Raw genomic sequence first — 144,179 nt, 5'->3', positions numbered from 1 at the left:
TGGAAGTGAAACATGGACAATAAATAGTTTGGACAAGAAGAGAATAAAAGCTTTCGAAATGTGGTGATACAGAAGAATGCTGAAGATTAGATGGGTAGATCACATAACTAATGAGGAGGTATTGAATAGGATTGGGGAGAAGAGAAGTTTGTGGCACAACTTGACTAGAAGAATGGATCGGTTGGTAGGACATGTTTTGAGGCATCAAGGGATCATAAATTTAGCATTGGAGGGCAGCATGGAGGGTAAAAATCGTAGAGGGAGACCAAGAGATGAATACACTAAGCAGATTCAGAAGGATGTAGGCTGCAGTAGGTACTGGGAGACGAAGCAGCTTGCACAGGAGAGAGTAGCATGGAGAGCTGCATCAAACCAGTCTCAGGACTGAAAACCACAACAACAACAAATTTTAATTTATTTTTCGGTTTCATGTCTCTGCATTGGTTTGCTTATATGTATTTTATTTACTAGTTTTACGCACCTTTGTTTTTCCAAAATGTGCTTCAGCGTGCCTGCTGGACACTCCTTGCCGCACTATACGCGGCACGCGTACCTCAGTCTGTCACAGTAATGTTTGTGTGCGCGCCGGGACAGACATTGTGCCGGGTGCGGTTTTGTAAGCGTGGCCCTACCTTGCAAAGCCACGACGTGGCAGGCTGGTGAGAGCAAGGTAGCGTACGATAACCGTGAAACACCTTTCCACCACATATTTGTGCTTTCTCGGTGTTATCCCGGCTGCTTCTCTCCTTTCACTAGGTCAACTTCATGGTTTAGATGTTTTTATTTTACATTATATTATTTTAGCAATATTCGGTAAATATTTGAAGTTGTTCTTTCGAAATTATAGTAAAACAAAATTTTAATTTTCACCGTGTGAAAGAGTCTTACTGCTTTTTCCATCACGTCCACTCTTTCCCTTTGACTGTGTGAAGCAAGTATATGTGGCACAAAAGATGAAGTCCGATTGACAGGGCGGGTGGTCGTGTGAATGGAATAACAAAATATCCGATGTGAAGAAATAGTACATCAGTTGCGCTAAATACAATTTTTAAGGCAACTAGTGCGCCATTTCTTCACATCGGCACTCTTCAAAAACGGTTGTTAAAAATGATGAACAAAAATCTATGTGACAAGACACCGCAGGTAGCCAGAGACGTGTGAGGGGGAATGCTGACGCAATCAGCGCTCGGTGCTACCAACAGAAGCTGCAAGGCTTAGCTTCACCGCGCAGTTTTGACACTGCTAGTTCTCTCGCGTTTGCAGAAATGGAAATGAGAGAAGTTCGCAAAAAGTGTTCCCGACAAAGCCGATGCGTTACGAAACCGAATGACGGTCCCATTGGACGCTTTTTATTGTGACCACTCACACGCGCTATTAGCAAGTGGTTACCGCCAAGGGTGAATGTCCATCGTTTCCCTTTCAATTCTTGCCTTAAGGGGGACAAACAGGCTGTTAGCTTGCGGATCTACAGAATATCTAATAATATGCATTTTCAAATAATGAATAGTCCATTAAATTTCGGGCAGGCAGCCGCGGAAATAAAATTTCTTCCACTGATATTTCGGCTGCGTATCGTCCGGCCATCCACAGAGAGGGTCGCAAGATTGGCAAGGTGCCAAACGGCCTTACTTGCTCCACCGCTGCGATACTGCGTATGCGGGTCACATAAGCTGGTCGTCGGCAAAGCGATACGCTAACACGCGTGCGTACAGACATTCGATTCGCTTATCGATGTATGTTCCGCCGAACACCGTGACGAAATCTCTGCAGTTTAATTACCCCGAGAGCCGGATTGCATACTTTGCCCAAATTAAAACCATTATCTCTATTTATTAAATTATTAGCCTATCTAATCTCTATGGCTTACAAGAAGACGGAATTCCGAAAGGAAGAGGTGGATTTGAAATCTTCACATCAATGTAGTTGACGGAATGGCCCGCATCAGTTCGGCCACAGTTGACTTGTCTGGCTGTGATACGCCTGTGTATCAGCGATGTTCCACACATCTCTCATGAACGGTGCGTATTGTTTGACCTATGTATGACTTCCCACAATTTTCGGGAGGAATCTGATATACACCCCCAATACGAAGCAATAAATCGTCCTTTATAGTACCGAATGAATAGGCAATCTTCGTGGGAGGCCGGAAGATCACACTTCACAGACCATAGGTGTACTTAAAACCTTATTGCATAGGGCGCACCATATATCCGATAAACATAATTTGCAAGAAGAGGTCACATCTCACATCTCAGGAGCATTTTAAAGCGAACGTATTTTCACCGCAACAAATTCGTAGGGCATTCAATGCAAAACCTTGAATGGGGGTTGTAAGTAGTAGAACAGAAGTATTTTCTGATGTACGATCTGATTTAGATGAACCAGATATGAAGAATTCCATTGTAATACAGAAAGTCTAGTGCCCAAATTGTTTACTCAGACCGAGCTTAACGGTTTGCTTGGGGAACTAGACTTAACGAAACAAAAAGTTGAATTGCTTGGCTCTAGAATGAATATACAGGTATAGAAAGAGAGAGAAGCAATTTTCCAAGTTTTTTTCGACAAGAACGTGATTTAGTATTCTGCTCAGACATTCCCGGACTAATGAATGAGTTGCGTATTGAGTACAAAAAGGAAGACTGGAGGCTGTTCATTGATACATCCAAAACTAATTTAAATGCTTTTTTATTACTCAATGGTAACATGTCTACATCTATACCTGTTGGACATTCTGTACATATGGAAGAAAGTTATGAAAACCTAGAAATAATGCTCAATAAAATAGGGTATTCTGCTCATGGTTCGATGATATGTGGCGATCTGAAAGTAACTTGCATGCTCCTTGGCCAGCAAGGTGGCTTTACCAAATTTCCATGTTTCTTGTGTGAATGGGACAGTAGGGCTAGAGATCAACACTGGTGCAGGGAGTCTTTGAAACCTGGCGACAAGAACATTGTACGAAAAACCTTGTAGATCCAAAAACCGCACTCCTATCACCTCTACATATAAAGCTAGGCCTAATGAAACAGTTTGTAAAGGCTTTGTCTAAAGATGAACCATGTTTTAAGTATCACTGCCAAAAGTTTCCACACCTTTCAGAAGCTAAACTAAAAGAAGCCGTCTTTCTCGGACCTGATATTAGAAAACTGTTGTTTGTTAACTTTGAATCCACAATGATCTTAAATGAGGAAGACGCAAGGGTATCATTCAAGCAAGTCGTTACAAAGTTCTTAGGACATGAAAAAAATGTGTGTGAAATCTTATGGAACTTAACTGCTAAGGTCATCAGTCCCTAAGCTTAGACACTACTTAACCTAAATTAGCCTAAGGACAAACACACACACACCCATGCCCGAGGGAGGACTCGAACCTCCGCCGGGACCAGCCGAGGACATGAAAAGGACCCAAAACATGTTTCTATTATAGCTACAACGTTAAAGAAGTTTAAAACTTTAGGATGTTTAATGAGCTTGAAAGTTCACTGTTTGAACAGTCACCTTGATTACTTCCCGGAAAATATGGGAGATGTTAGTGAGGAGCACGGAGAGCGTTTCCACCAGAAAATTAAAGTGTTGGAAAAACGCTCCCAAGGCCGCTGGAACAGCAACACGATGGGGGACTACTGTTGGTCACTTCACCGAGAAGTTCAGCAAGCGACTCATCGTAGGAAAAGCTACACAAGAAGCTTCGAAGAAAAAAGAGGAAGAAAATACGAACCAATTACAGCTGAAAAGTGAAACCTCTATTAACACATATCATTGTTTTAGGTAGCTTACTGTAAATACAAACCATGCCTATGTTGTAACAAAGCGTTTCATTAATTTCCCTGTTTACCGTAGAGCATAGGATTTTTATACTGTATATTAAAAAGCATATTGCTTGAAAACGATGGGTGATACAAAAAAACTAAGGCTAGATTAGAATTCAGGTCATAAAAATGTACAAAGATCAACTGTCAAAGTTGGCCTGTGTAGTGTAATAAATATAGAGATTATGGTTTTCTACATCTACATCGATACTCTGCAAATCACATTCAAGTGCCTGGCAGAGGGTTCATCGAACCACCTTCACAATTCTCTATTATTCCAATCTCGTATAGCGCATGGAAAGAATATCTTTCCGTACGAGCTCTGATTGCCCTTATTTTATCGTGGTGATCGTTCCTACCTATGTAGGTCGGTGCCAACAAAATATTTTCGCATTCGGAGGAGAAAGCTGGTGATTGGAATTTCGTGAGAATATTCCGTCGCAACTAAGAATACCTTTATTTTAATGATTTCCAGCCCAAATCCTGTATCATTCCTGTGACTCTCTCTCCCATATTTCGCGATAGTACAAAACGCGCTGCCTTTCTTTGAACTTTTTCGAGGTACTCCGTCAGTCCTATCTAGTAAGGATCCTACACCGCGCAGCAGTATTCTAAAAGAGGACGGACAAGCGTAGTGTAGGCAGTCTCCTTAGTAGGTCTGTTACATTTTCTAAGTGTCCTGCCAATAAAACGCAGTCTTTTGTTAGCCTTCCTCACAACATATTCTATGTCTTCCTCCCTATTTAAGTTGTTCGTAATTGTAATACCTAGCTATTTAGTTGAATTCACGGCTTTTAGATTAGATTGATTTAAAGTGTAACCGAAGTATAACGAGTTCCTTTTAGCGCTCATGTGGATGACCTCACACTTTTCGCTATTTAGGGTCAATTGCTAATTTTCGCACCATACAGATACCATTTTTAAATGATTCTGAAATTTGTTTTGATCTTCTGATGACGGTACTAGTCTGTAAACAACAGCGTCATCCGCAAACAACCTATGACAGCTGCTCAGTGTTTCCCAAATCGTTTATATAGATACGGAACAGCAAAGGGCCTATAACCTTTCGGAACGCCAGAAATCACTTCCGTTTTACTCCATGACTTTCCGTCATTACTACGAACTCTAACCTCTGAGAGGAAATCACATATCCAGTCACATAACAGAGACGATATTCCATAAGCATAAGCATAAGTGTGGTACAGTGTCAAAAGCCTTCCGGAAATCCAGAAATACAGTATCGATCTGAAATCCCTTGTCAACAGCACTGAGCATTTCATGTGAACAAAGAGCTAGTTGTGTTTCATAGGAACGATGTTTTCCAAACCCAAACCAAAGGTTTTAATTTGGACAAAGCATGCAATGCTGCTCTTGGGATAATTAAACCGCAGAGAATCCGTCACGGTGTTCTGCAGAGCTTACATCGATAAGCGAATGGAACGTCTGTACGCCTTCGCCACAGGCGGAGCGTGTGTAAACGTATCTGTTTGCCTCCGACCAGCGCATGAGACCTGCATATGCAGTACCGCCCCAGTGGAGCAAATGAGGCCATGCTTGGCATCTTATCAATCTTGCGACTCACTCTGAGGATGGCAGGACGATACGCGGCCGAAATATTAATAGAAGAAATTTTATTTGGGCGGCTGCGTGCCCTTAATTTAATGGACTATCTAATAATAAATCAGTACTTAAACGTGCAGCTCTAAACCTGGCAATGTATTTACATTGAGCAACCGATATTTGTATAGGCAGGTACGTCGATGTTTTCTCCGCCGATATATCGATACATTTTCTCGTATATCGGCAGTCGATAATGATATTATTTTAAATATTGATATATCGGATCCCCGTAATTTTTAATAAATATACAGTCCTACGCAGAACCATTATAAGTGCACACACCATTTACAATACAAAGGCGCAACATTGGCTCGTCAGATACATGTTGTAGTGGTCTCAGTCCAGAGACTAGTTTGATGCAGCTCTCCATGCTGCTCTATCCTGTGCAAGCTTCTTCATCTCCCAGTACTTACTGCAACCTACATCCTTCTGAATCTGCTTAGTGTATTCATCTCTTGGTCTCCCTCTACGATTTTTACCCTCCACACTGCCCTCCAATACCAAATTGATTCCTTGATGCCTCAGAATATGCCCTACCAACCGATCTTCTTGTAAAGTTGTGCCACAAACTGCACCCTAATTCTATTCAATACTTCCTCATTATTTATGTGATCTACCCATCTAATCTTCAGCATTCTTCTGTAGCACCACATTTCGAAAGCTTCTATTCTCTTCTTGTCCAAACTATTAATCGTCCATATTCATACATGGCTACACTCCATACAAATACTTTCAGAAACGACTTCCACACGCTTAACTCAATACTCGATGTTAGCAAATTTCTCTTCTTCAGAAACGCTTTCATTGCCACTCCCAGTCTACGTTTTATATCCTCTACTTCGACCATCAGTTATTTTGCTACACAAATAACAAAACTCCTTTACTACTTTAAGTGTCTCATTTCCCAATCTAATTCCCTCAGCATCACCCGATTTAATTCGACTACATTCCATTATCCTCGTTTTGCTTTTGTTGATGTTAATCTTATACCCTCCTTTCAAGACACTGTCCATTCCGTTCAACTGCTGTTCCAAGTCCTTTGCTGTCTCTGACAGAATTACAATGTCATCGGCGAACCTCAAAGTTTTTATTTCTTCTCCGTGGATTTTAATACCTACTCCGAACTTTTCTTTTGTTTCCTTTACTGCTTGCTCAACATACAGATTGAATAGCGTAAGGGAGAGGCTACAACCCGGTCTCACTCCCTTCCCAACCACTGCTTCCCTTTCATGTCCCTCGACTCTTATAACTGCCATCTGGTTTCTGTACAAATACATGATACAGATACATAAAACAGCATAAGTAAAAGATCCATAGCTTCAACAGTGACATAGAGTGGGGGCTAGCTCGTCTGTGGAGCCGTCACAACCACAACTACGACACATCAGGAAAGTCAGAGAGTGTGTGTGTGTGTGTGTGTGTGTGTGTGTGAGTGTGTGTGTGTGTGCCGATGGAAGCGACAGGTATCGCCTTGCAGCAGAGTACTTAACCCGCGGCACTGACCCAGAATCGGTGAAACAACACAATGGCAGGCGCTGCCTCGCGAATAACGGAACACCGCCTTCTGGGAAGTGGCGCGCCAGCCTTTGCACACAACCCGCCGAGCGGCCGCTGGATACGCTAGGCGGTGGCTGTGGCGTCATCAAAGGGACGCCGAAGCAACCAAGGTTCTCTCACTCACGACAAAAGTCTAAGCGAGTCTGCCGACCGGTACCCTAGCACGTGTGCGGCTGGCCGAAGCAGTAGGTCACACATCGCGAGTAAAAATAAACTTGCTGAAAAAATTCTTTATTTCAAAAGATATGTGGGTGACAGTCGACTCCTATTTGATGGCGCAAAAGATGAACTTTATGAACTTTCCACATTTCTGTTTTGTCGAAAACTGACATTCTGAGTCCGTGGATTTGTACAAAATATAGGTTCATTCTTAGATAGAAGATAACAGCAACCGGCCACTTTTTGTAATGCTATTTGTTTATTTAAACAGCGCCGTTACCTGTTTCGAACCGAGAGGTTCATCTTCAGGCGGCTAGTTCACGTTAACATATATTTTACATTAGCTTTCACTTTTTGTTTTTTCAATTGATGAAATTTCCTTCGGTTGGTGGTGCCCTACAACCAAAACAAGATATAAGATATTGTCTTTTTAACTTTAACTGTGCCTGACAACGATTTTAAGTGATGTAAACCAGTTATTAATAATTTGTGTAAATCAATTATTAATAATTTGTGTAAACCAATTATTAATAATTTGCTTACATCACTTAAACTCTATGTGAGTGATGAAAAAGATTATTAATAATTTGTTTACATTACATAAAATCGTTGTGAGTGATGTAAACAGATTAGTAACAATTCGTTTACATTACTTAAATCGTTGTGAGGCACCATTAAAGTTAAAAAGACAATGTCTCAGTCCTTGTTTTGGTTGTAGGGCACCACCAACCCAAGGAAGTTGCATCAACTGAAAAAAAAAAAGTGAAAGCTAATGTAAAATGTATCTTGACGTGAACTAGCCGTCTGATGATGAAGGTTTAGGTCCGAAAACGGTAATGGCGCTATTCAAACAAATAAATAACATTGTAAAAAGTGGCTGGTTGCTGTTACCTTCCATGTAAGGGTCAACCTATAATTCTCGTGTTATTCAATTCTTTCCACAGTAAAATAAAGTTCATAATTGGTAATGAAACACTGTACCACTCCATAAATTTCTTAGACTTCAGTTGTTAATGAACATCAAGAACACAATTTTTCTATTTACAGAAAACCAACTTATAATGATATCACAATCACACACAAAAGTATGCTGCATTTAGATCTGTGCTGATCAGGGCACACACATTACCTTTAAAACCAAAAGCTCTAACACAAGAAACTGATACCATCAAAAAAATTGCAAGAAATAATGGATTTTCTCGAAAATCAATTGACAAACTGTCAAAGAAAATACAGGCCAACATCAGCAATAGAAGCACTACAGGAAAAACATCTGACACTTCGCATATATTCGCAAGCATTGCCTATTTTGGGCACACCATTGCAAAAAATTGCTAATTTATTTAGAAACACCAATATTAAAATTTCTTTTTCCACAAACAACAAACTCGGGCACCACTTACCTCACACAGTAAACAAACAGTCCAGTAGCAGAATCAAGTGCAGTATATAAATTATAGGATAACAACTGCCCTGCGTTTTACATAGCCAAAACAGAAAAACTTTCCATAAACCTTACAAAGAACGCACTGATGCCTTTAGACTTAACCACGTTGACAAATCTACAATAGCTAACCACTTGTACCTTATCAGACACAGACTAAGTGACATCCATAGTAGGTTAACTATACACCACACAGAAAACTATGGTAAAACACTTGATTCGCTAAACCAATTAGAAATAATGTTATATAAAGGAAAACCTTCTGAAATCTTGTTGAATGTACAAACAGAGTTTCGCAGTCACAATTGTTTCAGTAATTTCAAAAGTTTATTCTTTCCGACAGAAACAAGTATTTAATAATGTAACCATTTCATAAAATATAGGCACAACTACGACATTCTAAAATACTTGTATTATTAAGGACATCTATGTAATTAATAATGTAACATTCTGTAAATATTATCTGTGTATTTGTAAAAATACAGCATCTTCATGCTCGAAAATCTTTGGCTTGTTTTTAAGTGTGTTCGAAAATGAATTGTGTCAAAATTTTTATGCAAATTTGCTGTTTCATAGAACGTGTGTATTTGTACATAAACATTCTCAAATGGTTCAAATGGCTATGAGCACCATGGGACTTAACTACTGAGGTCATCAGTCCCCTAGACCTTAGAACTACTTAAACCTAACTAACCAAAGGACATCACACACATCCATGTCCGAGGCAGGATTTGAACCTGCGACCGTAGCCGTCACGCAGTTCCAAACTGACGCGCTTAGAACCGCACGGCCACACCGGCCGGCTAAACATTCTCCATAAGCATAGATGTATTACTATAAATAGTATTACTATAGTATTATAGTATTACTATAAATAGAATCTATAAGATTCTACAAAGATTATGCGAAACCAATTGCTGCCACTCTACCAGCAATCATAGATCGCTGAAGCAACGAAGGATACGTGGCGGCTGGAAAAAGGTGAGGGTCATTCCCGTTATCAGGAGGGGACGTACGACACATGGACACAATCATATACCTATACCGCTGATGTCAATCTGTTGAATTATGGAACATGTTTTATGCTAAAGAATTATGACTTTTTCGGCAAACAAAACTCAATAACAACCAACACTGGTCTTATGAGACTCAACTCGCTATATCTCTCTGAGATGTTCCTTGACTTCGGGAAAGCATCTGTCACCGTCCCGCACTTGCCGTTTAGTGAAAAATTACAAGGTTACCGAGTATGGCATCGGATTTGCGAATGGGTACAAGAGTTGCTTGCAAATAGAGATCAACTCGTCGCTGTTAACGGAACGTAATCGTTAAGGTAATTTCGGGAGTACCACAAGGACGTGTGCTAAGACCGTTACTGTTTACAATGTATATGAATCTTGTAGTAGAAAGCGTCGGACGCTCACTGAGACTGTTCGCAGGTGATGTGGTTGTCTATAACTAAGTAGCAACGCCAGAAGACAGAGTAGCAATTTGCAGAATTACCTACACACGACTGGTGAGTGATGCAGGTTCTGGCAGTTGACCCTATACGTAGATAAATGTAACTTATTGCGGATACCTAGAAAAAAAAACAGTACTGTACAAGTACACTATTGATGACAAAGTGCTGGAAACAATATCTACGGTAAAATGTGTAAGAATGACTATCCTGACGACTTTAAATCGGATAACGACATAAAACAAATAGTAGGAAAAACAATGTCAGACTGTGAGTCATAGGCAAAATCTTGAGGAAATGTTACTCGTTTAGGAAGGATCCGGATTATAAGGCGCTTGTTCGGGCGATTCTTCAGTATTGTTCACCACAATGAAATCCTTTCCATGTAACACAGAAGTGACACACACACACACACACACACACACACACACACACACACACACACGCACAGAGAGAGAGAGAGAGAGATCCAAGGCAGAGCGGTGTGTTCCGTCACTATGCCGGATCGTTTAGCTGGAAGGAGAGCGTTATGCAGATGTTCAACAAACTCCAGCGGCAGACGTTACAAGAGAGGCGTAGTGTATCACGGAGAAATTTACTATTCGCATTTCGGGTGAACACTTTCCCGGAAGAGTCGTACATCGTATTACTTCCCCCCCATGTATGTCTCGATTAACGACCACGAGGGGAACAGTCAAGAAACTAGAGGCAGTACAGAGACCATTAGCGACTGGAACAGGGTACATGCGATCAGCTTTTGGTACCAGAAGTACACTCCGCCATACACCATGCGGTGATGTAGACGGATGTAAATGCAAGGGTGGTAACATTAAGAATGCAATGAAATTTCCACTGTTAAATGCAGAGGAGATAGCGGATAGGCAGACAGAGGACATTCAAAAGCCCCTGTGAGAGTGAGAAATTGTCGGATGTGATAGAAGACGAAACGGTAATCGATATGTCAGGCAGGGCTCCAGCGTTAGAGTGTAACAGTGCTGTAGAAGATAAGGCGCAACCAAACTACTGTTTATGATGGTGTGTAGAATTTATGAGGCTGCAGAAATACCAACGAACTTCTGGAAAAATATCGTCCATTCAGTACCTAACATTGAAAGGGCAGCTACGAACGAGAACTATCGCACAGTCGGCTTAACAGCTCATGCATTCAAGCTAGTGGCAAGAATACTAAATAGATTGGAAATCAGTAACAAGCTAAGTAATAATTTTTTGTAGTTACTCTTTGTGTTTGGCATTCGTGTGAATCAAGGAAGTCGAGTGATTGTCTAAAAACTGAACAAGAAGAATTTCGTGTGGTGATTAAACATTGCTTTATGAAAGGCAAAACGCCTCAGGAGACTAAAAAAAAATGGTTCAAATGGCTCTGAGCAATATGGGACTCAACATCTTAAGTCATAAGTCCCCTAGAACTTAGAACTACCTTAACCTAACTAACCTAAGGACATCACACACACCCATGCCCGAGGCAGGATTCGAACCTGCGACCGTAGCAGTCCCGCGGTTCCGGACTGCAGCGCCAGAACCGCACGGCCACCGCGGCCGGCCAGGAGACTAAAGAAAAGCTTGATAAATATTACGGTGACTCTGCACATTCGATTAGAACAGTTTATAAGTGGTTTCAAAATTTTCGTAGTGGCCATATGGGCACGCGTGATGCTGAACCTTCTGGACGCTCTGTGGAGGTTACGACTCCAGAAATCATTGATAAAATCCATCGTATGGTGACGGATGACAGAAGAGTTAAGGTGCATGCGATTGCTAGTGCTGTGGGCATCTCGAATGAATGGGTACATAACATTTTGCATAAACATTTGGACATGACAATGCTATCCGCAAGATGGGTTCCGCGGCTGCCCACGCTTGACCAAAAACGGAATGAATGACTGTGCTGGTAAACTTCTACGTTATTTTATTTTCAGACAGCTGAGTAAAACTCAACGTGCTCAACCAGTTTTCTCTTTACTTATTCTGATCATCACTAAACTGACACACCATATTTATTTAGGGCAACGCAATCTTTCAATAATCCCTACAAAAGAATGGCCCTGACTAACAGTAACCTATACCTTTCATGAATCACTTACCTCACAAGAATCTTCGTTACTCGAACTACTGCAATACAGCGAGCGCCAATTCTGCCAGCTAAATAAAAGAATCTGACTACTGAAGGCACTAACTACTGATAGGCATACTTAGGAAATGAAAGATTTTGATAGAGAACAAACAATGTATTTACCTTAATAGTCTTCAGAAGTCATCATATATGTCTATCAATTCATGACAACCATCTTTACAAATTTCCTTTTTGTGGCGGACGCACGTCCAGATCGTCCGCTTATAGTGACCTCTCAAAACTCTGCCATCTCTCTTCCCACATCCACCACTGCTGGCGGCTCACCTCCAACTGCGCAACGCTACGCGCTGTTCACATCCAGCTGCCCAACACTACAATAGAGAATATTCCAACAATGAGTCCAGACGGCCACAGACTGCACACAGCACAGTCAGTGATTTTCATACAGAGCGCTACGTGGCGTTACCAACATAAAAACCTAAACAGCCTACTTACAATATGAATGGTTTTCTGATAAAACATGATCAGCAAGGGTCGAATATTTCTTCCTTAAGTTCCAGTTTGTCGCATGTTTATGTGGCCTAATTGCACAGCTCCGCCTGACTGACTACTATAAACCTTTTTACACTGCTTGCAATTGATTCTCTATAGACCACTTTCTGCCAAGTGTTACAATTTGTCTTCATAATTGAATAAAAATTTGATATATTTTTGGTATTAAACACTGATGAGGCAAAACATTATGACCGCCTACTTAACAGCTTGTTTGTCCGTCTTTGGAACAAATACATTACTGGTCGTGAGTGTTCATCGGAGGTGAGGGTATCATCTGGAGTGCCCCAGGGAAGTGTGGTAGTTCCGCTGTTGTTTTCTATCTACATAAATGATCTTTTGGATAGGGTGGATAGCAATGTGCGGCTGTTTGCTGATGATGCTGTGGTGTACGGGAAAGCGTCGTCGTTGAGTGACTGTAGGAGGATACGTGATGACATGGACAGGATTTGTGATTGGTGTGAAGAATGGCAGCTAACTCTAAATATAGACAAATGTAAATTAATGCAGATGAATTGGAAAAATAATCCCGTAATGTTTGAATACTCCATTAGTAGTGTAGCGCTTGACACAGTCACGTCGATTAAATATTTGGGCGTAGCATCGCAGAGCGATATGAAGTGAGACAAGCATGTAACGGCAGTTGTGGGGAAGGCGGATAGTCGTCTTCGGTTCATTGGGAGAATTTTGGGAAGTTGTGGTTCATCTGCAAAGGAGACCGCTTATAAAACACTAATACGACCTATTCTTGAGTACTGCTCGAGCGTTTGGGATCCCTATGAGATCGGATTGAGGGAGGACATAGAAGCAATTCAGAGGCGGGCTGCTAGATTTGTTAGTGGTAGGTTTGATCATCACGCGAGTGTTACGGAAATGCTTCAGGAACTCGGGTGGGAGTCTCTAGAGGAAAGGAGGCGTTCTTTTCGTGAATCGCTACTGAGGAGATTTAGAGAACCAGCATTTGAGGCTGACCACAGCACAATTTTACTGCCGCCAACTTACATTTCGCGGAAAGACCACAAAGATAAGATAAGAGAGATTAGGGCTCGTACAGAGACATACAGGCAGTCATTTTTCCCTCGTTGTGTTTGGGAGTGGAACAGGGAGAGAAGATGCTAGTTGTGGTACGAGGTACCCTCCGCCACGCACCGTATGGTGGATTGCGGAGTATGTATGTAGATGTAGATTCTGCGTATCAGGGATCCGACAGTTTGTTGGTAGGTTTGTGAAGGTATGTAGCTCTAGATATCTACGCACAGGTCATGTAATTCACGTAAACCACTGACCGCTGATTTGCGTACGCGGTGATGCCGCTCGATAGCGACCCATATTTACATCAACGAATTGGATCAGCGAAACAGCAACGCAAGTTCAATATAATGTTCCTCAAACCACTGTAGCACGGTTCTGGCTCAGAGACACCGACAATTATACTGCAGAAACAAGCATGAATTGATGCAGGTGGTTGGCAGCTGTGAGGGTGTCTTCGATTACTACGACGGGTCCCGCGCAAGCGCAGGAGAATGTCTCCCATACTGCTGCCACCAGCCTGCATCCGTGGGGCGCTGCACGTTTCGAGCCGCCGTTCACCTCGATGACGGCGTTTGTGGAGGCGACCGTCGACCTAGCGCAGCAAAAATGTGACTCACCCGCAGAGCCGTCACGTTTCCATCGATGGACGGTCCGATCGGGATGGTCCCGTGCGCACTGTAATCGTGAGTCACGATGTCGCTGGGTGGTCATGTGGTGTGGTCTGCTGCGAAACTCCATGTTCGACAATGTACGATGAACGGTGTACTTGTTCGTGCACTAGCATTGTGTTCTTCCTGCAGAGGTGCCACAGATCGACATCTGTCCTACTTCACACAGCACATAAGCCTCCGAATTGCACGTTCTGTGAAGAGTCTTGGACGTCCAACCATTTAGCACCCACTGGTAGTTTCACTGTCATCTTAGCTCTTTCCACAGACGCTCACGACAGTAGCAGGTGAACGTCCGAACAGCTTCGCCGTTTTCGAAATACTGGTTCAGAGACGGCGCGTAATAACAATGTGCCGTTTGTCAGAGTCGCCTATCTCAATGGATTTCGCCAGTTGCAGCCCATATCTTCGGTGCGGTGATCACCCGTCCGTGTCTGCTCCGCTTGCATACTTTTGCTAGCCCGTAACGCAACCAAGCAGCACTCGACGTCGACGGCTCACTAGTCGTGATATTTTGACTTATCAGCGTAAAGTACAGGTTTGCAGCTGGGAGTCCTTACGTTTTTTTCAATGCTGTCTGAAATGTTGCCAATATATGGAATTTTGCGTCAGGCTGTGTAACTACTGCGTGATTGCTTTTGGACAGCGTACAAAAGTGGTGTAATTTCATTCACTTTTTCGTAGAATATTATCAGTCAGGGCAGAGCTACAGCCATTGCTGTAAGCGGTTTGATTGAACGTTTGCAATGCTGTTTGAAATGCTGATGTGGATAATGGAACAAATATGAGACGACGCACCATGTTGACAGATCCTTTGCACAAATCGGAAAATCCTCGATAATTAGATGACATAAGAAACGTGAAAACTTTGTGATTTTTGTATCTTCTGTAAGAATAATATCTGCCTATTTCACACATTATTTATCTGTGTTTGCGACATTCAGTATTCATCTGTAGATGTCCTGCGAAGCTGAAAGCCGGTTTGTGACCACATAAATATAATTTTGTAGAACATTAGGTAGCGTTCTCATTTTTAATATCTTTAATGTTGAATGATGTTCCATCGTATGTCCGAGAAGCAGAAAAAGTATTGTTTACTTAGGATGAAAGCTTAAGGGAGAAACTGAAAGACCTGCAAGTGAAAACATTTTTCAAAAAAAAAAAATGGTTCTCTGCAAATGGACTCTTTTTGTACATACAGTGAAGAGCCAAAGAAACTGTAACACCTACCTAATATCGTGTAGGGCCGCCACGAGCACGCAGAAGTGCCGCAACACGACGTGGCATGGACTCGACTAACGTCTGCAGTAGTGCTGGAGGGAACTGACATCATGAATCCTGCAGGACTGTCTATGAATGTGTAACAGTACAAGGGGGTGGAGATCTCTTCTGAACAGCACGTTGCAAGGCATCCCAGATATGCTCAATAATGTTCACGTCTGGGGACTTTGGTGGCGAGCGGAAGTGTTTCAACTCAGAAGAGTGTTCCTGGAGCCACTATGTAACAATTCTGGACGTGTGGAGTGTCGCACTGTCTTGCTGGAACTGCTCACGTCTATCGGAATGCACAATACACATGAATGGATGCAGGCGATCAGACAGGATGCTTACGTACGTGTCACCTGTCAGAGCCGTATCTAGACGTATCGCGTGTCCCACATCACTTCCACTACACACCATTGCACAGCCTGTCACCTTGAACAGTCCTCTGCTGAAATGCAGGGTCCATGGATTCGTGAGGTTGTCTCCATACCCGTACACGTCCATCAGCTCGATACAATTTGAAACGAGACTCGTCTGACCAGGCAACACGTTTACAGTCACCAACAGTCCAATGTCGCTGTTGACGGGCCCAGCCGAGGCGTAAAGCTTCGTGTAGTGGAGTCGTCAACAGTACACGAGTGGGCCTTCAGCTCCAAAAGCCCATACCGATTACGTTTCGTCGGATGGTTCGCACGCTGACACTTTTTGATGGCCCAGCATTGAAATCTGCAGCAATTTGTGGAAGAGTTGCACTTCTGTCACATTGAACGATTCTTTTCAGTCGTCGTCGGCCCCGTTCTTGCAGGATCTTTTACCAGCCGGAGCGATGTCGGAGATCTGGTGTTTTACCGGATTCCCGATATTCACGGTACACTCGTGAAATGGTCGTACGGGAAAATCCCCGCTTCTTCGCTAACTCATAGATGTTGTGTCCCATCGCTCGTGCGCCGACTATAACACCATGTGCAAACTCACTTCAATCTTGATAAGTTGACACTGTAGCGTCAGTAGCCAATCTAACAACTGCGCTAGACACTTGCTGTGCCAACCGTAGCGCCACTTTCTGCCTGTTTGCATCTTTCTGTATTCGAATACGCATGCCTATACCAGTTTCTTTGGCTCTTCCGTGTAAATAAAACACAGTACATACAGTTCCGTACAGCGCAAGATCAGACTACACCATTAGAAATAATGCATGAAGCTAAATCAACAAATGGAACACAATATCCTGAATTCTTAGTTACTGAGCCACGGGGTCTCTGTCGCTTATCGATTTCTGCTCTGGTTCGCCATCATTGCCTCGATAGTGCGGAGTGTTTCCGGTGGTGCCATCGAAGTTCGCTCACGGAAAAGGGAAGGAAGGTGCAACAACTCTGTGTGATCATGTGGTCTGGCGCGAACATGAGACGCTCGCTTCGGACGGTATTCACTTGCCGAACTTTGAGGTGTCTCTCGGCAGTGTGAGTGGCTGTGTTAAGAGATACTGGCGTTCTGAGGACACACCTGACCGATTCTGAGAAGTGTTATGAACCTGGTTCGTACCAACTGCGATCGCATGTTCTAGAGACCAATGTCTGTTGGCAGGAGCATGGTACATTCGCCTAGTTCTGATTGCAGAGGCGACTTGGAATTGTTTTTTGTTGCCCCTACGGAAGCAAAGGACGGCGTCCTTGAATTTTAAGTTAAGGAAATTCGTACTTGTTTCTTGGTTTCTGACAGTCCCTTTTTTTTGTCATCAGTCTTCTGTCAGAGCAGCACTTGCAACATACGTCCTCAATTATTTGCTCGCTATATTCCAATATCTGTCTTCCTCTAAAGTTTTTGCCCTCTATTTTTGCCATGCACAGCTACCTCTAGTACCAGGGAAGTCATTCACTCATGTCTTGTGTCCTATCATCCTGTCCCTTCACCTTATCAGTGTTTTCCACATATTCCTTTCCTCTCCGATTCTGTCCTGAACCCCCTCATTCCTTACCTTATCAGTACACCTAATTTTCAACATTCATCTGTAGCACCACAAATGCTTCCATCATGTTCTTTTCCGGTTATCCGACAGTCCATGTTTCACTACTACCATACAACGTTGTACTCCAGATGCACAGTCTCAGAAATTTCTTCCTCAAATTAAGGCCGGTATTTGATATCAGTAGACTTGGCCCTTTTTGCCAGTGCTGCTCTGCTTTTGATGTTCTCCTTGTTCCACACATCTTTGGTTATTTTACTGCCTAAGTAGCACAATTCCTTAACTTCATCTACTTCGTGGCCATAAATCCTGATGCTGAGTTTCTCGATATTCCCATTTCTACTTCTTCTCCTTACCTTCGTCTTTCAACGATTTACTCTCAGTTCATACCCTGTACTCATTAGACTGTTCATTCCGTTCAGCAGATCATGTAATTCTTCTTCGTTTTCTCGCAGGACACCAATGTCATCAGCGAATCGTATCATTGATATCCTTCCACCCTGAATCTTCATTCCGCTCCTGAGCCTTTATTATATTTCAATCACTGCTTCCTCGCTGTATAGATTGAACAGTAGGAGTGAAAGACTACAGCCTTGTCTTACACCCTTCTTAATACGAGCACTTCGTTCTTGGTCGTCCACTCTCATTATTCACTCTTTGCTGTTATACATATTGCGTATGACTCGTCTCTCCCTATAGTTTACCCGTACTTTCCTCAGAACTTCGAACATCATACATAATTTTACATAGCCGAACGCTTTTTCCAGGTCGACAAATCCTATGAACTTGTCTTGATTTTTCTTTAGTCAGCAATGTCAGAATTGCCTCTCTCGTGCCTTTATCTTCCTAAAGCCAAACTGACCGTCATCTAGCGCATCCTCCATTTTATTTTCCATTCTTCTGTATTTATTCTTGTCAGCAACTTGGATGCATGAGCTGTTAAGCTGATTGTGCGGTAATTACGCACTTGTCTGCTCTTGTCGTCTTCGGAATTGCGTGGATGATGCTTTTCGGAAAGTCAGATGGTATATCGCCACACCAACATGAATAGTCGTTTTGTTGCCACTTCCCCCCAATTATTTTAGAAATTCTGATGGAATGTTATCTATCCCTTCTGTCTTATTTGATCTTACGTCCTCCAAATCTCTTTTAAATTCTGATTCTAATACTGGATCCCCTATCTCCTCTAAATCGACTCCTGTTTCATCTTCTATCACATCAGACAAATCTTTCCCCTCATAGAGGCTTTCAAAGCATTCTTTCCACCTATTAGCTCTCTCCTCTGCATTTAACAGTGGAATTCTCGCTACACTCTTAATGCTATCACCATTGCTTTTAATGTCACCTAAGGTTGTTTTGACTTTCTTGTATGCTGAGTCTGTCCATCCGACTATCATTTCTTTTTCGATGTCTTCACATTTTTCCTGCAGCCATTTCTTCTTAGTTTCCCTGCACTTCCTATTTACTTCATTCCTCAGCGACTTGTACTTCTCTATTCCTGAGTTTCCTGGAACATTTTTGTACTTCCTCCTTTCATCAATCAAGTGAAGTATGTATTCTGTTACCCATGGTTGCTTCGCAGTGATATTCTTTTTTACCTATTTTTTCCTTCCCAACTTCTGTGATGGCTCTTTTTAGAAATGTCCATTCCTCTTCAACTGTGCTGCCTACTGACTTAATCCTTATTGCTGTATCTATAGCGTTAGAGAACTTCAACTGTATTTCGCCATTCCTTAGTACTTCTGTATGGACTTCTTTGCATATCGATTCTTCCTAACTAACTTCAATTCAGCCTACTGTTCATCACTACTATATTGTGATCTGAGTCCATGTCTCCTCTCGGGTACGCTTTACAATCCAGTATCTGATTTTGGATTCTCTGTCTGGCCATAATGTAGTATAACTGAAATCTTCCCGTATCACCCAGCCTTTTCCAAGTATACCTCCTCCTCTTGTGATTCTTGAACAGAGTATTCGCTATTACTACCTGAAATTTATTACAGAACTCAATTAGTCTTTCTCCTCTCTCTTTTCCCAAGCCTATATTCTCCTGTGACGTTACCTTCTACTCTTTCCCCTACAACTGCATTTCAGTTGCCCATGACTATTAGATTTCCATATCCCTTTACATGCTGTATTACCCTTTCAATATCCTCATACACTTTCTCTGTGTCTTCCTCTTCAGCTTCAGATGTTGGCATGTATACCTGAACTATCGTTGTCGGTGTTTGTTTGCTGTAGATTCTGATAAGAACAACCGTATCGATGAACTGTTCACAATAACACACCCTCTGTCCTACCTTCCTATTCATAACGAATCCTACTCCCGTTATACCTTTTTCTGCTGCTGTTCATATTACCCTGTACTCACCTGAAAAAAAAAGTCGTTGTCTTCTTGTAAGACAGCAGAATAAATGAAGGTCAGATTCGCACCTTACATGACAGCTTTATACATCACAACGGGGAGGTGAACATGGCACCTAACTTAATTCGGCGGTAATTAGCAAATTTGCCTATCAGTATGTAATGCAATGTTTGTATCTTTTGCAAAAAAAATAAAAATAAAAAATTAAAAAAAAGGAAATAAAATTTAGCATCTGGGGCAATGTAACAGAAGGAAAAAGCAATGGACCCAACATGAAACCTTGAGGAACACCACATTTGATTAATTCCCATTCAGACGACTGCTTACTCCGCATGTATTTTTCAACGAAACGCTTTGTTTCCTGTTAGTTCAAATGGCTCTCAGCACTATGGGACTGAACATCTGAGGTCATCAGTCCCCTAGAACTTAGAACTACTTAAACCTAACTAACCTAAGGACAACACACACATCCATGCCCGAGGCAGGATTCGAACCTGCGACCGTAGCAGTCACGCAGTTCCGGACTGAAGTGCCTAGAACCGCACGGCCACCGCGGCCGGCATCCTGTTAGTTAGGTATGACTCGGGCCATTTCTTCGCACTGCCGCTGACACCATAATATTCTAGTTTACGTAAGTAGAATTCTGTGATTCCACACAGTCAAAGGCTTTTGACAGGTCACAAAAAAATTACAGTAGTGTATTCTGGAACTCCAGAGCTTCTTACGAGTAATCCTGCGCAGCAGACGGTCATTAATAATACTTGACGCTAGTTTTGTGTAAGACTTCTGCTACCCTTCTGCAAGAACATAACGAATAACGAAGAACCTAATGTGAGAAACTGTAGGAGTGTCGTTTCCGGTGAAACACTTCCCCCCCCCCCCCCCCCCCCCCCCCCCGGTTACCGCCCGCTCGCTGCCTAGCTTTCCTCTCGCGCTATATCGCTGCCCGCAGAACAATGTCGCAGCGCCGGGCCGGCATATTTCTCGGCCGTCGCGTGTAACCCGCAATTTCGCGGCGCTGTTTATTATTAAGGGCCGCAACGGCGGCCGGCGGACCATGAAAACGGGATGAGGCGTCTCCATAGGGCCCGCATCGCGTCTCGCGCTGCCTGTCACGAAAACGGCGTCCCGCTGGGAATGGGAAACACTTTCGGTGTCAGCTTAAAAATTAAACTGTGTCACTCACGTTGAAATCAGAGCTATAAACGCAGGATGCGCCAAATGTGTTAAATACAGATTGAGCGAAAATTATCCACGCACATCGCAGAACACTGTTTCCTCTGACATTAAAATAGACGGCGAAAACATGCTGGCTAAAACCGATAACGGTATTATAGTTGAAAATAACAGGTATTTACGTTATTTACTTGGTCCCGGTTGTAACAACTTTTTTTTTCATTTTTACAAATAAATAGGTAAAAAACTGGCATATCCACTTGCCAAGCCAGCGGTGCTAAAATTGTTGGCTTTGTAATACATGGTTTTTAACGAGTCAAATTTATCCGTAATATCTCCATTTCGGTGTTGTTATTGTTGTGGTCTTCAGTCCTGAGACTGGTTTGATGCAGCTTTCCATGCTACTCTATCCTGTGCAAGCTTCTTCATCTCCCAGTACCTACTGCAACCTACATCGTTCTGAATCTGCTTAGTGTATTCATCTCTTGGTCTCCCTCTACGATTTTTACCCTCCACGCGGCCCTCCAATGCTAAATTTGTGATCCCTTGATGCCTCAAAACATGTCCTACTAACCGATCCCTTCTTCTAGTCAAGTTGTGCCACAAACTTCTCTTCTCCCCAATCCTATTCAATACCTCCTCATTAGTTACGTGATCTACCCACCTTATCTTCAGCATTCTTCTGTAGCACCACATTTCGAAAACTTCTATTCTCTTCTTGTCCACACTAGTTATCGTCCATGTTTCACTTCCATACATGGCTACACTCCATACAAATACTTTCAGAAACGACTTCCTGACAAATCTATACTCGATGTTAACAAATTTCTCTTCTTCAGAAACGATTTCCTTGCCATTGCCAGTCTACATTTTATATCCTCTCTACTTCGACCTTCATCAGTTGTTTTACTCCCTAAATAGCAACACTCCTTTCCTACTTTAAGTGTCTCATTTTCTAATCTAATTCCCTCAGCATCACCCGATTTAATTTGACTGCATTCCATTATCCTCGTTTTTCTTTTGTTGATGTTCATCTTGTATCCTCCTTTCAAGACACTGTCCATTCCGTTCAACTGCTCTTCCAAGTCCTTTGCTGTCTCTGACAGAATTACAATGTCATCGGCGAACCTCAAAGTTTTTACTTCTTCTCCACGAATTTTAATACCTACTCCGAATTTTTCTTTTGTTACCTTTACTGCTTGCTCAATATACAGATTGAATAAGATCGGGGAGAGGCTACAACACTGTCTCACTCCTTTCCCAACCACTGCTTCCATTTCTTTACTATAAAAAATCGACAAAGGTGTCAGTGCTGTTGTACACTGAAACGCCAAAGAAACTGGTATAGCCGTGCGTATTCAAATACAGAAACATGTAAAAAAGCAGAATACGGCGCTGCGGTCGGCAACGCCTATATAAGACAACAAGTGTGGCTGGCTCTGAGCGCTATGGCACTTAAAATCTGAGGTCATCAGTCCCCTAGAACTTAGAACTACTTAAACCTAACTAACCTAAGGACATCACACACATCCATGCCCAAGGCAGGATTCGAACCTGCGACCGTAGCAGTCGCACGATTCCAGACTGTAGCGCCTAGAATCGCTTGGCCACTCCGGCCGGTACAACAAGTGTCTGGCATATTCGTTAGATCGGTTTCTGCTGCTACAATGGCAGACTATCAAGATTTAAGTGAGTTTCAACGTGGTGATATAGTCGGCCCACGAGCGATGGGAACAGCATTTCCGAGGTAGTGATGAAGTAGGGATTTTTCCGTACGATCATTTCACGAGTATACCGTGAATATCAGGAGTCCGGAAAAACATCAAATCACCGACATCGCTGCGACCGGAAAAAGATCCTCCAACAATGGGACCAACGGCGACTGAAGAGAATCGATCAACGTGACTGAAGTACAACCCTTCCGCAAATTGCTGCAGATTTCAGTGCTCGGCCAGCAACGTCATCGTGCGAAACATCCAACGAAACATTATCCATATGGACTTTCCGAGCCGAAGGCCACTTTTGCACTCTTGATGACTGCACGACGCAAAACTTTACGCCTCGCCTGGGCCCATCAACATTGGACTGGAAACATGTTGCCTGGTCAGACGAGTCTCGTTTCAAATTGTATCGGTCGGCTGGTCGTGTATGGGTATAGAGGCAACCTCATGAATGCTTGCATCCTGCACATGTCAGCAGGGAATTGTTCAAGCTGGTGGAGGCTCTGTAATGGTGTGGGCCGAGTGCAGTTGGAGTGATACGGGACCCCTGATACATCTAGATACCACTCTGACAGGTGACACGTACCTAAGCATCCTGTCTGATCATCTGCGTCCATTTATGTCCATTGTGCATTCCGACGTGCAATTCCAACAGGACAATGCGACACCCCACACGTCCATAATGGCTACAGAATGGCTCTAGGAAGACTCCTCTCAGTTGAAACACATCTGCCGGCTACCAAACTCCCCAACCATGAACTTTACTGAGCATATCTGGGATGCCTTGCAACATGCTGTTCAGAAGAGATCTCCACCCCAACGTATTCTTACTGATTTATGGCCAGCCCTGCAGGACTCATGGTGTCAATTCCCTCCCGCATTACTTCACACATTAGTCGAGTCCACGCCGCGTCGTGTTGCGGCACTTTTGCGTGCTCGCGTGGGCGCTACACGATATTAGGCAGGTGTACCAGCTTCCTTGGCTCTTCAGTGAAGTTACAGCGCCAACAGCAAGAAAAGAGCTGTGGCTGAAATCCGAAGTGAAAAACTCTGAGAAATTTGACGAGTCACAGAACGTATACTGGGAAAACAGATTAGAGGCATAGGAGGGCAGCTAAGAGAAATGTTCTCTGAATCGAGGTCGAAGTTGAGTGTGACGGTGAAGGTTTCTGGATGCGTATAACCAAGCGAACTGTTTTTTTTTTACTATGGTCGGTAGCGCGTAAATACCCAGATCATGCGTTACCAGTTGGAGACGACTGTATCCTACTGTGTACACACTGGAAAAATTGAAATTTGTGGCATGTTCCTATGGGACGAAACTGCTGAGGTCATTGGTCCCTAGACTTACACACTAATCAAACTAACTTACGCCAAGGACCACCACACACACACACCCATGCACGAGGGAGGCCTCGAACCTCCGACAGGGGGATGCGCGCCAACCGTGACAAGGCGTCTGAGACCGCACGGCTACCCCGCGCGGCAGTATACACAGGGATGTCTATGAATTCATTTCGGGTGGTACAGACAGACAGTCATGGGAAGTACTATTGAACACGCTTTCTGAAAAGTTAGTTCGGCAGCGCACACGCAATGGCAATAGCTACAAACAGGCCGGACCTTATCGACAACGTCAGTATAGAAAAGGGGATTAGCGATCATGACGACATTACAGCAATTAGGGTTCCGAAAGTTAAGAAGGCTAGGAGAGCATATAAGCAGTTGGTAGCGTTTCACTTAACAGTGAATTGATATCACGTAGTTTGAGTAAGATGGCCATAGGGGAATTATGGGCAAAGTTCAAGCAGGTTGTGAATAGTGGTCTGAAGAACTATGTGCCTAGTAAAAGTGCATTAAGCACGGAAAAAGCCCACCATGGTTTAATAACGTCATCCGGAAAATGCTGAGGAAGCAAATGTTGTTGCACTAACGTTCAAAATGGCTCTGAGCACTATTGGACTTAACTTCTGACGTCATCAGTCCCCTAGAACTTAGAACTACTTAAACCTAACTAACCTAAGGACATCACACACATCCATGCCCAAGGCAGGATTCGAACCTGCGACCGTAGCGGTCACGCGGTTCCAGACTGAAGCGCCTAGAACCGCACGGCCACTCCGGCCGGCGCTAACGTTCAAAAGAGGACGCCCAAATAACGGCAGGCAAACATTAACAGAGATCAGTGCGTCTGTGAAAAGATCTGTGGGCGAAGCATACAACTGCCACAGTCACACCTTAGCGAAAGATCTGGCAAAGCACCCGAGAAAATTCTGGTCGTACGAAAAGTCGCTAAGCGGGTATAAGGTTTCCGTTCAGTCCCTCGTTGACCAGTTTGGCGTGGCAGTTGAAGATAGCAAAACGAGAACAGAAGTTTTAAATTTCACGTTCAAGAAATCGTTCACGCGGGAGAATCGTACAAATGCACCGTCGTTTGACCGTTGAACAGGCTCCCATATGGCCGACGTAATAATAAGCGTCCCTGGCGTAGAGAGACAACTGAAGGAGTTGCAAAAATATAAGTCGCCATGTCCGGATGGGATCCCAAATGGTTCAAATGGCTCTGAGCACTATGCGACTTAACTTCTGCGGTCATCAGTCCCCTAGAACTTAGAACTACTTAAACCTAACTAACCTAAGGACAGCACACACATCCATGCCCGAGGCAGGATTCGAACCTGCGACCGTAGCGGTCGCTCGGCTCCGGACTGTAGCGCCTAGAACCGCACGGCCACTCCGTCCGGCGATGGGATCCCAATTCGGTTTTCAAAGAGTACTCTATGGCATTGACCCCTTACTTACGATGATACGGAATAGGTTCACAGAAACGTGAGTGACTCGAAGACATCTTAGGTAATTGAACCCAGTACCTTTATCCTCGACGGCGAGTGTTCATCAGAGACAAAGGTATCGTCAGGAGTGCCCCAGGGAAGTGTGATAGCATTGCTGTTGATCTCTATATACACAAATGATTTGGCGGACAGAGTTTGCAGCAATTTACCGTGGTTTGTTGATGACGCTGTGATTTACGGGAAGTTGTCGAAGTTGAGTGACTGTAGGGCGTTACAAGATGAATCGATGTTTCCAGCTGATGGAATGAATATACACAAATGTAATTTAAAGTGCTTGAGAAGTAAAACACAAACTCTTAATTTTCTGATACAGTATTAGCAGTGTGGTGCTTGACAGTCGCGTCGTTTAAATATCTGGACGCAACTTTCCAAAGCGAAATGAAATGGAACGCGCATGTGAGAACTGTGGCAGGGAAGCGAATGGTCGGCTTAGGTGCATTGGGAGAATTTTAGGAAGAGCGGTTCACCTGTAAAGGAGACCGCTTATAGGACGCGAGTGGGACCTATTCTTGAATACTGCTCGAGTGTTTGGGATCTGTACCAGGTCGGTTTAAAGAAAGACATCGAAGCAGCCCAGAGGCAAGCAGCTAGGTTTGTACTGGTACTTTCGAACAACACTTTGGTGTTACGGAGATACTTCAGGAGCTGAAATAGGAATTCCTGGAATCCCTGAGGGGAACGAGACGTTCTTTTTGTGGAACACCGTTGAAAAAATTTAAAGAACCGGTATTAGAAGCTGACTGCAGAACTATTCTGTAACCTCCAACACACATTGTGCGTGAAGACCACGAAGATAAGGAACGACAAATTAGGGCTGATACGAAGAGATATATAGAGTCGTTTATCCCTCGTCCCTCGTTCTATTCGCGAGTGGAACAGAAAAGGAAATGACTAATTTTGGTACGGGATGCCCATCGCCACGCGCCAAAATGTTCAAATGTATGTCAAATCTTATGGGACTTAACTGCTGAGGTCATCCGTCCCTAAGCTTACACACTACTTAACCTAAATTATCCTAAGGACACACACATGCATGCCCGAGGGAGGACTCGAAACTCCGCCGGAACCAGTCGCACAGTCCCTGACTGCAGCGCCTCAGACCGCTCGGCTAATCCCGCCACGTGCCCTAAGGTGGATTGCGGAGTATCGCTGTAGATGTAGAAACAAATGACATTAAAATCACCCACCGTTCCTATACTGTATCATTACTCGTGACTAGAAATGTCTTTGTGCTAACGTAACGAAAGGAAGGGAATTGTTGAGCCCAAACAAAGGAGCAATTCCCCATACAATGACATGTGGGCATCTACAAAAGATAATAGTACACATTTGGTGGAACAGCGACTGTGTGGCGTACTACGAATTGTTTCGCCGAGATGTACCACATTCATCAACAGCTGAAATGTCTTATCAAAGGATTCCAAGAACAAAGACCAGGAAGGATGCGTAAAGTGACAGGACTCCACAATAACGCCCTTCCGCATTCCACAAGACTGACAAAAAACACTATCCAGGAGTTGGTTTGCGAAGTCATTCCTCACCCGTGTCATTAGCCTGATCTTATATCCTATTTACATCATTTCCGCTCTCTAGCGAACAACTTTGAAGGAACTTCCTTTCCATGTGAAAATGGACTCCGAACATGACTCGAAGAGTTCTTCCTTCAAAACCACGTGATGTCTACAGTCGCGGAATCGAAAAGGTACTTCAGTTTTGTCACACTGTTGTAAATAGTCAAGAACTTGATACTGATGATTAAAGTCTATATTGTCCGTATCTATTATATTCACTACGCTTATGGAAAAATGGTATCAACTCATGCACCAACCCTGTGCTGTGAGGAAATACATAAAAACGGGGTGTGGCACCATGCAAGCATTCACCAGTTATCATTTTCATCACAATTAGGAGTGGAATAGGAACGTATAGAAAATGAAATTTTAAACCATTTAGTAAGTGAAGAGCGTATAAAAATGTTTCACAGTTTTGCTCACTTTCGTGTTTCTCTCCCCTTCAGCGAGTGGTGATCATGCTTCGGATAACGAGGGTTGGAACTTTAATAGTGGCAAGTATTTATTTACAGCTCGTACAAAATAGATGCGTGTTTCAAAGTTTCACTGACCTTCAGATAGTCACCAGCATTGTGTATAACCCGTTGCCAGCGATGTGGAAGTCGTAGGATACTCTTAGCAGTGCCAGTTGTGTTGACAGTTCGAGCGGCGCGGTCTATTGCCCGACGAATTTGCAGCAGTTCTGAAGAGAATGCCGTGAAGTGTTTCCTTCAGTTTAGAAATCGAGTTGAACTGAACGAGCACTTAAGTCAGGGGAGTGCAGTGGGTGTTATAGCACTTAGCAACCCCATCAGTCAAACAAATCAGTAACAACTTGCACTATACGTGCTTGAGCATTGTCCTGCAGAAAGTGTCATCACATCTGTCTCTATGCTGTTCATTTTTGGAACACAACCTACGACCAGCTTAGAGACAGAAGTGACGACACTTTCTGCGCGACCTGACCGTCATTTTAGTTTAGTTTAGGAGGTAACTACCCTGAAGCTGGGATCATGATGACGAGCAGGTCCCATACTTCGAGGACCGTAGGGGACGATGCGGGAGACCCGCACCGCCGTACTAGGCAAGGTCGTAGCGGAGGTGGTTTGCCGTTGCCTCCCTCCGACCGTAATGGGGATGTATGAAGATGATGAATGAAACACGACACAATAACATCCTGTCATCTCGAGGCAGGGAAAAATCCGTGACCGCACCGGGAATCGAACCCGGGACCCCGTGCGCGGGAAGCGAGAACGCTACCGCAAGACCACGAGCTGCGGGCACAGGTTGTGAACCACTCCTCTAAATCTAGAAATGCTGTGAACGTAAGTTGGCGATCACTCATCAGACAGCCGCCTCACGCTGGAGACGCCATCCTTGAGACTCCAGGGCGCAGCCGTCGGCTGCTCCAGCCTAACCTCAGGCCGCCAGTGAAAGCTCCCACCTGCTGCTCTGTGTTGTGTGACGTGAGGCGGCTCTGTTCAAAGCGGAGGGCCGGCCGCTGTTTGAATAAATACTGGGTCAATGCTAGGAGCCGGGGTCACGCACAAACACGCACCGGGCAGGTGAGGTGAGGCGAGAGAGCCGCTCCCTCACCACGAGGCCGGGGCGCATCTGCTGGAGACGTGCAAACAGAGCCGGCAGTCGTGTTTCGGGTTCTGTGCTCTGTGGTTCGGTCCGCGCCCGCACTTCCTCCGGACTACCTCAGACAATTGCAAGGAGCTGACCTGAGGTAGGTGCCGCATGCTTTACACAACTGATTAATATATAAGAAACTATGACCCTCGATTGCGGTAATGACACCAACTTTTACCTAGGTTTCAACCCAAGTAATTGAGCCTTCCTCAGAAGATAAACCTGATTCTATAATATGTCTACGAGGGCACGGTCTAGAAATAAAACTAAGCCTGAATAGGCGTATTCACGTTTTAAAAATGCGGCACATAGGTACTAAGCTCTGGCGTTCGCCTCGTCTCCACGGACGCCGTGCGGTGGGCCTCGGAAGCTCTCGTGAAACTCAGTAGACCTAGATGATGCGCTGCATATCAGCCCAGATATTCTATTTATCCACCATGCCCTCGTAGACATATTATAGAATGAGGCTTATCTTCTGAAGAAGGCCCAATTACTTGGGCTGAAACCTAGGTAAAGGTTGGTTTCATTACCGCAATCGAGGCTGATAGTTTCTTATATATTACATTATCACGATTGCTGACTGGGCTGCAATGTTGAAAGTACTAACATGCTGATTACCTATGTAACCAATGATCACTTTTTTTCTTCAAGTTTTAGCATTTAAGCGTCATGTAATGTGGTAAAATGGAAATGTCGTGTGACGAGGGCCTCCCGTCGGGTAGACCGTTCGCCTGGTGCAAGTCTTTCGAGTTGACGCCACTTCGGCGACTTGCGTGTCGATGGGGATGAAATGATGATGATAAGGACAACACAACACCCCGTCCCTGAGCGGAGAAAATCTCCGACCCAGCCGCGAATCGAACCCGGGCCATTAGGTATGACGTCCCGTCGCGCTGACCACTCAGGTACCAGGGGCGGACATGTAATGTGGTGAAAGTTATCCTTTGTGAAACGAATGTTTCAACAAGTCCAACCAGTACACACACACTTTTAGTTTGCACCACGAATGTACGAAACTAAAATCGCTACGCATGCGACCAATGCCTTCCAAATGCTGCACATAGAAATAGCTTTTTATCCCAGGTTCTATTGGTGATAGAACAGTAAAGTGTTTTGGATAGTCCTTGCGCTAGGGATCATTTGTACACCCGAAAAAGGGTCGTCTTATGTCGCTATTCCTACAGTACAGAGTCGAAGATTGAACGTTACATTAAATATTCCTCTTGCTTAGGCAAGTGTGGAAAATTGGTTCTTTCTGGATTAGATTTGGTCTGTGGCGCTTATGGAGGCATCATATAGTTCATGGGCGCCTCCTGAAAATAAAATCCGTTCTCACCATTGTTTTCGTCATCGGCAGCAGATGACTAAATAACTAAGGGCAGCAAATTGCTCGAATGTTGACGGTGTATTCTCTACGCTTTTATCTAGAAGTCACCTTCCCGTTTTCAATAATCTTTTTCAGATATCGAGATACACCCCCGCGATTATTGGGTACCAAGTGATAATGACTATGAGTCGGGCTGAATATATAAGTGAGAATCGGTAAGTGGGGGTGGATGAGTATGAGCGAAGTACAGCGATGGACAGTGGGTGTGGGTGAGTTATATAGTTAGGGGTGCGAGAGTGAGCTGCATGTTAAAAAGAGCGCGAATATGGTAGCATGGCAAAATTTTTGAGAAGATTTTCAAAATTGTTAGGGACGGTAGAATGAGGCAGCTGATGTCCCACTTTTAAGTCAGTCTTTTAAACAGGAGCATATTCGCCTTTTTTGGTGCTCCGATAGGATTAATTTTACATTGTTATACGTTAGATGGACATGAATATCTCATGAAAATGCCTTCAGTGAGCTGTAATTAGTACCAACAATAGACCAGAAATTGCACAACACAAAGCAACTACACTACTGGCCATTAAAACTGCTACACCAACAAGAAATGCAGATGATAAACGGGTATTCATTGGACAAAAATATTATACTAGAACTGACATGTGATTACATTTTCACGCAATTTGGGTGCATAGATCCTGGGGAATCAGTACCCAGAACAACCACCTCTGGCCGTAATAACGGCCTTGAACCGCCTGGGCATTGAGTCAAAGAGAGCTTGGATGGTGTGTACAGGTACAGCTGCCCATGCAGCTTCAACACGATACCACAGTTCATCAGGAGTAGTGACTGGCGTCTTGTGACGAGCCAGTTGCTCGGCCACTATTGACGAGACGTTTTCAATTAGTGAGAGATTTGGGTAATTTGCTAGCCAGGGCAGCATTCGAACATTTTCTGTATCCGAAAAGGCCCGTACAGGACATGCAACATGCGGTCGTGCATTATCCTGCTGAAATGTAGGGTTTCGGAGGGATCGAAGGAAGGGTAGAGCCACGGATCGTAACACATCTGAAATGTAACGTCCACTGTTCAAAGTGCCGTCAATGCAAACAAGAGGTGACCGAGACGTGTAACCAATGGCACCCCGTACCATCACGCCAGGTGATACGCCAGTATGGCGATGACGAATACACGCTTCCAATGCGCGTTCACCGCAATGTTGCCAAACACGGATGCGACCATCTTGATGCTGTAAAGAGAACTTGGATTCATACGAAAAAACGACGTTTTGCCATTCGTGCACCCAGATTCGTCGTCGAGTACACCATCGCAGGCGCTCCTGTCTGTGATGCAGCCATGGCCTCCGACCTGATAGTCCATGCTGCTGCAAACGTCGTCGAACTGTTCGTGCAGATGGTTGTTGTCTTGCATACGTCCCCATCTGTTGACTCAGGGATCGAGACGTGGCTGCACGATCCGTTACAGCCATGCGGATAAGTTGCCTGTCATCTAAACTGCTAGCGATACGAGGCCGTTGGGATACAGCACGGCGTTCCGTATTACTCCCCTGAAGCGATAGGCTACAATTCGACCTTTATCAAAGTCGGAAAAGTGATGGTACGCATTTCTCCTCCTTACACGAGGCATCATAACAACGTTAGACCAGGCAACGCCGGTCAACTGCTGTTTGTGTATGAGAAATCGGTTGGAAACTTTCCTCATGTTAGCACGTTGTAGGTGTCGCCACCGGCGCCAACCTTGTGTGAATGCTCTGAAAAGCTAGTCATTTGCATATCACAGCATCTTCTTCCCGTCGGTTAAATTTCGCGTCTGTAGCACGTCATCTTCGTGGTGTAGCAATTTTAATGGCCGGTAGTGTATTTATTGTGAGGCTACACTGCTCTAGGGCCAACACCGTGTTATTATTGTTATTATTGGTGACGGTAGTCAGACACAAAACGTTAACAGCCTGAACTCTTCCAATTTCACTCATTTCAAGAGACCTGACTGATTGATTTTAAAGAAGTGCGCACAGCGTGGGTGAAGCAAGTGCGCAGAAGAAGAAGTGTCTACCCTATTGTGGATAGTTAGTTTGTAATAAATAAGCAGTACCAGTTGTCTCATTGGTTTAATTAAAAAACTTACAAATTCTATATATCTTAAACATTCCATTATTTTAAAAATGAAAATGAAATGAAATGATCGTATGGCACTGTTGGCCGGGAGGCCCCATTCGGGGGATTTCGGCCGCTGTATTGCAAGTCCATTTTTAGATGACGCCACATCAGCGACTTGTGGGTCAATTTAAAAATAAAAGTGCTCAAAGAACATTCTTTTTAATTCTGAAATTTAGTTAGGCGTTCATGTTGACGACGGGCGGGGGTGGGAGGAAGAAGGCTTGCACGGGAGGAGGGGGGGGGGGGGGAGGGAAGGTGGAGTGCATGTGTTAGCTAATATCTAATATCTAATATTCGACTGCACTCAGAGGTAATGGTCTCAGAAAAGTTGGGAGCCACTCCTCCAGAAGGCCACCTACATTTCTTTAGCTTAAGGGGAGACGCTACCCAAAAATTTAACTCTTTTTCTACTTCACTCATTTCAAGCATGTTTTAAAATCTTGTGAGGCACCTAAAGATGTAGCTATACCCAAGCTTTAAAGTCCTGAACGTAATTGGCTTTTCAGTATTGCATTTTTCATGGGATTTTCAAAACTAACGTTGGTACTCAGACCTCAATTTTCACATTCTACGCTTTTAAGTACCGTCAGAATACTCTGTTCAACAGTTCTATAAATTTATTTTATGACAAATGTTATTAAGTTTCTTTCAATTTCTTTTAACTTCACAGTTAAATTTTCTTTCATGATCGGTACATAAATGTGGTAAGAAAACAGACAAACTAAGTTTTCGATAATAGTAACTATTAGAAGTCTGCAAGTGCGTCAAGACTACTTGCTGCAAAAATTTCTTTGAGATTGGATGATATGTAGGTCATGGAATGAAATTAGGTGTAGGTATGACATCATTCGTAAAAGTCTCCTTTTGAGAAGTTCTGCCGTCTCTTTATTTGTTGCCATTTCGGCGTCTTGTGCGTCGTTGATGACGAAGTGATGATGAATGTGGATAGTTAGGTTTCCCCCAACCGACGAAAACCTTCGACCCAACCGGGAACCAAACTCGGAGCCTCACATGGCATTAACCTGATGACTCAGATATTAGGGCGATCATATTTACTATTAGTAAACAAAATTATGAAAAAATGGATTTTAACATTTTATTAAGAAAAAGAGTGATACTGCAAGACACATACTCATTACAATTCACCATTACGTTTTCCCCTTCTGCTCCTGTAAGGCTTCTTCTTGTGTTAGAGCTCAGAGCACCGTTTTATTTATTTTTTCTTCTCCAGGTGGCATTTCTTGACTGCCTAATCCTCCGTTGATCTCGAGATAAGCAAATTTTTTTCTGGGAGGGTGATAGGCAGTGCTGGGACTCCACCTTTCATCAGTCTTCAAACATCCCTTATTGAACCGATACACAGCTTTTACAACACCCAAAAGTATGTTTTTTTTTCTTTTTCTTTAGGACACTTGGAACGGAAAACATTGAGTGAACTTTCATTTGCATTTTGTGCCATGCCATCATTGCATCTTGTCAGCAGTGTGCCGTTTTATTTATTTTTTCTTCTCCAGGTGGCATTTCTTGACTGCCTAATCCTCCGTTGATCTCGAGATAAGCAAATTTTTACGTATTATCTTGACCACTTTGGCAGCTATCTGTGTGTCAAGACAGTGTAATCCATACTGCAAATATTTGTTAGATGTAGTTTTGATTCCAATGCAGCCGAGTCGTTTTCGGATTTAAGAGTAAACACTCCAAAAGGCAATCAATTTTTTTTTGTGTTTTCTCAAGAAACGTTGACGCTATAGAGTGTAGTGTACTCCTAACTATAAAGTTATCCGTCCAAGTCAGAACCTGAACAGAAGCTGTATAAACTGCCCCGAACGCGAAAATATTTTGTTGGTGCCCACCTACAGAGGTAGAAATGATCATCGCAATACAGTAAGAGAAATCAGAGGTTGCACGGAAAATTTTAAGTGTTTCTTCCTCGAGCAGTTCGAAAGTGGAATGAGACCTCTGCAGCCACTTAAGTACGAATTGGTGACTGGTCATGTAGATGTAGATATAAATGTGCATGTTGATGAACATTCAGTTTTCTCTGTAGCTTCTATCTAAATTCTCCTGTTCCATGCGGCGCTGACACCGAAAGAAAGCCACCGTGTTGTTGCGGCTGCGCTATTTCTCCAATTCTTTGCAATAATTTGGATTTAAGGTTGTTTATTTTCTTCACTACACCATCGACAGATCCCCCACAAGTTTCAGGCTTTCTCAACTAGAATATGAAGTGTATTATTCAACTTTAAGTTGAAAAATATTCCGATAGCTTTCAATAAAAGCTGAATAGGATGTTAGAGGTAAAACGTTTTACTCTGTAGCTTACAAAATTATAAGTGAGAAGAATTTATATAAATAGGTAAATGTAAGAAATGTTGCAGTAGGACATAAGAAAAAGTGCCCTTTTGCACGCTGCACAATAAGTTTTTTGTTTAACTTGTGGGCCCACACGCGTGTCGCTTTCTTTACAACGTATCTTCAATGGATGTTCTGAAATATCACACGATTTTTTCGTTTGAAAATACAGACTATAGTTTGCAAATATCAGTCACAGATTTAAAACAGTTCATTGAAGTTTTTACGATAAAATGGAAGGGTACTTACAGATCAGCGTCTAGTTCATTATTTGTAAGCCACACAGGCTAAGGAAAAATGAAGATAGGTTCATAGGATTTGTCGAGCTGGAAAACGACAATGTAAAATGGTGCAACATGCTAGGAACTCTGAGAAAAATACGGGTAAGCTATAGGGAGAGACGGGTAATATACAATAAGTACAAGAGCCAAGAGGGAATAATAACAATGGACGACCAAGAATAAAGTGCTCGAATTAAAAAGAGTGTAGAACAGGGATGTAGTCTTTCCCGCCTACTGTTCAATCTGTACATCGAAGAAGCAGTGATCGAAATAAAAAAAATGTTCAAGAGTGAAATTAAAATTCAGGGTGACAGGATATCAACTACACGATTCGCTGATGACATTGCTATTCGCCAGCCCAAGTGGGCGAGCGGTTCTAGGCGCTTCAGTCTGGAACCGCGAGACCGCTACGGTCACAGGTTCGAATCCTGACTCTGGCTTGGATGTGTGATGTCCTTAGGTTAGTTAGGTTTAAGTAGTTCTAAGTTCTAGGGGACTGATGACCTCATATGTTAAGTCCCATAGTGCTCAGAGCCATTTGAACCATTGCTATTCTGATTGGAAGTGAAGAAGAATTACATGATCTGCTGAATGGAATGAACAATCCAATGGGTATAGAATATGGACTGAGAGTAAATCGAAGAAAGAGGAAAGTAATGAGAAGTAGCAGATATGACAACAGCGAGACACTTAACATCAGGACTGATGGTCACGAAGTAAATGGTTACGGACTTCTACTACTTAGGCAGTCATATAACCAGTGACGGACGGAGCAAGGAGGGTATCAAAAGCAGAGTGGCATTGGCAAAAAGTGCAGTCCTGGTCATGAGAATTCTACTGGTATCAAACATAGGTCTTACTTTGAGGCTGAAACGTCTAAGAATGTACGTCTGGAGTACAGGACTGTATGTCACTGAAACATGGAGTGTGGGAAGACCGGAACAGAAGAGAATCGAAGCATTTGAGATGTGATGCTACAACGAATGTTGAAAATTAGGTGGACTGATAAGGCAAGGAATAAGGAAGTTGTGCGCAGAGTCGGAGAGCAAAGGAATATGTGAAAAACAGTAACAAGAAGAAAGGATATGATGATAGGACATCTGTTAAATTGTAAGGGAATGAGTTCCGTGGTACTAGAAGGAGCTGTAGAGGGCAAAAACTGTAGAGATGTGATGCTACAGACGAATGTTGAAAATTAGGTGGACTGATAAGGCAAGGAATAAGGAAGTTCTGCGCAGAGTCGGAGAGCAAAGGAATATGTGAAAAACAGTGACAAGAAGAAAGGACAGGATGATAGGACATCTGTTAAATTGTAAGGGAATGAGTTCCGTGGTACTAGAAGGAGCTGTAGAGGGCAAAATCTGTAGAGATGTGATGCTACAGACGAATGTTGAAAATTAGGTGGACTGATAAGGCAAGGAATAAGGAAGTTCTGCGCAGAGTCAGAGAGCAAAGGAATATGTGAAAAACAGTGACAAGAAGAAAGGACATGATGATAGGACATCTGTTAAATTGTAAGGGAATGAGTTCCGTGGTACTAGACGGAGCTGTAAAGGGCAAAAACTGTAGAGATGTGATGCTACAGACGAATGTTGAAAATTAGGTGGACTGATAAGGCAAGGAATAAGGAGCTGTAGAGGGCAAAAACTGTAGAGATGTGATGCTACAGACGAATGTTGAAAATTAGGTGGACTGATAAGGCAAGGAATAAGGAAGTTCTGCGCAGAGTCGGAGAGCAAAGGAATATGTGGAAAACAGTGACAAGAAGAAAGGACAGGATGATAGGACATCTGTTAAATTGTAAGGGAATGAGTTCCGTGGTACTAGAAGGAGCTGTAGAGGGCAAAAACTGTAGAGATGTGATGCTACAGACAAATGTTGAAAATTAGGTGGACTGATAAGGCAAGGAATAAGGAAGTTCTGCGCAGAGTCGGAGAGCAAAGGAATATGTGAAAAACAGTGACAAGAAGAAAGGACATGATGATAGGACATCTGTTAAATTGTAAGGGAATGAGTTCCGTGGTACTAGACGGAGCTGTAGAGGGCAAAAACTGTAGAGATGTGATGCTACAGATGAATGTTGAAAATTAGGTGGACTGATAAGGCAAGGAATAAGGAAGTTCTGCGCAGAGTCGGAGAGCAAAGGAAAATGTGAAAAACAGTGACAAGAAGAAAGGACATGATGATAGGACATCTGTTAAATTGTAAGGGAATGAGTTCCGTGGTACTAGAAGGAGCTGTAGAGGGCAAGAACTGTAGAGATGTGATGCTACAGACGAATGTTGAAAATTAGGTGGACTGTTAAGGCAAGGAATAAGGAAGTTCTGCGCAGAGTCGGAGAGCAAAGGAATATGTGAAAAACAGTGACAAGAAGAAAGGACAGGATGATAGGACATCTGTTAAATTGTAAGGGAATGAGTTCCGTGGTACTAGAAGGAGCTGTAGAGGGCAAAAACTGTAGAGATGTGATGCTACAGACGAATGTTGAAAATTAGGTGGACTGATAAGGCAAGGAATAAGGAAGTTCTGCGCAGAGTCAGAGAGCAAAGGAATATGTAAAAAACAGTGACAAGAAGAAAGGACATGATGATAGGACATCTGTTAAATTGTAAGGGAATGAGTTCCGTGGTACTAGAAGGAGCTGTAAAGGGCAAAAACTGTAGAGATGTGATGCTACAGACGAATGTTGAAAATCAGGTGGACTGATAAGGCAAGGAATAAGGAAGTTCTGCGCAGAGTCGGAGAGCAAAGGAATATGTGAAAAACAGTGACAAGAAGAAAGGACAGGATGATAGGACATCTGTTAAATTGTAAGGGAATGAGTTCCGTGGTACTAGAAGGAGCTGTAGAGGGCAAAAACTGTAGAGATGTAATGCTACAGACGAATGTTGAAAATTAGGTGGACTGATAAGGCAAGGAATATGGAAGTTCTGCGCAGAGTCGGAGAGCAAAGGAATATGTGAAAAACAGTGACAAGAAGAAAGGACAGGATGATAGGACATCTGTTAAATTGTAAGGGAATGCGTTCCGTGGTACTAGAAGGATTTGTAGAGGGCAAAAACTGTAGAGATGTGATGCTACAGACGAATGTTGAAAATTAGGTGGACTGATAAGGCAAGGAATAAGGAAGTTCTGCGCAGAGTCGGAGAGCAAAGGAATATGTGAAAAACAGTGACAAGAAGAAAGGACAGGATGATAGGACATCTGTTAAATTGTAAGGGAATGAGTTCCGTGGTACTAGAAGGAGCTGTAGAGGGCAAAAACTGTAGAGGAAGACAGAGATTGGAATACATCCAGCAAATAACTGAGGACGCAGGATGCAATAGCTACTCTAAGATGAAGAGGTTGGCACAAGAGAGAAATTTGTGGCGGGCCGCATCAAACGAGTCAGAAGACAGATGAACGAAAAAGAAAAAAAAAAAAAAATAAAGCCACACAGTTTTCTTATCAGGTGAGAAACTAGTTGAAAGCTTGTACTGTTGTTTCTGCTCATTCTGTTGGTTAATATACTGTAACATAGTAGGAGTAAGGCAGATGTTCGAATGGCTGTGCAACTGGCTGCTGATCTGGGCTAAACCAAAAGCTTTTCACCTCATGTTCCTAACTCAAATATGGACCGACCACCAAGACTCCCAAAACAACAATTCAGCACACGACGTTTCCAAACATATTTGTTACAGTGCTGCAACTATTACGATGAAGTCAGCACATATCTCCTGATTGTACCCATTGTATTAAAGTGATTTCATCACGTTTCCTGTCTTCGTGTCGATAGTCTCCTGACTCGTTTGATGCGACCCGTCATGAATTTCTCTCAGACACCAACCTCTTCACCTCAGAGTAGAACTTCCACCCAACCTCCTCAATTATTTGTTGGATATAGTCCAGCCACTGTCTTCTCCTACAGGTTTCAGTCTGGCACCATGTATGTTCGTAACACATGTTCTATAATGATGCCAATCCTCTTGTCAGGGTTTCCCACGTGTACGTTGCCCCAGTGAGTTGCCGCTGGTTCTTACGCACTTACATAATTAACAGTCCCCGAAAGAACAGTTACCGTTGATTTCAATTAACAAATAGCTTTCGAGCAAACAAAAGGCTTTACCGAAGAAAAGTGGCTACTGGAGTCGCCACTGCTGACTCAAGCAGCTGACTGCACCCCACACCAATACTGTCACTGAGGTAAAAATCCTTGGCAGTATTGGGAACCGAACCCAAGTTCTCCGCATGGCACTCAGCCGTGATGATCATTCAGCAATGGAGGCACAGTGTTGAGGCCCGTCATTTTACTTTAGTATCGCTATACATCCATTTTGTTCACTTCTTGAAGCTTTGTCACCAGTCTTTCACTGGGTAACTGGCGCCTATCTTAAGGCGTTGGCCCATTCAGCCAATACACTGAGGTGACAAAAGTCATCGAATACTATCTAATATCTTGCCGGACCTTGTACTGCCCGGCGTAGTGGAGACATTCGACTGGTATTGACTCAAGAATTCGCGGAAGTTTTCTGCAAAATTACTGAGCCATGCCGCCTTCATAACTTTTGATAATTGCCTGAGTGTTGTCTATGCAAGATATTCTACACGAACTGACATCTCGATCATGCCCCATAAATGTTCAATGACATTCATGTAGGGCAATCTCGGTGGCCAATCATTCTCTCGAAATTTTCAGATTGTTCTTCAAGCGAATGACGAACATTTGTGGCCCAGTGGTATCATGCATCATTGTTTGGCAACGTGAAGTTCATGAAAGGCTGCAAATATTCTCCAAGTAGCCGGACATAACCATTTCCAATCAATGATCGGTTCGGCTCGACCAGAGGTCCCAGTCTGTTCCATGCAAACACAGCTCACACCATTATAGATCCATCACCAGCTCACACAGTGCCTTTTTGACAATTTGGGTCCGCGGCTTCATTGGGTTTGCGCCACGCTCGAATCTTATCATCAGCTCTTACCAACTGAGCCGGCTGGAGTGACCAAGCGGTTCTAGGCGCTACAGTCTGGAACCGCGCGACCGCTACGGTCGCAGCTTCGAATCCTGCCTCGGGCATGGATGTGTGTGATGTCCTTAGGTTAGTTAGGTTTAAGTAGTTCTGGGTTCTATGGGACTGATGACCATAGCTGTTAAGTCCCATAGTGCTCAGAGCCATTTGAACCATTTTCTTACCAACTCAGATCGGGACTCATTTGACCTGGCGGCTGTTCTCCAGGGTCCATGCGATGCGGTCGCTAGCCCAGCAGATGCGCTGCAGGTGATGTCGTGGTGTCAGCAGAGGCACTCCTCTCTGTTGTCTGCTGCCGGAGCCCATCGACGCCAAATTTCGCCGCACTTCCCTAACGCATACATACGTCACACGTCACACATTGATTTCTGCGGTTAGTAACGCAGTGCTGCTTGTCTGTTAGCACTGACATCTCTATGGAAACGCCGCAGCTGTCGGTCGTTAAGTGGAGGCTGTCGGCCACTGCGTTTGCATGGTGACAGATAATATCTGAAATGTGATGTTCTCGGCGCACTCTGACTCCTTGGGTCTCGAAATATTGAATTCTACAAGGATTTCCGAAGTGGAATGTACCATGCGTCTGGTTACAACTACCATTCCGCGTTGAAAGTCTTAATTCCCCCCGTGCGGCGATGATCACGTCGAAAACTCTCTCACATGAATCACCAGAGTACAGGGTTATTACAAATGATTGAAGCGATTTCACAGCTCTACAATAACTTTATTATTTGAGATATTTTCACAATGCTTTGCACACACATACAAAAACTCAAAAAGTTTTTTTAGGCATTCACAAATGTTCGATATGTGCCCCTTTACTGATTCGGCAGATATCAAGCCGATAATCGAGTTCCTCCCACACTCGGCGCAGCATGTCCCCATCAATGAGTTCGAAAGCATCGTTGATGCGAGCTCGCAGTTCTGGCACGTTTCTTGGTAGAGGAGGTTTAAACACTGAATCTTTCACATAACCCCACAGAAAGAAATCGCATGGGGTTAAGTCGGGAGAGCGTGGAGGCCATGTCATGAATTGCTGATCATGATCTCCACCACGACCGATCCATCGGTTTTCCAATCTCCTGTTTAAGAAATGCCGAACATCATGATGGAATTGCGGTGGAGCACCATCCTGTTGAAAGATGAAGTCGGCGCTGTCGGTCTCCAGTTGTGGCATGAGCCAATTCTCCAGCATGTCCACATACACGTGTCCTGTAAGGTTTTTTTCGCAGAAGAAAAAGGGGCCGTAAACTTTAAACCGTGATATTGCACAAAACACGTTAACTTTTGGTGCATTGCGAATTTGCTGCACGAATGCGTGAGGATTCTCTACCGCCCAGATTCGCACATTGTGTCTGTTCACTTCACCATTAAGAAAAAATGTTGCTTCGTCACTGAAAACAAGTTTCGCACTGAACGCATCCTCTTCCATGAGCTGTTGCAACCGCGCCGAAAATTCAAAGCGTTTGACTTTGTCATCGGGTGTCAGGGCTTGTAGCAATTGTAAACGGTAAGGCTTCTGCATTAGCCTTTTCCGTAAGATTTTCCAAACCGTCGGCTGTGGTACGTTTAGCTCCCTGCTTGCTTTATTCGTAGACTTCCGCGGGCTACGCGTGAAACTTGCCCGCACGCGTTCAACCGTTTCTTCGCTCACTGCAGGCCGACCCGTTGATTTCCCCTTACAGAGGCATCCAAAAGCTTTAAACTGCGCATACCATCGCCGAATGGTGTTAGCAGTCGGTGGATCTTTGTTGAACTTCGTCCTGAAGTGTCGTTGCACTGTTATGACTGACTGATGTGAGTGCATTTCAAGTACGACATACGCTTTCTCGGCTCCTGTCGCCATTTTCTCTCACTGCGCTCTCGAGCGTTCTGGCGGGACAAACCTGAAGTACGGCTTCAGCCGAACAAAACTTTATGAGTTTTTCTACGTATCTGTAGTGTCTCGTGACCATATGTCAATGAATGGAGCTACAGTGAATTTATGAAATCGCTTCAATCATTTGTAATAGCCCTGTACAAATTGCACTGTCCATTTGTACCTTGTGTACGCGGCATTATCGCCATCTGCATACACTGTGTGATCAAAAGTATCCGAACACCCCCCCCTAAAACATGCCTTTTTCATGTTATGTGCATTGTGCTGTCACCTACTGCCAAAAAAATCCATATCAGCGACCTCAGTAGTCATTGCACATCGTGAGAGGGCAGAATGGGATGCTTCGTGGAAATCATGGACTTGGTCAGGTGATTGGGTGTCATTTATGTCATACGTCTGTACACGAGATTTCCGCAGTTCTAAACAACACAAAAGCGTACAGGCCGACCTCGTCTGTTGACTGACAGAGACCGCCGACAGCTGAAGAGGGTCGTAATGTGTAATAGGCAGACCTATCCAGACCACCACACAGGAATTCCAAATTGCATCAAGATCCACTGCAACTACTACGACAGTTAGGCGGGAGGTGAGGAAACTTCGATTTCATGGTCGATTGGCTGCTCATAAGCCACCCATCACGCCGATAAATGCCAAAAGACGCCTCGCTTGGTGTAAGGAGCGTAAATATTGGACGTTTGAACAGTGGAAAAACGTTGCGTGGAGTGAGGAATCACGGTACACAATGTGGCGATCCGATGGCAGGGTCTGGGTATGGCGAATGGCCGGTGAACGTCATCTGCCAGCGTGTGTAGTGCCAACAGTAAAATTCGGAGGCGGTGATGTTATGGTCTGGTCGTGTTGTTCATGGAGGGGGTTTACACCCCTTATTTTCGGGGCACTATCACAGCACAGGCCTACATTGGTGTTTTAAGCACCTTCTTGCTTCCCACTGTTGATGAGCAATTCGGGGATGGCGATTGCATCTCTCAACACGATCACATGTTCACAATGCTCAGCCTGTGACTGGGTGGTTATACGACAATAACACCCCTGTAGTGGAATGGCCTGCACACACTCCTGACCTGAATCCTATAGAACACCTTTTGGATGTTTTCGAACGCCGACTTCGTGCCAGGCCTCACCGACCGATATCGATACCTCCTCAGTGCAGCACTCCGCGAAGAATGGGCTGCCATTCCCCAAGAAACCTTCCAGCACCTGACTGAACGTATGCCTGCGAGAGTGGAAGCTGTCATCAAGGCTAAGGGTGGGACAACGCCATATTGAATTCCACCATTACCGACGGTGGGCGGCACAAACTTGTAAGTCATTTTCAGGCAGGTGTCCGGATACTTTTGATCACATAGCGAATGTCCGTACCGCTGTCCCATGACATTTGTCACTTCAGCGCACAACATTTGCGTATCCCTCTCCCGTAATTCAGACGTAATCACATGTGCTGGGCTTCCCTGTGTACATTCAGCATCTTCAGTAACTTCTGTTTCGCACTGGTCGACACACCTGAGCATTATTCAGTTTCCAGTATCTTCTGGACAGTTTCTGTTCGTCTCATCTGGTACTTGTACACACACTTCATCAATACTCACGTTCCTGTGCTTTTAAAGTTAGTTTCCAGTCAATACTACACTTTCGACAATTGTTAAGAAAACAATTCGATACTTTTCGCTATTTCCGAGTTATTTAGCATTGAAATTAGCCAATCAAGTTGTTGGGTGCCCAAATTCAACCACTTGCATGGAGTTAAATGCGGTAATGCACAGACATTGTTGAAATGCTCGTTACAAGTTAAAATGTACCCTTTTCTTGATAGATTTAGGCTAGGTGAACGAAAGGCACGTTTTTCCGGTTTTAGGAAACCAAATGAAGATATCGTCTGGTGACACATGCTCTCGTGGGCCCTTTGAATTTGTGCGCACAATAACCTGCCTAACTTCAATGTTCAATAGCTAGGAAACAGCGAAACTTACCGAACTTTTTTTCTTAACGATTACTTCCCAGCACGACCTACCCTGCAACACCCTTACCTCTTTTCTCACCACGCTGTACATAACTGCATTATCTAAAAACGGGTTACTAAAAATACGTGTTTCACCTGGCAGGATAGGAATATAAAGGTCGTCGCCAAAAGGAATGGCCAAATTTTTCAGGAAATATTTTTCACACATACAGGAACAAAATGTGTATACATATCTGTCTGAATACGCTTTATTTCCATTTTGGAGTTAATTTCCCACTTCCTTTCGTAAGTCAAGTTAATCATAGGGAACACAACTGATCTGAATCATACCTAACAAACAAAATCGGTTTGAAAGGAGAAAAAACTTCAGTGATAACCGATAAAAAACGAAGAGTAACCCACAAGGTTCAGTTTTGGGTTCATTCCGATTCATTGTTAATGGCTGTCACGAATTCTCAAGGAATTGTGGAATCACGTCATCAAAAAAGAATTTCTGCCAATGCTTGGGTTACGGCCTCAGGTTCTTCCACTTATGCTAAAGCCAAAAACTTACCATGCTTTCATGTACAATTTTCTACATGTACTGCTACAGTGTGTAGCTTCACAAGCGCAAAGAAACATGTTTTTCGTGTACAGTGGAGCTCGTCCTCATTACAGTGTTAATGTTCATAGGCTTCTAAACATCAGATTCCGTGACAGACGGATAGGCAGGATGGCCTTCACGCTCTCTGCATCTGAATAATTAGACTTTTATTTGCGGAGGTATTTGAAAATTCTTTTTTGTGGAACACTGGTACCATATGTACTGACAACGGAACATCCCCAAGTGTCAATAAATGATCCTGATGAAACTTGGCAAGTGCGTATACGGAGCAAAATGCTGCATATGTATTTCTTTTTGTTTATGCCCAATTTCAATTACAACAGATAAACACCCCGAAAGGTATCCAGAATGAAATTTGCACTCTACAGCGCAGTGTGCGCTGATATGAAACTTCCTGGCAGATTAATAAAACCGTGCGTCGGACCGAGACTCGAACTCGGGACCTGAGGGGCCGCGCAATCCGTGACGTGGCGCCTGGAACCACGCAGCACACTGGGCTACCCAAGCACGACTCACGCCTCTCCACACAGCTTTAATTCCGCCAGTAATTCGTCTCCTGCCTTTCAAACTTCACTGGAGCTCTCCTGCGAACCTTCCACAACTAGCACTCCCGGAAAAAAGGATACTGCGGATTCATGACTTTGCCACAGCCTGGGGGATGTTCCCAGAGTGAGATTTTCACTCTGCAGCGGAGTGTGCGCTGATATGAAACTTCCTGGCAAATTAAACCTGTGCGCTCGAAGGTAGGAGACGAGGTGCTGGCAGAATCAAATCTGTGGGGACGGCTCGTGAGTGCTTGGGTAGCTCAGATGGTAGATGCCGGCGATAGGCAGAGGTCCCGAATTCGGGTCTTGGTCTGGCACACAGTTTTGATCTGCCAGAAAGTTTCATACCCCGAAAGGTAATTTGGCATATTGAGTTTGGGAAGGCGATATCATATCTTGGATATCATGATATAAGAAATGTTTCTCATATAAAAGTTGATACATATTTAGAGTTCTTTAAATTCTATAACTGAATTTTGTAATACTTTGAAATTTTGCACCTGAGTCACCACCATTACGTAATTTTAAAAAAAGAATACTTTCGTTGCAACATAAGTTAAAGAAACTTTCAAGCTGCGTACATCCTTTTACAATAAAACTGGTTTCTGAAGCACCATTTTTTTGAAAAGTAAGCTGTAAAGAATGTGCTGTCAGCAAATTATGAACATACCTAATTATAAATCTAAACAAAACTTATTAGTCTAGTTATTTATTTGCCTTGCATTTGTTTGTGTTTTAAATTGTTACTTTACGTTTCACATTCATTTTTTTTTACTTTACTGTTTCACATGTGTGTATTCTGTTAACAGAAAGTAATGAGCAACTCATTGTTGTGATGAAGAATCATGAAAATAATAATAATCTGTAAATAAATTATGGAAACGTAACATTTTCTTAAACCATGCACATAAAAATGGACAAAATTTCTTCATATAATTTACAAGACTTTGAAAGGCAGATGGTCAGTGTGAAAAAACTGAGCATAATACCTGAGGACAAGAAGTTCCTTCACCTGGTGATCCCAAAAAGCTCGATGGCGCTCATTACTTTCTGTTGACAAAATAGGCGTATGTGAAACAGTAAACTAAAAAAAAAAAAAAAGAACATGAAACATAAAGTAAAAATTTAAAACATATACAAATATAAGTCAAAAAAGAAACTATATAAATAACGAATGTTTAAATTTTTAATTAGGTGTGTTGGAGATGCTCTGACAGCACAATTTGTACAGTTTATTTTCGAAAAACGGTATTTCAGAAACCAGCTTTATTACAAATGGATGTATGCAACTTGAAAGCTACTTTAACTTATGTACTAACAAGAGTCTTTATTTTTAAAAATTAATTATTAGTGGTGAGGTATTTCATAAATTTCAAATTATTACAAAATTCGTCTTTAGAGTTTTAAGAACGTTAATTACATATCAATTTTTATACGAGAAACGTTTTTAAATATCATTGTATCAGAGATATTACCCTACAAACCTAATATGCCAAATTATCTTGCGGGTGTTTTACCCCTTGAAAGTGGAACTGAGCACAAACAATACAATACATATTCCATTGTTTTGCCCCGTCTACACACTTGCTAAATATCATCAAGCTCGTTTATTGACACTTGGGAATGTCTTGTGAGTCTTCGAGCCGGTATTGTGGAAGGCTGTGAACAACACACAATTCTCCAGGGAGATATATCAGTGAATCAGGTTCATTGCGATGGCGGATTGATACATGTATCCTCCTTGCTAACTGAGGGAATTCTTAACACTTCTTTTAGGGCAGTACTGTTCTGTGCTGATACCTTATTTTCCTGTGTATCTCTCACAATTTTGTTAAATAGTTGTAGAAATGAACCCTAACATGTAAATAAGATGATTTCTAGATCCACTATCATATAACATGTTGTCTTCTTCGCCCGCCGATGTGGCCGAGCGGTTCTAGGCCTTTCAGTCTGGAACCGCGCAACCGCTACAGTCGCAGGTTCGAATCCTGCCTCGGGCATGGATGTGTGTGGTGTCCTTAGGTTGGTTAGGTTTAATTAGTTCTAAGTTCTAGGGAAGTCCCATAGTGCTCAGTGCCAATTGTCTTTTTCTATGTGTGAGGATGTTTCCTGAAATTCGGGCCATTCCTTTTTGTTACACCTTGCAAATATTGTTATTTAGTCCTGCAAGTGCACTGAACACTACAGAATTAAATAGCTTTTCAGCTACTTCTTTCTGGAAACTATATTTATACTAACTCTGAAAACAACGTGCGTCTCCTGGAACATTAGCCAATACTCATAGTGATGTCATTGCTTACATAATCTCTTTATACGGTTTTAATACAACGATTTTCTGATTCAGTGATGCGTGACACGCCATTAATTATAGCAGAATAAATTGATTCATCGTTCTGAGTGCACCCATAATTTCATGAGCGAAATTTATGTTACTGCCCACACGTTTGAACAGCGGAGTGTTACATTTGCGATTACTGGCTCGGTATTCTGCTGACGCCATCATTTAATTCAATACAATTAACTTGTTCGGAAAACAAATAAGAGCTTACGCCTCCCCCACTACACACACACACACACACATACACACACACACACACACACAGGCGCGCGGCTGTAACTATAGAAAGTCCCCAACAATGTGTGATGTGAACAATGCAATTCTCTCGTCGCTAGGCGTTTATTGATTAGCTCCCATTCAAATCTCTCTATTCGCCCTGAACAATGCCTCCTCGCTATGGAGTTATGACGCATCCGATTCTCCGTGCTTCTCTGTTAACCGCGATTGTGCGGTCAGTACAATAACGTGGTCCACCCAGTACATCGGGCTATTCTACGATCCCCGTTCCCCAAACGACGCCTCTACTGCAGAATAACTCGCTGCCCGTGTACACAGAGTAATTTAGGACCCCACCATCACGCTGTGGCAAACGACAGGTCACACACCAAACATGACTTATTGTTAGACAATACACTGCTTCTAGTAGTTATCTGTTACGTGCTGGACGGGGGCGCATTGGACATGAGAGAGCCAAATTCTTTGCTTTCACTTTAACTTTTTCTTTGTGTTTTATGAGTAATGATTCGACTATTTTGGTTAGTCACAACAAAACTGAACGTGTAATGCTGACACAGTGTTAGGTCTCGAAAGGTGGCAGAAAACCTAGAGAGACTCGGGTAGCATGTGTCATACACCAGCATCAAGACGCAGTAAGTACCTTAATTGTAAAAATGGCCAAGTTACCGATGATGTGTGTCACTAGAACAGAGTTACTAAAGACGGTTTTCCAAAATTCCTTATCAAAGAAGAATTCGAATCTAGAACAGTGGGCAACCCGAGTAACTTAGAGGTAGGTATCCTCCGGATAAAGTAGGGTTTTGCAGCATTTACTGTTTTCCAACATTATGAATTGTCTCGAAAGAAACCATTTATTGACAAATAGCACAGCAGATTCAGAAAATACTGTCCTTATGAAGCACAAGAAGCTCTTTATCGTCACGAAGTAATGAGTGCTACCGACAACCTCAGATTGATTCCATATCTTTAGATTTCCAGAAGGCTTTTGTCACCGTTCCTCACAAGCGTCTTCTAATCAAATCCCGTGCCTATGGAGTATCGTTTCACTTGTGCGACTGGATTCGTGAGTTCCTGCATGGAAGATCACAGTCCACAGGCCTAGCACTTAACGGAAAGGCATCCAGTAAAACAGAAGTGATATCTGGCGTTCTACAAGGAAGTGTTGTAGATCCTCTGTTCTTCCTCATCTACGCCGTCTATTTGGGACACAATCTGAGCAGCTCTCTTAGATTGTTTGCAGATGGTACATACAGTCTTATGAAGTTATAATATAATTAAAACTAATGGGAAAATGATGCAGAAAAGATATGCGTCTGGTTTGAAGAGTTATAATTGACTTTATATAATGAAAAGTGTAAATTCATACAAATGGGTACCAAGACAAATCCTCTAGATTTTAAAATGAAATGATAATTAAATCAAGACCCTAAGCTGTCGACAGGCGTTGATATACATCAACGGGGTGTAATGGTACTTGAATTACGTAACCATTACGGCACCTCACCTCAACCTCTCCATACCAGCAATATTCTACTGTGTTTCTGTAAAGTAGTTAACATATTTCTGTGACAACATTCAGATAAGATTCCACTAATGTAGAGGTACTTCGATGCATCGGTATGTATATATTGCAATGATATTATTCTTATGTGTATTCATTCTTTTGTCACTATGATCTTTGGCGTACTTGTAACTCCGATTTTTGGGCGCGTAAGCGGTTATTAGAGAGTCAACTTTTGGTCGTCATGTTAAAAAGACGCAAATTGTAGTCAGTTTATAAAATGTGAACTTTAACAGTGAGGAAATTTTCAAGTATGTTTTATATCGTGAAGTGATGTTTTGGAACGAGTTACGTGATATTGCAACAAAAGTAATAAGAAATAAGTGTAAAAAGTGATGTTTTGGAACGAGTTACGTGATATTGCAACAAAAGTAGTAAAAAATAAGTGTAAGTTAAATTCGGAGTGCTGATTACTTTTTTACATCACCATTGTCCTAACTTGCAATAGTTTAATCTTCAAGAATGGTTTATGAAACACATCTATAAAACTTTTGAATATCGCAAATAGCACCTAGGCCTCTTTGCATCCGAGCTTGGAATCATCACTACCTAGATTTTCGACGATTGAGCCATGAGTTCACAACGAGACCAGCGTGGGAAACACGAAAAGTTGAGTGCCTAGTTTATCCATTATTTCAAGAAATGACTTTATTAACTGTGCTCTAATGACACCTGCCACATAATATAACTTTGTTGTTGCCCGAAAATGCAATATTTAGCAGCGTGAGCAACACTACAATCATAATTAATTTTTGACCTTCGTTGTGGTAGGGTTGTTAGACCAGCATAGGAGATGTGCTGCGTTCCATATGCGCTGCAGCAAGACATTCAGACGGAAATTTTTTGATCGCCCTTTGTGAGTTTCAATTTCACTACACAGCAGCTAGATCGTTTGTAATTTCATTTAGGGGACAGGGGGAGCCCTGACGCCCTCGAAGCCACTCCCCCCCCCCCTTCCCCACCCCCGTGTGCTACATCCTTGTGATTACGTAGCTGAGTGGTGAGCAGGTGTGACCGCTATACAGAAGACCCGGTTTCAATTACAGGTACTGGCAGAGATACTTACACTGAGCTGACAAAAGTCATGGAATACCTGTCAATTTCATGTAGGACCTCGTTTTGCCCGGAGTAGTGCAGCAACTCAACGTGGACTGAAGAAATATAGGGTGATTCAAAAAGAATACCACAACTTTAAAAATGTGTATTTAATGAAAGAAACATAATGTAACCTTCTGTTATACATCATTACAAAGAGTATTTAAAAAGGTTTTCTTTTTCACTCAAAAACAAGTTCAGAGATGTTCAATATGGCCCCCTCCAGACACACGAGCAATATCAACCCGATACTCCAACTCGTTCCACACTCTCTGTAGCATATCAGGCGTAACAGTTTGGATAGCTGCTGTTATTTCTCGTTTCAAATCATCAATGGTGACTGGGAGAGGTGGCCGAAACACCATATCCTTAACATACCCCCATAAGAAAAAATCGCAGGGGGTAAGATCAGGGCTTCTTGGAGGCCAGTGATGAAGTGCTCTGTCACGGGCTGCCTGGCGGCCGATCCATCGCCTCGGGTAGTTGACGTTCAGGTAGTTACGGACAGATAAGTGCCAATGTGGTGGCGCTCCATCCTGCTGAAATATGAATTGTTGTGCTTCTTGTTCGAGCTGAGGGAACAGCCAATTCTCTAACATCTCCAGATACTGTAGTCCAGTTACAGTAGCACCTTCGAAGAAAAAGGGACCAAAAACTTTATTGGCTGAAATGGAACAGAAAACGTTCACCTTAGGCGAGTCACGTTCATACTGAGTTGTTTCCCGCGGATTCTCAGTGCCCCATATACAGACATTGTGACGGTTGACTTTCCTGTTAGTGTGGAAAGTTGCTTCATCACTAAACACAATCTTTGAAACGAAAGATTCATCTGTTTCCATTTGAGCAAGGATAAAATCACAGAAATCGATTCTTTTAATCTTATCAGCTGCAGACAGTGCTTGAACCAATTTCAGACGATAAGGTTTCATAACTAACTTTTTTCGTAGGACTCTCCATACAGCTGATTGTGGAATTTGCAGCTCTCTGCTAGCTCTGCGAGTCAATTTTCCTGGGCTGCGAACAAATGCTTGCTGGATGCGTGCTACATTTTCATCACTCGTTCTCGGCCGTCCAGAATTTTTCCCTTTGCACAAACACCCATTCTCTGTAAACTGTTTATACCAACGTTTAATACACCACCTATCAGGAGGTTTAACACCATACTTCGTTCGAAATGCACGCTGAACAACTGTCGTCGATTCACTTCTGCCGTACTCAATAACACAAAAAGCTTTCTGTTGAGCGGTCGCCATCTTAGCATCAACTGACGCTGACGCCTAGTCAACAGCGCCTCAAGCGAACAAATGTACAACTAAATGAAACTTTATAGCTCCCTTAATTCGCCGACAGATAGTGCTTAGCTCTGCCTTTTGTCGTTGCAGGGTTTTAAATTCCTAAAGTTGTGGTATTCTTTTTGAATCACCCTGTATTAAGCCATGCAGCCTCTACAGCTGTCCATAATTGCGAAAATGTTACCCTTGCATAATTTTGTGCCTCAATTGACCACTCGGCTGTGTCCCATAAACGTTCGATGGGTTCATGTCGGGTGATTTGGGAGGGCAAATTGTCCAGAATATTCATCAAAATGGTCGCGAACAGTTGTGTCCTGGTGACATGTCGTATTGTTATTTGGGAACATGAAGTCCATGAATGGCTACAAACGGTCTCAAAGTATCCGAACATAACCATTTCTGGTCAGTGATCGGTTGAGTTGAAGCAGAGAACCCAGTCAATTTTGTTACGTATACACTGCCCACATTATTATGAGGCCACCATCATCCTGCGCAGTGCCTTATTGATGACCTGGGTCCGTGGCCACACTCGCACCCTATCATCAGATATTAAAGTGCGCGTCATTTACGGCGGCGGCCGAGTTTGGGTTCGTTCTGCGCATCTGACGTCACAGAACACAGTCAACCAATGAACAGGGAACGACGTTGCCAGAGCTCGACTGCAGTGCAGAGCACGGACGAGTGTCTTCAGTTTTAGAAACGATCAGTCATAAATAAAGTAACTGAACAAAAGCAATGTCTTGATAGCAGACTTTCTATAAAAGAAAGTTTGGAAAAAGCATTCTTTATACCAATTGTTTCATATTCTATTAATTAATTAAACCAAACAAGCAATAAGCCTCCTAATTCAGGTGATAGCAAAGAAATTCATTCTCACTAACCGCTTTTTCGCAATAAAGAACAGCGGTAATTGTTTATTTCCTATTGTACTTCGACGAAACGTGAGTAATTCATAGTCTTGCCAACAGTGTTTGTCGGTATTTTGTGTGATTCTTTAAAATACTCCAGGAATACTGTAAAATGACGGTCTGTGTTAGTGTAATGGTTAAGGTCTTTGACTACTAAGCAAAAGGTTCTGAGTTCAAACCTTGTTTGGTGCTTAATATTTTCTTTATTTAAAAACAATATCGAAGTGTCTTATTCCATGAATTTTATTCGTTTGAATGTAATTTTTTGAAATTTCTAGTGGCAACTAAAATCGACCATACGTAAAGTGTACGCTGTGGACTTTTACCTCTGCAAACTCTTCAAAATTTCGTGCAGTGATTTACTACATTTAATGCTGCACAATAACTGCGTTGAACATCGAAACAAAATTAAGTCATTTAGGGGGGAAGGTATCAGGCAAGAAGATGTGTAAAATTCAAATTTTTGGACCAAATAGTTTTTCTGAAATCGAATGATAGGTGTGTCAAAGCAGTCGGAACACCGTGTGTCTGCACAGGCGAGCAGTGCAGTGATGGCAAAATCGTGCACAGCGCGGAATGCGGGGAGCACGTCTCTGTAGCAGCGAAAGGGTTAATGCGGCCGTGGTGGCTTTACTTCATAAATTGCGCGCTCCCCCCCTAAACGTGAGTTTGCGACATATGCTATACTATAGCGCTGCTTCTCTTGGCTCCTGCAACTGGCGACGCAGCAATCTCCCGCGTCTGGGCGGGCATGCGCGAGCCGCCAAGATAAAAGAGTTGAACTATAGCAACTGAAATCGGGACTCATCCGACTCTGCCACGGTTTGCCACTCGTGTAGGGTCCGACCGATATGGTCAGGAGCCCAGGAGAGCCGAACACGGGCAGCGTGCCCTGGCGGAAGTCCACACGTGCGGCGGAATAATTCACGCTGTGACAACACCCATCTGCTAGCTCCGACCGGAAAATGTTTGCCAGTCGCCTCATCCCCCAGTCCAACCCCACCACACCACACCGCACTGTAATCGGTCAGCCTCCCCCTCCTGCATCCTGCCCCCCTCCCCTATATTCCCCTCCAGTGCAGATAATCTGCTCTCCGCCAGTCCTGAATATCGGCGTTTAAATAAGCTCACGAGAATGTCAATGCCCCCTCCTCACCAAATACTGCTGGTACGCTTCCATACTGCCGCAGCAACCATGCGAAAATCGTACGTGCGATGCGATTCAACACAAGCGTTCTGATATGTCGCAATCAAGCGTGTTACCAACACAGTAATGAAGTATTCTGCCGATTATAGTACACACGAAAGATTGTACGATTTAACTTCTCAGTTAGTAATGATCCGCAATGATAATTTTTTGGGGAAAGAAAAAAATGGCTAGGTGCGATTAGGAATCGCGCTCTGGAGATTCCATACAAACTTAGTTACGTGTTGTTGTTGTTGTTGTTGAGGTCTTCTGTCCAGAGACTGGTTTGATGCAGCTCTCCATGCTACTCTATCCTGTGCAAGCTTCTTCATCTCCCAATACCAACTGGAGCCTGCATCCTTTTGAATCTGCTTAGTGTATTCATCTCTTGGTCTCCCTCTACGATTTTTACCCTCCACGCTGCCCTCCAATACTAAACTGGTGATCCCTTGATGCCTCAGAACATGTCCTACCAACCGATCCCTTCTTCTTGTCAAGTTGTGCCACAAACTTCTCTTCCCGCCAACCCTATTCAATACCTCCTCATTAGTTATGTAATCTACTCATCTAATCTTCAGCATTCCTCTGTGGCACCACATTTCGAAAGCTTCTATTCCCTTTTCGTCCAAACTATTTATAGTCCATGTTACACTTCCATACATGGCTACACTCCATACAAATACTTTCAGAAATGACTTCCTGACACTTAAATCTATACTTGATGTTAACAAATTTCTCTTCTTCAGAAACGCTTTCCTTGTCATTGCCAGTCTACATTTTATATCCTCGCTACTTCGACCATCATCAGTTACTTTGCTCCCCAAATAGCAAAACTCCTTTACTACTTTAAGTGTCTCATTTCCTAATCTAATTCCCTCAGCATCACCCGGCTTAATTCGACTACATTCCACTATCCTCGTTTTGCTTTTGTTGATGTTCATCTTATATCCTCCTTTCAAGACACTATCCATTCCGTTCAACTGCTCTTCCAAGTCCTTTGCTGTCTCTGACAGAATTACAATGTCATTGGCAAACCTCAAAGTTTTTATTTCTTCTCCATCGATTTTAATACTCCGAATTTTTCTTTTGTTTCCTTCACTGCTTGCTCAATATACAGGTTGAATAATTATGTGTACAGTCCCTTAATTCATTCTGGGAATCGAAGATATTGGCGAAGTGTGCCTGTTTTCGACGTTGACAGTGGCAAGATATCGGTTCCATGGATTACAAGACTTACGAGACTCTTTTAATTAAATGTCTGAAGTCGAAAAACAAATGACAAAAATTACAAATTAACGATTTCGGATTTTTCTCGTTACTTGTACGGCGAAACCTTGCTTCTTTCCAAATGTAATGATGTTAGGTCAACGGGAAGCACCCTGTGAGTTTTCAAGTATCAAAATCTGTGACATAAACTGCCGCATCTTTTGATCGCATTGACTTAGAAGCCTAAAATTTTTACACCGCCAAGGGACCATAGACGTTAGCACGTGACACGAATTTGAACTTGATAAGCCTAATTGTTCCGGAGAAACATCCTCTTAACAGACAGACGGGTAAAAGAAAGACAAAAAATACTTTTTCTTGGTATATAATTACAAACTGAGAATTTTTTGATTTCTTTTTTCCTTAATTGTAATGCGATACATTGCTTCTTGCCAAATCTCGTGATGCTAGGTCAAAGGAAAGTATACTGTAAGTTGACTTAGAAGCTCAAAATCTTTACACCGTCATGGTACTATAGACAGTAAAGCGTGACATGAATTTGAATCTGTCACGTCTACTCGTTCCTGAGAAAAGGCGTTCTTAACAGTCGGAGAGACAAAGACACCGACAGAGAGAGGGATTCTATAACAGTTCCGATTTTACACACTGAAGCACGGAAGTCTGCAAAATATTAAAAAAAGAACCTCTCTTGACCTTCTGCCAGACTGTGACAGCTGTTTTTTATTTCAATATTATCGGTTTCTAGCACGACACCCATCCTCAGATCTGTAAAAAGAAATCTAAAAGCGAATAACTGCTAACCTAGACTTTCCTCGCCCTTCCCTGGACCTAGGCAATGTTCCGTCACTAATCACAATGTCGTCGGTAGGGCTCTGGATCCTAATCTTCTTTCCCACTGTGTTGGTAATCGATTGCTAAATCAGCGGTTAACATGTGGAAATAACGCGCTGTGTAAATATTTAGCTGTCAGACTAAGAAGCAGGCCGAAAGCGAATACAGACGTGTAAAAAATGAGATCATTTGTAGCTGCAGACTGCTAAAATGCTAAAACAGGAAATGAAAAGCTGTGGGGATCTGCATGACTGTGGAGGAGACGGATACAGCGTATAGTACATTTAAAGAGAAGCGACTGTATGAAAATCAAGAGCTCAGATAGCAAAGTAAAGAGGAGAAGTTTGGAGGATGGAAGGAATATACGGGGTCTAATGGGTCTAAGAGCAGTTATTTTTATTCGTGACTCAGTATGGTGTACACAACAACATTACATCAGGATATGTGTCATTTGCAAACTAATAATTGTAGCTATTATAAATCGTCTGTTTTTAGGTTGGATAGCACCTCGAAATACATGTGGCAAGAGGAAGAGGGCCAAGTAAGGAATACAAGAGTTTATAGAGGACAAGATCATTTCTTACTAATCTCCAGAATAGACCTTTTTACAAAATGCAAGAAAATAACTAACCAAGTAACAAACCAACAAGATCAAAGCGTTTATAAGGTATACTTGTTTGAAGAAGACAGTATCACACACCTGTACCAAAGGAGATTAAATGAAGAACTAGCAAACTTACAAACTAAAGACTATATAGAAAAAGAATGTCAGACTCTGAAGAATACTGTATGCAGAGAAGCAGGAGAAGCTCTCAGTAAAGAAAAAAGAATACGGAAAAGAACAGGCCTGAAAATTTGGAATGAGGATATAATGAAAGCTGTCAAAGAAAAACAGGATGCATATATAAAATACTTAAGCAACCCCACTATTGAGAACAAATAATACTATAAGGAGAAAAGAAATAACATTAAACACCTACCAAGGTAAACGCGTAGTAAGGAAAGCACATAAGGAACACTGGGCTACGTTAATTTCTAATATTGGATATTTACTATTAAAAACAGTCTTGATCACTATTTATTTATTAAGGTGACCGTTTTCGACCGCCACTGTGGCCATCTTCAGATCATTGAGTAGGAACCTCTTTCTGCTGGAGAATCACTAGAAGAAATTGAAATCTTTTCACTTCACAAAAGTAATCCATTATCTGTTTTAAACGAACAACTGCAATTCGAAGACAAACATTTCTTTGAGCTTTTCGATGATCTGCTTCAGAATGTTCATTCTTCTGTCCTTCGTTTTTTAAAATTATGAAGATTTTTTTTTTTTTTTTTAGTAGTGATTCTGCAGCAGAAAGAGGTTCCTACCCAATGCTCTGAAGATAACCACAGTAGTGGTCGAAAGCGGTCACCTCAATTTATAAATCGTGATCAAGAGTGTTTTTCATAGTAAATATTTGTAGCTCATTGGTCACTGCTACTCCCATAATGTATTCAAAAGTAATCTAATATTGAACATGATATCCGCAGAAGACAGAAAATGGCATATAAGTTTCTAAAAACTTTAAACACAACAGAAAGAGAGAAGAACAATGGATAAATTATTACAGGAATCATACACCACAGTAAATACATGTTTTTGATTGTGGTGCTGTAGAAGAATGCTGAAGGTGAAGAGAGTTCCTCAGATATAAAGAAATCATCAGTTTGATAGTGGAAGAAAGGGGGATGGCAAAAGTTGTAGAGGGAGCACAAGTCTTGAATATAGCAAACACATTCAAATAGATGAAGGCTGCAGCAGCTATACATGGATGAGGTGACTTGCGCAGGATAGACTAGCATAAGGAGCCGGAACAAATCAGTCTTTGGACTGAAGACAACAACAACAACAACTAAGATGTGCTAAGGAATACAAGGAAAACGCAATTCCATTGGAGAGGATGGTGAATCGAAGACTTAAATTTGCTGGATGGATTATGAGATAATTATTTACTTTCAGCTTCCATGAACATTATGATGATAAATTGTAATGATGTGGAATGAATTGTTTTATTATCTCATCCCAAACTAATTTGTAAATATGGCCACATGACGATCGTTCATAAGTATTTCCTTTTGTTTTATTATTATTATTATTATTATTATTATTATTATTAAATATACAGATGTGAGTCAGTAATTCCTACCCACCACCTTTTACACATTACACTCATAGAAATTCTTTGAAAAACTGTTTCAGCTTGTTTTCAAATTTTACTTCATTGTTTGTCAAACACTTTATATCACAGGGTAAGTAATCAAAAATTTTTTTGTGGCAGTGTGCACTCCTGTACGTGTTAAAATGTGGCCTAATGAATGTCATTCTTCCTTCTGGTATTGTAATTATGTATATCATCGTTTTGAATCACGAAGTTCATGAGGGAATAAACATACTGTGAAACAGTAATCAAACTGCACAAGTCCTTAAAAGATGATCCTGGGTGAGCATGACATACTAGTCTTACAGCTCATTTTGAGCAATGAAGACTTTCTGTCTTAATGATTAATTAGCCTATACATTATTCTGTATGTCCATACTGAATGAAATATGCAATATATGTCTGCTTACTGATTTTTCTCTCCCCAAGATTTTCAATGGTTTTAACTGCAACTGTGGCTGAACTAAGTTCTTTTTATGAGTTCCAAAATGTCCTTTTTTCAAGTTTTAACTATCATCAATATGGGCAACTTAGGATTTCGATGTTTCCAACCTACTTACTATTTCTTCAACATGTATAACTACGCTTATCATCGGTGCAGTACCCCTTGATGTGAAGCACTGAATATGTTGTGTTCTCTCAAAACTGAGAGTCAGATCATTTGCAGACAACCAGTCAATGATACTTTTAAGAATATTATTTACTATTTCTTCTGCTGCTATATGTATGGTAAGACTCAGTAAAATACCAGTGTCATCTGCTACAGTAACTTTTCTGCTTATGTATATTACACAGAAGAGTATATATATATATATATATATATATATATATATATATATATATATATATATATGAGGAGCAATAGCGCACCAAAGATTGAGCCTTGGGGAACCCCATATACTATTTCTCCCCAGTTAGAATAGCGTCTCCAGACTACATCATTAGAATTACTAGCTACAGCTTTCAGCATTCTTTTGGGTAGATATGACATCCATTGGTGGATAATACTTTCGAGAGAATATTGTGATTCACACAGACAAATCCCTCAGACAGGTCGTAGAAAATACCAACTGAAGCTATTTTATTATTTAATGTTTGTAAAATTAAGTGAACATGTAAATGGCATTCTCAGTAGAGGAATTCTTTTGAAATTGCTGTGGATGTTATTGTTTCTGAGATGAGATGCAATTCTAGAATACATCACGTTCCCAAAATTTTTGGAAAATGTCAGTAATGAAATGGGATGGTAGTTGGCATCTCTCTGATCATTTTCATAAAAAGGGGTTTAACGGTGGAGTATTTCAGTCCCTCCAGAAAAAAATGCCTTGAGGTGGTGATGCATTACATATTTCTGACAAGAAAAGGCTTATTATATGGGAACATTTTCTTACTTTTGGAAGGAGAAGTTGGTGATACATTGATACAACTGAATTTTATGAGGGTTGCTTTTGCAATGTACTGCTGTGGTTTTTCTTTTGAACAGTTTGCCCTAAACTTTCTGCTGTCATAAGAAATGACTATTAAATATATTTACCACTTGCAACTTTTCATTTATAGCGCTTGGATTCAGTTCAATAGAGATTGTTCCCTGTTCTGTGTCTGGTTGCCCTGTCTCTAGTTTCACTGTACTCCATACAGTCATAAGTCTGTTGCTGGAATTACTGATTTCTGGCATTACGTACATGTCCCTCGGTTTTTAATAATTTTATTATTGAATTTGTAGTGTTTCCAGCAGATTTCACAATACACTTTAATCCCTGTAGTGATCCATGGTTTTTTTTTCAATGGCTGTTTAATGTTCCTTCTGATTAACTTATGCAGGAAACTATTCTGAAATAATGATATTAATATATCGTCCAACAGATAAAAATTTTATGCTACGTTTGGTTGATTATAAATTTCGTACTAGATCATATCTTGTAAAGTATGCTTAAAAACATACATATTGGAATTATGAATTATTCTAACCGAATACCATTGAGAAGTATTAGCGCTGTAAGCAACTATCTCACTTATCCTAACTAACTGTTCATCATGATCAGCGAGAACATTTGTTACTGCATCAACAGTTATTTTCTTGCTTTTAGATTTTCCCAAGAAAATTAAAGTCCTATTGACTTTACCCACCCGTGTTGAAAAATTACTTACTGAGATCAAATTAGTGGACCCAAATATGGTTTCCATATAATTTTTCCTATCAGAATGCTTTAGAAAATCTACACTGAAGTCACCACAGACTGTTAATTGGTTGTTGCTGTCTCACCGATAGCATAGTAATGAATTCAAATTCTCCATAAAGAGCTCAAAATTTGCAAATGAGAAATATGTATATGATTACAATTAAAAGTTAACTGTTTTTCAGTATTAAATTACAAGCGCACACACATTTATGTGCGGATCAGTGCAAAATCTACTTCCTCACTATTTCTAACTTGTGTTCTGTACTAATATATATAACAGCCCCACTTTTTTACATATTAGTTCTGTAAGAGTAAGATGCTAGAGTGTGATCCTTTATATTAAACTCATCCAACCCTGTGGTTATGTGGCGCTTAGATAGGCACAGGATGTCTATCTTTCCTGAGCTCTCTAAATATTCCAAACAGACAACAAGCTCATTTACCTGATGTTGTTCCCAGCTGGGCACATGTGGCAAAGGCTAGAATGTTTTACGAGTCACTTTTGACTTGAGCATAGCTGCTCTAAATTCTGAGCATTGCTTTTTAGCAATACAATTTCATTCTGATAATACATCTGTAGTAGGTGTCGAAACCTAGGTCAATGTGTGTATCAGTTATGTGCAACCAGTTGGCTGTGTAATCCTATGTTGAAACTAGTATACGGTTGCTGAGTAACAGCCATGTTTAAAACTATGCCATTTACCTTCTCAATCCTATATTATTTTGATGAAATAGGCTAACCTTACTTTTCCGTGCATTCCAAAGTATTTTGTGGGGCTCTGCTGTTATTTTGTCTACTTTCAAAAGGTGAGAAGGTGCAACGCCTCTGTCGAGGAAATTGCATACAACTCATCAGCGTATCCAGTTATATTGTTCAAAATGTTCAAATGTGTGTAAAACCTTATGGGACTTAACTGCTAAGGTCATCAGTCCCTAAGCTTACACACTGCTTAAACTAAATTATCCTAAGGACAAACACACACACCCATGCCCGAGGGAGGACTCGAACCTCCGCCGGGATCAGGCGCGCAGTATAGAGTATTGTTCCAACATTCCAAGTCCTTAACCAATAAGTATAGTGACCAATTCTGAAAGAGATATTCTGGTTGGACCATTACAGTCAGGTATTGTCCATTCGAAACTAGCAGAGAAGGTGAAAAACGTCTTCTTGCAAAACCTGGCAGGAAACATTTAGACAACGAACTTTTAGGAAGACTGCCAAAAATTCTGCTCCCACTGTTCTATGAATTGATTAAGAATAGTGAAAACGATGCCTCGTGACTGAGTGACCTGACTACCACACATATACACTGATCAGCCAGAACATCACGACCACCTACCAAATAGCCGGTATGGCCAACTTTGGCACGGATAACAGCGGCGACGCGTCGTGGCATGGAAGCAATGAGGACTTTCTAGGTCACTCGAGGGAGTTGGCCCCACATCTGCACACAGGTCCCATAATTCCCGTAAATTATGGGGAGGGGGTGATGAGCTCTCACACCGTGTTCGGTCACATCCCAGATGTGTTCCACTGGGTTCAGATCTGGCGAGTTGGGGAGCTATCACATCAATTACAACTCGCCACTGTGTTCCTCTAACTTCTCCATCATTCTCCTGGACTTGTGACATGATGCATTGTCTTGTTGAAAAATGCCACTGCCATCGGGGAACATGATCATCATGAAGGGGTGTATGTGGTCTGCAACCAGTGTACCATACTCTTTGGCCATCATGGTGTCTTGCCTGACCTCCACGGGACCCAGTAATGCCCAATGAATGTTCCCCAGAGCATAACGTAGCCGCCACCAGCTTGTCTCCTCCACGCAGTGCAGGTGTCTAGGAGATGTTCCTGGGGGGGGGAAGACGACGGATTCGCGCCCTCCCATAGGCATGATGAAGAAGGTACCGTATTCGTCATATCGTGCAACGCTCTGCCACTGTGCCAACGTCCATTGCCGACGGTTACATGTCCATTTGAGTCGTAGTTGCCGATGTCGTGGTAATAACGCTGGTACATGCACGAGTAGTCGGCTGTGGAGGGCGATCATTAGGCGTGTTCAGTGCACTGTGTGTTCAGATACACTTGTACTTTGCGCAGCATTAAAGTCTGGTGATAGTTCCATCACAGTTCCCAATTCTCGAAATACTCTTGCTGAGGCTGTGGCCCACCACAGTCTGCTCACAGTCACCCCGAAATATCGCGCGCCTTCCCCATTCACTGATACTACATTTACCGTGCGTGTGTCTGACAGGCAGACATTACTCGCCAGGTGACTCTGCTATCACCTTGGCAGGTTTATATCGATAGCAGGTTGTGGTCATAATATTCTGCCTGATCAGTGTAAGTTTCCATTGTTATTTGGTGGTTCCTGAAGATGAAGCTTTAACCTTTGAAACCAGTCGTGCAATAAACTACGAAAATTGACAAGTGAAGTGGACTTTTATTCTACAATAATTTCTCTTTAGTAAAAATGTTATACACTACTGGCCATTAAAATTGCTACACCACGAAGATGACGTGCTACAGACGCGAAATTTAACCGACAGGAAGAAGATGCTGTGTTATGCAAATGATTAGCTTTTCAGAGCATTCACACAAGGTTGGCGCCGGTGGCGACACCTACAATGTGCTGACATGAGGAAAAATTTCCAACCGATTTCTCATACACAAACAGAAGTTGACCGGCGTTGCCTGGTGAAACGTTGTTGTGATGCCTCGTGTAAGGAGGAGAAATGCGTACCATCACGTTTCCGACTTTGATAAAGGTCGGATTGTAGCCTATCGCGATTGCGGTTTATCGTACCGCGACATTGCTGCTCGCGTTGGTCGAGATCCAATGACTGTTAGCAGAATATGGAATCAGTGGGTTCAGAAGGGTAATACGGAACGCCGTGCTGGATCTCAACGGCCTCGTATCAATAGCAGTCGAGATGGAAGGCATCTTATTGACATGGCTGTAACGGATCGTGCAGCCACATCTCTATCCATGAATCCACAGATGGAGGCGTTTGCGAGACAACAACCATCTGCACGAACACTTCGACGACGTTTGCAGCAGCATGGACTATCAGCTCGGAGACCGTGGCTGCGGTTACCCTTGACGCTGCGTCACAGACAGGAGCGCCTCCGATGGTGTACTCAACGACGAATCTCGGTGCACGAATGGCAAAACGTCATTTTTGGGATGAATCCAGGTTCTGTTTACAGCATCATGTTGGTCCCATCCGTGTTTGGCGTCATCGCGGTGGACGCTCATTGGAAGCGTGTATTCGTCATCGCCATACTGGCGTATCATCCGGCGTGATGGTATGGGGTGCCATTGGTTACACGTCTCGGTCACCTCTTGTTCGCATTCACGGCACTTTGAACAGTGGAAGTTACATTTCATATGTGTTACGACCCGTGGCTCTACCCTTCAATCGATCCCTGCGAAACCCTACATTTCTGCAGGATAATGCACGACCGCATGTTGCAGGTCCTGTACGGGCCTTTCTGGATACAGAATATTGTTCGACTGCTGCCCTGCCCAGCACATTCTTCAGATCTCTCACCAATTGAAAACGTCTGGTCAATGGTGGCCGAGCAACTGGCTCGCCGCAATAAGCCAGTCACTACTCTTGATGAACTGTGGTATCGTGTTGAAGCTGCATGGGCAGCTGTACCTGTACACGCCATCCAAGCTCTGTTTGACTCAATGCCCAGGGGTATCAAGGCCGTAATTACGGCCAGAGGTGGTTGGTCTGGGTACTGATTTCTCAGGATCTATGCACCCAAATTGCGTGAAAATGTAATCACATGTCAATTTTAGTATAATATATTTGTCCAATTAATACCCGTTTATCACCTGCACTTTTTCTTAGTGTAGCAATTTTAATGGTCAGTAGTGTATATCCCATGTTCGAAAAGTTATGTTTAGTGTCTACACTCTAAACAAAAAATAGAAGCAAAATTCACTGATTCAGTATACAAATTACATGTATTGGATGATGTACTATGAATAAACATTTCAATAAAGTGTAGCTGTAGGCTTCTGTACCCATTATCACTGTCAATAAAAGACCTCAGGGCATGCGACAATATTGTTAGTATGTGAAATTTTCCAACGTTTCGTCCATTATTGCAGACAGCGGTCCTCAATATTGTGTTGAGTACTGAATCAGAAAAACTGAAATTTTACTGTGCTTGTCATTGGAATAAAGCAAACACCAATAAAGATTGCTTATTACGAAAGCATCTTATTGCGCCAGTGTATAAGAACAAATTTTTGTCAATCAGTAGTCAAGATCCGTTTGCAGAAGTGGCCGATATGTCAGAGAATTCTGCTTTTACACTGGACTCGCATTCGGGAGGACAACCGTTCAATCCCGCGACTGGCCACCCTGATTTAGGTCTTCGGCGATTTCCCTAAATCTCTCCAGGCAAATGCCGGGATGGTTTCTTTGGAAAGGGCATGGCCGACTTCCTTCCCCGCCCTTCCCTAGTCCGATGAGACCGATGACCTCGCTGTCTGGTCCCAACCCAATTCTGCTTATTGACAATGCGCTCACATACTCCGCACAACCTTACTGAATGTTTCAATCAGGTTAAAAATGGTTCAAATGGCTCTGAGCACTATGGGACAACTTCTGAGGTCATCGGTCCCCCTTGAAGTTACAAGTACTTAAACCTAACTAACCTAAGGACATCACACACATCCATGCCCGAGGCAGGATTCGAAAGTACGACCTTAGCGGTCGCGCGGTTCCGTACTGTAGCGGCTAGAACCGCTCGGCCACTCCGGCCGGCTTCAATCGGAGGTTCAGAATTAATGCCACTGTTGTATAGGCACTAATTTTTCCCTCGCTCAATATGAATATGACAGAAACTGACTAGTAATGCACTGTGAGATATTTCTGCAGATGTGTTTGGGACAATGTATCAGTCACAGAAAAAAATATCCGAGATTCGTTCGATTCGTCTTCGTGTACGAGATAAGAATCTGGTGATACATTCTGTTGTTGAGCAACTAGCTTTTAACACGTAACAGCTAAACTGGAAAAGCCACAAATCCAGCAAGGTACAACACCGGCTCTGTAGTGATTCAGTACACCACCTCACCTGGAGGTGTTGGAGGATTTGCAAAGGTAGGAGCAGGCAGGCCCCATAACCGTGACGAGCTGACGTGCATACGGTAGCAACTCGCTGCACAGCCTGCATCAGCAGAACCTCAGAGAAAGGCGGGGAGAGGTTGGCGCTCCTGGAGCGTGGATTCCCGCTGGGTCGTAAACAACGCGGGGAAGCCCCTACTGGCTGCAGGTAGAGCTTGCCACCCCTCCTCTAGCCTGCGAGGTGCTCACGTGTTTCCACCAGGGCTGCCAGTATTCCGGTTTGTGCTCAGATAATCTCTGAGAACAGCTTCTGTCGTCTGGCTTTCTGCACTGCTCGAGCCTCTGTGAGATTTTACTGCTACTGGAATGGAAATCCTCTGTAGAACCGAGTCTTAAACAGAACATAATATACCAAACCTCTTACACACATTTACATTATTACTGGCATTCGTGTTTCTCATAGTAATGGCAAGTTTAGTGAAGGAGGTAACATATTTCTGGAGATGAAGTAGTTTTAAAGCTCGCTAGGAAGGCATAACAAACCTCATAACGAAAGAAAAGAGATACCGACCTGACTAAGAAACTGCCAGTGGAAAAATGCTCCTACCAAAGCACAAAAAATTACGAATGTGTTCCCGTTTATTTAAAAGTTTTGACTGAAAATCGGGGTATCAGCCATCTCTTTCTGCATTACTCAGCATCTTTAAAAATTTTACAAAATATTTTGGGATGTGAATATATTTGCACTCTTTTTAACATGCAACTCACTTCGAACTCCCCTAACTGTAAATCACTCATACCGGATTAGTCTGTCACCATAGGTCGCTCTTATACTGCACACACCCACATGCCTATTCTCACTCACTCACTCAGCTGAAATCATTGTCATTCTCTCTGCGTCTCTCGAATTCTCACTGTCTGCTGTCTCAAACCACATTCTCATTCATTCTCGCCTACTACTACGGTCTCTTCTCGGCATTGCTGTCTCCCTCTTGCTCTCTCTGTCTCTTTCATTTGTGCCCATTGCTGCTGCCTCTTATCTCACTTCCTATCTCTTCCTCATTGTCTTTTTGATAGATTCTATATCCTATTATCACTGGATCTCGAACACATCCACTTTCTCCTTCTCCCTCCCTCCTGCACTCTCTCCCTGACTCTTGTCCTAGCAATGTTCTGTCACTGTCAACTATCTTTCGCTGTCACTCTCTCCTTCGCACTTTCTATCCCACCACCACCGCCCAATATTTACAACTTTTCTGTCTCTATGCCACTGTCGCTGTCTGCTTCTCTCTCATCATAAAAAAAACGCAAATATATTTTCATGTCAAAAAAATTTGGGGAAATATTTGAAGGTGGTGGAAGACGTTAGAAGGAGGCACCTTGCACCCTATTTTCAGTCAGTCTTTTAATTAAATAGGAACATATTCGCGTTTTTTGTGCGACTGATAGGAGCTGTTTTCCGCTGGTTCACTCATTTTCCCTTCTGCAGCAGGGCATATCACTCGTATCAAAAATTTTGATCGATTACTAATGTGTATCTGATATAAAACAAAAGTAATTTTTCGACCTCAGACAAGATTTTGTGTGCAAAAAAATTTTGCATGTGCTTCAGTACTGCAACACGGGGACCAGAACATTCTGATGATAACGGAGACACTTTGCAGCATATTTCTCCATGAAACGCCACTTTATATACTACTTTTTCACCTTACACTGTATTTTACTTGCGTATTTGACATGTGTTAGTAGCATACCTTTGATTCTTTGTATTTCGGAAACGGCCGGCCAGAATGGCCGTGCGGTCCTAGGCGCTACAGTCTGGAGCCGGGCGTCTGCTACGGTCGCAGTTTCGAATCCTGCCTTGGGCATGGATGTGTGTGATGTCATAAGGTTGGTTAGGTTTAATTAGTTCTAAGTTCTAAGCGTCTGACGACCTCAAAAGTTAAGTCGCATAGTGCTCAGAGCCATTTGAACCATATATTTCGGAAACGGATTTAGACATCAAGAAAATTTTCCAAGTTGGTCGAAATCGGGATCTTAGGAACATATCGTAAGAAACTCAGCCGTTTTCTGTCGATTTGGGAGTCGCTGCTCGGTCTTGGTAGCCTACCCGAAACTAGTTTTTGTGGTGTTTTTCAATAATAACGGATAGTAGGGTAGCTTTCAACCTCTGTATCTCGTAAACGGATAATTTCTTACATTGAATTACTGAGTAACGGACGAGTACAGTATGCATAAAACTACTTCTCCCATTGATGTGCTCAGCGTCACGCCCGAACCGTTCGCAGTTGCCAAAATAATAATTGGTCAGCTGCCATTCCCCATCCGGCATTCTTTCTTAATGTGTTTGGATCCCAGTCGTGGGTCTGACACTATTATTTCGTATTTCATGACACATAATAACCACACCGGAAACAACACACACATAACGACGTTGCCGCGCGGGATTGGCCGAGCGGTCTAGGGGCGCTGCAGTCATGGACTGTGCGGCTGGTCCCGGCGGAGGTTCGAGTCCTCCCTCGGGCATGGGTGTGTGTGTTTGTCCTTAGGATAATTTAGGTTAAGTAGTGTGTAAGCTTAGGGACTGATGACCTTAGCAGTTAAGTTCCATAGGATTTCGCACACATTTGAACGACGGTAATGAAAAACATACGTTTCTTAGCATTGCTAACCAAACACTAATGGACACTTCCGCAGCGTCGTATATACAGTTATCACAATTACAGAAATTTGCTTGCATTTGATTAGCTCCGAACGGCGTTGCGTGAAGACGAATTTTTGAAGGCTGCAGTTCGTCCTTGCGACTGGAGTACCACAATCGTAAATACAAACGTTCAACCCAGACTTGGGACTTAGCTTAATAACGTGACGCGTATAAAGTCATCGGTTCGAATGTTGACAGCTGTGGCGAATTTTTTTTATTTCTAAATCTAATCAAGATTAATACATTCACTCAATTAATTGGTTTAGATGTAAGTTTTTTATTTATAATTCTCTGTCACGTCATTTTCATGCTTATATTGACTTCTCTTCACTCTTATTTTTCTTCCTATCATTCTTTTTTTTTTTTGTTTGGAATATGCCATTGTCGCCTTTAATCTGCAACCAAGTGCCAACGAAGATTGCTTCTCGCTTGGTAACGCAATAACTGGTGTGGCTATTGCGAGGATAGTTACAGATGATAGCGAGAAATTACTGTTTGCTTTTAGCGTTGAAAATGAATTTTTTCTGTCTTGAGTTTGCACGCAGAGGTTAATTTTAATAGCAGTGAGCAAACTGATCGCGATATTAGTTCTGCCGCAGATTGTTGAGGATCGCTTTCTCGAATGCGCGCGCCTGTGCGTTTGCGTGTGTCACCTGTAAACAGTGGGGAAAGTTGAGGGATATTTGCTACCGTGATCCACCGACAACTCCTGACAACATGCGCCAGCGTATTGTCAATGCATGTGCGAACATTACGGAAGGCGAACTACTCTATGTTGAGAGGAATGTCGTTACACGTATTGCCAAATGCATTGAGGTTGACGGACATCATTTTGAGCATTTATCGCATTGATGTGGTTTTTACAGGTAATCACGCTGTAACAGCATGCGTTCTCAGAAATGATAAGTTCACAAAGGTACATGTATCACATTGGAACAACCGAAATAAAATGTTCAAACGTACCTACGTTCTGTATTGTAATTTAAAAAACCTACCTGTTACCAACTGTACGTCTAAAATTGTGAGCCATATGTTTGTGACTATTACAGCGCCATCTATCACAAAGCGAAAAAAGTGGTCCAACTAAAACATTCATATTTCGTTAAGCACTACACGAATATGTGATAAAAAATGGGGGCCCTGTTTAATAAAACGCATTTGATATCAGTTTCACCTACGGTAGCGTCATCTAGCTGTCCAACCACAGCTCCATCTGGTTTCCCCCTTCAAGCTATACAAGTTTCGTTCTTTGTAGTTTTTTCGTTTGACGTTATTTCGTGAGATATTTGGCCCGGCCACTGTCAATGGACCACCCTGTATAATTTTTATGTCGTTCACAAATTCCAATACCTTCTAAGCCTGCCACGCTAATTAAGTCCATATAAGCAAGGTCTTTTCGGAGTGCACTTCTGACCAAAAAGCGATTCTGGTAGCTGGAGTCCAAACTTTTGTTAAACATTCCTTTTTGCATTCTTGATGATATAGTTTCATGCAGCTTTCATCTCATGACAAATATTTCTTTATCTAACCTAGAAGTGAAATACTAACGTCATATATTTAGCTTTTTTTAGCTTTTTTTTTAATGCAGCGAAATATTTTCTTAAAAATTTTCCTATATTGCGCTCCCTCAGGGGTTGAATTTCCAGAAATACGGAAAGACGTGTTTTTACTATATATAACCGAGAAGTCGAATACCAGTTTTCATAGATACAGCCTTAAAATCATTTAGTAGTCCTTCAGTAAATATTTATTCTCAAAAACAGTAACTGAATTTCCAAAAATTTGAGAAACGCGTTTTCTTACTTTCTAACTGAGAAACCAAATACCAGTTTTCGTAGTTCCAGTATCATAATCCGCTCAGTAGCGACATACTTTCAAGAAGCCTTCAGTCCCGTATAGCGCAGCCTTAGGAGTTGAATTTCGGACAATCGCTTCTTAAACGATGTCTACAGTATAAGATCCACACCTCTCCAAATTTCTATCCCTATGATGTGTCACTCAATCAGTCAGTCAGGACAGAGATAAAGATAACCGATTTCGGTAACCAATGTTATCATCTTCAGATCTCGAAGGACGGGTTATTGCATATTACTTAAAACAGCACTTTTACAGTAATATACAACAACCTGTCCGTTGACATGCTTAGATCGATAACCGGAACCTGTTGTAGAGAATGAAGGTTATTATTAGCGATCTTGGGAAACAGGTTTATTTTCTGCAATATAATGCTAAGTTTTTTGTACCGGTGTAGACATTTTTAAATGCTTTAAAAATCGGAAAATGAAACGTTCATGAAGCAAGGTCGCACCACATCAACGACAGCGAGAGAATAATGAAATCATGGAATTCAGTTGAAATAATATTTTCCTGGTCTGTATCACAGCTGTGTGGCTGGATTGAAGAGTTTTTAGCAAACAGAACACAGCATGTAGTTATCAGTGGAGAGACGTCTACAGACGTTAAAGTAACCTCTGGCGTGCCACAGGGGAGTGTTATGGGACCATTGCTCTTCGCAATATATATAAATGACCTAGTAGATAGTGTCGGAAGTTCCATGCGGCTTTCGCGGATGATGCTGTAGTATACAGAGAAGTTGCAGAATTAGAAAATTGTAGCGAAATGCAGGAAGATCTGCAGCGGATAGGCACTTGGTGCAGGGAGTGGCAACTGTCCCTTAACATAGACAAATGTAATGTATTGCGAATACATAGCAAGAAGGATCCTTTATTGTATGATTATATGATAGCGGAACAAACACTGGTAGCAGTTACTTCTGTAAAATATCTGGGAGTATGCGTGCGGAACGATTTGAAGTGGAATGATCATATAAAATTAATTGTTGGTAAGGCGGGTACCAGGTTGAGATTCATTGGGAGAGTGCTTAGAAAATGTAGTCCATCAACAAAGGAGGTGGCTTACAAAACACTCGTTCGACCTATATTTGAGTATTGCTCATCAGTGTGGGATCCGTACCAGATCGGGTTGACGGAGGAGATAGAGAAGATGCAAAGAAGAGCGGCGCGTTTCGTCACAGGATTATTTGGTAACCGTGATAGCGTTACGGAGATGTTTAATAAACTCAAGTGGCAGACTCTGCAAGAGAGGCACTCTGCATCGCGGTGTAGATTGCTCGCCAGGTTTCGAGAGGGTGCGTTTCTGGATGAGGTATCGAATATATTGCTTCCCCTACTTATACCTCCCGAGGAGATCACGAATGTAAAATTACAGAGATTAGAGCGCGCACGGAGGCTTTCAGACAGTCGTTCTTCCCGCGAACCATACGCGACTGGAACAGGAAAGGGAGGTAATGACAGTGGCACGTAAAGTGCCCTCCGCCACACACCGTTGGGTGGCTTGCGGAGTATAAATGTAGATGTAGATGTAGATGAGGTAAATTAAATGCCTGCTTTCTTTTAGAAACTAAATCATCAGGCTCAGAAGTCGTTGCGGAGAATGAGGAAGCTCGATGACAAAAAACCTTGTTTTGTGTATGGTCTCTATGCGGGGGATGATTTGCCCAATAAAAGTAACATGATGCAGGTTCGAACGGAGCACGTCGTAATTTGTAATCGATGGCGCGACTGATGTGAGCGATCGGTGCGTCACTATACAGATCACTTTCAGCTGAAAAACACACGAAACATTTAATCGTTCATAGGATCTCAGGATTAGATATAGTATTTTAAAATTAAACACAAATTGCAATTCGATATTATTTCAAAACAATTCTCAGTTGTATAATAATTACATGACCTGATCGTTCAATTACTCCGGGCGGAGAGGTAAAAAGAATCGTTCTTCAGACTTTTTTAAGAAAAAATTAAAATAAAAAATTGAAAAATATATTAATTGTTTGCTTAAATATAAACTTTGCTTTGAGCATAATAGGTATATCGCTAACTTAGCGAAACGTAAACGTTTGACTGACGCATGAGTGACCATGAGACGGATTTCTGTTGTCGAGGAATTGAACGATTTGTAGAAAGTTGCGATCGTTATTTACAGAGACTAGGTGACGATTTTGAAAAATAGTATCCTGTGTCTGTGTCAGTTTGAAGTGTAGAGGAACACCCAATAAAAGGAAATGGGTCCTGTCATAACACAGTCAACCTTTGTTTCAAAGTTCCTTGGTAGATGTACCGCTGTCGCCTAACTCACAGAACACTTTATGGCAATGAAGCGTTTTTTTTTTCCAACATGTACGTCTGACAGTAGCACTTACACACACAGCCCTCCACTGCTCCTCGTACGTGTTTCAATCTCTGTCTCGCTCTAGCGCTTTATCCTCTTCTGCTCCCTCTAGTAGCGCGGTGCTTATTCCCCCGTGTCTTAACACATTTCCTATCATTCTATCCCTTCTTTCACTTCTTCTTGTCAGTGTTTTTCACATGTCTCTTTCAGCGACGATTTATAACAGAGAATCTCATTCCTTACCTTAACAGTCCCTCTAATTTTCAAGATCGCTGTAGCACCATAAGTCAAACCCTTTGATTCTCCTCTTCTCCATTTTACTCACGGTTCACGGTCCTTTCCATCCAGTGCTATGCAGCAAACGTACATTCTCTGAAATTCCTCGCTCAAATTAAGGAAAGTATTAGTAGAGATAGTTGGCCAATAAAATTCTCGTTGCCTATGCCAGGCGATTTTTCTGTCCTCCACTCTTCATCTATCATAAATGGTACTGCTTCCGAGGTTACAGAGTGCGCACTTCCTTTACTTCACGGTCCCCAGATTTGATGTTACGTTTATCACTTTTCTCACTTTTGCTACTCATAATTACTTTCATCGTTCTTCGCGTTAGTCTCCGTGCATAGTGTGTACTCATTAGGTTACTCATTCAGTTCTACAGACCCTGTAATACTTCCACACTTTCAATGAGAATAGGAGTGTCGTCAGCGAAGCTCATCACATATATCCGTTAACTCTGAATTTTTATCACACTACTGAACTTGAAGATACCAAAGTGAAACACGAATAGACACTCAGTTACACGTGTTGCATTATCTGATTATCAGGAGGAAATAGTTGTTTCAATTCCCATAGTCCCTTGCACTTCCTGACCTATTGGTCACGCGAAAATAATATAGAGGGTGTACCGGGTATACGTGCAAATATTTCTGTTGGTGAATGAGAATGGTGCCCTGACCAATATTACATCAGTACTTACGCCATCTGCAGAGTAAGAAGTGTAGCTGTTAGGAGTAGTACAGGGTGATTCAACAAGAATACCACAACTTTAGGAATTTAAAACTCTGCAACGACAAAAGGCAGAGCTAAGCACTATCTGTCGGCGAATTAAGGGAGCTATAAAGTTTCATTTAGTTGTACATTTGTTCGCTTGAGGCGCTGTTGACTAGGCGTCAGCGTCAGTTGATGCTAAGATGGCGACCGCTCAGCAGAAAGCTTTTTGTGTTATTGAGTACGGCAGAAGTGAATCGACGACAGTTGTTCAGCGTGCATTTCGAACGAAGTATGGTGTTAAACCTCCTGATAGGTGGTGTATTAAACGTTGGTATAAACAGTTTACAGAGAATGGGTGTTTGTGCAAAGGGAAAAGATCTGGACGGCCGAGAACGAGTGATGAAAATGTAGCACGCACCCAGCAAGCATTTGTTCGCAGCCCAGGAAAATCGACTCACAGAGCTAGCAGAGAGCTGAAAATTCCACAATCAACTGTATGGGAGTCCTACGAAAAAGGTTAGTTATGAAACCTGAACGTCAACTACCCGAGCCGATGGAACGGCCGCCAGGCAGCCCGTGACAGAGCACTTCATCACTGGCCTCCAAGAAGCCCCGATCTTACCCCCTGCGATTTTTTCTTATGGGGGTATGTTAAGGATATGGTGTTTCGGCCACCTCTCCCAGCCACCATTGATGATTTGAAACGAGAAATAACAGCAGCTATCCAAACTGTTACGCCTGATATGCTACAGAGAGTGTGGAACGAGTTGGAGTATCGGGTTGATATTGCTCGAGTGTCTGGAGGGGGCCATATTGAACATATCTGAACTTGTTTTTGAGTGAAAAAAAACCTTTTTAAATACTCTTTGTAATGATGTGTAACAGAAGGTTATATTATGTTTCTTTCATTAAATACACATTTTTAAAGTTGTGGTATTCTTTTTGAATCACCCTGTATATTTTCAGGTGGGTTAGTACCTCCAAATACACGTGGCAAGAGCAAGCCTTCAACGCTAATTTCCCCATAGGTACCAAGCCAGCCGTTACAGAGTGCACACGTGGATGCAAAACAGTAGGTCTATAATGACAGACGTAGTCCACTTAGAGGGACAGTTATGACGTGCAGAAAACATCATGTAGTAAATTATGTGACAAGTTTGCGGGAAGATTGTTCACCGCAGGTAAAACCAGCCAACACACTGGTGTGTGCACATATTAAGACGTACAAGAATATATGCACTCGTACCCGTTACACCCTGCATAGCTTAAATCATCCTGCGATGTTGAGTCACTGGCATAAGTTGCGAAACGAACCTTGCTGATATTTTAAAAGGCGTGTCAGACCGAAAGTGAAATGCGAAAGGCACTGCCTTCTGGGCGTAATGCTTTTACCGATTCTGCTACTGCACAGTTCATCAAGGAAAAGCGTGACTTGAGACACACACACACACACACACACACACACACACACACACACACAAATGAAGCATCATAATGGGAAACAAAACAAGTTGGCAGTGTGAGACCACTTACCAGTATTGACATTGCTCCCCCTCCTCTAGACTGGAGGGATGCACTGATACTGTTGGGAAGGGTGTCATAAAGGCAATGTATCCTCTCCTCAGGCAAGCAGCTGTAAATGGCCCTTGATATCCTGAAGAACGACAGTAGGGTGGAGTTCACTTCTGAGCTGGTTCCACACGTGTTCCCTCGGTGACTGGCTCGTGGGTATCTCTGACCTCGAGAGTACCACAACATCACGCAGAAAGTTCACAGACACACACATGTCATGTTTAGAAGAGCATTGTCCTGTTGAAAAATGCCACCAAAATATATTCACATGGGACGTAACACACAGTATGAGGAAGCAGGATGTTCGAGATGTGCCTTTGTGCTGCCAGAGCTCCCCCAGTCACTACCACCCGTGAGCTGAAGTCACACCTGGCGGCTTCCCATACTGTGCGGAACGTTGGAAGAACGGGACATGTTTCCAAGTCACCATAATATTCGCCGGCGATAGTGATATATATGGCAGTGCAGGAACACGATTCATCAATAAACACACTTCGACACGATGCATCACCAGACCATGTTTCCCGCTCACAGTAGCACAGTCACAGCCATTTGTGCGGTGGTGTTAACGCCACCCTACGCAAGGAACGGTAATTCCCTTCGTCTCTTTGCTGATAGTGTTCGACTAGTTACAGATGATTAGCAAAATAATGTGAACACCTGCACTTACTTGGGAATGGTTTATTAATACGGGGTGGGACCCCCATTTGCCCGCAATACACCTGCCATTCTTCTTGGAATACTGGCATATAATGATTGTAAAGTCTCCAGTGGAATGTTATGCAACTCTTCAATCAGGACACCTGAAGTGTCCATGAACCATGGACCTTGCCGTTGGTGGGGAGGCTTGCGTGCCTCAACGATACAGATAGCCGTCCCGTAGGTGCAACCACAACGGAGGGGTATCTGTTGAGAGGCCAGACAAACGTGTGGTTCCTGAAGAGGGGCAGCAGCCTTTTCAGTAGTTGCAGGGGCAACAGTCTCGATGATTGACTAATCTGGCCTTGCAACACTAACCAAAACGGCCTTGCTGTTGTGGTACTGCGAACGGCTGAAAACAAGGGGAAACTATAGCCGTAATTTTTCCCGAGGGCATGCAGCTTCACTGTATGGATAAATGATGATGGCGTCCTCTTGGGTAAAATATTCTGGAGGTAAAATAATCCCACACTCGGCCGGCCGGAGTGGCCGAGCGGTTCTGGGAGCTACAGTCTGGAACCGAGCGACCGCTACGGTCGCAGGTTCGAATCCTGCTTCGGGCATGGATGTGTGTGATGTCCTTAGGTTAGTTATGTTTAAGTAGTTCTAAGTTCTAGGGGACTGATGACCTGAGAAGTTAAGTCCCATAGTGCTCAGAGTCATTTGAACCAACCAGTCCCCCATTCGGATCTCCGGGCGGGGACTACTCAGGAGGATGTTGTTATCAGGAGAAAGAAAACTGGCATTCTACGGATCGGAGCGTGGAATGTCAGATCCCTTAATCGGGCAGGTAGGTTAGAAAATTTAAAAAGGGAAATGGATAGGTTAAAGTTAGATATGGTGGGAATTAGTGAAGTTCGGTGGCAGGAGGAACAAGACTTCTGGTCAGCTGAATACACGGTTATAAATACAAAATCAAATAGGGGTAATGCAAGAGTAAGTTTAATAATGAATGGGAAAATAGGTATGCAGGTAAGCTACTACAAACAGCATAGTGAACGCATTATTGTGGCCAAGATAGACACAAAGCCCACGCCTACTACAGTAGTACAAGTTTATATGCCAACTAGCTCTGCAGATGACGAAGAGATTGAAGAAATGTATGATGAAATAAAAGAAATTATTCAGGTAGTGAAGGGAAAGGAAAATTTAATAGTCATGGGTGACTGGAATTCGACTGTAGGAAAAGGGAGAAAAGGAAACGTAGTAGGTGAATATGGATTGGGGCTAAGAAATGAAAGAGGAAGCCGCCTGGTAGAATTTTGCACAGAGCATAACTTAATCATAGCTAACACATGGTTCAAGAATCATAAAAGAAGGTTGCATACATGGAAGAATCCTGGAGATACTAAAAGGTATCAGATAGATTATATAATGGTAAGACAGAGATTTAGGAACCAGGTTTTAAATTGTAGGACATTTCCAGGGGCAGATGTCGACTCTGACCACAATCTATTGGTTATGAACTGATGATTAAAACTGAAGAAATTGCAAAAGGTTGGGAATTTAAGGAGATGGGACCTGGATAAACTGACTAGACCATTGTACAGAGTTTCAGAGAGAGCGTAAGGGAACAATTGACAGGAATGGGGGAAAGAAATACAGCAGAAGACGAATCGGTAGCTCTGAGTGATGAAGTAGTGAAGGCAGCAGAGGATCAAGTACGTAAAAAGACGAGGGCTAGTAGAAATCCTTGGGTAACAGAAGAAATATCGAATTTAATTGATGAAAGGAGAAAGTATAAAAATGCAGTAAATGAAGCAGGCAAAAAGGAATACAAACGTCTCAAAAAAGAGATCGACAGCAAGTGCAAAATGGCTAAGCAGGCATGGCTGGAGGACAATTGTAAGGATGTGGAGGCTTATCTCACTAGGGGTAAGATAGATACAGCCTACAGGAAAATTAAAGAGACCTTTGGAGAAAAGAGAGCCACTTGTATGTATATCAAGAGCTCAGATGGAAACCCAGTTCTAAGCAAAGAGGGGAAAGCAGAAAGGTGGAAGGAGTATATAGAGGGTTAATACAAGGGTGATGTACTTGAGGCCAATATTATGGAAATGGAAGAGGATGTAGATGAAGATGAAATGGGAGATACGATACTGCGTGAAGAGTTTGACAGAGCACTGAAAGACCTGAGTCGAAACAAGGCCCTGGGAGTACACAACATTCCATTAGAACTACTGACGGCCTTGGGAGAGCCAGTCCTGACATAACTCTACCATCTGGTGAGCAAGATGTATGAGACAGGCGAAATACCCTCAGACTTCAAGAAGAATATAATAATTCCAATCCCAAAGAAAGCAGGTGTTGGCAGATGTGAAAACTACCGAACTATCAGTTTAATAAGTCATAGCTGAAAAATACTAACGCGAATTATTTACAGACGAATGGAAAAACTGGTAGAAGCCGACCTCGAGGAAGATCAGTTCGGACTCCCTAGAAATGTTGGAACACGTGAGGCAATACTGACCTTACGACTTATCTTAGAAGAAAGATTAAGAAAAGGCAAACCTACGTTTCTAGTATTTGTAGACTTAGAGAAAGCTTTTGACAATGTTGACTGGAATACTCCCTTACAAATTCTAAAGGGAGCGAAAGGCTATTTACAATTTGTACAGAAACCAGATGGCAGTTATAAGAGTCGAGGGGCATGAAAGGGAAGCAGTGGTTGGGAAGGGAGTGAGACAGGGTTTTAGCCTCTCCCCGATGTTATTCAATCTGTATATTGAGCAAGCAGTGAAGGAAACAAAAGAAAAATTTGGAGTAGGTATTAATATCCATGGATAAGAAATAAAAAGTTTGAGGTTTGCCGACGACATTGTAATTCTGTCAGAGACAGCAAAGGACTTGAAGAGCAGTTGAACGGAATGGACAGTGTCTTGAAAGGAGGATATAAGATGAACATCAACAAAAGCGAAACGAGGATAATGGAATGTAGTCGAATTAAGTCGGGTAATGCTGAGGGAATTACATTAGGAAATGAGACACTTAAAGTAGTAAACGAGTTTTGCTATTTGGGGAGTAAAATAACTGATGATTGTCGAAGTAGAGAGGATATAAAATGTAGACTGGCAATGGCAAGGAAAGCGTTTCAGAAGAAGAGAAATTTGTTAACATCAAGTATTGATTTAAGTGTCAGGAAGTCGTTTCTGAAAGTATTTGTATGGAGTGTAGCCCTGTATGGAAGCGAAAGATTGACGATAAATAGTTTGTACAAGAAGAGAATGCAAGCTTTCGAAATGTGGTGCTACAGTAGAATGCTTAAGAGTAGATGGGTAGATCACATATGAGGAGGCATTGAATAGAATTGGAGTGAAGAGAAATTTGTAGCACAACTTGTTTAGAAGAAGGGATCGGTTGGTAGGACATGTTCTGAGGCATCAAGGGATCACCAGTTTAGTACTGGAGGGCAGCGTGGAGGGTAAAAATCGTAGAGGGAGACCAAGAGATGAATACACTAAGCAGATTCAGAAGGATGTAGGTTGCAGTAGGTACTGGGAGATGAAGAAGCTTGCACAGGATAGAGTAACATGGAGAGCTGCATCAAACCAGTCTCAGGACTGAACACCACAACAACAACGAAGTGGCGAGGGATACGGAAATTTTCTCCGGAGTCTGCGCTCCAATACCGCCCACAAGGGTTCCATAAATGCGGACTGTGCTGGCTGGGGAAGACGCTGCAGTTCAGTAGAATGCTCCTCATGCCACGATTGTACTGTCCTGGCTGTGTGAATGGGTGCATTATCGTTCTGAAATATGGCATCATTGTTGGGGAAGAACATTTCAATCGTAGGGTGCAGCGGATCACCTTAAATGTTCACGTAATCATTCGCTCTAACACGGCCTTTGAGAGTAACGATGGGACCAGCAGAATACCGTGATATGCCTGCCCACACCATCATACTTCCACCACCATGCTTAACCGTCGGAATCAAGCAATCAGGATTTTACGCTTCTTTTGGCGTCCTCCAGACGTAAACCCGGCCCGATGTTGGAAATAACGAAAACGTTGACTCGTCGGACTATATAACGTAGTTTTGTGCTGTTTTGAAGCAATTCGTGTTAGCGTACGACGATCTCTGTCATTTAGTTTCGATTTGCTCTCACTGTTATGTTTACACGATGATGTCTTTCGGTCTTTTGTGTAGGCTGTCATGAGTGTTAAAACAGTTGCTCTTGAAACATTCAATAAGTTGCCTGTCTCGGTTACTGATGCTCCGGCTGATCGGGCCCCCACAATCTGCCCTCTTTGTAACTCTGTTAGGTCTTTCACTGCACGTCTACCTCGGCCTCTGAATGCAAATGCGAAGTTCGCACTACTCGTAAACCACCTGCACTGATCCCTGGTCCGTACTGAACACGCACAGTCCAGCCTTACCTGTACTGTTGACCGTCAAACACAACCGTCCCATTACTACCACTGTTAACATTATTTTGCCTATCGCCTGTATGTGAGACAACACAGAATGTTGTGAGGAATCGATTACTTGTTCGCCGACAGCAGACTTGAATACAGCCTGTTCCTACTTTGAATAAGTAGTTTCCATCCTTAATCAAAAACTGCCACAGAATGGTTCGGCTATATAAAAAAGTTTTATATTTTTTCTTCACTCGCTACGGTCGCAGGTTCGAATCCTGCCTCGGGCATGGATGTTTGTGATGTCCTTAGGTTTAACTAGTTCTAAGTTCTAGGGGACTAATGACCTCAGAAGTTGAGTCCCATAGTGCTCAGAGCCATTTGAACCATTTTTTTTCTTCACTGCAAGTCCAAGTGCAATGACGGCAGTGGATATTGCTCCTTTAAAATATCAGTGATGTTCTCATTCTACTTTTATCAAATTACAATATTTCAGTTGGTATCATAACTTTATGGGATCGATACATTTAATACATGAGCGAGCCCGTGATTCGTAAACGGTATTCTTTATATGAAAATCTCATTTAGAGCATTAGTCGGGCTTCCTTTCTTAATTCTGCGGGTTCGACTTCAAAGATGGTAACGAATGAAGTCCAGCCAAATTGTGCTCAAAATTTTTACAAGTAAGGAATCGATTCCGTTTAACAGATGGCCGCATTTAACATTATTCAGATAATTTTCTCGTTAATATTTTTTGAATGGTAATTTTGGAATTATTATCACGACACGATCAATGCCGAGATGGATTATTATTTATCAGAACGTTACATATGACTCATATTTAATCTGGGCGACATCCAACCGAATAACAAGATAGTATAAAAGAGACAGTAATCCTTTTATCTACACAAAAAGACTAACATATTCTTTCTTCATTAAAAATTACAAAATCATTGTTGTCAGACCTCTCTGGGAATTTTATTGTCGCTTCTTATACTTTTTGCCATAGCATGGTGACAAAACAAAACTACCTCGTGTTATTCTATTTCGGATTGGTTCAAATGGCTCTGAGCACTATGCGATTTAACTTCTGAGGTCATCAGTCGCCTACAACTTAGAACTAATTAAACCTAAGTAATCTAAGGACATCACACACATCCATGCCCGAGGCAGGATTCGAACCTGCGACCGTAGCAGTCGCTCGGTTCCAGACTGCAGCGCCTAGAACCCCACGGCCACTCAGGCCGGCTCTATTTCGGGGATTTACTAAAGAAAAATTTAAAAAAATAGCGTTACAAGGCGCGTTATGTGAAGGGGCTACGATGTGCTCGGTGAACAATACGGCGATTATTCCCTGCGGTGGTGAGATGTGCTAGACCGTATCTCGAGGATGACTTTGCCTGTGCCTCACCTGCCTATGCAGTCAAACATGGGGTGACTGTCACATCCGAATGCCCCGCTATTCTGCTTAGCTCGAGATTCGCTCAGCTGGCGAAATGGAGGCTCACAATTCGGCCCCTTTCAAACTCCGGCACGTGCTGATAAGTCTGTCTCATACGAGTACGCAGCGTCTCCATGTCCTTCACAGTGATCACTCAACGTCTGACGCTGCCCAGGCCCCTTATATACCCTAATAAACCTGGTAACATCGGTAATCATGAACAATGTAATATTGCTACATTAATTTTCTTAACTGCTGTGTAATGTTGTAACTTTAATTTGGTATGCTGATATCGGTGCTAATTGACAATGAAAGTGGGCTAAAAGCCGTGATCTGTCTGGGGACGTTAACCGTGGATTACTGGGCAACTGTTTCATCAGATATTTAGTCTAGGTTTACCAAGCAGACTAACATTAATGATAATCTTTTAATAGTCATACAAAACCGGTAATATATATATATAAAAAGAGAATTTAAATAAAAAGAAAGAAATCAGTTTATATTTGGAAATTTATTTTATGATTGTTCATTGAAATTTCAGCAATTTATACGTGAGTTATAACTGAGCTGGTGCCTTATTTACGATTGAAAAATGTGAGATTGTAATCTTACGGAACACATAAAATATGGAGCCAAGATTGGGAGACTGCATACGACACTGCATTCATAAAATAACTCACGAAGAACATTGAAACATAAGCAAGAAGAAATTAACCACAACCAACAGATTCAGTTTTTACCCAAAGAAATTACGTTCGTAGCACAATCCTGTCCGTCATGTAATTACCACACACTGGTATACTAAATTCATATTAACTCTTTGTGAAGTCTTCGCAAAAAGAATAGCTGAGGGCTACTTTGATGATTACACCACATGCTCCACGTGGTCAACTTGGTTTACACAAAGCGTACAACTCCACAATAATTTTGATAATTAAAATACATTAGATCGAAAAGCAATTGACAAAAGCAAAACCTTGAACTGGTTACTAACGTCTTACTATTAACCTGAGGGGTCAAACAGTTATATAAGCACGTGGTACTGGTCTCGCAAAGTACACTCCACGTGGGTTGAACATAAAGAAAAGCATAAAGAAAAGTTGTTATATTGTAAAATATTGTCAAGACGAGACGTTATAATCACACAAGCATTCACATTTAAGATTGATGAACTTAGTTAGAGTTACTGATCAACACGTGGTTCCACTTTACTCGCAAAGTAATGACAAAGCAACTACCCCAAAATAATCTGAACTTCACACGAGAATTACACTACGCTGCAATTTAAGATAACCTTAGATATTTTAGAGCTAAACCCGAGATAAAGATGATTAAATTTTCAGTTAGGCTGAACTTAACAAATCCATTGTCCTATGGACTTAGCAGACACGCGCTTAGCCGGAGATCTTACCACTTCAGACGCTCGCCACCGCCAGACTGCAACTGCCTACTGCCGAGCGTGCTTCCTGAGGGTGGCTCACAAAGACAAACGGAAGGGGCCAGAGGGGCAGCTTCCTATACCAACATGACAACGGACGGACAGAACCATACTAAGGATAGAAACCTCTTTGCTTTTAGGAAGCGTAGCTACCTGTTCCGACGTTGGTCCTACTGTTCTCTAGCCGACAGGCTTGTCTGCTACCCTCAAGCATGCAACTACAAACACATTTGATCATTCATCCTCTCACACAGAAGGGAAGGGGGATGACAGTATCTTATCATATACAGTATATAAAAGAAAGCGGATGTAGGTTCCGTATGAGACTGTGTGACATGAATTACATATAAACTGTGTTTTAAAGTGTAGTAGTGTGACAGATCGTTCTTGTTTACGTGTAAAAGTAACACGTTCCACTACTCAGTCTCCTCCCAGATAGTCAGAAACGCCACAGTAAATTTAGAAGAGGAATTTATTCCATAAATGACAACAGATTTAAGAAATCAAACATGAAAAGAATCCAACAGAGACCTTTCATAACCCCAACGTTCCGGGAAAAGACTGTGCAGGGAATTTTCTGGCCATGCTAGGACATTCCCAAGCAGGCTTCTCACACCCTACTTAAACCAAAAGTGTAAAGAAAAGGCAAAAGGTCACCAGCTACTTGCTAAAACACAATAATTTCAACAAATCTTTAAAATCTACTAATTTCAAACAGAAAAAAAAGAACACAATCTGTGACACCTATTTAAAAGATAGTGTAGACCTAATTCGGTCAGCAAGTAAAAACAATGGTTCCTGTGTCATTAATATGAAAACAATTTCTGGTTGTTACCCTTATGGAGTTCACCAGTATTTGCTCATTGCAAGAGCCAACTGATCACAGGCAAATTTATGACTGTTTATTAACAAGTAAAATTTATGAAAATAGCAAAGATGCCACAGCAATTAAAAAAAAAGAACATCAAATCACATCGGTATTATAAAGCAGAACATTACAATGCACAATCCGCAAAAGCAAAAAAAATGATAAGAGAAAAAACATGTTTTACAAAGTGGTTATCGCAAAAAAATTCTATATCGTATAAAACTAGTAATTTGTAGAATTAAAATAACTATGTGGCACAATTTAATCACTCTCCTATATTTCAATTAGCTAGCAAACAATGAGCACTGTGTCATTATACTGAAAATACAATTAATTATGTGATTGTTACCCTTAAGGGGTTCCTCACTATAAATATGCCCCATGCAAAGGCTAATCGATCACAGTCCAATGAGAATGAATAGCAATCTGACTGATAAACGAAGCAATGCCACATGAATGAATTTACGAAACAAAATAACACAAATCTAATACATCACACAAGAGCAAACATTGATCAATAAAACAGTACAATAGTCAATATCTAATAAAAAACACCAATAAATAAAACACCTGCAAAATACAAGAGTCAAAGTCTAAAATAAACAATAAATAGAATACCTGCAAAATACGAGAGTCAAAGTCTAAAAAAAATTAATAAATAGAACACCTGCAAAATACGAGAGTCAAAGTCTAAAAAAAAATTAATAAATAGAACACCTGCAAAATACAAGAGTCAGTCTAGTAAACACCAATAAATCGAATCCCTGCAAAACACACGAGTCAAAGTTTCTGTGACAGAAACACACGTATATGCATTGAACTAAGAACCGTATAATCACTGTTCACTGATACACTCACAAGGTCCACTGTTCCGAGGCACAGTGTAAGGGGTGGGGAAGGGGGTGCGTCGCCGCAGCTGTCAGTAGGGATTTTTGTCCATCTGTTGCGTGCAATCCCGCCGTCTCTGCCCTCTCATGAAGTTTCTCTTGGTGGTCTGTGTCACGTACATCTCGATTTGGTTCCATGTTTGTGTTGTCAAATTCGTGCGGTATCCTCGATTGACACGCCAGGTTGATATTCCTGGGCAAGGATGACACTTAATGGCTCTTCTTTTGTGCCACCCTTAGCGACCAGAGAACATCGAACCATGATTTACTGTCGCTTGACAGTGGGCATCCGTCAGGAGATGTTGATAGGCGTCGTTGAAGTCTGCCAGTTTCTCTGGACAGTATGTGTCAAAAGGCTCTACGCCCTTTGTGTTGTTTCTCCGCGGCCGTCTCGTCACGGTCGCGTGCGTGTGGTGCGTTGCCAGCAGATGGATTTCCGCGCGGTGGACCGCTCGCCCATCTCAGGTCATCGCCTCGAGGAAGGGTCGCACGGGGCGGCCGCCCATTAGCTCCAGGTGCAAGGGAAAGTGTTTGCCGCATGCCCTTCTTTTGTTGTCGACCGCGCTCCCGAAGTGGCCCGGTTGACAGCGTCCCCCGCTGGGAAACCCGCCAGTTTACAACTAGTCCGGCTGCTCCCGCTGTCTCGTAAGAGTTTAGCCGGTTCGCTTTCACGTTCTCAACTGCATTCACAGAAAATTTTTTTATCGTAGTTATGTGATTACACAATGTCATACATAATACCACTTAGTATTGTCTCACAATTTTTAAGAACAAACGTGAGACTTAATTTTTTTTTTTTTTAAATTAGATGAATCGACAATATAAAATAAAATTTAAATGACTTGACAATGTAAAAAAAATAAAAGTGAAATGACTTTACAATGTAAAAAAAATAAAAAATTAAATGAACTGACAATATAATATTTAAATCCACATCACTAATGTGGTTCACTTACGTTTTAATAAATCCAATGCTACTTAGTAATTCACTAAAATGAATAGGATTATGCCTTGTGCAAGTATAGGTCAGGACAGCATAGGGTTCACATGTTATTTACACACACATACATGCACACCTGTTGTCTATTCTACAAACTAACTACCCATAAACATGCATTACTCAATATTCTACTTCTATCCACTACTAGTTAAGCCAATAAGCTACTTCAATGCTATTTCAACACCGTGTATATACCACTACAACATTGTTCTAATTCGTCCTCTTCTTGACGCTCGCGGCATACGTCTTGTCACATGATAAATATGGAGAAACTTTCCTTAAACATACACAGTAAAAAGAACAATGGTTATTTACACACCAAAACATTTATACCAGTTCGCACACCTGAAAAGAGACTCGCAATTATACCTTTATCATACTCATATATTCACACATAAAACAGTAAGAAAATTTCATCTCAAATTACGTTATCACAAGAATTAATCACACAGATGGCTCTGAGAACGGTAAAAATGTCTGCACTATACCGGTTATACTACATTTTCTTACCCATTTTGCTGCGATTTCGTTCCTTCTTTAAGTTACCTCTCGCTTCCAAATCAGTCATTTCGCCTGTGGTGGTTATTCTGGATTCATTTCTCATGAATGGCAAAATTGTGGTCACCTCTATTCTGTAAAACAGTATCATCTTAACATATTGAACTTACAACAGACACAAAAGATCCGAATCCTCCTGCAGTTTAAATGACAAATGTTTTGCTTCATCCTTATTACCTTAAACCAAGCTTTCCTTCGTTCCCATAATCAAAATTATTTAATCATCCTCTACCTTCAAGAGGGAAATTTCCTCAGTACAAATCATATAGGCTGCAGTGCATCCCGCACCAGCGAAAACGGTAAGCTGTAATGCTCACAGCATCAGCAAAAATACATAAACGTCGCTTTTCTAGGACAAGTATTAACGCAGAATAAGTTTTCAGGCTCTGGCTCAACATCAATCAAGACTACCGAAAGGATCCACATTCCCGTTCCATTCTCCATTTGCTGGAAAACTGCTCGTATTTGACTGCCACAATAATATTTCAGGGCGACGTAAATTACACAAACCACAATTCTTCTTTCACCTTGAAGGGAATCAATCTACTTACGAAATCCACAGACAGCACTTTCCGTACTCAGCTATAAAGAACAAGAAAGACATATATCATCAATATTAACATATCATCGCATATTGGGAAGCCAATGGTTAAACAATCGTATTATCGCGTCCTGTTTTCAAGATTCCAGATTTACTCATTCCTTTCTCAGAGTTCTCCTGTCTTAAAATATTCATACAGCAAGCATACTATAGTAAGAGATCCTCATTTATACTGACAGATATAGAATAGTAATAGATAGATAGTAGCACTGAAAGCAGAAAATCGGAAACAAGGCTACTAACAGCTGGGGACCTGGGTTTGCCAGACCCATAATACCCACAGATCGGATATTCCCCTGAGTTTATGCACTAATTCAGCAACGATCTTGCTTTCCTCAGGAGCGACTCTTTTCAATTTACACACAAAAAAAACATAAACAGCATTTTACTCGTTTACAAGGAAACCTTTTATCTTTACGTTTGAATCAAACTAAATCCTAATTGCACAAGGAAAGAAAACAAATTAACAACATCACTTCAATCACTCACATAAAAACATCTTCATCATTAATTTTTACCAACATATTATTCAAAATGCATGTCACACATTTAAACTAATCAATTCATTCTCTCCACCGTCCTCTCTACTCCCCACTGTCCTTTCTACACATTTGCCATGTCGCTCATTTGTTCCGATTGGGCGCCTTCTGCGCTGATCGTTAGTCATTGCCGGTTTTGCTCATTTCTATTTGCTGGATTATGTCTAGGGTTAGCCGGCCGAATTTCCACATCATGAGGTGCTCCGCCTACAGTCCTATTCCCACCGTGTTCACCGTGATATCGATTCTGGTTGCCGTACCTGTAGCGTTCACGATCTTGTCCACGTCCTCGATCATTTCCGCTGTTCCACCTGTGTTCGCGACTGTTACCCCAGTTTCTGTACGGCCGGTCCCGATTACTGTTCCGTTCGCGTCGCGACGACCAGTCACACCGTTGATTAGTACTACGGCCACGACTGCGGTCGCGCTGCTGTGCCCCGTAATAACTTTGTGCCTGATTAGGCGGGCATTCTCCTGTATTGTATTCCAACTCTTGGAGAAGCGTCTTAAACGTTTCCACGTCCTCTTTGCATCGTCCCGCAAGAATGACGTGCCGCAAGTGCATCGGCAATTTGGTGATGCATATCCTAATTAGTTCCGCAGGCCCGTATGGGTCGTATAGGAATTGATTTGCCTGCAGCATGTGGTCGAATAGGCGTGCAGGGCTGCCGAAACCAGACTGGTTCAAATTTGGCAGCATAATTATGCCATGTTTGACCCCATCTTGTGCCGCTTCCGACCAATAGGCGGAGAGAAAGGCTTGTCGAAACTCCCGAGTGGAGTTGCAGTGACGCGCTGCCGACCTCATGCGAATCGCCGGTTCGCCTTCCAAATAGCCACACATATATTCTATCTTATGTGAACTTGCCCAGTCGGGAGGAAGACAGAACTCAAATTGCTCGAGCCATGCTCGTGGATGTATTCCTTTTTGCGAATTTCGGAATATCTCAAACTTTCTCACCGTAAGGAAATGTTTGAAATCAAATCCCCGCATTTCCTCCTGGCGAGGCCCTTGAATGTTTCTATTATTCTCATGTCTGCCCCTCAAATTACATTCTTCCCTGTCGTCAAAATCTCCCTCGTGGCCGGAGTCCCTCTCTGCACTGTTCGTACGGCTATTTTTAATGCTATTGACGAGTTCGGAATCACACGCCATGCGGTTTTCCAGATGCACCACGCGTTCTTGTAATTCGCCTGTTACAGCTCTGTTTTGCCTGTTCACTTCGAACTGTCCCTTCTGAAATCTCAGAAGCGAACGCACTTCTTCGGTCTCTGCGGCCGCTACCGGTGTAGTATTGTTCTCGCTTTCCGTCAGCTTCATCGTGCCTACAATGTCCGCTAATGCCGCAATCTTATCATCAATTTGTCTCTTGTCCTCCGCCCCAGTCTGCTTCAATTGTTCTACTTGCTGTTCCAACGCGTGGATCGCTAAACTGTTGTCCGCTATTGTGTTGCTAACGGACGTGGGACAATGCGTTTCCGCCTCTTGGACCCTCGAGAGTACCTGCTGGTGCTCCCTTTGGCATTCTTCCCTCAGCTCTTGGAAATTCCTAAGTAGCCGTTCTTCGCTTTCTTTAGATTCGGCATCGCCCCTCCGCTTGCTCTGTTCTAAGACTTGCAGACGATCATCGATTTGTTCAAATGTACGGCCTAATTCTTTCATAATATCACTTTTTATCTCACTTGCCAGATTGTTTATTCTTTGTGAGATATCATCGGACACTCTCTGCATCGACTTGTCGACTTTATTTGTCTGCTGGATTAGTTTTTCGTCTATTTGTTCGGCTAGCTCTCGGATCGATTTTTCGGATGATTCTTTTTGTTCTCGGAACGATTTTTCTGATTTCTGCGTCATTTGTTCCCCTAGCTCGCGGATCGATTTCTCTGTGTTTTCTTTATTTTGTTGCAATAAGGCTTTCATGAGTTCTGCCAAATCAATTTGGTTAGTTGGAGGCAATTTAATTTCTGGCTCTGCTGTGAGCCCGTCCGTGCTGTTTTGCATTTCGTCTGAAGTATTCCCCATTGCATTTTCGGAACCGCCCGACGCGTTAATATTGGAAATCAAATTATCCCCTTGGTCCATGTTGCTTAAGTTGTTGGACCGCTTACTTTTAGCTTGGTTACGAGTTTGCATTAGTGCAATTTATACTCAGTACGCAACACACTAATCACAATAAATGTGTCCCCCAAAAATTACGACAGTCACACGAAAGATACCCAACCTAGTACACACTTTTTCACACGCAAAACAAATTTTTATCTTTGATCGAAACAGTGGAATATACAAGCGAGAATAAAAAACACACAGACATATAAAACACACAAATATAAAAAACAAAACAAGACAAACAACGCAACGCCGATCAACAACGCCGTGAATCTTTTGAAAGTCTGCTCGGAAACAACACAGAAGTTGTTTGAGCGCTGTAGGAAAAAAATTAAGATTATAACACGCTCGCAATCTAACGTTTCAGCGATTCCAGAGTCTAGCGGAATCACAGAACAGGGTCGCCATGTGTAATATTGCTACATTAATTTTCTTAACTGCTGTGTAATGTTGTAACTTTAATTTGGTATGCTGATATCGGTGCTAATTGACAATGAAAGTGGGCTAAAAGCCGTGATCTGTCTGGGGACGTTAACCGTGGATTACTGGGCAACTGTTTCATCAGATATTTAGTCTAGGTTTACCAAGCAGACTAACATTAATGATAATCTTTTAATAGTCATACAAAACCGGTAATATATATATATATAAAGAGAATTTAAATAAAAAGAAAGAAATCAGTTTATATTTGGAAATTTATTTTATGATTGTTCATTGAAATTTCAGCATATTATACGTGAGTTATAACTGAGCTGGTGCCTTATTTACGATTGAAAAATGTGAGATTGTTATCTTACGGAACACATAAAATATGGAGCCAAGATTGGGAGACTGCATACGACACTGCATTCATAAAATAACTCACGAAGAACATTGAAACATAAGCAAGAAGAAATTAACCACAACCAACAGATTCAGTTTTTACCCAAAGAAATTACGTTCGTAGCACAATCCTGTCCGTCATGTAATTACCACACACTGGTATACTAAATTCATATTAACTCTTTGTGAAGTCTTCGCAAAAAGAATAGCTGAGGGCTACTTTGATGATTACACCACATGCTCCACGTGGTCAACTTGGTTTACACAAAGCGTACAACTCCACAATAATTTTGATAATTAAAATACATTAGATCGAAAAGCAATTGACAAAAGCAAAACCTTGAACTGGTTACTAACGTCTTACTATTAACCTGATGGGTCAAACAGTTATATAAGCACGTGGTACTGGTCTCGCAAAGTACACTCCACGTGGGTTGAACATAAAGAAAAGCATAAAGAAAAGTTGTTATATTGTAAAATATTGTCAAGACGAGACGTTATAATCACACAAGCATTCACATTTAAGATTGATGAACTTAGTTAGAGTTACTGATCAACACGTGGTTCCACTTTACTCGCAAAGTAATGACAAAGCAACTACCCCAAAATAATCTGAACTTCACACGAGAATTACACTACGCTGCAATTTAAGATAACCTTAGATATTTTAGAGCTAAACCCGAGATAAAGATGATTAAATTTTCAGTTAGGCTGAACTTAACAAATCCATTGTCCTATGGACTTAGCAGACGCGTGCTTAGCCGGAGATCTTACCACTTCAGACGCTCGCCACCGCCAGACTGCAACTGCCTACTGCCGAGCGTGCTTCCTGAGGGTGGCTCACAAAGACAAACGGAAGGGGCCAGAGGGGCAGCTTCCTATACCAACATGACAACGGACGGACAGAACCATACTAAGGATAGAAACCTCTTTGCTTTTAGGAAGCGTAGCTACCTGTTCCGACGTTGGTCCTACTGTTCTCTAGCCGACAGGCTTGTCTGCTACCCTCAAGCATGCAACTACAAACACATTTGATCATTCATCCTCTCACACAGAAGGGAAGGGGGATGACAGTATCTTATCATATACAGTATATAAAAGAAAGCGGATGTAGGTTTCGTATGAGACTGTGTGACATGAATTACATATAAACTGTGTTTTAAAGTGTAGTAGTGTGACAGATCGTTCTTGTTTACGTGTAAAAGTAACACGTTCCACTACTCAGTCTCCTCCCAGATAGTCAGAAACGCCACAGTAAATTTAGAAGAGGAATTTATTCCATAAATGACAACAGATTTAAGAAATCAAACATGAAAGGAATCCAACAGAGACCTTTCAACAACACTCATGCACTCTGCTCGATTTTCTACCTGTCACAGAGAATTGCAACTCTAAATCATTTATATACCTGCCGATGGTGTTTACATGTACGAAGTTACACCGATACCCGAAAATATCTACTGAGTACTTAACTTTTTTTAAAGCAGTGCGTTTCCAGCTATGACTGATGGTAAATATACAATATTTCATAGCATGCCCTATCAACTAATTTGGGGGTGTTGATACGATATTTCATAGGGCGTCCTTTGCTAATAACAACACTTTTAAAACAGTTACAATAGAAAATTGGATCGTAAAAAGAATTTTAGGTTATGTAAATAATTATTTAAATAAAAAATGTTTTAAAGTAACACCTTTTTGAAACGGACTAAAAAGTATAAAATAATTTGTCCTAGCCCCCACGGATTATAAATTCTAAACAGATAGTCCTCAAAATTTGTGCTTGTATATTTTTGACAGCTATGAAAGTACTTATAGAGTTTCACTGAAAATCGTGGGGCGCATGCAATAGATAATAATTAGGAGGTGACCTACTCACGCGCCAATTACGTATTGAACGCGTCCTAGGTTTTTCGTTTTATATTCTACAAGTACTTATACAGCTATTTAAAATTCACGAGATCAGTTTTTCAAGGCGTTCTGTATGGAGTTAGGAACTTGTATGGTTCTACGACATTATTTTATACTTTATAGTACCGTGTTAAAAACCCGCCACCGCTTAAATTTTGATTAATAATCAGCATTGGAGGCCGGCGTAAGAAATCACCCTCATTCTGCCAAAGGCCTTCTCAAAGAGGACGGAGGAGCGAACGGAGGTTCAAGGTACTCTCTTGTCCATGGGGTGGGAAAACTGCCCCTAAACGCGGAAGAATCACCAATGATAAACGGCAGGGGGATGCAGAAGGCAATGGAAACCACTGCATTAAAGACACGTAACGTGTATCCACAGGACATGTGGCCTGTATTGAAGAAGTGTCATGATGATCACTCCCTTGGGAGAGACTCCCAATAACCAACAAATGAATAACTTTCTACGAGTCGGGACATGGAATGTCAGAAGCTTGGACATAGTAGGGAAGCTAGAAAATCTGGAAAGGAAACCCAAAGGCTCAATCTAGATATAGTACGGGTCAGTGAAATGAAATGGAAAGAATACAAGGATTTCTGGACAAATAAGTATAGGACAATATGAACAGCAGCAGAAAATGGTATAACAGGAATAAAATTCGTTGTGAATATGAGGGTAGGCAGAGAGTCTACTACTGTGAACAGTTCAATGATAAGGTTGTTCTTAGTAGAATCGACAGCAAACTAACACCGACAACGATAGTTCAGGTATACAAGCCGATGTCGCAAGATGAAGATGTAGAGAAAGTATATGAGGAAATTGTAAGGGTAATACAGTACGTAAAGGAAGATGAAAGTGTAATAGTTATCGAGGACTGGAACGCAGTTGTAGGGGGAGGAGTGGAAGAAAGAGTTACACGAGAATATGGGGCTTGGGTCAAGGAATGAGAATGGAGAAAGACTAATTCAGTTCTGTACTAAAATTTCAGCTAGTAATAGCGAATACTCTGTTCAAGAATCACAAGAGGAGGAGGCATACTGGGAAAACGCCGGGCGATAAGGGAGGATTTCAATTAGCCGGCCGTTGTGGCCGAGCGGATCTAGGCGCTTCAGCCCGGAACCGCGCGACCGCTACGGTCGTAGGTTCGAATCCTGCCTCGGGCATGGATGTATGTGATCTCCTTAGTTAGGTTTAAGTAGTTCTAAGTGTAGAGGACTGTTGACCTCAGATGTTAAGTCCCATAGTGTTCAGAACCATTTGAACCATTTCAGTTAGATAACATCATCACACAGCTGTTTCGAAATCGGATAACGGATTGTAAGGCGTACCCAGCAACAGATATAGACTCAGATAACAATGTGGTAGTGATGAAGAGTAGACTAGTCAGCAAAATCAATATTCAAAAATGTGTGATACGTAAGTAATCTAAGGCTACAGATACAGCAATAAGGAATACGTCTGTAGGCAGTACAATTGAAGAAGAATGGACATCTCTAAAAAGGGTAATCACGGAAGCTGGAAAGAAAAACACAGGTACAAAGAAGATAAGAGCGAAGAAAGCATGAATAACAGAAGAAATACTTCATTGATCGATGAAAAACGAAAGCAGAAAATTTTCTGGGGAATTCAGGAATAGAGAAGTACAAGTCGCTGAGGAATGAAATAAATGGGAAGTGCAGAGAAGCTGAAACTAAATGGGTGCATGAAAAATGTGAAGAAATCGAGAAAGAAATGATTGTCCGAAGAACTGACTTAGCATATACGAAACTCAAAACAACCTTCGGTGAAATTAAAAGCATCGGTGATAACATTAAGAATGCAACGAGAATTCAGCTCTTAAATGCATAGGAGACAACGGATAAGTGAAAGAGTACACTGAAGGACTCCATGAGGGGGAAGTCTCGTTTGATGTGATAGAAGAACAAACTGGAGTGGATTTAGAACAGGTAGGAGATCCAGCATTAGAATTAGAATTTATGGGAACTTTAAAAGACTTAAGTTGAAATGAGTCACAAAGGATAGATAACGTTCCATCAGAATTTTTGAAATCATTAGGATAAGTGGCAACAAAACTGCTATTTAAGTCGGTGTGTAGAATGTATGCGTCTGGTGACGTGCCATCTGACTCCCGGAAAACTATCACCCACACAGTTCCGAAGACTGCAAGTGCTGACAAGTGCAAGAATTACCGCACAATCAGGTTGACTGCTCATCCATCACAATGGAAAAGAATGGAAAAGAAAACTGAGGATGCGTTGGATACTACGAATCAGTTTGGCTCCAGCAAAGGTAAAGGCATCAGGGAAGTAATTCTGACTTCGCGGTTGATAATGAAAGCAAGACTAAAGAAAAATCAAGACAGTTTCATAGGATTTATCGATGTGGAAAAAGCGTCCGCCAATGTAAAATGGTGAAACATACTTGGAATTCTGAGAAAAATACGGGTCAGCTATAGGGAGAGACGGGTAACATACAAAATGGTTTAAATGGTTCTGAACACTATGGGACTTAACGTCTGAGGTCATGAGTCCCCTAGAACTTAGAACTAATTAAACCTAACCAACCTAAGGACATCGTACACATCCATGCCCAAGACAGGATTCGAACCTGCGACCGTAGCGGTCGCGCGGTTCCAGACTGAAGCGCTTAGAACCGCTCGGCCACAACGGCCGGCAGGTAACATACAATATGTACGAGAGCCAACAGGGAATAATAAGAGTGAACGACCAAGAACAAAGTGCTCGAATTAAAAAGTGTGTAAAGCAGGCATGTAGTCTTTCGCCACTACTGTCCCATCTGTACATCGAAGAAGCAATGATGGAAATAAAAAAGGAAGCTTTAGGAATTGATTTAAAATTTAAGGTGAAAGGATATCAATGATACGATTTCCTGACGACATTGGTATCTTCTGTGAAAGTGAAGAAGAATCACAGGATCCTCTGAATGGAATTAACAGTCTAACGAGTACAGAATATAGAATGAGAGTAAATCAAAGAAATACGAAAGTAATGATAAGTAGCAGAAATGAAAACAGCGAGTAGCTTAACATCTGGATTGACGGTCATGAAGTAGATGAAGTTAAGAAATTCTCCTACCTAAGTAACAAAATAACCAACGACGGACGTAGAAAGGAGGTCATCAAAAGCAGACTAGCAATGGCAACAAGGGCATTCCTGGCCAGGAGAAGTAACAAACATTGGCCTTAAGTTGATGAAGAAATTTCTGAGAATGTACATTTGGAGTACAGCATTATATGGTACTGAAACATGGGCTGTGGGAAAACCGGAACAGAAGAGAATCGAAGCATTTGAGATATGGTGCTACAGACAAATGTTGAAAATTAGGTGGACTGATAAGGTAAGGAATGAGGAGGTTGTGCGCAGAATCGGGGAAGAAAGGAATATATGGAAAACACTGATAAGGAGAAGGGGCAGGATGATAGGAAATCTGTTAAGACGAGGGAACCACTTCCATGGTACTAAAGGGAGCTGTAGAGGGCAGAAACTGCAGAGGAAGACAGAGATTGGAATACAGCCAGCAAATAATTAAGAACGTAGGTTACAAGTGCTACTCTGAGATGGATTTCGTGGCGGGCCGGATCAAACCAGTCAGAAGACTGATGACTTGGGAAAAAAATCTGTCTGAGAAACGTGTTACAACAAAAAGCTGTTATTTACATAATCATTTTCTTGATTTTAGTCTTATGAGTGTCAAATTTTTCAATGGTTTTGCAATATCTCGATGAGACTATAACGAAGAGATGGAGAAAATTTCAGGAGTATTTCAGTTCAGGCAATACGTTGCCACCTCCTAGGATTACTCTAAGGTAAGAATTAGAGAGAATCGAGCTCACACGAGGCCCCTCAACAACAGTTCTTGCCACGAAACATTCACAATGTGTGAGGAAGAACGGGAAATGGTAGTGGTAAACAAAGTATCCTCCGCCATACACCATACACGAAAGCGTGTTAATGTTACATTTTCAACCAGTTCTGACCCTTGTTAAAGGTTTGAAGTCTCTAGTTGGTCGGAACTTAGATTAAATTAAGTTGCAAAATTTGTGCCGAACAAACATACAAGAAAGCTGCCTGTTAAAAACGTGTTAATAAGTTGCGAAATGTGGAAATAAAGTGTGCCTTCTTGACTAACAAGTACAATGTTTCTTCACTACCTAAAGTCGAGTCAGTTAAAACAATCAATTATTGGCACTGGCACCAAAAGAATAGCCCACACCTTTCTTGTGGTACATCGCGACATAGTACAGCACTGGCGAAAATCGTTGCAGCGCCCGTGTGTGCACGCGTTCATCGGAAACCAGTAGCAGACTAATAGCTTCGGCACCTGCTGTGATAAGCCCCAACACAAACACCGCTGCCGATCGGCGCAAGCAGAGCCCCGAATAAACACGGGCCGCTATTGTCCCTGTGGGATGGCGCTGTTTGTCTGGCAGAAACGCTGCCAGCCAGATAACGCGGTTGCGGCAGTCTTGTTGTTAACGCCTATACGTTACATGGCGACTCCAAGGGAGGAAAAACGTGGAGAAATAGTCACTGCTGCGAGGCAGCCCTACGACCTCTGTCCGCGTAACTATTTATTTTATCTTCGAATTGAGCAACAAGGATCATAACAACTTTACTTCCTCTTTTTATCGTTTTGTTGTTGTGTCCGTCAGTCTGTCTGCCTGCCCGTGCGTTAAGACCCCTTTTCCTCAGGAACTCATAGACTTATCACGTTGAAATTTATGTCATGTACTGAAGCCTACGCTCTCTTGGCGGTTGAAAAACTTCAAGCTTCTAAATCTATGCATTCAAGACATACGGCCATTTATAGCACGAATTTTCACACACGTAAACCCACTCATCAAAAACTATAGCGTACTTTCCCTTGACCTAGAATAAAGAAATTTGACAAGAAGCAAAGTTTCACCGTACAAGTAAATTATTAATTAGTAATTATCTGATATGCATTTTTTTAAATTTGTTCTTGGACTGTCTGTCCGCCTATTAAAACCCCTTTTTCTCAGAAAGTGGAGCAGCAAATATGAAATTACGCAAAAAATTTAAACAGTAATCTTAAAATTTGGAATTCCCAGAACCGACACCTTGCCAGTATCAGTATCGATACCATTTAAAAATTCTCGATTGTACAGATGGATGAACTAATTATACAGATAATTAAGTCAGGTTACCTTCCATTCAGAAGGCTGTTGCACTCAGTGACTGTAATATTGACTTGTAAATAATAGATTTCAGCTATCAGTTTTCCTTTTTAAATTTTTTTGGCAGATCTAGATTTTAGCTATAAACTAGCCATTCTCAATGCACTATTATTTTTGATCAATGCATGTAATGTCTGTTGGTCGGGCTTCATTCACAGTTCTTTGAATACTCAATTTCAATTAACTGCGGATGAAGCCCGACCAACAGACATTACATGCATTGGCCAAAAATGATAGTGCATTGAGAATGGCTAGTTTATAGCTGAAATCTAGATCTGCCAAAAAAATTTAAAAAGGACGACTGATAGCTGAAATCTATGATTTACAAGATAATTAAGTGTCTACGGAGCCCTGAAACAATGCATCCTATTCGAACTTGCTCAATTTTCTCTTCGTCTTCTCCCACTTTCGCAGTACTCCTTTCTCTTGTCGGCATGTTGTCTTGTCCTTAATTTGTTGGTAGTTTTCCTCATTTCTCATTTGCGTTAAAAGCTTTCTGAAATTAGTATTTTATTCTTAAAAAGTATTCTTTCTGTTATTTCCAATGCTTTGATGTTTCTTTCTAGTACTTTTCTTATTTCTGTAATACATGCCACTCTCGATTTCTTTTTCTGGAAATACAGGTATATTCTGTTTTGTTAGCCTATTAACATTTATTCAGCAGAAGTGCCCAAACAAGATTAATCTTCGCTCTGATATTACTTCTCTCGTTCCTCTGCACAGGGTGATTGGGAACTGCCGTTGCAAATTTGTAGGATTTGTAGAGCGGAGTCAGTATATAATATTTCTGAATGGGAAGCCATGTTTGTAAATGAACCTTTTCCCCTCTACTAGAAGTTTGTAAAGGGAATTCCCGAACACCCTGTATTTCCATAGACCTCTTTGTTGCTTCTCATTTTCCAGGGATTTGTAGTTTATAGTAGGACGTGCTGAAAAGTAATGCTTCCAGATGTTTTATGTGAAAACTCTTGAAGGTTTTAAAGTAAAACAAACTTTTATAACATTTCGCATCTTTATCTTTCATGTCTACATATTTCTTTCTCAGCATAGTCACCATGGCGAAGAACACATTTCTCCCAACGAGACACCAGTTTGCTGATACCACCCCTGTAGAATGTTTTACTTTGCTGACACAGCCAAAACTTCTCCTCTGCTTGCACTACCTCACTATCAAAGTGAAGTCCTCGAAGGTGCTCTTTTGGAAACAGATGAAAAGCGGATGGTGCCACGTCGAGACTGTATGGCGGATGATCGATGACAATGAAACCAAAGCACCGGACTGTTGCAGATGTCGGGTATGGTCTGGCATTGTTACGCTGAAGGAGACAGTGTTCCACGTGTGAACAAACTCTTGGAATTCGAAACTCTATTACAACACGCTGCTTCTCACCCACCAACCGATATAGTTACGATACACGCATCCCTGCTACACTCTGCAATTTGTAGTCCTAAAGCGGCAGAGGCTTAAAACTTGGCGTCAGGAAAGCGGGAAATTCGGCCGAGTAATTTGCATGACACGTAACACCTCATGCGATACTGAGGACAGAATAAAAAATCCATTGGCGTTACTTCTCAGCACGCTTCTTATTTCATCCACTATTTCTCTGCCGGTCGTTGTGGCCGAGCGGTTCTAGGCGCTTCAGCCCGGAACCGGGCGGCTGCTACGGTCGCAGGTTCGAATCCTGCCTCGGGCATAGATGTGTGTGATGTCCTTAGGTTAGTTAGGTTTAAGTAGTTCTAAGTTCTAGGGGACTGATGACCTAAGATGTTAAGTCCCATAGTGCTCAGAGCCATTTGAATCACTATTTCTCTAATAATCCGTCTTCCTAGTATATCCTGTACAGGTTATAGTTCATTGTCAAGCATTCACACTCTTATAAACATTCTGCTATTACCACTGTCATACACCATTTTAGTTTTTCTTTCTAAATATCCATTTTTTGTTGTAGATATTTTTGGCAAACCATATCATATTTTCTCTTAACTCAAACATCTACTGCAAGTATTTCTAGTCCACTGTCCTGTACTGTTTCTCACAGATATTTAAATTTACCAAGTCACTCTGTAACCAATTTGTTTTCGTATGTATTTTGGAGCATTTATTACATGTGCCACGAGTTTTGTTTTGTCAAATGAAACTTTGGAGCAGTTCTATTAGTCATTTTTCCAGAAAATTTCAGTCTTCAGATTTTTCTGAAAGTATTGCAAAATTATCAGCAGAAGCCCAACAGTTTACTTTAATTCCACAACATTACCTTCCCAGAATTATTGATTCAGATTTATTGGTTTTTAACTCCGATTCCCAGATCCTTAAGCAATTTTCTACATCGCAGCTGTAAAGCTGACAAGGCGTCCCCAGTCCAACACCAGTTTTTGTTCCTGATGTGCAGTCCTACAGCATCGGCTGCGCACTGACCAGCTCAGCGCCGTGGGGCTGCGTCGAGAAGGCTCTGACCGACACCGACTCAAAGGAAGGCCTCGGCGCTTGTCGGTGACGTCACATCAGCTAGGCACGGCGAACGCCCGGTCTGTTGCAGGCACAAACGCCTGGGCGTGCGTATCACTATAAATCTCTTATTTTTGGACAAAATGTTTGGTATTGTTTTGGATTCTGCAGTTTTATTTAGATGAAAGATTTTCTTACTGTCGTAAAGCTACAAATGAAGGTCATAGTTCTGTATTGCTGAATCCTGTCGAAACAAACGTAGATCAATATGAAAAGACGCTTTGCCCCATTGCAAGCTTCGGAAATTTTACATTCAAGTAACTATATTTACTTGATCCATTTTGTTATAGAACTTACCCCAACCCCCTTACAATTAACTCGTTTCTTTTATTTATTTATTTATTGTCGTTTGACATCGTCACTGGAAATGTGAACTAATTTACATGTGTAAATGCCCAACTGTTGCCAGTCATTAGATTACAGTTGTTTTCAACGAAAGGAATTCTAAACAGGAAACAAAATAGCTACATACATCGAAAATACTGCCGAGCTTAAACTTTTTTAAACATGCGCATTAGAAAAGGTAAATATTCCCCTCTTGCAACTGAAAGGGGAAACTTTATAAGATAAAAAAATTTTATTTGATAAAACAAGTATCTCTTTTGCCTCTTTTTCTGTCCCCCCCCCCCCCCCCCCCCCCCAACGCGTACAATCGCAAGATATTTCATTAGCATTCAGTGCTCCTGACCCCATAGTCAACCAAGATACCTAAAGAAGAGCACCAATATGTTCACAGTTTCTTGTAAAAGCAACCCAGTACAAACGTAACTTCCTCAGATTTACGAATAAGGTAAAGAAGCACGAAATCTGTTGCTGCTGGACCATGAAGTTGTTTTTTTATGTCAATCCTTAAAACAGGTGGAAATGTAAGTTCAGGAAGTTGTTAAGAAGTGTAATGAATTGCACAATTAATTGATTGAAGAAATCTCTCAGAACAATGTGTGTTGGTCAAGTACCGCCAACAGTTTCACGTTTTCCTGTGTCGGGGAGGAAGACACCACCATTATGAGTATGCCTGCAACAGACGTGGCGTTCGCCGTTCCTAGCTGACGTGACGTCACCAACAAGCGCCGAGGCCTTCCTTTGAGTCGGTGTTGCTCTGACCGGCGCGCCAGTGGAGAGAGCAGGCTGTGCCACACCTCCAGCAAACCGGACCACAGAGCCCCCTGTCAACACTGACTCAACCAGCCGCCCGTCGCTTATCGGGCACAGTCTGGTTGCACACTTTGACAGCATCAGTTCTGAGCAATAGGAAGACGATACGTAGCCTGCATTCTGCGAGTAGTAATAGCGTGTCAAAGGAACTGCATGTTCCTGCACAGGAGGCACATCAAGCCATTTCATCACAAGAATTTAACTTATGTTTCTTTGGTTTTTAGAATTAAAGAGTTATATTAATCTGCAAGTATTATGTACAGATGATTTCGGATTCCTGCCATTGGCCATCGTATCTTCTGTCCTGTTTGTGTCGCTACTGACTCGCACAGTAGCCAACACAACACTTAATGGCTGAGATGTTTCTCCCATAAATGTACTGAATTAATGCTGTTGCTTTTGGACCTCCGAACACGATGTTCCAACTGACTATATTTTATTCTGTTACAATTTTTCACCAGTTATGATTACGTTTAGTCTGTATCAGTCACCATTATCATCTTTGCTCTCATGGATTAGATGTTAAGCCTCTACCATCTTCGAGAGGAAACTTTATTCTTTTCTCCATTTTTTACTAAAATTCTTTTGTCATCCTACAAAATACTGAACTACAACGCTGCACAAATTTTAATGGGACGCTTCGGTTATTTATACATCCTTTTAAATTATTTATATTAAGCAACGAGCCGGCCGCTGTGGCCGAGTGCTGCTATGCACTTCAGTCCGGAACCACACAGCTGCTACGGTCGCAGGTTCGAATCCTGCCTCGGGCATGGATATGTGTGTGGTGTCCATAGATTGATTAGTTGTAAGTAGTTCTAAGTCTAGGGGACTGATGACCTCAGATGTTAAGTCGCATAGTGCTTAGAGCCATTTGAACCATTTGATTAAGCAACGAGTTTAAAAATAAAGAAAATGCGACAATACTATTGTACATACTGTAGACACCTCAATTCTTGTAAACAACAAAACATTATTTATACACAGGGTGTTTCACAGTGGAAGTCAATAGATACAGATGTGACAGTAGGTAAGTACCTAAAATGAATTTTCACTTTGCAGCGGAGTCTGCACTCATATGAAACTTCCTGCCAGATTAAAACTGTGTGTTGGAGCGAGACTTGAACTCGTGACCTTTGCCTTTGTGGGAAGGGCTCAAGTGATCTACCAACTGAGCTATCCAAGCACGATTTGTGACTTGTCCCCACAATTTTACAGTTTTAGTAAACAGGTTGCTGCAGTGTATAAATTGCGAGCAGTTTGGAGTAAGCATGTAAAAGTCGTATTGGGGGAATTCAGGTAGTGTGGCCATATAATAGAGTATATTGTTGTTGGACAGCGGGACCGATTACCTCGCTGTTTGGTGCCCACACCCCAAATCAACCAATCAGCCAATCTGTACAGCGCTAACAGATTTCTGAGGGTCACGTTGCACGCATAAATGTGCAAAAGCTTAACGAGGTGTGTACTGTAGATCGAAATACAGTTACTTACCGCGATTAAATATGAAATTTAATGTGAAATTTTGGACAACCGTTGGTCAGGAGAGTGCGAAATATTGTGTTGTCAGTAAAGAAGCACTAACAGCTTTCTGGGCATGTTGGGAGGGCTCACTGACTTCGAATGTGGGTTGGGTTGTTTTGGGAGACGAGACCAGACAGCGAGGTCATCGTTCTCATCGGATTAGGAAAGGATGGGGAACGAAGTCAGCCTTGCCCGGCATTTGCCTGGAGCGATTTAGGGAAATCACGGAAAACCTAAATCAGGATGGCCGGACACAGGATTGAACCGTAGTCCTCCCGAATCCGAGTCCAGTGTGCTAGCCACTGGGTCACCTCACTCGGTGCTAATCATTGGGTGTCAACCTGAGTACCAACATGGACAACCCTTCTAAAGTTGCTCAAGTCCACTGCTTGTGATGTGATTGTCAAGTGGAACGTTAAGGCACACAAACAGCTAAACAAAGACGAGGCATTTCGAGCGTCGAGGAGGGTGAGTGTAAAAAAATATAGCTTGAAAGCAGCAGAAGGATTTACTTGTGGATTCCAGATGCTACCAGGTGGTCAGCTAGCACAATGACTGCGCGTTGGGCGTTAAAAATAATGGGGTACAACAGACGAGCAAGCCTTCATACCAGACACTTTTCTGTAGTGAGAGCTAAGAAACACTTGCTGTGTGATAAACAGTGACACCAATGGACACTGGATGATGCAGACGAGTGACCTAGAGTGATGAATCACACTGTACCTTTTGGCAGTCAGATGGAAGGATACGGAGTACGTCATCTACCATCAAGTCTGGTGCCAATACTGAAGTGTAGATGAGATGGTGTTGCTCTATTGGTGAGTTTTATTTGTTATGGTGGTTCCCCTTATTGCAGATAATATAATACTAAATACAGAACGCTACATCCACAGTTTACAGCATTTTGTTCAGCGTGCTCTACAGAAACAGAAGGTCATAGTATCAGCATGACACTGCACCCTGTCGCGGACCAACGTCTGTGATATAGTGGTTTGTGTACAATAACAGTTTTGAAATGGACTGGGCTATGCAGAGTCCTGACCTGAACACTTGTGAGATGTGGTAGAGCACACACTCTGCCCCAGACTCCAACATCAAACATCACTAGAGCCCGCACAGTATACTGTGGCAGGTAGATGCACAGGCAGCAGGGCCTGCGTGGTGTGCCCGCATCTCGTGGTCGTGCGGTAGCATTCTCGCTTCCCACGCCCGGGTTCCCGGGTTCGAATAACGGCGGGGTCAGGGATTTTCTCTGCCTCGTGATGGCTGGGTGTTGTGTGCTGTCCTTAGGTTAGTTAGGTTTAAGTAGTTCTAAGTTCTAGGGGACTGATGACCATAGACGTTGAGTCCCATAGTGCTCAGAGCCATTTTGAACCTGCGTGGTGGGGAGAGCAGAAGTCACGCAGGTTGCGGGAAGGGGCTGTAGGGGAAATACCGAGCGCTGGAGGAGCAGGGCCAGTCTTAACTGAAGCCTACACTCACAGCCCCTCCACGCCCACGCTTGCATGGCGACTGCTTTGGTTAGTATCTAAAAAGAAACTTCCTGGCAGATTAAAACTGTGTGCCGGACCGAGATTCGAACTCGGGACCTTTGCCTTTCGCAGGCACTTGCCCGCGAAAGGCAAATGTCCTGAGTTCGAGTCTCGGTTCGGCACACAGTTTTAATCCGCCTGGAAGCTTCACATCAGCGCACACTCCGCTGCAGAGTGAAAATCTCATTCTGGTATCTAAAAAGAATTCAGTATTTTATTTTTGCCTGGGTTGTTGACCATTTGTAACTGTCGGAGAACCGTCATGAGTGACGAATTTTGAGTAAAACCTACACATTTCTCTTGCTGCCACGTTAAAATTTGCTTCCATTCCCTAAACGCAGCGGATGTTTACAGTGTCTCACCTCACTAACATGTTGTGCAGACGCAGCTGCGAGAGAATTCTGAAACAGCGGCTTATTAAGTGGGGAACTGAGGAAAAGTGAGGTCAGTATCTTATGAAGAAGCGCATCCGCAGTACAAAATAAATGTGCAGTCTCTTTGCTTACATTGTTCGAAAAACCCAGAGTTCACCGGCTATCGATGGCCTTTAAAGAAATACGCTTTTTAATCGAAGGATTTCCAGAAGGCTTTCGGCAACCGTTCCTCACAAGCGTCTTCTAACCAAACTGCGTGCCTACGGAGTATCGCCTCAGTTGTGCGACTGGATTCGTGATTTCCTGTCAGAAATGTCGCAGTTCGTAGTAACAGACGGAAAGTCATCGAGTAAAACAGAAGTATTATCCAGCGTTCCCCAAGGAAGTTTTATAGGCCCTCTATTGTTCCTGATCTATATTAACGACATACGAGAAAATCTGAGTAGCCGTCTTAGATTGTCTGCAGATGATGGTGTCATTTACCGTCTTGTAAAGTCACCAGATGATCAAAACGAATTGCAAAATGATTTCGATAAGATATCAATATGGTGCGAAAAGTGGCAACTGACCCTGAATAAAGAAAAGTGTGAAATTATTCACATGAGTACTAAAAGAAATCCGCTAAATTTCGATTACGTGATAAGTCACACAAATCTGAAGGCTGTAAATTCAGTTAAATACTTAGAGATTACAATAACAAAGAACCTAAATTGGAACGATCACATAGGCAACATTGTGGGTAGAGCAAACCAAAGACTGCGATTCATTGTCATAACACTTAGAAGGTGCAACAGGTCTACTAAATAGACTGCTTACACCACACTTGTCCGCCCTCTTCTGGAGTATTGCTGTGCGGTGTGGGATCCGCATCAGGTGGGACTGACGGATGACATAGAAAAAGTACAAAGAAGGGCAGCTCGTTTTGTATTATCGCGAAATAGGGGAGATAGTGTCACAGACATGATACTTGAATTGGAGTGGCTATCATTAAAACAAGGGCGTTTTTCGTTGCGACGGGATCTTCTCATGAAATTTCAATCATCAGTTTTCTCCTCCGATTGCGAAAACATTCTGTTAGCAGCCACCTACATAGCAAGAAATGATCATCACGATAAAATAAGAGAAATTGGGGCTCGCACAGAAAAATTTAACTTCTCATTTTTTCCGCGTGCCGTTCGAGAGTGGAACAGTAGAGAGACAGCTTGAAGGTGGTTCATTGAACCCTCTGCCAGACACTGTATTATGAATAGCAGAGTAATCACGTAGATGTAGATGTTGTTAGTGGAATAATATGGTAGATAACGAAGTGTTGCGTAATAAGCGTATGGCTAAATACTCCTCTCGATTTCGCTATCTTAAACCGTTTACGAAATATGAGGAATGTTGTGGATATTTCACTCTGGCTTTATCGGTGGCGCTGCGCGATCGCAAATGAGTGTGTTACGTCACATCAGTTTTCTTGAGGCCGGTGACAGATAAAGAACTCCACCCAAGTCTAAAGAGAAATTCAATATATTAATTAAATTTCATACTCTGCACCAAACGCAAAATCATAGTCATCCCTATTTTTCATTGTAAATTATTTCGAATTTCGCACAATGTCTTGCTTCCATGTAAATATCACAGTAACTACGATCACAAACGTAGTGATGGGCACTAAGCCATGAAGCTGACATATAAAGCTATAAGAAAAGCAAAAATGAATTTTTTTCCGAATAGTTTCTATGAAACCGTTCGAGAAAGATTGCAGGGCGTGGACCTCGATTCTGTTATCGCCGACTGCCGTCCCTTTCCGAAGAAACGAAAATTCGCCGAGAGCTTTGGAAGGAAACTCGTCATTCTGCATAGGCAACCGTATCCTTCCTTCGAGGTTTCGTCTTGTGAGAAATAATGTGCTGTCGCCTCTCCACAGAAATTCAGACAATTCACTCAAAATGCCCCCAGTAGAGTCCAAGACATCATGAAGACGCGTAAACAAAAGTTTTATTTCTTCGGAATTCTTATATTCAAAACAGTCTGCACTTCAAGTCAATTTTTTACTTACTTTTTTTTCTTGCAACATCACAAAATTTTCCCAAGTGTCTTGCTGCATCGAGGAAGTCTGTCACTAGTTCTGAACGCGAACCCATCATCATTTTGAGTTCTTAAGATGTCTCGAGGATCACATGCAGATACCTGTCCACAAACAGTTCGTATAGGGCTCCCATATAAGGCTTGGGATTCCAGTGCTACAATGACCACATTTCCTTGGATCTTTCTACACTTCTTTTGACGTGCAATGCACAATTCATGGCGTGTAGCGCAATAGCCTCTCTGACAATGTTTCTACACAATCTTTTGTTTCTATGTCATACTGTATATTCGATCGTTTATTCATTCAACTTTGAAGTATTTTCTAATTACATTCGTTTTTTTTTAACTTTATCTAATACTGTGCACCTTTTCGTTGCTCTTAGGAATGTCATTTTAGGCACTTGAATATTATACCTCGGTTGTCTGCGAGAGATACAGGTTTCACCTCCGAAGAGAAGTACACGGACTGACATTGTTCCTTTCCTCGTCTTAATTTTTTTAAAGTTCTTTTTCCTCATGCACATCTTTGTCTTTCAGATAACTCGCTTCCATTACAAGGTTGTTGCTTGTTATGTCGTCATAAATATCAATTTTTCATTTTGTGTATTCCTACAAAATGTCAATTCCATGAATAGAGGACCCTGTATCGTATTCTCACCACAGTAAACTCTGCTTGTGGAGATCAGTTTGCAATTTTTTCATCATATGTAATTAACTGCCCAAAATGCGTCAAATAATTTGTGTATTTTTTGATATTTTTAAAGCAGGATGTTCTCTTTGTTACAAATTACACACCTGAACGTTGAATGTTCATCAGTTCGCTGCAAGTGCTTTGTACAGTGATCGCGGCTTGTAATTATTTATTTTGTCTGTTTTACCTGATCTAATTTGGGACATCAGGCAGTCTCTTACATCAGACCAGCGTTTCACAGATACAGAACCTCTTTTACATAAGAGTTAACTAAGAAATAACAATGTTAATAAGACAAATAGTATTAAAATGATATGACTGTTTACAGTATAGAGACAAACATGAATAAATAATACTTACCATGAAATAATAAAATAAATAGTGACAATACTTCTACTAACGCTCCCAATAATAATAATAATAATAGTAATAATAATAATAGTGGCAGATATTAAAAGAATTTATAGGTGTACAAATTATATGTTTTCTGGTGAAGCGATTTCCGCGGAAAGCAAATTTAAGGAGAGTGCCGCTGGTGAGAATTCTGAGAATGAGGGAGGGGTAGTTGGGAAGAAGGATGTACAACGATAACGAGTGCGTACAGGTACAATGGTAGTCCTTACTGTTCCTGCAGTAGATGTCTCATGAACTCTCTTCTGAATCTGGAGACGTTGTTCAGTTATCAGATATAATGTTCAAATGGCTCTGAGCATTATGGGACTTAACTTCTGAGGTCATCAGTCCCCTAGAACTTAGAACTACTTAAACCTAACCAACCTAAGTACATCACACACATCAGTGCCCGAGGCAGGATTCGAACCTGCGACCGTAGCGGTCGGGCGGTTCCGGACTGAAGCGCCTAGAACCGCTCGGCCACCGCGGCAGGCGCAGATGCAATGCGGGAGGTTATTCCAGTGTCGGGTTCCTCTACTGAGAAGGACTTGGAGAAAGTGGCTGAACGATGTAGTGGGACAGAAACGATTATGCTTTGATGGGAAAGTGTGTATCTGCCAAGAGCGTCAACGTCGCGATGAGATACAGGGGACAGTGTAAGCTGATAAGACAGTGGAGAAGACACAGGGGAGGGAAATCCCTGCGGTTGTCTGCACGGAGTCTGGACGGTTTTGCATACGATGGTTGGGTGAGATCACAGGGCAGGATTGTAGCGTTGCCACTGTTTGGTTTCGTACTTATTCTGGAATAATTTCCCTATTGTGTAACAGAAGATACCACTTCCCACATTTTGCAAAAACAGACATAATATCTGACGGGATAGCAGCAATCAGTGATTGTATAATGTTACCACATTTGGACGGGTTACTCCCGTAACTGAAATATCAGATCTGAAGATGGTTCTGAAAGAACCGAAACCGATCATATGAATAAAAAATTTTGCAATCAAGACGGATTATAAGTAACACTTCTCACACTCACTCTCCGATAGAAGACATGGTGTGCGATCTTCCGACAAACTTTCATTTGTCGCTTTCTTTGTAGAGCAGTATTAAAGATTTGGACCCATTGTTGTGGTGAAGTACTTTTCTTGACTAGTGCGTCTGCCGACTTATTAATGTGAAACCGTCTTCCAATACTACTCGTTTTATCATTTCTTGTTTTGTTAGCTTCAATAATCGCTCAATTAGAAGCACTCCGTCTTCAGGCCACGAGTGGCCTGCCGGGAGCATCTGACCGCCGTGTCATCCTCAGTGGAAGATGCGGATAGGAGGGGCGTGTGGTGAGCACACCGCTCTCCCGGCCGTTATGATGGTTTTCTTTCACCGCTACTATTCGGTCGGGTCGCTCCTCATTTGGCATCACGATGCTGAGTGCGCCCCGCGAAACGGCAACAGCGCACGGCGGCCTGGATGGTCACCCATCCAAGAGCCGGCCACGCCCGACAGCGCTTAACTTCGGTGATCTCACGGGAACCGGTGTATCCACTGCGACAAGGCCGTTGCCTAATCGGTTTATTAGAGTATATACATAATTTTGACGACAGTTAACATTTTTGGACATTCCCACAAGGATACAGTTTGTCATTACCTTCTGAATCACGTTTATCCGAACACAAAATTGGTGTACTGCAACATTTAAGAATGAAGGAAACGAATTATTTGGATTAGTATGCAATCACTATAAATTTTTAGTGAATAAAACCCTCTAGACTGCTTAATACACTGATCAGCCAGAACATTACGACCATCGACCTTCTATGGATATAAATCGGTCCAGGCGACAGCCGCTGCACCTGGCGAGGAATGACTGCCAGTCAGACACACCCACGACGAATGCACTTATCAGTGAGCGCGCTGTCCGAGTGTAGAATGGGGAAGGCGGGCGATCTATCCGGGTTTGACCGCGGGCAGACTGTGATCGCTTTTTTTTGGGTTGTTTGGGGAAGGAGACCAGATAAAGAGGTCATCGGTCTCATCGGATTAGGGAAGGATGGGGAAGATAGTCGGCCGCTCCCTTTCAAAGGAATCATCCCGGCATTTGCCTGGAGTGATTTAGGGAAATCACAGAAAACCTAAATCAGGATGGCCGGACGCGGGATTGAACCGTCGTCCTCCCGAATGCGAGTCCTGTGTGTTAACACTGCACCACCTCGCTCGGCACTGTGATGGCGCAGAGGCTCGCCACGAGCAATAAGGAAACTGCACGACTTGTAGAGGGTGTCGAGTGTATCGCCAACTGAAAAATGTGAGGAGCCAACAGTACGCAAAGTTTTGCGGTCTATCTTACACTGCTTGTAGCCTGTCTGTAAACTTAAGAGCGAGCAGCGCTTTTGGAGGGGGAAGTGGCCTTTCCCGGAATAACGGCCTACAGGGGCACCCTAAATCTGTTGCCCCTTACCTGTCTAGCGGTTTAGATCGTCTAGCATTGCAAGAAAGTGTGCAGAATACGAAGAAGAGGAGGTATTTGTCGATTAAAGAGCGTTCGATCGTCTCTAATGTTATTACAGCATGTATTAAAGAGGCGACCCAAAAGGAACAGTTGGTTAATATTACCAGTCTCAATCGAAGGGCTGCAATTTATGGAAACGTCTACCTCACGCAATAGGACGCATAAGTAAGGAACGGAAAAAAAGCCGCACTGTTTACTGGAATCGCCACGAAGGAGATCTAATAATTTTTGGGGGAAACCCATCGTTACAGACAGTTTCAAGATCACGTAAAACATTTGATGCTTATGGAACACTAAATCTCTATCTCGGTCACTATTCACCTGATTCAAAGACATATTGCTTAAAACATGCGCACAATAGCTATTCTAAACACTGCTGAAATTTCCTTCGAAACATGTAGGCCTACACAGATTCTGGACTTCTAAGCAGAAAGCTTGACATACGAGGTACGTTCACATATTAATTTTTATATTTTGGTAAGAACTTGATTTGTTAATCTACAGCAATGTTATCCTCTTCAAAATGTTCCCCATTACATACTATACGTTTATGCCAGTGCTATTTCCAGTTCCCAGAACACTTTAGGAACTGCTCCTTCGGGATAGTTTATAGTCTCTTAACAGTGCATTTTTTGTCTCTTCCATGCTTGTAAAACCTCTGTGCTTTATGACCTGCTTTGAAATGTTTATACCTCTTGTCTGCCCTTGGTTCACTCACAACAGGCTCACCAAAAGCAATAGTTACCATTTTTAAAAATTTCATGTACTTTATTCCATTCTTATAACAAAATTTAATACAGATACTCAAATTTATTTCTATTCAAAACAAATAATCGTTGATGGTACCAAAACACATGTAACCTTTGTGACAGCTGACAACAAAGTAAATACAGAACACGCATAGCTTTGAACACATACTTTTGAGGCACGTTTATGAAGACAGTGACAAAAAGGTAGTGCAAATCGGACTAATACAAAACACAAAATTATAAACTTCTGCTTACTTTTTAAACACTCTCTAAGTCTACAAATGCTAGAAACGTAGGTTTGCCTTTTCTTAATCTTTCTTCTAAGATAAGTCGTAAGGTTAGTATTGCCTCACGTGTTCCAACATTTCTACGGAATCCAAACTGATCTTCCCCGAGGTGTCCATTATATATGGAAACATTTCTCTACGTCTTTTTTGCATTCACAGCGCCAGATCAGCACGTGGCGGCACCAGCCTGAACAAATTTTTTTTCTTTTTTTTTTCAGTGTAAATCGATTCCGCAGTAACACATTAGCACATCAACCAAGTTTTGCTTCCATGCGATGATTACGGCCCACACAGGACCCCTGTGAATAGCGGCATTTTAATTATAACCACACGGTATAGTTAAACACGTAAATGTGACTGGTGGATCGCGGAATTAATAAACTGATCCGACCACCCTGAAACTCATTAAAACCTCCATGCAATCAATATGGCGACGAGCATTGAGGTCGTAGAAAAACGGACAGGTCAAAGAGTCCTTCCTTGTCACTGCATAACAGATTTTGAAACATGATCTGCTGAGAAAGTAAGTCTATGAGCCTTCTTAAGGAAAGAGGTTGTAACCAATGTGCTCTTCAATTTTACTGCACTGACAGAAGCTATGTAAACGTTCAGTTCATGCCTTCATCTTACTGAAAATGTTTTTAAATGAAGTCATTCCTCTTTGGGCTGTTAAATTTAATGCACTGGTCATTTTGATACATTTTGAAAGCAATCAGTCAGGAAATAAAATACATGTAATTACAAAACTGACAAATGTTGAAAAATTAATGTTCCGCACATGATTACGTGGGATGTTGTAACCCACTCAATAACATAAAGCTGTGACATGCTGCAACACAATTTCCAGCAGTGTAATCGCAAATACTTGTCGTATTGTAAATTTACCCGCTATTCTATACACAATGGAAGCAAGATGGTGAAATGACAGCGGATATGACCAACACTTAAAATTTTCGTGTAACATGCGTGGTGGATGGATCTTAATAAGGGTAAAGATATAAACATAGAAAGAGCATGAGTCTTACAGTGCATACATGCTAGTGTATGCAGACGATATATTTTGTAAAATGTGTGCGTAGGAAGGGGAAAAGTAACAGAAATATGTGTGAAATATAAAGCGAATCAATGAATGGTGATGAGAACGTAAATTAACATAGGTGAAAAGGTGAAATGCCTATTAAGTCACAACAAAGCGCCTATAAAAAACAAGCGTGGAAGAGAGTATAAAGCTTCAGGTTGAGACGAAAGCAGCGGTTCACACACGCAAAACAAGCGCAAAGAGAGTGCCATAAAATGCAAGTAATACACGATGTAGGAAAGAAACCCGTAGATGTTAAATAGTAATAGCTACTCCATGTTCTGGAATATTTACCAGAATTAACATGGTTTAAGCCAGTAATATGAAAGAACGCTGAATTATTAGATATTCTTGAAGCAGTCTAGGAACTGGAAAAGTAACAAATATTATTTTAACACCAGAAAACTAAAACAATCATTAAGAAACTTTACGAAGACTGAGAATCCAGTCCTCATCATAATTACTGAAAATAGTATTTAATTATCGTAATTTAGCAATTCACCTCACCGAAAATATTCCTTTAGTCAATGAACGCGATTATTTAATTACGATCTACGCAACGGAATCTTCCTGTAAGCCTGTTCTGAAGTTCGTAGACTCTACCAGCGTCGAAATTTCCCTTTCTGCCCGAATTTTAATATTTGAAATTGATCTGCTTAATTTGCTTCAGATGGATGGAACCGTATCATTTTGAAAGGCGGAGGTCAAATGCAGAATTTGGTGCTTGGTCGTATGGATGAAAGCCTGCCACTCCTTTTCATATTGGACATATGTGTTCATGTAAGAATATGAAACCGGTTTCTGCTATGAAATATACACCTAAGCCACTGAACATGATCCATTAATAACACAATTTGTCTACGATACTTATTTCAGGAGATGGAAAAACTTTCGTAAAGAGCAACGAAAAGGAGAAGGTAGTGTTACTCGGAACTGACAGAAGAAATTTAAATTAGAACATTGATTGGTAACAAAATACTACACTACTTTAAAGTGTAATGTGCCTTCTAGACTCAACTTGGGCCGGACAAATATGTTCGTCATTTGCGACCATCAAATGAACGGTCTGGTGTCGTGGAAGATGACGTTGTCTCTGTCACCGCGTGTATCGAAGTAGTACTCGTACAATTAAGCAGTCTTACCTGTGGTACTGCAGAAGTCTGACGTACGTAAATTGCAACTAATGCGTATTTATGCTGCATTATTCAAGAATTAATTGCAGTGGAAGTGAATGGGGCGCCGCACCGGTGTGGCCGCGCTGTTTAAGGCGCCATGTAACGGATTGCGCGGCCCCTCCCATCGGAGGCATCGGCGTGAGCGTTGTTATTAGTTTAAGTTAGTCTATGTAGTGTGTAAGTCTAGGGACCGATGACCTCAGCAGTTTGGTCCCTTAGGAATTGACACACATTTGTACATTTGAGTGAATGGAGCAAATGTTAAGTGTGCACATGCAGGGCTTCCGGACTCGTCTTGGAACTCGTGAACAAAGGAAGGGGAGCAAGGCAACAAATTCGTGAAGGCAGAACGTGTTAAATAAATGTTGATAAGTGCCAGCAGGACTAGCGCATCCAAAACGAATTTATAGTATACAAGGTGGCCCACTTAGGCGTTTCAGCGCTAATATCTCGAGAAGAACAATAGGTACCGGTATCGAAAACCGACTTTCACGGCTACGAATGTAAGGCAAGAGCTTATTAAAGTAAATACTATGTGACAGTCTAAAACGTAAGCAAATACGAGGGTTGGAACTTTAATAGTGGCAACTATTTATTTACAGCTGGTACAAAATAGATACGTGTTTCAAAGTTTTACTGACCTTCAAAGTAGTCACCAGCATTGTGTGTAACCCATTGCCAGCAATGTGGAAGTCGCAGGATACTCTTTGCAATTAATATTTGCTTACGTTTTACAGTGTCTCTTAGTGTTTACCTCACGTTCATTGCTGCGAAAGTCTTTACTCAACACACGTTGCAGTTCCACAGATATGTGAGCTACAATTCTTAAGTAGCCCACCATATAGAGGGTGTACATGAAGTCCGCTAACACTTTCAGTCATTTATTGCACAAGAACCAAACACTGTACAGATATCATTCATATGTCATTTTGAAGAGAAACCCTGAAAGTTTTTTTTCCATGTATACCACAGCGTAGTTTGGTAATTTGCCGATAGTCACCGCTAGTCGCAAACATGGCGAGTTCAGGTGCGAAGCGAACTGTTTCGTGAAATGGCCTCCCTGATCGCCAAATGTCACTCCGTGTGACTTTTTTCTCTGCGGACACGTTAGACATCTGATGTATCTACCGCCCCGTGAGAGAATACGGGAAGCGACTGCCACAGTCGACGGTGCCATGCTGGGACGAGTATGGCAATAATTTGATGACCGTATTCACGTCTGCCACTGTCACTGATATCTGTACAGTGTTTGGTTCTTGTGCAATAAATAATTGAAAGTGTTCCCGGACTTTATATACACCCTAAAACTGTTACAGCTGCTAGGGCCCCAGCATGCACACAGAGCTGCCGCAACATGACGTGTCATGGACTCGATTAATGTCTGAAGTAGTGCTGCGGGGAACTGACCCCATGAATCCTACAGGGCTGTCCATAAATCCGTAACACTACGAGGGGGTAGAGATCTCCTCTGAAGAGCATGTTGCAAGGCATCCCACATATGCTCAATAATGCCTATTGGCTTCTGTCTCGGGTTCTTCGGCCGTCGTTCACCTAATGATTTTCCTGACGTTTCGCCAGCACGAGTGGCTGGCATTGTCAAAGCTTCAGCCTCCATTGCCGGTGGTGAACTAGAGCCGAGCTCGCGGGCGCAGACTGTATGTACCTGGCGCGCCAACGTCCGAGGGCTTCTCCGCGGTCATTTCCGGTGTGGTTCTCCTCTTGCTACCTGCGACGGTCGTTCGCTGCAGTACGGGCAGCCAGGATCCGTTTACCTTAAGACTTTCCTCTTTCTTGTTGAAACTGTTCGCGTGTTTTTGGATTTTTACAGCTTCTCTGAACAAGCGCGTGTGATAGTGCTTCTCTACGCCAGAAAGACGATTTTCAAACCGACAAGGAAGATCAAAGAGTGTTTTAGATCGGCGAAGGAGAAAAGAGACCCCCTTGTAATGTCGGGAATATACCGTATACCATGCACATGCGGAAAAGTTTATGTCGGAATGACTGGACGATCCATAAACACCAGGATCAAAGAGCATAAGCGACACTGCAGGTTGGGGCAGGTGGAGAAATCGGCTGTGGCAGAGGACGCACTGAATGAGACCGACCACGTAATAAAATTCGCCGACACGCAAGTTCTGGCTGTAGAGGAGCACTATCACATGCGCTTGTTCAGAGAAGCTGTAGAAATACAAAAACACGCGAACAGTTTCAACAAGAAAGAGGAAAGCCTTAAGGTAAACGGATCCTGGCTGCCCGTACTGCAGCGAACGTCCGTCGCAGGTAGCAAAAGGAGAACCGCACCGGAAATGACCGCGGAGAAGCCCTCGGACGTTGGCGCGCCAGGTACATATAGTCTGCGCCCGCGAGCTCGCCTCCAGTTCACCACCGGCAATGGAGGGTGAAGCTTTGACAATGCCAGCCACTCGTGCTGGCGAAACGTCAGAAAAATCATTAGGTGAACGTCGGCCGAAGAACCCGAGACAGAAGCCAATAGGCAGTTTGTCAACAAGTGGCCACGAAAGCCTTAACAATTTTGTATACTCAATAATGTTCATGTATGGTGACTTTGGTGCCAGCGGAAGAATCTAAACTCAGAAGAGTGTTCCTGGAGCCACTCTGTAGCAATACTGGACGTGTGCATTCTCCTGCTGGAATATGTCAAGTTCGTTGGAATACACAACCGACATGAATGGACGCAGGTGACCAGACAGAATGCTTACGTACGTGTCACCTGTCAGAGTCGTATGTAGACGTATCAGGGGTCAACTATCACTTCAGCTGCACACGACCCACATCATTACATGGATTCGTGAGGTTGTCTCCATACCCGCACACGTCCTTCCCCTCGATGCAATTTGAAACGAGACTCGCCCGACCAGGCAACATGTTTCCACTCATCAACAGTTCTATGTAAGTATTGACAGGTCCAAGCGAGGCGTAAAGCTTTGTGCCGTGCAGTCATCAAGGGTACACGAGTGGGCCTTCGGCTCCGAAAGCGCATTTCGATGATGTTTTCGTTGAATGGTTCGTAAGCTGACATTTGTTGATCTCCAGCAATTTGTGGAAGGGCTGCACTTCTATCACTTTGAACGACTGTCTTCAGTCGTCGTTGGTCCCTTTCTTGCAGGATCTTTTTCCGTCCGGAACGGTACACTCCTGAAATGGTAGAACGGGAAAATCCGCAATTCATCGAGACCTCGGAGATGCTGTGCCCCATCGCTCGTGTGCGCCGACTACATCACCACCTTCAGACTCACTTAAATCTTGATAACCTGCCATTGTAGCAGCAGTAATCTATCTAGCAACTGCGCCTGACTCTTTTTCTCTTATATAGACGATGGCGACCGCAGCGCCGTATTCTGCCTGTTCACACATCTCCGTATTTGAATTCGCACGCCTATACCAGTTCCTTTTGTGCTTTGAGTTTATACACTGTGCAGAAGCCCTTTGAGAATAGATTCGAGACCGCTACCAGATATGTTGCTGCGGACGCTACACTTAACATCGTGGTGTAGTAACTCTCTTGTGGAACTGACTGTATGTGTTTACTACTTTCATATTCCCAGAATGAGATTTTCACTCTGCAGCGGAGTGTTCGCTGATATGAAACTTCCTGGCAGAGTAAAACTGTGTGGCAGACCGAGACTCGAACTCGGGACCTTTGCCTTTCGCGGGCAAGTGGTCTAACCATCTGAGCTACCCAAGCACGACTCACGACCCGTCCTCACAGCTTTACTTCTGCCAGTACCTCGTCTCCTACCTTCCAAACTTTACAGAAGCTCTTCTGCGAAACTTGCAGCACTAGCACTCCTGAAAGAAAGGATATTGCGAAGACATGGCTTATCCACAGCTTGGGGGATGTTTCCAGAATGAGATTTTCACTCTGCAGCGGAGTGTGCGCTGATATGAAACTTCCTGGCAGATTAAAACTGTGTGCCGGACCGAGACTCGAACTCGGGACCTTTGGCTTTCGCGGGCAAGTGCTCTACCAGGAGGTCTACTAGGAGACGAGGTACTGGCAGAAGTAAATCTGTGAGGACGGGGCGTGAGTCGTGCTTGGGTAGCTCAGTTCGTAGAGCACTTGCCCCCGAAAGGCAAAGGTCCCGAGTTCGAGTCTCGGTCCGGCACACAGTTTTAATCTGACAGGAAGTTTTACTTTCATATTACACTCCTGGAAATTGAAATAAGAACACCGTGAATTCATTGTCCCAGGAAGGGGAAACTTTAGTGACACATTCCTGGGGTCAGATACATCACATGATCACACTGACAGAACCACAGGCACATAGACACAGGCAACAGAGCATGCACAATGTCGGCACTAGTACAGTGTATATCCACCTTTCGCAGCAATGCAGGCTGCTATTCTCCCATGAAGACGATCGTAGAGATGCTGGATGTAGTCCTGTGGAACGGCTTGCCATGCCATTTCCACCTGGCGCCTCAGTTGGACCAGCGTTCGTGCTGGACGTGCAGACCGCGTGAGACGACGCTTCATCCAGTCCCAAACATGCTCAATGGGGGACAGATCCGGAGATCTTGCTGGCCAGGGTAGTTGACTTACACCTTCTAGAGCACGTTGGGTGGCACGGGATACATGCGGACGTGCATTGTCCTGTTGGAACAGCAAGTTCCCTTACCGGTCTAGGAATGGTAGAACGATGGGTTCGATGACGGTTTGAATGTACCGTGCACTATTCGGTGTCCCCTCGACGATCACCAGTGGTGTACGGCCAGTGTAGGAGATCGCTCCCCACACCATGATGCCGGGTGTTGGCCCTGTGTGCCTCGGTCGTACGCAGTCCTGATTGTGGCGCTCACCTGCACGGCGCCAAACACGCATACGACCATCAATGGCATCAAGGCAGAAGCGACTCTCATCGCTGAAGACGACACGTCTCCATTCGTCCCTCGATTCACGCCTGTCGCGACACCACTGGAGGCGGGCTGCACGATGTTGGGGCGTGAGCGGAAGACGGCCTAACGGTGTGCGGGACCGTAGCCCAGCTTCATGGAGACGGTTGCGAATGGTCCTCGCCGATAGCCCAGGAGCAACAGTGTCCCTAATTTGCTGGGAAGTGGCGGTGCGGTCCCCTACGGCACTGCGTGGGATCCTACGGTCTTGGCGTGCATCCGTGCGTCGCTGCGGCCCGGTCCCAGGTCGACGGGCACGTGCACCTTCCGCCGACCACTGGCGACAACATCGATGTACTGTGGAGACCTCACGCCCCACGTGTTGAGCAATTCGGCGGTACGTCCACCCGGCCTCCCGCATGCCCACTATACGCCCTCGCTCAAAGTCCGTCAACTGCACATACGGTTCACGTCCACGCTGTCGCGGCATGCTACCAGTGTTAAAGACTGCGATGGAGCTCCGTATGCCACGGCAAACTGGCTGACACTGACGGCGGCGGTGCACAAATGCTGCGCAGCTAGCGCCATTCGACGGCCAACACCGCGGTTCCTGATGTGTCCGCTGTGCCGTGCGTGTGATCTTTGCTTGTACAGCCCTCTCGCAGTGTCCGGAGCAGGTATGGTGGGTCTGACACACCGGTGTCAATGTGTTCTTTTTTCCATTTCCAGGAGTGTATTTCGATATATGCTTCAGAAATTGTATTATTACTTTCGTAGGAATCCTGCCTTTATACTGACTTCCGCCACTGCAGCTACAAACAAAGGAAGTATCGTTAGTTATTCGAGGTGGTGATTAAATTTTAATGGGACACTAGCGTGTTTTAGCAGTTTTCTGCGAATCCTCGCAGACGCTGCGGCAGTGGAGGGGAGGCACTTGCTGTTGAGAGGCCTTGAGACGGGGCCCCAGCGGCGGCTGGAATTGTTTGTGCGGCCGTGAGACGTGCGAAGTGCGGACCGGCCGCCGCCGCCGCTTCCTGACGTCCCCCCACCCACGCCTTTCCCCAGACACCAGCGCCGGTGTGGCCGGCGCACTCTACCGTACGCGGGAGGCGACGCCTGACGCGTATCCGGGAGCGGTTACGCAACGCCGGTGTTTGGAAGCGGCTGGCAGCTGGAGCAGCGTGACGCCCGCCTGCTTGCGGGACCGCCGCGTGAGTGACAGACAGCTGCCTCTCACCACAGTACGGTACTCAGGCGGCCAGCGTAGGCGGGGTTCGACCAGCGGAGACGACTCGGCAGACTCACGAGACAGCAAAGAGCATTCTGCGTCAACTTCTGTATCTACAGAAGCTTACAGGACAACGTATTAGTCACCCCCATAAAAGGACACACTAGTTGATTGGGAACTGCTGTAGACTTGGCATCCGGAAAGGTAAGGGCACTATAGATGCAGTCCTGAACTGTAGAAATAAAGTGTGGTGTCACCGCTAGACACCACACTTGCTAGGTGGTAGCCCTCAAATCGGCCGCGGTCCGTTAGTATACGTCGGACCCGCGTGTCGCCACTGTCAGTGATTGCAGACCGAGCGCCGCCACACGGCAGGTCTAGTCTAGAGAGACTTCCTAGCACTCGTCCCAGTTGTACACCCGACTTTGCTAGCGATGGTTCACTGACAAATTACGCTCTCATTTGCCGAGACGATAGTTAGCATAGCCTTCAGATACGTCATTTGCTACGACCTAGCAAGGCGCCATTACCAGTTACTATTGATGCTGTAAAACATGTACCGTCAAGAGCGATGTTCATCAATTATGAATTAAAGTTAAGTATTCCAGTAGTTACGCACGTTCTTAGCTACTATCAATTCCTTGTCCTGTTCCAGACCTCACGCCAGCCTGCGTGAGCTTAAACGCGTGCCTTTCGGCTTCCTGTCATAGTGGATTGGCTGTCTTGCCAATCCACAACATAAACAATAGCAACAGTGGTTGTTTTTGTAAAATATGTCACTTACACCACCAGTTTCGACGCGACATTAATGTCATCTTCAGGCCACTATGTGTGGTGTGCATACTGTAAGACCTTCAGTACACACACCATCAGCTTATTTGACTTGTCACTCTAACGAAGTAGGCGAGTGTCAGCAATATGTCTCGTGGTCTTATCGTGGCGTGTTTATCTTCTGCCGTTAGGTCAGACGATAGAAATGCCACTTGCACGCTTAGAGTAGCAGATTAACGGTGATTAACTTTAAACAGAACTTGATTAATTTTCACACACACTTATTAAAATAATAACAAGCATAAAAATTACTCAACTTGGTTCTGGATGCTATTTACAATTGACAATCTGAAGTTCCTTTGGTCTTGGTACGTTAATCTTATTCTCACATATCTCTGATACTTGACAAAGTGTCTATTCATTTATCTTCATTGCTATGTACAGGAATATGGTAATCTTACTGGGTGCAGACTGAAACTTGACTACAGACTAATGCAGACAAATACAGACTGAGTAATCGGAGGTCTGTACACTCGTTATAATACCTCGCGCGTTCAGGTATCACTGCGCGAGTGTGATCCACGAGGAGAAAAGGTTCTACGTTAGCAGCAATCTCATTGGCTCCGTTACATATTAATACGCGGATCGGCGGAAGCAGAATTTGGTCCGTCTCTAAAGCAGCGCCATCTTGTAGTGTGGAGACGGACGAGCGCTGCGCCTGCACTGTTGTGCTTCGCGGGGCGCGCTCTAGTGGGAAAGTTGTGTACGCGCTGACTATGCGGAACTATCTACACAACAAATATCAACGGGTACTTTTCTTAAAATACGTTAGCTACACGACCAGTTTCCATGCTACATTGGTGTCATCTTCAGGCCTTTGTTGTTGTTGTTGTGGTCTTCAGTCCAGAGACTGGTTTGATGCAGCTCTCCACGCTACCCTATCCTGTGCAAGCTTCTTCATCTCCCGGTACCTACTGCAGCCTACATCCTTCTGAATCTGTTTAGTGTATTCATCTCTTGGTCTCCCTCTACGATTTTTACCCTCCACGCTGCCCTGCAGTACTAAATTGGTGATCCCTTGGTGCCTCAGAACTTCCAAGTAATCCCTTCTTCTTGTCAAGTTGTGCCACAAACTCCTCTTCTCCCCAGTTCTATTCAGTACTTCTTCGTTAGTTATGTGATCTACCCATCTAATCTTCAGCATTCTTCTGTAGCACCACATTTCGAAAGCTTCTATTCTCTTCTTGTCCAAACTATTTATCGTCCATGTTTCACTTTCAGACATGGCTACACTCCATACAAATACTTTCAGAAACGACTTCCTGACACTCAAATCTATACTCGATGTTAACAAATTTCTCTTCTTCAGAAACGCTTTCCTTGCCATTGCCAGTCTACATTTTATATCCTCTCTAGTTCAACCATCAACAGTTATTTTGTTCCCCAAATAGCAGAACTCCTTTACTACTTTAAGTCTCTCATTTCCTAATCTAATTCCCTCAGCATCACCCGACTTAATTCGACTACATTCCATTAACCTCGTTTTGCTTTTGTTGATGTTCATCTTATACCCTCCTTTCAAGACACTGTCCATTCCGTTCAACTGCTCTTCCAAGTCATTTGCTGTCTATGACAGATTTACGTCATCTGCAAACCTCAAAGTTTTCATTTCTTCTCCATGGATTTTAATGCCTACTCCGAATTTTGTTTCCTTTACTGCTTGCTCAATATACAGATTGTATAACTGCTTCCCTTTCATGTCCCTCGACTGTTATAACTGCCATCTGCTTTCTGTACAAATTGTAAATGGCCACTATGGAAACTGAATGGCGATATCCAACCATCGGTACCATATACGAGGATGGTTTGAAAAGATCTAGGGACGGAATAGAAAAATAGCTCTTACATCACTGAAACGTTTTTCTGTTTTCCTTTTTTTCTTTTTCAATGTAGTCTCCTTGCAGATTAATGCACTTGGTCCAACGATGTTCCAGTGCCTTGGTCCCATCTCGAAAATAAGTTTCCTCCAAGCCTGCAAAATAGTTGTCAACTCCGGCTATCAACTCTTCGTTTAAATATTCGACCACCAAGAAAGATGTTCATTTTTGCTAAGAGATGGAAGTCTGACGGACCCGTATCAGGTGAATAAGGTGGGTGTGGCGACAATCCATACCTTAGAATGAAATTTTCACTCTACAGCGGAGTGTGCGCTGATATGAAACTTTCTGGCAGATTAAAACTGTGTGCCCGACCGAGACTCGAACTCGGGACCTTTGCCTTTCGCGGGCCAGGAAGTTTCATATCAGCACACACTCCGCTGCAGAGTGAAAATCTCATTCTGAGGTCATGTAATGTTTACCTATACAAGATGTGTCACTACTCCGGAAACCATTGCACAAAATGGTCATGAAGGATCGCCGTGGAATTTCTCACGCTTGATAGACGTCATCTGAAAGCGTATATCACATTTTAACTGGAGAAAATTGGCAAAATTACACGAACTAAAGTATGAATGAAACTTTCTGGCAGATTACAACTGTGTGCCGGACTCGCACTCGGGTAGAGCCCTTGCCCGCGAAAGGCAAACGTCCGTTCGAGTCTCGGACCGGCACACAGTTTTAATCTGCCATGAAGTTTCATTCATACTTTAGTTCGTGTAATTTTGCCAATTTTCTCCAGTTAAAATGTGATACACGCTTTCAGATGACGTCTATCAAGCGTGAGAAATTCCACGGCGATCCTTCATGACCATTTTGTGCAATGGTTTCCGGAGTAGTGACACATCTAGGCCGAACACTGCGCGGATCATCATGTAAGCTCCCCCGACCAAATTCAAATTCATTTGTCCACTTAGCGACAGTTGAATATGAAGGAGCAGAGTCCACCAGCGTATTCTGGAAGTCGGCATGAATGTAATTTGCTTTCATACCTTTCTTTACGAAGTACTCAATCACTGCTCGAATCTCTATGTATCCCATCTTCGCAAATCATTACGCGGGAACAACGCCAGAGCCACGTCAGCGCCACAGCTCTCTTCCAAGAGCACTCCAAATGGTTCAAATGGCTCTGAGCACTATGGGACTTAACATCTAAGGTCATCAGCCCCCTAGAACTAAGAATGACTTAAACCTAACTAACCTAAGGACATCACACACATCCATGCCCGAGGCAGGATTCGAACCTACGAACGTAGCGGTCGCGCGGTTCCAGACTGAAGCGCCTAGAACCGCTCGGCCACACCGGTCGGCTCCAAGAGCACTGACGTGGCACGTGTTTACAGGTAACAGTTCAATGAATACCACGTGAACAACTCGTTGCGCTAGCGCTGACCCTCGGGGTGATTCAGGGAACTTAAAAAACCACCCTCGGATGTCCACGTCTCGGTGATTTCTGTTTATATGATGTGTGTACTCCAGCCATCTAATATTCGCGCTAACGAAGTTGCGACTCGCCGCGGTGGCTGATGGGAGCGACTGTGAAAGGGAAATGCCTTCACGTCAGCCCCCCTCACCCATCGCGTCGACTGTCAACTTTGTTTGCGCGTACAGTCACAACAACTGTCATTCTCACTTACAAAGACAGACGGTTTAAGAATAGACGCAAGTCCGAGACTAGTCACCATCATTAAGTAAAGGAGACGTCTTTATGCACCTTATCACGGCACTCGGACCATGTCTTTCGTTAGGAATGAAGTTGCGGTCCAACGTCACCTCCGACATGCTCGAGCACCGTAAATTAAAGGAAATTCTTCAACTGTTCAGAACTCCATCTATACTTCTGGATCTGTGTTGATTAACACCATGTTCAACGGAGAGGACGATGATCGAATCATATAACAGGAGCTGATGACCGGCACACTTTCATTGTTTTCCGCTTTGTTGGACGGCAGTGTCAAACGCTTGGCTTTCAGTCCTCCATTCGTTTCTATACGGATCCCCTACATTCCTCCGTATCAGAAATCGAGGACAAATGCTTGTGTGATGGTGCCCGGCCCAGAGGTAACTGGTTCGAATACTGGCGATGCAATAAACTTATCATTTATCTTCCTGGTACCGGGCACAAATATCGACTTGATGCGTAGGGCAAACGATGCTTTAGATGTATCAAGCTCGAAGACTCTTCAGCGATACTGATCATAGCCTGTTTCTTCGGATGTAATACTGTGATGCAGAAAGAAAATGGAAAAACTACCACATTATTATAATTCCTCAACGCGGAAGACGGAGAACAATGATGATATTTCCTGGAGTAAAAAATTACGCAGGTGAACCACTCCCCTCTTCGGATCTCCGCGTGGGGAGTACTTCAGGGGGAGTGATCAAAACACACGACCATTTTAATTTCTGTAAGTGGACATGGAACTAAGTACATTTCTAAGAGCAGGAAAACTTCAAAATTTGAAGAGAGAAATGGAAAAATTTGAAGTGAGTGTACTGGATGAAGTGAGTTTGGTTGCCAGTGTCTGATAATTACACAATGTTTTATTTCGGCGGAAAAAGTTTTCAACTTGGTGTGAGAATAGAGATGGGAAATCAAATAGTGCAAAGTGTGACTAAAGATGGCGCCATAGTGATCGTGTAATTTTTGTGAAAATAAGGACAGAAATAGTGGACATTCTGATAATCAAAGTGAACATACCTACATCAGACCACGATGACGAAGAAGTAGAGGGAAAATACCATGAAAGAGAAGGCGTGATCAACTTTGAAGGCAGAGAGAGATTAAACACCATAATAATGGGCGACTGGGTGGTCGGACAAGGTAGTGAAGCAACATTGTGGGACAATATAGATTAGGAAGAAGAAACGACAGAGAAGGGTTGCTAGTGAAATTCTATCGACGAAACAATTTGCTGGTGATAAACACTTGGGTTCAAAAAAAGAAACAGGAAACAGTAAACTGTAAACTGGAAGAGCCCTGGAGGCATTAACAGATATCAGATACAGTACACCCTCTTCAAACAGAGTGTGAAAGAGGCCAAGACTATGGCGACTGCCGTTGTCGATTCTGATGACAAACTTTTGGTTGCAAACATCAGTCAAAGGTTGAAGAGGATCAGACAGCGTGGGAGGAGAGAGCAGAGATGGGACCTGGAAAAGCTAAGACGGAACAATGACATAGAACTGCAGTGGCGAAACGTTAAACCGGTTTTGATGAACACTTCAAAACTTGAAGTTTGGAGGAAAACAAAGAGAATGAGGAAATCCTGGATCACCAATGAGATGCTGGAGAAGATGGAGAGGAGGAGGACGTCTAAAAATGTTAATGTAGAAAAATACAGAAATTAAAGTGCATAGGAGAAATAGAGGACCTTCAATGAAGAATAAGCTACCACCTCATGTACTAGAAAGCGAAGGAGCTGGGAGGGAGCACCTTCGAAATAGAATAATCTAGAGTACAAATGGTTACTGAACAAGCACAGCTGCTGAAAATATGGGAAGTGTACGTAAAGGAGTTCTACGATGGAAAACATCGTCCGCAAGACATCGAAATAGAGACAGAGCAGGCGATTGACGACGACAAAAAAAGTCAGAAACGGAGGTTTTGAAAGCGCTGACGCAACTCATCAACAAAATCTATGAAAATGGAGAATGGCCTAAGGACTTTTTGGACGTAGAAATAGTTGCTCTTGAGAAGAAACAGCAAGCCAAGAAATAGAGTGATGACAGAACAATTAATTTGATCTCGCACGTGGCAAAGGTCATTCCAAGAATACGCAAAAGGCGGCTTAAACACAAAATTGAAGAAATAATGGGAGCGAACCAGTTTGGATTTAGGAAAGGAAAAGGAACCAGAGATGGCAGGGTGAGGGCTTTGTCGGAGATAGTTTTGATTGTTAAAGAAGAGGTCTGCGCTTGTTTTATAGACTGGTGGAAGGCCTTCGATAGAGTAAACTGGACAAAATTGATGAATATTTTCAACATTTCGCGGTCCTGTCAGCAACTGTATAAATATTAATTTTAATTTTAATAATCAACAGCCTCAGTTGCACCGTTTACCTAGAATTTACCTAGGTTTCAGTCGGGATTACCCAACCTTCTTCAGAATAACAGTAACTACCGTTTGTCCATAGGCTGTTGATTATTAAAATTAAAATTAAAATTGATGAACGTCCTTAAGGATAGGAATCAACTGGAAGGATCGGAGATTAATTTTCATCTTGTACCAGGGAAAAAGGGTAATGGTGCGGCTGGACACCGAGAAACGAACAGTGTGGAAATATGAAGGGTAGTCAGACAAGAATGTTATCGAATCTATTTACGCTACACATCCATAGGAAAGTGATGTGTGTCTTTGCATGTGTACTAGCTATTTAGTCAAATTTGATGTGAGTGTTTGGACTTGCGACAAGTCCTGGAAGTGAGTAACGATCGACGTTAGGTGATAAAACGGACAATAAACATATTCAGCCTATTTGGACAAGGTTTTCTTTCTTAAAATATTTAAAAGGCGTGACTAAGTCAACGAGCACCATCAATACTGCATTCGAATATTACAGGGTTCCTTTTTCCTGCTCATCGGCGTAACCTTAAAATTTTCTTCATTTGGAGCAAGCAGCCCTTCATCACATCAAACAGAAATTCTGGCAGTCGTCCCAATATTAAATTTGCCATCGCGATGAAGTAGGACGGCAAGCTACCATTCTTGGATGTTGCAGTTGAGCGGGTACAGAACCATAGAAAACATTGAACTTACAACATCAGAAGACAAGAAAAATCGCGTTCCAGTGAAGAGTGTTGCAACCCACGCCCTCGTCGATGGACCTTGTGTATTTCTTGGATGTTCTCTTAATTTTAGCTTGGATATAAACTACACTTTCTCACATGGAAATGGATGGTTCACCGTTGCCATAGTAAGAGGTGGTAGCGGACTTCCTAGTGTACCTGGTCATGAAAGTTTTACTGATATAGATGTGATTGCCTATCGTACCTATCATATGTTTGAAATTGGTAATAAAGATTTTGGTAAATCAGCTTATGACTCAACATCTCCTCTTGTCTTGTATATTCGCAGCAAAAGAAAAATTAATCAAAATGAGTCTTTACTTATTTGGGTTAAAGGTAAAGGTGTATGTGAATATGTAAAATTTGTAGCTGACTGTACTTTATATTTTCATACAGGAAACGCGCACTGATCGATATTTGAACGTCGATACTCTTCACCAGCCTGTACACAAGAAAGTGGTACTGAACAGATCAAAAGTTATTTCTGACGACAACCGCCTAGAGCCTGAATTTCAATACTTGAGGGACGTGTCCAGAGCAAATGGTTATAGCAAAAGAGACATGGCAAACATTTTCTGGTGTCATCGAAGAAGGACGCCTTGTGAATTGGATAAGAAGCCAAGGCGGTGGCTTTCCTGCCATACTGTGGGGCAAGTCAGGACGTGTACGGCAGAGAGATGGACGGACGGACACAAGTGTTCCAGCCCGCCCCCAAGATACGAGATACGTTGCGCACTGTTAAGAACAACTCCAGTCTTGACTGCTTGACTACTTCTTTATGAAGACTCCGAATCGGGAATAAAAAAAATGGGTGTGTCCATTTAAGATTTAAAAGTTGCCCCCCGCCCCCCCCCCTCCCCCCCAAGAAGGCGGGGCCTGGAGGTAACGTGTAGTATCATTTGATGTGCCCCTTGGAGCTTACGAACTTGTCTTACCCACTATTTTTACCCGATGTATAGTTTTCGAGATAATCTCGTCCGAAACTTCAGATGGGCCACCCTGTACATAGGCTAGACAATCCGCGCAGTTGCAGAGCGTTGTACCGAGCACAAGAGACATATTAAGCAAAGGGAGCTCCACAAGTTGGCCGTAGCCGAGCATTGCCTCCTAAATGGAGACAAAATACAGTCTGAGAACACAAGAGTCTTGGCTCATGTGTCGACATCCTGGGACTAGCTTATAAAAGAGGCGGCTGAGATCAGAATAAACAGCAACAATTTCAAGGGTGAGAGGGTGCGCCTTCAGTGTCGCAGAGAGGCAACGGCGGATGCTTGACGCTTGTAGGGAGGCGGGAGCGGCAGTTTAACACGTGGCGCCGGCTGCTCGCGCCGCCTGACGTCACTAGGTGTCCCGGCGGCCGGATCTGCTACGTGGTTCCCAACTCGCTTTCCGCGAACGCGTCGTTTCGGCCCTCTCTCATTGGTGCCAGCGACCGTAATCGTAGGTATATAACCGGGAAATCGTGCGATCCACTGCTCCTATACCCACAATACCAGCTCCTTTACTTTCTATACCACCGCCGGAGTGCCCCAAGGCTCCATATATACGTCCTGCATGCTGCCAATAAGACTAAACTTCCCCTGCTTGTTCACTCCTCCAATTTGCTGATGACACCGCGTTCCTGGCCCTTTATCTTACCCTTCAACGATCTCAGCGTACCTTTCAAACCCGCCTCGACCAGTTCACCACCTGGTGTAACCAGCGGCTCCTTCGTATCAACCCTTCCAAGAACCATGAATCATCTTAGGTCGTACCAAGTGCTCCTTCCGGCTATACGACTTTTGCACCATTTATGGTCATCCTATCCACCTACTCTGAAATACTTTGGCCTCTCCCTTATCCGGGCTGTTATGCCGTGGTCGGTTGATGAATTTTGTCTCAATTTCCAACGTTTCGTCCCCGACTGCGGGAGACATCTTCAAGGGGGTCCGTAGGTCGATGGAAGGTCCAACACACCCATTGGCTCGATACTGACAGTAGTTGAAGATGTCTCCCGCAGTCGGGGACGAAACGTTGGGAATTGAGACAAAATTCGTCAACCGACCACGGCACAACAGCCCAGCTAATTATAATGGACATGATATTTCCGGCCGTGAAAGTCTACATTTTAGTATCTCCCTTGACTGTCTCCTCACCTTGACTCCCCATCTCCTTATGACCCAACACAAAGCACAAAATAGACTCTGCCTCCTGAAACTCCTGTTCGGCTGGATACGGGGACTACATCTTTCCACCATCCTTGATCCGTCCCATCCTCTGTTACGCCAGCAACGGTTGGATTTCCATCCCTCCCACATTCTATAACGCCCTCCAAATCCTTGAACGGCATACACTCCACCCCACCTTCCGTGTCTGCCTACCGTCCGCCTCACACACACTTCCCCCACCTTATACTTTTCCTCAAACACGTCCACACCCTGTACATCGTCCGCTGACTCGATCCCCCCCACTCCCTGGTGTCTGCCTTCCTCTCCATCCCCAGCCCGTTGCCGCGCCTTTACCGTTGTGTCCCGCCATCTCCCCATCTCCACACCCTCCACCTCCTTTCCCAGCACAACTTCCAGCACCTACACCTCCCAGATGTTGAGCTTTGCCCTGACATCTACCCCTCCTACCAACCTCTAACCCTCCCTTCCGCCCTCCAACTCCTCAGGGCTCCCTCTCCCCTCCTCTTCCCTTCCTTCGAGCAGTTTTCCTCCCTCCTCCACTCCCCTCGCTTTCCAGTGCACCCATTCCGTGTCTCTGCACTCGCTCCTGACTTACTTTCCCTCTCCATCTCCCTCCCCACCCATCTCCTATCCCTTGGTTCACCCTATGCCCCCCTTTTCTTTTCATCCTACCCCCTCCCCTGTTGCACCTTGCCCTCTCCCTCACAAATCGCCAACTGTGTGTTTCACCTTTATGTCAATTTTTTTACCTGTCCTACAATTAACGTCGCCATGTCAGTGTATATTTTAACCCAAATTATCTCCACTTATCTTGTTTTTACGTCGCTCTTTTATCGCCTTTAAATGTATAGTTTTCCCCTTTTTTTAATTCTCAAGTCACTCGGCTGAAGAGCAGCGGATTTTGCTGCTGCCAGCCCTCCCCTGCCGACATGGTGCAGTGGAATGAAATCACAATAAAGAAAGGAAAAGAAAACTGTCCCACCATGTCAGTAGTTTCACTCCTGATGACGATAGTGGAATAGCCATTCTAACTGATGCAACTTGGAAAACCGAGAAGATTTTATTGATACATGCCACCGCAAAAGACTCCGAGGACACATGTCAGTAATATTGTCTCGTTCTTCAGTCATTCACCGACGACACTTACCCCTACATTACGGCATCACCAGCAAACAGTCACAGATTGCTGCTCACCCTATGTATGTTGTCAGTTATAAGCAGGTTGGCCAAAAATATTCAGAAAAGCTTGAAGGGGCATTCCAGGGTGCACTGTGCTGAGAAATAACTGTTAAGAAAAAAATTCGATAGGTTGCGCCATTTCAGAGTTAATTAGGATTGAAGTTGGCGAATTTGGCCGTTCTGCACGCAAATTCGAGCAGCGTGCCAGATACAATTAGTTCCAGTTGTTCTCATAGCGTAGATGATAGCACGTAAGACTGATCAGCCTTTGTGTCCTATGCCCAAATTTTGTTTCGCTCCCTTGTTCAGTTTCAGGAAACCAAATAAAGACACGTTTGGCGACGACGTCCCTGGCGGGACACTTGAATCTGTATGCGCATAAGTCGCAACTTAAATGCTAATGAACTCGGAAATGGCGCATCCTGTCGAATATTTTTCTTAACAATTATTACTCAGCACAAACTACAGGCTTACAAGCTTTCCAGACTATATCTGACCATCCTGCATACAGAGAACAATACCAGTCCTATCACATATCCCTCGGGCACTCCTGACAATACTCCGAAGAACACCAGCCATGCAGTTATTTAAGTAGCCCACGAGTTACTCACGTAGACCATCTGGCAACCCATTCCGTATCCTCGTACCTTCGTTAACTGTCTCCATTGAGCCACTGTGCAACGCTTTTCTGAAATCTACGAATATGCAATGGGCCTGTTGCCCTTCATCCCTGGTTATCAAAATGTGTGAGAAAAGATCAACTTGTGTTCCCGCGACCGATGCCTTCTAATTCCGTGCTGGTCTGTGGACACAAACTTTTCTGTTTCGCCGGAATCCACACATATTATGCAATGAAGCGGCAAAGAAACTAATATAGGCATCTGTATTCAGATACAGAGATATGTAAACAGGCAAAATACGCCACCGCGGTCGGCAACACCTTCATAAGACAACAAGTGTCTGGCGCCATTGTTAGATCGGTTACTGCTGTTAGAATGCCAGGCTATCAAGATTTACGTGAGTTTGAACGTGGTGTTATATTCGCTGCACGGGCGATGGGACACAGCATCTCCGAGGTAGCGATGAAGTGGAGATGTTCCCATACGACCATTTCACGAGTCTACCGTGAGTATGAGGATTCCGGTAAAACATCAAATCTCCGACATCGCAAGATGTTGCAAGAACAGAACCAACGACGACTGAAGAGAATTATTCAACGTGACAGAAGTGCAACCCTTCCGAAAATTGCTGCACGTTTCAATGCTGGGCCATCAATAAGTGTCAGCATGCGAAACACTCAACAAACATCATCGATATGGGCTTTCGGAGCCGAAGGCCCGCTTGTGTACCGTTGATGACAGCACGACACAAAGCGGTGGGCTTCCTGATACGTCTAGATACGAGTCTGACAGGTGACAAGTACGTAAGCATCCTGTCTGATCACCTGCATCCATTCGTGTCCATTGTGCATTCCGACGCTCTTGGGCAATTCCAGTAGGACAATGCGACACCCCACACGTCCAGAAGTGCTACATACTGGCTCCAGGAATACTTACGCTGGCCATCAAACTCTCCAGACATTAACATTATTGGGCATATCTGGGATGCCTTTAACGTGATTTTCAGAAGAGGTCTCGAGTCCCTGATAGTCTGACGGATTTATGGACAGCCCTGCAGGATTCATGGTGTGAATTCCCTCCAGCACTGCTTCAGACATTCTGTCGAGTCCTTGCCACGTCGCGTTGCGGCACTTCTGCATGGTCGCGTAAGCCCTACACGATATTCGTCACGTGTACCAGCTTCTTTGGCTCTTCAGTGTAATTGTGGATGAATGTATATGTGTATGTTCCCCATCTCCTCCTAAACCAATGAGCCGATTCCAACCAAACTTGGTACACATCAGGCAACCATAGCTGTGGGATGAGGAACCACCAACCCGCCAAGTTGAGTGCATATGATCCCATAAACAATGACATACGTGAGAGAACACCACATCAAGCTTGACTTTTAAATTTATTACTCCTTTCCTACTAACACTATCGCAACATACTTCGCTGACGGCATTCACATATGCCGATGAATGTACCTACACAAATGTGTCATTGTACGACACATATTTCAACAGATAAGACTCACAAACTCTGGCATGTGTCAAAAAATGCCGTATCGTGTGTAAAGTTTTAATACATTTATTCCTCACTGGTAAGACACTCCTATAGTCGAGTGAACTTAAGGAAATCCCTGACACATGGCAGTGCTTTTGACACGTTTCAAAAGCGTAGCGCAAACGGCTGTTGGCGAAAAGGATAGCCGTCTATAGAGCTACGCAGAGGTGATACCATGGAGACGTTCACAACATCGCGTTGTAGACACGCAAAGCAGTTGTGCCTAGCGTACAGAAATTGTCAGGGATCGCGCTTCTTAACTTTCATACTGTACTTATAAGATTATACGTTATGTATATTTCACAATGTCAAAGGTGTTTCCACGAATGCGTGGAAATAAATTTCTTTCATGTTACATGACAAACACAGTTCAATTTTTGTTCTTGTTAGCGACAGGTAGTTGGGAGAACGAAAGACTGTGGCTTATACTGTTCGGTTTTATAGATCATCTGTGACTCTCTGTTCCGTACCTTAGAAACAATAACAAACTAGATGCTTTCTGCATGAAGAAGCAATACGTGTTTTACCACATTTGCATCTGCTTTGCAACTTTGATGCAGTTCTTGTATTTAATGATAACGTAGGGGGGAGGGGGGCGAAGTTCTACATCTACATCTACATTGATACTCCGCAAGCCACCCAACGGTGTGTGGCGGAGGGCACTTTACGTGCCACTGTCACTAGAGAGTATGGGCTATTTTTTTTATGTTCAAATGTGTGTGAAATCTTATGGTACTGCTAAGGTCATCAGTCCCTAAGCTTACACACTACTTAACCTAAATTATCCTAAGACATCTTGAGAAAAATAGATTAACAGCGCCTCTCTGCAGCTGAAAATTCAGTTGAAGACCTGGTGAAAGAAAGATGGCAGAAAAGAAACTAGAAGAGATGCCTTGAAGGGAAATCTGGGACATTCTGAAGTGGTGACATAAGAAAAAAACGTTGGGCTGAACTTTAAATTGCATTTCATGAATATTACGTTTTTTTTTAAGTTTATGTACTCTTTTTTCCGAATCTATGAAGGTTAGAATTATGAAACTTTGTACACTTGTTTCTATGAACCCAATAAATATTGTCTGAAGAGGAACTCTGGTGTGTAAGCTGAGATATGGCGGAAAGTGCTTTGAATTTTATTCGAATTTTATACTGAAGTTGCAGAATTAAAATTATTAAAATTGTCCTATTCGATATATTAAAAAAAACACATGAGAGAATCTTACTATGTGCAAAGGGAGAAAAATTTGTAGAAATCTCTTCAAAAGTTTCTGAGGGAAAGGCACATATATTATTTCGTGAAAACAATTTTTTTAATTCCGTAAAAAATGTGAAATGTGTGTTATCCAAGGAACTTAACAGTAAAAATGTTAATTTCAAGAAAATTATGGTACAAAATTTCATTGTCGTGTTTTCTAAATTGTGGATTTGGTGCATCTTTCAAATAGTGTGTGTTTTTCATCAACGTCTTCTTAGGGATAATGATCTGTAATGTTATGTGTCTGTACACCCTTCCTATGTAGAGGGGTCGCCTGCATGTAGAGGAATCACCTGCGATTTTTCTTAGTCGCCTGGCGCTTTGAAATTGGCGAGAGATTCGCAATAAATGCAACCTGAGTGTGGGGTCAGCGCTGGCGGATCTCGCTACGGAAGCTACCGACACGTGTTCTTCGTGCTTCCGTCGCAGAATTTGCTGATAAAACAGAAAATGGGGCAGGGGTGGTGCTGGCGACAGAAGAACCCGCTTCCACGCGCCACGAGGTGGTCTGCACAGTGCAGATGTACAGATGGCCCGTTCTATATCCGACACGCAGCCAGCAAATAATAGCTGTTCACTGTAGATTAAACCTAACTAGACCTATGAATGGCTCGCTCCACGGCTGCTTTTCTTTTTATTTTCAGCCCGGCCAGCTTATCTGCTTAATCAATGTCCACGCTTTAATTAGCTCCCCCGTCCCTTTATGCAGCGCGCAGAACACGGTAGAAGCTGCGTCATTCAAAATGAAAATCCGCGGTAAGTTGGCGCCCTATGCGCTGCGATAGCCACTCCCAGTGCCCACTTTTTGTGCCGCTCCATCTCCGGTAATTCCCAGAACAACGGCCGGCATCGACGACGCGGCCGTAAAATTTAATTTTATTTCCCTAATAACCATATTCACGCACTATCACTAACTAACTACGCCGCGTGTATCGCCCGACTATTCTGCTAGCGCGGCGCTTTCGCGTAACGGCCCTGCCAGATTATAGTCGAGTCGCTTTTTGCAGGCAATTGCGAGAGTGCTTCGACCTGAGCACAACAGTAAATCTCGTATTTTGCCGTTGTTCTCGATGAGCTCGCAAGAAGAACTGTCGTGGGCATTCTCTTTAAACATTCTGTGATCATTAAAGCTAGTATCACAGGCTTCGTTATGTAGCCTTCTGCCCACCTTGATTTACTCTGAAACGATTCATCTGCTTAGTGCATTCTGCATTATTGTGTTAGAGCCAACTACAGATTCTGATGAGGTTCCTGGGCTATGCATAAAAAAACCGACCTCCACAGATTACTTAATTCAAAGGACTTTGTAGCTATGTTTGTGGATTTCAAAAAAACTTTTCATTCTGTTGACAGAGAAACTATAGATAAAGTAATTCGAGAATTTGCCGTAAAATCTAAACTGACAAACCTAATCCGTGAAATACTTACAGGCACAGTCAGTAAAGTAAAGTTTATGGGAGAAATTTCAGAGACTTAAAAAATAAAAACAGGTGTATGACAAGGTGAAGGCCTGTCCCCAATCCTTTTCCATAGTGTGTTAGAGAAAACAAGGAAAATTTGGAACTCAAAACTTATTAAACTCGACATTTTACCGTTAAGGTTAGAAAATGGGAAGCAAAAACAAACCAAATCAACTGTCTTGCATTTGCAAATGACTTTGCTACACTTTCCGAAAATATGGCACCTGCTATAACACGAATAAATCTATTGGAAGAAACAGCCAGCAGAAGTGGCTTAACAATTTCTGCAGTGAAAATTTTTAACGAAAGATAAGGATGCTTCAAAATTCCTGTCTGTGTGAAATCTTATGGGACTCAACTGCTAAGGTCATCAGTCCCTATCAAAATTCCTGAAAACAAATATTGACCGAATAGAGAGGGTAAAGAAATTCAGATCTCTGGGGGAGATAATCCAAGAAAATGCTTCATAGAACCCTATAAAAGAGGAAAGGTTGCATAAACTGGGGGGAACATATGCTATCACCAATGACCTCAACAATAAAAAGTGCCTATCCAGAACTGCAAAAATAGGACGTTACAGCACACTAATGAAGCCAAAATGTCTATATGGAACCAAATGCCTGGCACTAAACTATATTTCAGATAAATAAGAAGTACTAGAAAGGCGAATTATAAGGAAAATATTACGACCACAAAACACAGCGGAAGGTTGGAAATTACGAAGTAATGCTGAAATACACCAAAATATAGAAAAAATTTCAAACGTAATAATAAAAAGAAGACATGTTTTTTAGATATTTGTTTCTAACGCAAGACAATAGTACAACGAATAAGATTTTCAAATATATAGCCCGCAAGAAGCTGGGTCAACGGAGTGAAAAAGAATTTGGAAAGAAACAATATAAAAACACAAGGTATAAACGACAGAGAAGCCTTTCGGGAAAACGTACTGAAAATGGAGGATTCCAAGGGAGGGCAGCTAAAAAGACTGATTCAAAATGGTCTGAAGACAGAAGCTCAGTCAACAAAGTGAAAAAGTAAACAGATGAAAGCATACTGGAAGAAGGGCAAACAACAAGGAATGAAGAAATGAAAGTGGAACGTGGTCTTCAGATGGCCTATTCGCAGATAAAAGTAGAAAGAAAGAAACAGACAAACTGCAGGGACGGATTCTTGACTGGAAATGAACACGTGTCCGGAAAAGCATGGTTGGTATGGTAGATGGCGCTGACGAATGACAGTTCCTCTGACCACGTGCCGTGCGCTGCAGGCTGTGTGACTGACGCAGCGTGCTGTTAAGCAGCAGGACGGCCAGGCAGATGGAAACGGCCGAGAGGCTGCACGGCTATACCAAAACAAGTTCCCTCGCAGACACCAACCACACCACACAACGTTTCAGCGCCATTTTCGGGTGTTTGTCTGGCCACGGGTCCTTTCAGATAGACGAACGTGCAGGGAGGTGGCGGACTGTGCGTACACAGGATTTGGAGGATCGGGTTCTACAGGATCCCTAGTACAAGTTCCGGGCAAGTGCCCAGCAGCATGATGTTTACCAAACTACGATTATGTGTATCCTGCATGCCAACAGCTATCATCCCTGTCACTTGCAGCGCACAAGGAATACACTGCGCTTTGTCAAAAGAACTGCCATTAGTCAGCGCCAAATGCCGTGGCAACAATGCATTTCCGGACACAATGTTCATAGGACCTTTTTTCCTACATTTCCAGTCAGGAATCTGCCCCTGCAGGTTGTCGGTTTTATTAATGTTCACCGTGTGTAATGTTTAACAAAAAATATTTACTTTTCCCTTAAATACATACCGTGTAATTGTGTAACGAATGAACATACACTGTGCCTTTTTTTCTATCATCAATTTCATATAGTGCAATTTTTGGGCGTAGCTCAAAACTTAGGAACGTAAAATTGATTGCACACAAGCGAGTAATGACAATACTATAGAACTCTTAAATCAATTGCTTAAAAACAAAACAAAAAAATATATAGCAAGAAGGAGAGTAAATTTTAATCTAATCTGTAGTCGTTTTTTGTGGACAACCCCTATTCCACAGACGAATGTTTACTAAACAAAAAAGATCCGGCCAGAAATGCCACATATTTTGACAATGGAAGAAACGCTTATCAACTATTGGCACTTGTCTGGTTTTTATTCAGTTTCAGCCACTGCCATTTATTTATCTATAAGTGACCAATATGTAGGCATACACACAAACGCATAACGTATACACAGACTCTAAACTGGCGCTTCAAAAGAAAAGTTGCAAAGGGACTGTGAAATATGTAACTCACAAGGAAACTGTTTCTTACAACACAAACTACATGTATCAAAAATGTTTTGGATCATCCCAGTTCCCAGAAGTCCTGAAGATAGACGTTGACTGTGGATTTGGTATCACAGTCGCAGTCCTTTTGAGATGTTACTAAATCCACCCAAAGATGTAAACAGCTGTGCGTGAGCAGCACCTATTGCACGGAGGGGGGTCCGAAAGCCGATCAGTTCCCGTCATTCCACCAGGAAGGAGGTACACGGTTATTGTTGTGTGTAGTTCAACCATGCCTAGACACTCAACACCGCGGTACGATCGCGTCCGCATTGTTGCTTTGTGCCAGGCAGGACTCTCAACAAGGGAAGTGTCCAGGCGTCTCGCAGTAGAACAAAGCGATGTTGTTCGGACATGGAGGAGATACAGAGAGACGGGAACTGTCGATGACGTGCCTCGCTCAGGCCGCCCAAGGGCTACTACTGCAGTGGATGACCGCTACCTATGGATTATGACTCGGAGGAACCCACCTTTTCGTGCAGCCACAGGACGTCATGTTACGACTCAAACTGTGCGCAGTAGGCTGCATGATGCGCAACTTCACTCCCGAGGTCCACGGCGAGGTCCATCTTCGCAACCACGACACCGTGCAGCGCGGTACAGATGGGCCCAACAACATGCCTCTCAGGATTGGCATCACGTTCTCTTCACCGATGAGTGTCGCATATGCCTTCAACCAGACAATCGTCGGAGACGTGTTTGGAGGCAACCCGGTCAGGCTGAACGCCTCAGACACACTGACCAGCGAGTGCAGCAAGGTGGAGGTTCCCTGCTGTTTTGGGGTGGGATTAGTACGCCACCGGTGCTAACGGCTGTACGATACGTGAATGCCATCCTCCGACTGATAGTGTAGCCATATCAGAAGCATATTGGCGAGGCATTCGTTTTCATGGACGACAATTCGCGCCCCAATCGTGCACATATTGCGGATGACTTCCTTCAGGATTAAGGACATTGCTCGACTAGAGTGGCCAGCATGTTGTCCAGACATGAACCCTATCAAACATGCCTGGGATAGAGTGAAAGGAGCTGTTTATGGATGACGTGACCCACCAGCCAGTCTGAGGGATCTACGCCGAATCGCCGTTGAGAGGAATGATGTATTTAAATTTCGATCTGTTAATAGTATAGTAACAGCTCCTGCTAATACTGGAAGTGAAAGAAGAAGGAGAAGGGCTGTTGGGAGAATTTGGACCAACAGTGCCTTGATGTACATTGTATGCCACGACGAACACAGGCATGCATCAATGCAAAAGGAGTGCTACTGTGTATTAGAGGTACCCGTGTGTACAGCAATCTGGACCCTCACCTCTTAAGGTCTCGCTGTATGGTGGTACAACATGCAATGTGTGGTTTTCATGAGCAATAAAAGGGGCGCAAATGATGTTTATATTGATCTGTATTCCAATTTCGGAACTCTCGGAACAGAGGTGACACAAAACTGTTTTTGATGCGTGTATTAACGATGAAATCTTCGTCAGTCAATGCTTCTTTTTCGTAGGATCTCTGTTCTGATAATTATAGCCAAACATGTTCCATATAGAATCAGGTATCCTGTAGACACAAACATTTACACACCTTGTAACGGTATTTAAGTTCCTTTCATAACCAGTCCCTTCCCATTATGTTCAGCTGGTTTATGCAAATTCTCATATTCCTTTTATACAGCTGCACTGAATTTATCAAATGATAAGATATCGTCGCCTCTCGCAGCAGTATATCATCTACTACCTGACAAATCAGGCATTTCCTGGGTATTCATTTTAAAAGTTTTTTTATTAGAAACGGAAAGAAAAATTGATGTGCGTTTCTAGTGTAATACCGAAAAAATTTCATTTCCATGTATTCGTGAAAATATATGTGAAACAATGAAACAGTCGTACAAAGAAATATGCATAGTGTACGAATGTATAGGCACAGCTGCTTCGGGCGCCTACAATACGATTATGTATGGCAGCGCCTATTCATTGCTCTACATGTGGCTATCATTTTCGCCTACAGCCGTTTGCGCTTCTCAGTTGAAAGCTGTGAAAATCGCCGCTAGGTGTCAGGGATTTCGTTGAGTCGACTGTAGAAGTGGCTTAGTGATAAAGAATAAATCTATTAATACTTCATGGATGATTTTTTACACATCTCATTGTTGATGACGCACAATGATGTATATGTGTAGTGGTTGAGCGGTTCTAGGCGCTACAGTCTCGAACCGCGAGACCGCTGCGGTCGCAGGTTCGAATCCTGCCTCGGGCATGGATATGTGTGATGTCCTTAGGTTAGTTAGGTTTAAATAGTTCTAAGGTCTAGGGGACTGATGACCACAGAAGTTAAGTCCCATAGTGCTCAGAGCCGTTTTTGTATATGTGTAGGTACATTGAGCGGCGTATGCGGATACTGCCCACGAAATATCTTGCGAATAGAGTTAGTAGCAAGGAAGTAATAAATGTAAACATCAAGCAGAAAAAGTTTTCGCGCTTTTCAGTGTTTGTAACGTCATATTTTGTAAGTGTAGTATCATGATATAATATTGTAGGTAGATTTGGCGGCGTATGTGGAGACTGTCTGCGGCGTTTATCGCGAAGAAGTCATGAACTTAAGCGTCATACACGATGCAGCAGTTTTTCAAGCATCTCACTGTTTATGACGTGACGTGTCCTCAACTACGATGGGTATGTGGTTCTTACCCCGACATATGTAAACAGTAAGATGGAACTCTCAACCGTTTTCCAGAAAAACTGGTACACCAGCTTAAAATCGTGTAGGTCACGCGCGAGCACGCAGAAGTGCCGCAACACGACGTGGCATGGAGTAGGCTAATGTCTGAAGAAGTACTGGAGAGAACTTACACCATGAATCCTACAGGACTGTCCATAAATCAGTAAGAGCACCAGGAGGTGGAGGTCTCTTCCGAACAGCACGTCGCAAGGCATCCCAGATATGCCCAATAACGTTCATGTCTGGGGAGTTTGGTGGCCAACGAAATTGTTCCTGGAGCCACTGTGTAGGAATTCTGGACGTGTGGGGTGTCGCATTGTCCTGCTGCAATTGCCCAAGTTCGTCGGAATGAACATTGGACATGAATGGATGCAGGTGATCGGACAGGATACTTACGTACATCTCACCTGTCAGCCGTATCTAGACGTATCAGTGGTCCCATATTACACGAACTTCACACGCTCTACACCATTACAGAGCCTCCACCAGCTTGAACAGGCCCCTGCTGACATGCAGAGTCCATGGATTCATGAGGTTGTCCATCAAAAAGCCTATATCGATTATGTTTCGTTGGATGGTTCGGACGCTGACATTTGCTGATGGCCCAGCCCTGAAATCTGCAGCAATTTGCAGAAGAGTGGCACTTCTGTCACGTAGAACGATTGTCTTCACTCGTCGTACAGGATCTTTTTCCGGCCGCAGCGATGTCGCAGATTTGATGTTTTACCGGATTCCTGATATTCACGGTACACTCGTGAAATGGTTGCACGGATAAATGTGCCATTCGTCGCTACCTCGGACATGTTGTGCCCCATGGCTCATGCGCCGACTATAACACCACGTTCAAACTCACTTAAATCTGGATAACCTGGTACTGTAGCAGCAGTAATCGGTCTAACAACAGCGCCAGACACTTGTTTTCCTATATAGGCCCACTGCAGTGTGTATTCTGCCTGTTCACGTATCTCTGCCAGTTTCTTTGGCCCTTCAATGTATTTCGTATGGTCACTAGTACTCAAGAAGTTCGCAGCGGGGCGTGATAAGCGGTAAGTTTTAGTTCACTGAAGACATTACACATCGATTCGTTTATTATTTTCATAATCTTTATCCTGAGAAAATGAGAATGAAATCATAATGAGATTTAAAACTTTCATTCAACTAAGTATAGTTAGTTTATTTACATTATCTTATCTTCATGTGTGGCAAGTATAATGTGTAATCTGTGGCGTACTGTACGAATCAGGACCACAGCCGTTTCTGCCATTAGGCCTGACTAGGTGGCCGTCTATGGCGGCAGAATTTTAGGGGCGGGAAAGGTAGGAAGAAATTAATTTGAAATCAAAGAATGAAAAAATTGAGCAAATGATGAGAAAAAATGAAAGAGGGGAAACAATAAAACTCCGAATTGTTTTCAAAAACATACGGAACAATTACTTCATAACCTTTTCTCCAACTTGACGGATTTGCACACACATTCCGACAGCTGGTTAATGTGCTGAGCATGCGGTGTTTCCACGTCCATTACAACGACGTGACATGCTGTGAGTGTCGTCAGTCTCATGTTGAGGCAGAAACGCCCGTTCTTTCCGCAGAGCTGCTCGAAAGTCTTGGAGAGTGGTTGGTGGATGATGACGTCACGCTACCCGTCTCCCTAGAGCATCCCAGACACGCTCCGTGGCATCCATATCGAGAGAGCGAGCAGGCCACGCCGCACGTGCAATATTATCCGTTTCCGAGACAACATCAGCCGCTGAAGTTAAAATCTTCTGGGTTATTAGGTCGCGCCATGTTTATTCTAAAAGGTTCGACGTTTCGAACCCTCTGCTGGGATCTTCCTCAGGATATTTTGGTGTCCACTACTACGCGGCCTAACAACCCTGAATATTTAAACTTCAGTCACAACGGCCACGAAAGCCTGCAGTCTTGCATAACACCAGCCGCTCTTGCTTTATCAGGTGGAGCATTATCGCCCATCAGTATGGGCCCAAAGCAGCTCGCAACAACCGCACATGAGGTCACAAGACCTCATCACGATACCTCACAGCAGTCAAACCTGGCCGATTCACCCGTACAAAGAACTACTCCAGTCGTCAGCGTAATCCGTGCCCACACCATTAGGGATCATCCCCGATGTTGGTCTCTTTCCGCTGTCTTTGGATTCCAAAATTGTGCTCCACGTTCCCTCCTGATGCGAATGCGTCGAGAATCACTCTCCAGACCAAATCGGGACTCATCTCTGAGAAGAACATTGTAAAACGTCTGGTTACATCCGCAGGACAAAACAGGTAATTGGAATGGTGGGAAGGGGCCAAAAATGAGCGGCTGTCAGTTACACTCGAACACATTTAACTTTATTTAATTGCCCAAACATTACAGCGCAAATTTCCGAGCTGAACTATCGACTGAATATGTCACACAATCTTATGGCTTAAGGGCACAACCTCTTTAATTTTCAAAACGACTGAAGGCCCATGATTAAAAAAACACAACTACAGTAAATTTTCAAAGGCAGAAGGCCCAAAGCTTTATCCTTAGATAATTTTAAAAAAAGGAGGCTAAAGGCCCAAACAATCTAAGACTTAACAATAAGGAATTTTGCTTTTAAAATGGCTGAAGGCCTATGATTGAAAAACACAACTACAATAAATTTTCAAAAGGCAGAAGACCCAATGCTTTATCCAGAAAAAAAATTTAAATGAGGCTGAAGGCCCAAAAAATCTAAGATTTAGTAAGTAAGGAATTTTAATTTTAAAACGGCTGAAGGCCCATGATTTACAACACAACTTCAATAAATTTTCAAAGCAGAAGACCCAAAGCTTTATCGAAAAAAAAAAAAATTTAAATGAGGCTTAACGCCCAAACATTGCAAAACTTGACAAGTAAGAAACTTTCAATTTTAAAATGGCTGTAGGCCCATTATTTAAAACCCAACTAAAAGCCTACAAATTGAAACCATCGGCTATGAGCCATTAAAATACACAACCAAACACCAATAACAAAAGGCAGTACAGCCAGCGGAGCTCAGAAGTTTCCGGGGGTCGGTCTGTACTTCAAATATTTTAACGTTCTGTTAGGGGGGACAGGTAGTCGGCCCACCTATATCCGATCCGCCGGCAACCCAACCAAGAGACAGTCAATGGACCCACCGAGCAGACAACTTGCTTTCCACCCGACCAATACACAAGGAACTCCAAAGCAAAAACGTAAAAGGCGTAGCCGTCCACAACCAAGTATGCATATGCTGTCAAAACTACACACACGTGTTGGACAGCGGCAACACGGCGAGGAAAGGACACTGCCTGAATATTACGTCAGTGGCCAGGGCAGGTAACCGAAACGCTAACAGCCACAGGGCAGAAAATTCCGCTGGTGCTCTCGGAATTCAAATAACCATAATACAGCTAAACTCCACCGGGTTGTGGCCAAACTTTCGCCAACTCGAACACTCACTGTTGCGCTCGGGAATACCGCCAACAGCCAACCATGATGTGACTTGGCAAGACAGCCAACCCACTATGAGAGGAAGCGGAAAGGCACGCGTTTAAGCTCACGCAGGCTGGCGTGAGGCCTGGAACAGGTCGGGGATATGAGACTAGCAAAAATAGTACGTATCTGTTGCAATACTTAACTTTAATCCATAATTGGTGAACATCGGTCTGACGGTACATGCATCACAAGATAAATAGCAAATGATAATGGCGCCTTGCTAGGTCGTAGCAAATGACATAGCTGAAGGCTATGCTAACTATCGTCTCGGCAATTGAGAGCGTAATTTGTCAGTGAACCATCGCTAGCAAAGTCGGCTGTACAACTGGGGCGAGTGCTAGGACGTCTCTCTAGACCTGCCGTGTGGCGGCGCTCGGTCTGCAATCACTGATAGTGGCGACACGCGGGTCCGACGTATACTACCGGACCGCGGCCGATTTAAAGGCTACCACCTAGCAAGTGTGGTGTCTGGCGGTGACACTACACATGAAAACCAACGGCACAGTGTGGACAGACTGGCTTCGGTAATTAAATCACCACTCAACTTTGAAGTCCTGGGTCGGTGAGCCACGAACCTCGTAGCAATCGCAACAGCCCCCACACACTCCGACACTGCGTAGAGACCGCCAGCGGGCCTGGTCCACTGCACCGCGCGGAGATTTCCTGGCTGATCCACACCAGCCG

Source organism: Schistocerca americana, chromosome 10, assembly GCF_021461395.2.
Source record: "Schistocerca americana isolate TAMUIC-IGC-003095 chromosome 10, iqSchAmer2.1, whole genome shotgun sequence".
NCBI lineage: Eukaryota > Metazoa > Arthropoda > Insecta > Orthoptera > Acrididae > Schistocerca > Schistocerca americana.
The sequence above is the reverse complement of the archived record's forward strand: the minus strand, read 5'-3'. Positions refer to the sequence as shown.